At 58.6% G+C, this 109,474-nt stretch overlaps 6 protein-coding genes across 8 annotated transcripts; 3 read left to right on the top strand and 3 right to left on the bottom strand.

The window, feature by feature from the left end:
• The first annotated feature begins 3,514 nt into the window (after positions 1 to 3,514).
• On the top strand, positions 3,515 to 10,235 carry LOC104054504 (collagen alpha-1(XVIII) chain-like). The gene is made up of 23 exons (XM_054088086.1): positions 3,515 to 3,683; positions 3,888 to 4,030; positions 4,315 to 4,383; positions 4,535 to 4,597; positions 4,687 to 4,743; positions 4,921 to 5,136; positions 5,362 to 5,715; positions 5,941 to 6,060; positions 6,143 to 6,196; positions 6,424 to 6,450; positions 6,824 to 6,925; positions 7,131 to 7,175; positions 7,316 to 7,396; positions 7,500 to 7,541; positions 7,652 to 7,679; positions 7,872 to 7,921; positions 8,017 to 8,151; positions 8,309 to 8,371; positions 8,483 to 8,551; positions 8,806 to 8,874; positions 9,042 to 9,236; positions 9,329 to 9,441; positions 9,741 to 10,235. Exons 1-23 carry the CDS (start codon positions 3,515 to 3,517, stop codon positions 9,949 to 9,951), a joined length of 2,475 nt encoding a protein of 824 aa, XP_053944061.1. The 3' UTR covers positions 9,952 to 10,235.
• An 889-nt stretch (positions 10,236 to 11,124) lies between these two features.
• Positions 11,125 to 32,763, top strand: TOP2A (DNA topoisomerase II alpha). Its single transcript, XM_054088085.1, has 35 exons — positions 11,125 to 11,200; positions 11,936 to 12,082; positions 12,236 to 12,326; positions 13,174 to 13,237; positions 13,731 to 13,876; positions 14,248 to 14,345; positions 14,664 to 14,876; positions 15,074 to 15,247; positions 15,450 to 15,551; positions 15,894 to 16,031; positions 16,204 to 16,342; positions 16,597 to 16,754; positions 17,159 to 17,284; positions 17,744 to 17,854; positions 17,948 to 18,053; positions 18,717 to 18,826; positions 19,546 to 19,638; positions 20,119 to 20,233; positions 20,530 to 20,651; positions 21,225 to 21,373; positions 22,071 to 22,302; positions 22,417 to 22,551; positions 22,677 to 22,877; positions 23,423 to 23,618; positions 24,927 to 25,018; positions 25,597 to 25,746; positions 25,852 to 25,935; positions 26,526 to 26,723; positions 27,629 to 27,734; positions 28,038 to 28,178; positions 28,601 to 28,754; positions 29,292 to 29,353; positions 29,672 to 29,797; positions 30,830 to 31,050; positions 31,332 to 32,763. The coding sequence occupies exons 1-35, from the start codon at positions 11,168 to 11,170 to the stop codon at positions 31,479 to 31,481; spliced, it is 4,683 nt and encodes a 1,560-aa protein (XP_053944060.1). The 5' UTR covers positions 11,125 to 11,167; the 3' UTR covers positions 31,482 to 32,763.
• Positions 32,764 to 32,800: 37 nt separating this feature from the next.
• GJD3 (gap junction protein delta 3) lies at positions 32,801 to 36,830 on the top strand. The gene is made up of 3 exons (XM_054088017.1): positions 32,801 to 32,830; positions 35,292 to 35,446; positions 36,095 to 36,830. The coding sequence occupies exons 1-3, from the start codon at positions 32,828 to 32,830 to the stop codon at positions 36,828 to 36,830; spliced, it is 894 nt and encodes a 297-aa protein (XP_053943992.1). The 5' UTR covers positions 32,801 to 32,827.
• Positions 36,831 to 38,104: 1,274 nt separating this feature from the next.
• On the bottom strand, positions 38,105 to 77,619 carry RARA (retinoic acid receptor alpha). 2 transcript variants are annotated; one of them, XM_054088095.1, is made up of 9 exons: positions 77,387 to 77,619; positions 62,234 to 62,534; positions 44,210 to 44,358; positions 43,948 to 44,089; positions 40,915 to 41,075; positions 40,655 to 40,831; positions 40,360 to 40,564; positions 39,980 to 40,138; positions 38,105 to 38,391 (listed from the first exon to the last, which is right to left on the bottom strand). In XM_054088095.1, exons 2-9 carry the CDS (start codon positions 62,409 to 62,411, stop codon positions 38,201 to 38,203), a joined length of 1,362 nt encoding a protein of 453 aa, XP_053944070.1. In that variant the 5' UTR covers positions 62,412 to 62,534; positions 77,387 to 77,619; the 3' UTR covers positions 38,105 to 38,200. The 2 variants fall into 2 exon arrangements, with proteins under 2 accessions (XP_053944070.1, XP_053944071.1); XM_054088096.1 differs by lacking the exons at positions 62,234 to 62,534; positions 77,387 to 77,619 and adding an exon at positions 53,068 to 53,320.
• A 5,991-nt stretch (positions 77,620 to 83,610) lies between these two features.
• Positions 83,611 to 88,602, bottom strand: CDC6 (cell division cycle 6). The gene is made up of 11 exons (XM_054088094.1): positions 88,380 to 88,602; positions 87,881 to 88,093; positions 87,602 to 87,801; positions 86,893 to 87,056; positions 86,642 to 86,748; positions 86,386 to 86,525; positions 86,204 to 86,304; positions 85,616 to 85,680; positions 85,295 to 85,488; positions 85,041 to 85,181; positions 83,611 to 83,746 (listed from the first exon to the last, which is right to left on the bottom strand). The coding sequence occupies exons 1-11, from the start codon at positions 88,600 to 88,602 to the stop codon at positions 83,657 to 83,659; spliced, it is 1,638 nt and encodes a 545-aa protein (XP_053944069.1). The 3' UTR covers positions 83,611 to 83,656.
• Positions 88,603 to 90,330: 1,728 nt separating this feature from the next.
• On the bottom strand, positions 90,331 to 108,944 carry WIPF2 (WAS/WASL interacting protein family member 2). 2 transcript variants are annotated; one of them, XM_054088097.1, is made up of 8 exons: positions 108,853 to 108,944; positions 95,997 to 96,118; positions 95,386 to 95,518; positions 95,112 to 95,231; positions 93,962 to 94,621; positions 92,442 to 92,651; positions 92,226 to 92,327; positions 90,331 to 91,467 (listed from the first exon to the last, which is right to left on the bottom strand). In XM_054088097.1, the coding sequence occupies exons 2-8, from the start codon at positions 96,054 to 96,056 to the stop codon at positions 91,427 to 91,429; spliced, it is 1,326 nt and encodes a 441-aa protein (XP_053944072.1). In that variant the 5' UTR covers positions 96,057 to 96,118; positions 108,853 to 108,944; the 3' UTR covers positions 90,331 to 91,426. The 2 variants fall into 2 exon arrangements, with proteins under 2 accessions (XP_053944072.1, XP_053944073.1); XM_054088098.1 differs by lacking the exon at positions 108,853 to 108,944 and adding an exon at positions 96,885 to 98,646.
• Positions 108,945 to 109,474: the final 530 nt, after the last annotated feature.

Here is a 109,474-nt window from a genome sequence, read left to right as displayed (position 1 = left end):
CTGGGACACACGCTCCGCGCCGGTGGGGGCGGCAAAGGAGACGGTGGCGACAACTTCAGCCCCGGGGCCACCTGGGCAGCCCGAAGACCCCCGGCACTGCACACCCTGAGCCCTCACCCCGAAGCCACCCCCGCCCGCCACCTCCTGCCCGGTCTCTGGGAGCAACTGGGATGAACTGGGGACACACACACCATTCGGGGCTGCTCCGTGGGTGCTGTGGTCAAGACCCCCAATGTGGGGTTCCCGACGGGAGCAAAACCGCTGCTGGCACAAAGCAGCACTGGCAGCTCAGTCCCCCCGCATCCCTCTCCCCGCATCCCCGCACCCGTCAGCTCCCCGCATCCCCATCAGGCCCCGCACCGCCGACCCCGCACCACATCAATCCTGCACTCGCCGGCTCTCCGAGCCCCTCAATCCCGCACCCACCGGTTCCCCGCACCCCCAATCCCGCACCTACCTGCTACCTGAGCCCCCCAATTCCACACCCCCAATCCCGCACCTACCTGCTACCTGAGCCCCGCAATTCCACACCCCCAATCCCGCACCTACCTGCTACCTGAGCCCCGCAATCCCGCACCCCCCAGCTCCCTGCACCCCTAATCCCGCACCTACCGGCTGAGTCCCCCAATCCCGCATCCCTCGGCTCCCCGCACCCCCAATCCCGCACCTACCACCTACCTGAGCCCCGCAATCCTGCACCCCCAGCTCTCCACACCCTCAATCCCGCACCCCCCAGCTCCCTGCACCCCTAATCCAGCACCTACCGGCTACCTGAGCCCCCCAATCCCGCATCCCCCAGCTCCCCGCACCCCCCAACCCCGCACAGCCCCGGGATAAGTTGAAAGGTGCCGGCACCTAGTGGCTATTTGGGAAAAGCGGGAGGCAGCGGGCAGGGAGCCCGAGCATCCCTCCCTCCCCGCGGCTGCAGCCCCGCAAAAACCGGGCAGCACCGAGGGAGAGGAGCCAGCAGGGAGCAGCCTCTATCCCCGGCGAACAGGTCCCCGAGCATCACCCTGGTGACCCACGAGCTGCGCCCGGGGGGCATCTCGGGGATGGGGGGACCCTCCTGATGTGGTGCGGGGGCTTGTACGCACCCTGGGATGGCACGAGCTCTGGCACAAGCACTGCCTCGCTGCAACCTCTCGGCATGGGCTGTCCCCTACGCGTCTGGGGGCAGCGATGGGGCAGAGAGCCCCTCTCCCTATCCTGGATAAGGATCTGCTGCAGCAGAGACCGGTTGAACTCATGCCATGGGACAAGAGCTGCCGCGCATGGCAAGGAGCTTTGTCCTGCATGCGCGGGGACACACGGCACGGTGGCATCTGGGTGTTGGCCATTGTCACCACGTTGGCCGTGGTCAACACCAGCAAAACCACCACTGCGTGCTAACACAAAGACTGGCAAGATGACCACAACCATCCAGCACCAACGTCGAGACAACGCAGCCCACCGGGATGGTAACCTTCACCCTGTAGGACACATGGAGCCAGTCCAGCCTTCTGCAGGGAGCAACCACATCCCACAGGCTCTGCATTGCCTCCACCAAGAGAGAATTGGGGTTTGTGACCACTTGCAAGGCAATTAATGACCTGTAAACACTTAGACATCGGGTTCAGCTGTGGGGGCCCCCCCGGGGGTGGGGTTCGGTGCAGCAGGTGGGACACGGGGCAGGCTCCCCCAGGTGGGCAAAGCTTCAAAAGGCCCCTGGGAGAGTGGGGTTGCCCTGCAGTGATGTACAAGGAGGTGCACCTGGGATGCTCCAGAGGGGTTCTGCCCCAGCTCCTCTGGCTGTGGGGCAGACCAGTCCCCAGGAAGGGCTCAGCAGGTTGGTCCGTGACAGAGGTGTGAGGGGGGACCCAGCCCTGGTTGTGCCCAGGAATTTAATGCAGCACAGAGGGCCGGGAGCAGGCAGAGAATCCTGTGCGGGTGCAATGTTAGATATCATTTCTTTCGCTTGCCCTGATTAAACAGACAAGAGGGAAGAAGATGAGAAGCAGCGAGTAGACAGAAAGCCGTGGAAAAGGCTCAAAGCATCGCAGACCTCTCGAGAGGAGCAAAGCCAGCCTCTAACGCAGGGCCTCAGATGAGAATCCTAAACTCATCTCATGGGTGAGAACATCTAGTGCTCAAACTGGCGTTTTGAGGCTGGAGTGCAAACCCTGGTGGCTCCCAGGAACATCTCTCTCCTGTGGGTGAGCTGGGCAGCACTCAGCGTGCAGGCAGGGCACGGGCAGATGGGTAGGATGGTGGAGAGGTAGGGTCTGTGTCTCCCACCCTCCCCAGGCCCCTTCTCCCCTCCCAGCTGGCTCTGTAAGACGACAGTCCCTGGTGCTTCCCCAGAGCCCCTGCCCTGCCTGGCACAGCCTTGCGGTGGCCGTGACTCGTGGCAGAGGCACCAGCCTTGACACGGTGCCCAAGCTGGGGCCAAACCCAAACAGGTGCCCAGCCCCGCTCAGGCTGCGGCACCTTATCAGACCTTGGCAGCTCTGTTGTGTCTGCGGGCAGAAGCAGCGCGGTAGAGCTGGCGGCCGACAGGGCACGCAGGGGATGGAGACGTGCTCCCTCCCCCTGCCCATCCACAGCTCCTCTGGGTCCTGTCCCAGCACCATCCTGCAAGATAGAGAGGGGGGTAGGGCTGGTGCACCCCCCAGCCACGCTGCCTCCCAACCCTGAGATCAAAGCTCTGCAGCCAAGGAGGATGCTCTGTGCTTGGTGCAGGACAGGTCTCCTGCCTGAGATGAGGCAGCCTCATGGAACCAGCACCCGGGGCTCTGTGGGCTCCCAGCACATCTTTCCCAACCTCAGGGGCTCTTTGGGGGTCCCAAGGCTGGAGGGGGAGCTCAGGCTGCTTCCCTGCAACTCCCCCAGGCAGGGTCTAGAGTGATTCCAGCCCCAGGGAGAGGCGGCAGGGCAGGGGGAGAAGGGGGGCTGGGGGTCACAGAGGGCTGGATAGCCCAGCCAAGGGGGGAGACAGGGAGATGCAGGTTGGTTGCTCTGTGAGATGCAGTGACTGCACGCACTGCAGGACCTTTATGCCTCCTGGGCTCTTGCAGCCCCATCCCCAGCGCTCAGCCCGGCTGGCCGATGAGCCCATCTTCTCCCAGCACCAGTAGCCAGGCAGACCCTGTGGCCAATGTCCCTTGCTCTCATCCAGCCCCTTCCACTCCCCTCCTTGCTGGTGTTACTCCCCATTTCCAAGCAGCATCTCCTCTCTGGTTCTCCCTGGACTCAGTTCCAGCAGCTCCTCCTGGCCTTGGCTTCCTTCCCCGCAGTTCCCGGCTGCCCTCCTTGCCCCCAGCCAGCGGGGCAGAGGGCGATGTGGCTGCGTGGGTGCTCAGCCCCCTGCTGGATGTGATCCATGGGATGTGGGTGCCGGGGCGGGCAAGGAGGCGTGTCGGGCAGTGTGGGGGCCGTGGTGATAACAGTAGGAGCTGGGCTGGGGCAGCAGGAGCAGACAGCGCAGGCAAGTGGGATGAGCCATACCCCACGGTCCTGGGCAGCCCGGTCCCAAGGCATGGGGTGCAGCAGCTCCCAGCGCCTCTTCCACGTGCTCTGCATCCTCTCCGTGCTGGCCGGACACCTGCCCTTTGCTACAGCCCAGTGGTTTTACCCTCTGGGCTTGGAGGACACCACCCCAGATCCGAGCACCAGCCCCACAGCACCCACCCTGGATGGCGAAGAAGGTAGGCTTGGTGGGATGGGGTCACAGCTTCCCCGGCAGCCCCTATTCCTGCACCCTAGCAAAGAGAGGACACCTCCGGTGTCAGGCTGGAGGGTAATGTGGGGTTCCAGCGCTGCTGATGGCATTGCAGTGGCCAGGAATGGGAGTGCAGTGCCACCCTGGTCCCCCTCCAGCCCTGCCACCTCTTGCCCCATTGCTCCTGCAGACAGAGATGCTGACAGAGCGGAGCCCACGCAGAAGGTGCTGCTGAACAAACCGCCGCTGGCAACAGCCCCCAGACGCCGGGAACCCCTCGCCAGGGGGGCAGCGAAGGACCCAGGCCATGCTCGGCTGCGCATGCGAGGCCAGGTGCTTTTCCTCATGCAGCATCCCATCCCTCCTAGAACTCTGCTGGGATCCCTTCCCTTTATCTGTGCCCTGGAGCACAGCTGCTCCAGCCTGGCCAGGGCAGAATGCCACCCTCCAGCCCCAAAACCATGGCTCAGCTACCTTTTACCCCTCGAAAAGGAGCCACGGCAGCTCCTGGTGTCCCCCTGCAGCTCACACACGGGGCTGTGGGCAACAATATCTGTGGGACTGTCCCCTAGGACCCCCCCAGCCCCACACTGAGCTCTCCCTGTCTGTCCTTGCAGCACCGACCCACAGCTGCCCCGAAGATCTTTGAGGGGAGCGCAGAGGAAGAGGAGTTCCTGCAGATCAAGGTGGTAGAGGAGTCCTGGTTCCTGAGGGGGCTTCAAGGGGCAGCCTGGGATGGGCACCCAGACGAGGGGCTCAGGGGGGAGCAGGCTGGCAGGGCAGGATGGGGATGGTGCTCAGGGATCTCACACTCAGCCCATCTTCTCCTCGGCACAGACGACGGCGATGGTGCTGCCCCAGCGGGTACCACTGACCCCAGAGACAGACCCTGTTCTCCAGGTGAGAGGTGGGCACAGAGCACCTTTGTGCTGGGGTGTGCCAATCCCTGGCAGCTGGAGCTCCCATCTCACTGCTCTTTCCCTCTCCAGATCCGCAACGGCTCCGGCTGTGTGTGCCCCGCGCGCCCTGGCCCCCCTGGTCCAAAGGTGCTTTTTTTTTTATTTGACTGTGCAAAACCTTTTTTTCTGTTAGGGATTTGGCTTCTCACTTTGGGATCTGGGTTGGGGGCGCAATTCATGCCAGCGGAAAGCGTGTGCCCATGGTGGGTGTCAGCTGAGAAGAGTGCAAGGAGTTGGGATCCAGGCTCTGTCTTCCCCTGGCAGGGAGAGAAAGGTGACCGAGGGTACCCAGGAGAGAGAGGCCAGCCTGGACTTTCTGGGGAGAAAGGGAAGACTGGCAGCCCAGGACAGCCAGGTCACCAGGGTCCTCGGGGACCCCCAGGTCCTCCAGGACCACCAGGGCCCCCGGGACCACCAGGCACTGGTGGAGCCAGGAGCCCCCCTGTGCCTGCCGCCCTCCCCAGGGGATCAGAGAATGAGGTAAGTGATGGCATGGGGGGTGTAGGTGAGCAATTTTGGGGCTGGTGGTTGATGCTGGCAGTGGCTGTGGTGTCCATCCCTGGCTGGACCAGCAGGGACTGGGAAAACTGGGATGGGGGGGTGGGGGGCTGTGAGAGTGGGTAGCCCAGGGGAGGGTGACACAGGGATGGATGCAACCATTCACCAACTCTGCTCTCTTTTTTCCTCTCCAACCTGAACATGCAGCTGGGAGCATCCAGCCCTGCAGGGAACCCAGGACCCCCAGGTCCCCCCGGGCTGCCCGGACCCCCTGGCTACCCAGGCCATGAAGGTCCCCAGGGCCCACCCGGGCGGGAGGGGCAGCCGGGACCCCCTGGCCCACCGGGGGCTGTGGGACCACCTGGTTTCCCTGGGCCTGAAGGACTTCCAGGGTCTCCAGGCTCTGCTGGACCAGATGGACCCCCAGGGGCACCAGGGCTCCCAGGGTCACAAGGTCCCCCCGGAGCACCTGGGCACAAAGGACCCCCAGGTCCTGCAGGACCTGCATCACTCCCTGGCAAACCAGGACTCCGAGGGGAGCCAGGATTCCCTGGACCAAAGGTAAGGGGAACCAACCAACCCATCCATGGCACTGGGACCAGAGCACAGCCAACAGAGTGGGGACAGAGCAGCTGGGGGTGCACCAGTCCATTGTTTTGCTCCAAGCATCCAACACTGAGCCTCTCGGAGCACTCTGGGGCTGCCCCATCCCTGTCACTGTGGGGCCCAGGGGATGTGGGGTGCTGAGCCCCCACAATCCCCACCCCATGCACCATGTGCTGGCAGGGTGAGAAGGGCGAACATGGACTGCCGGGCGTGCCGGGGAGCCCTGGACGGACTGGAGAGACGGGTGCTCCAGGTATGCCTGGTCCCATGGGGCCACCAGGACCACCAGGGGACTACAGGGTGAGTAAGGGGTCCTGGGGCTGCAGGTGCTCAGAGGATGGGGGCAGCCCTGCGCTCATCCCAGCACATCCGCTGCTTCCAGTGTGACTCACGCCATGCAGGACACCAGGGATCAGCTGGGCCACCAGGACCCAAGGTGAGCTGCGAGGGGGGACACTGCGGGTGGTAGGTGGGGGCACTTGGACCATGTTGGCTGGGGCAGCACCCCAACAGCAGCATAAAACCAAACAGCCCCATGGTGGGTATCACCCCATGGTGGGTATCACCCTATGGAGCAAGGCGCAGTGCCGTGCCGGGGGGCTGCGAGCTCCTGGGGGAACCCACAGAGCTGAGGCAACAACAGCACCTTTGCTTTCCTTCTAGGGAGAAAAGGGTGACCCCGGAGAGCCGGTTTGTAGCTGCGGGCACTGGTGCATGGGGAGAAGTTTGGGGGGGTCCTGTCCCCACACCCTGAATGTGAATCCCTGAGCCCCATGTGCTGCCTCGACTCCCCCTCAGCCCTCTGTGCCAGGGCAGCGCCAGCCTTCGCCTTGCCCAGCGGCACCACCAGAGTCCCCAGATAGGCTGGGGCAAGAGAGGGGGCAGCAAGTCCTGCCATCCTCTGGGATGCATGCAAATGCACGCATCCAAGCATGCGTGGAATGTGCAAACTTGTGCATACCCATGCAAGCTTGCACTGCAGCCACGCACACCCACATGCATGGCACACCCGTGCCCACTACCCAGCACAGGGTCTAATCGTGCCTCTCTGCGGCTCACCCAGGGGTGCTGCTACGGGGAACACGGATGCAAACCAGGCCACCACCCCTTCCCCAGCACTGGCAGCCAGTCTGGCTCCTGGGTGCCCATGAGCGGGTACCGAACGGTGAGTCTTCAAGGGAGCCAGGGACCCCAAACGGGCTGGGGGGACCCTGCTACCAGAGCCCAGGCAGCTCCGTGCGGTCCGTGCCATGGCTCACCCCACCAGGAGCACCACAGGGCTCGCAGCCCTGGCTGGGATGTGGATGGAGGGATGAAGGATGGATAGGTGGGGATGAAGATCATCCTTAATCTTCCATCTTTCTGTGCAGGGTAGCAAAGAAGAACCGGAGATTTACGGAGCGATAATCCCCCATGTGAGAGACTCTGCCCGCGTGCCTGGGGAGGGCAACAGAGTGGGAGGGGTGGGAGACAGCAGTGGGGTGTCCTATAGCTGCCCCTACAGCAAGGCAGCACCAAAATAGCCCAATCCAATCTCTGCACTGCTCTACCATAGGGTCTTCGAGGTCCCCCCGGGAACCCTGGACCCCCCGGACCTCCCGGCCCCCCAGGAGCACCAGGTCTCCTCTACCTCAATGTAAGGTCCAGCACGTGCTGTGCACACGCTTGTGCTGGTGCACACACGCGTGAGCGTGCACGGCACAAGGGGCTCCCCACAAACAGCCTGTCTTTGCTTCCAGAGGGTTTACCCCATCCGTCCCCAGACACCCTGCAAGCAGCCGGTAAGCCGTGGCCTCAATGTCCCCAAGAGGGACCCTGTCCCCTCCCTGCGTGCCAGGAGAAGGGTGTTCCTGTGCCCAGCGGCAGTAATGGGCACTGTTTGCCTTCACAGGGAGCTGCCAATGCAGCCTGGACAGCAGGTAAGGGAATTTCTCAGGTGTTTTCGGGGCTCCAACCTCCTCATAAATACCTTTTGCAAGGTCTTCAATCCATTTGTAGGTGCTGCCGCTGTGCCATCTTGCACAGCTCCCTGGCACCACAACCTGGCTCCCACCACTGTGTCCCTGTGGTACTGGAGCACCTCGTGACACCCCTCTCTCTGGTGTCCCCAGATGCTGACATCCCTCAGATGGAGCTGCCGGACTCCCATGCTGATCTCCAGGTGCGTCCTTGGCTGCGACTACGGGCAAGCGTTCCAAGCTGTCCGGCTGCCTCGTACACCACACCTGGGCCCTGAACACCTCCATTCCCCCCCAGCGCCAGACGTGGGTCTTCAGGTCCAAGGAGGTGATGCTGAAGTCGGGCAGAGCCATTCCCGAGGGGACCTTGGTCTACGTGCGGGAAGGAAGCAGTGCCTTCCTCCGGACCCCCACCGGCTGGAGCCGCATTCTGGTACCATGCTCAAAGGATGTCCCGTGGGGTCCCTACAGGGAGGGGTCAGGCTGCAGCCCTGGTGCTGGCACCAGGCTGGATTTGTCCCTGGAGCAGCAGGATTTGTCCCTGACCCAGCTCCCCCTTAACCCATCCCTTTGCTCGTTGCATTGAGCAGCTGGAGGATTCAGAGTCCTTCCTCGCTGGTGATGATCCCTCTGCTTCCACCCCACAGTACCAGGTGAGGGGTATGGGCAGTCACTGGGTCCACTCGCGTCCCAGCAAGGGGACAGAGCCCCCCTTTGTCTTCTGGGGGTGAACAGGCCCCCACAGGACTGTTCTCTTCATCCAGGAGGCAAAGCGGGTGCAGACGAGAGGTCCCAACACGAGGGCGACCACGCTGGCCCCAGTGGACTCGTTGGTGAGCACTGATGTTGGTCCAGCTATGCCGGGAGGGCTAATGCCGTGGAGGAGATGGGCTAATGCAGTGGAGGAGATGGGCTAATGCCGTGGAGATGATGATGGGCTAATGCCATGGAGATGATGATGGGCTGTCAGCAGGGCAGCACCAGCCCCGCGCACACAGAGCCTGGAGTCGTGTTGGGATGGGGAGGGTACAGCAGCCATGGCACTGGGATAGATGCCCCTGTGCTGACCTGAGCCACGTTATTCCAGGTCCAGAAGGATGAGAGGCAAGGGCTGCCCCAGATCCTGCCAACCGCTGTCGCCCCACGGATCCCATCAGTAAGCAACGGGTGGGGAATGGGTGGCCTAGACATGGGAGAGAGATCTGGGGGACACCTCCGTGCCTGGGCAGCACTGCTGGAGGCTCACACCCTCTGAGAAATGGGGAGTAGAGATGATGCCTGGCCATGCCGGAGCCTCTCTCCTGCCCTGTCTCCCCCCACCAGCTCCGTCTGGCCGCCCTGAACGTGCCCCTTGCCGGTGACATGAGTGGAATCCGCGGCGCCGACCTGCAGTGCTACCGCCAGTCCCAAGAGGCTCGGCTCTACGGCACCTTCCGGGCATTCCTGTCAGCCCCAACCCAGGACCTGGTCTCCATCGTCAAGAGGACAGACAGGACTCTCCCCATCGTCAACCTGAAGGCAGGTGTCCCCCGTTTGTGTTTTGGGGAGCTGGGAGGAACCGGAGGCATCACCGCAGCCCCTCGGCTCAGCACTGCCGCTTGTGCCCACAGGGCCAACTGTTGGCGAAGTCCTGGAGCTCCCTTTTTGAGGGCCAGGCTGGTGCCACCCCACGGAGCCCCATCTACTCCTTCAACGGGCACAACGTCCTGACGGATCCTCTCTGGTGAGTCTGGCTGTGAGAGAGGTGGCAGCAGGTGTCACCAACAAAAGCATCCAAGGCCAGGTGGGATGGGGACTCCAGCTTGGTCTGGTGGGAGGCGTCCCTGCCCGCAGCGCACAGGGTTGGAACTGATCTTTAAGGTCCCTTTCACCCCAAACTATTCCATAAAGCACCCAGGCTGGGGCTGGGGGGTCTGCAGCGCGTTCCCCCAAGCTCCTGGCACCTGCACCGAGGCAAGAGCTGGTGGAAAGAGCCAGAGTGGGGGTGCCTTCGATTTCTTCTCACCCCATCCCTATCTCCAGGCCTCGCCGGCTGGCCTGGCACGGATCCACACTGCGCGGCGGCCAAGCTCGCCGGAGAGATTGCCAGGGCTGGCGCAGCTCCGGCCCCGGCGAGGGTCTGGCCACGCGGCTGGGTGAAGGCCGGCTGCTGGCCGGGCAGCGGCACAACTGCTCCGAGGCGCTGGTGGTGCTCTGTGTGGAGGTTGCCTTTCCGTATCGGCACATGTGGTGATCCCGGCACCAGTGAATCCCAGCCCTGTGCCATCCTGTGAGGCCAAGGAAAACAGCGCTGGGAGTCCCAGGGGCAGCGCAGAAGGGAGAAATACATCCTTGGAGCTATGCAGGAGCACCGAGGGGATGCTGACCCCATGGCCGGACTGGGCCGCACTCATTCCCGGCTGTGCCATCGCCACCGATCCCTGTGCTGCCGGGTGACAGGGCCATGCCAGGTTCTGCCCAGCCGCATTCCTGCACCTCCAGCAAAACCAACACTCTCCCTGCTTCAGAAATAAAGACGTAACACTCTTGGTGGTTTGGATAACGTGGTTTTGGGGGGTTCCTACCCAGGATATCGCCTCCCCCAGTGAGGCACAGGGATGGGGAGAGGGGCTGGAGCTGGGCCTGGGCTTCAGGTTTGTTTGGATCTGGGCAAAGGAGAGGAGGGAGGACCATGGTGGATGGCATTACTCTCTCTGTGGAGGAGCGGGCAGCAGCAGTGAGGTTTGGGGCTTCTCTCCCCAGAAGCTTCCCAGTGTGGCCCTGGGGCTTGCCTGTTCTGTTCCAGTATGTCCCACTATGGCCCTAGGAGTTCCCCATTGTGTCCCAGTATATCCCACTACGTCCTAGTGTGCCTCTGGGGCCTGTCCACTATGTCCCAATATATCCTACTGTATTCCCAGTGTGTCCCAGTATATCCCACTAGGTCCTAGCGTGCCCTTGGGGGTTGTCTACTCTGTCCCAGTATATCCCACTATGTCCTAGTGTGTCCCTGGGGGTTGCCCACTGTGTCCCAGTATATCCCAGTGTGTCCCTGGGGCTCGGTCACTGTATCCCATGCGGCCCAGGACCTTCCCCAGCGTGTCCCTGGGGCTTGGCCACTGTGTCGCTGTGTGCCCCAGGACCCGCCCGGTTTATCCCAGTGCGGCTCTGCTGTTTCCCGTGTGTCCCAGTGCATCCCAGCTCATCCAGACCCAGGCAGAACCGGTCCGCACAGCGCCCTCCCATTGGTCGATATCGCAAGTTCCCCATTTCTATTGGCTAATTTGAATGCGCGGGCGCGCTCTTATTGGATCATAGGGGTTGGTCCCGCCCCCGCGTGCCCGCCCTGCCGCTGCGATTGGCTGCTCAGGTGCCCGGCGCGGGCGCTGATTGGCTGGCGGTTCGGGCGGGCCGAGCGGGTGTTCGAAGCGCGCGGAGCCGCCATTGCCGCCGTGTCCGCTGCTGCCGCGATGATGCTCCACGAGTCCCCGCCGGCCCTGCGGGTGCGTGAGGCGCCCCGACACCCCCTCCTTGTCCCCGTGGGGTCCCCCGTCACCTCCTTCTTGCGGCGGCCCAGGATTTCTCAGCTCATGCCCCTCCCCCCCTCCTTACGGCCTCTGTTCTCCCTCTTCCCCTCACGGCCTCTCCCCTTGCCCACCCCCCTCACCATCCTCCTTCTCACGGCCTCCCTCCTTGTGCCCTCCCCCGCTTCTCCCCCATGTCCCCCTCCTCACAGCCCCCGCCAGCCTCTCCTGTACCCCATTCCGCCTTTCCCTGTGTTCCCCCCTTATCCCGTGCCCCACCACTTCACGGTCTCTCCCTTTCTTGCTTCTTCCCCCCTGGCTTCTCCCCCTGTTCTCCCCTCTTCATAGCCTCCACCCATCACAGCCCCCTCTCTGGCCTCTCCCCTAGAGCCCCCCTCCATCTCTCCCTGTGTTCCCCCTCCTCACAGCCCCTCATCACGACCTTCCCCCAAGTCTCCTCCATGTCATCCCCTCCCTCCTTGCTCCCCCTCGCAGCCGCTCCCCACTTGACCTCTCAGATCCTGCATTTCTCTGAGATCTTCCCCCATCCACCTTCTCCTCGGATTCCCTCCCAGATCCTCTCCCCAGTACCATGTCAGGGTCCCCCACCGCCCAAGCCCACTCCACCCCCTTTGATCCCCTTTTCCATCCCCCAAACTCTCCTCCCGACTCCCTGCCCCTCACTGCCACTGTTTCTCCCCCAACCCTGAGCAGGCCGTGGATGAGAACCAGCGTGCACCTAAGGGAGATGGCATCAGGAAGCAACTCTCGGTGGAGCATATCTACCAGAAAAAGACACAGCTAGAGCACATCCTGCTCCGGCCCGACACCTATATTGGCTCCGTGGAGCTGGTCACCCAGGTACAGGGGCTGGAGGCAAGGGAGGGCCAGGGCTGAAATGCCTCGGTGCAGGCAGAAGCCTGTTCATAAAGCACAAAAACTCTGCCTTACAAATTGCTGGCACCAAAGGGGAGCTGGGCCTGGGGTCTTACATTTTTCTTCCATTCTTTTCAGCAAATGTGGGTTTTTGATGAGGACGTGGGCCTTAACTGTAGAGATGTGACCTTTGTGCCTGGCTTATACAAAATCTTTGATGAGATCCTAGGTAAGACCTGTCTGTTGAGTAAATTACAGGTTAGTGATCATAAAATCATGGAATGGGTTGGGTTGGAAGGGACCTTTAGAGGCCATCCAGTTCCACCCCTCTCCCATGGGCAGGGACACCTCCAGGGATGGGGCAGCCACCACTGCTCTGGGCAACCTGGGCCAGGGCCTCCCCACTCTCACAGGGAAACATTTCTCCGTAAAATCTCGTCTCAGTCTCCCCTCTTTCAGCTGAAAACAGTTCCCCCTCATCCTGTCCCTGCACTCCTCTATCAAGAGCTCCTCTCCAACTTTCCTGGAGCCTCTTTCAGTGCTGGAAGTAGCTCTAAGGTCTCCCTGGAGGTTTTTCTTCTCCAGGCTGGACAACTCCAACTCTCAGCCTGTCCTCATATGGGAGGTGCTCTAGTCCCTCGCTAATTAATTAACTAATAGGTGCTGAATGTCTAGAAAAGTGGAACTTACTGTGAGAACTTACCAAGAGCACTTCCATCTGGTTGCATTGTTGGCCAAGTGATGTCTGTTGCATAATTTGATGGAGGGTATTCACAGACTACATTATTTGTTGATTGTGCTCGGAAATATTGGGTGTTAATGTCCTTCCATTAGTGCTGCTTAGTAGTACGTGGGATGATAGTGCACTATTGCAAAACCAGTTTTACCCCTAAATTCTCCCTTTTATAGTAACTTGTAGTAGTCCTCTTTGTAACTTGCAAAATATTTGCATACCAAGATGATTGATAGTAATAATGTACTGATTTTTTGCATTAATTCCACTGAAGATACTTTATAGTTAATTGTTTTGTTTTGATTGAGAGTGTAACTTAACAATAATAATCTTTCTGTTCTAGTCAATGCTGCAGACAACAAGCAGAGGGATAAAAGCATGTCGTGCATTAAAGTTACAATTGATGTGTAAGTTTGATTTCACTCTTATCCCTTGCCTTCCCAACTCAAGTGCATTGGATTTTCTCACTCAGATGCTATTCTGCAAAGCTGGTGTGGTATTGGAAGGCTCTGTGATGAGGCTGATCCAAGTTAGACCAAATGCAATTCACCAGTTGTGAAAGCCTTATTCTTTATTCCATCTCATAGAGAGTGCTGACTGATGAAATGGCTGCTTCTTTGTCATTGTTTTCCATTGTGGCCATTTTCTTCCTCTCACCCTTTTTGTTCTGTCACTAAGCACAGATAAAGGATTTTTCCCTGTGGTGGTTCTTTTCATAGGATCTGCAGATCCAAGAGGGTTTTTTGTTGACTTGTTCTCCCTCTGCTGGCTGTTTCTGCAGTTGCTGAGCAGGGATTTGCTCGTGATGAAATGGTGGCCTTTCCCTAGAGCTTTTCTATAATACATGTTTCATAACTCAGTCGTTTGCAGCCTTAAAATCGGACATTTTTTTTCCCCTAGAGAGAATAACACAATCAGTGTGTGGAACAACGGGAAAGGTATTCCAGTAGTTGAACACAAAGTGGAGAAGGTCTACGTGCCTGCTCTTATCTTTGGACAGCTGCTAACATCCAGCAACTACGATGACAATGAAAAGAAAGTCACAGGTAAGGAAGGCTCTCAATATGTGCTGGTATTTTTGAGCAGCCTGATCGATTTAAATGTGTGAACTGAAGTGAGAGGAAGGAGGTACTTGGTGCAGTGTGAAAACAGCATTCCAAGTCCATCAGATAGAAGCCTTCAAGCTCTATTTTATTGCGGTAATAGTACAAGCATGGATAACAGGAAAAATTCTCTTTGAACACCAATACCAATTAGATATGGGTTTATAGTCACAGACTGAGTTTTTTGCATTTTGTTGCTATTAACAGTTGTACTTTGATTGTGCTGAAGTGGCTGAACTCCTGATAGTCTGGAGTTCTTTTAGATGGTTTTGAACAAACGTAATAACACACATCTGCTTTCCTTCTTATTCCAGGTGGGCGAAATGGTTATGGAGCCAAACTGTGCAACATATTTAGCAAAAAATTTACTGTGGAAACTGCATGTCGTGAATACAAAAAGTTGTTCAAGCAGGTACGAGCACTTCTCATGTCACTAAGGTTATATCTGAGATTTTCAAATAAGACCCTAAGTTTTTGTCCTAAAAATCTAGATTCAACTTGTACTTAGTGCACTGTGCTTAAAATAAATTTGCCCCATAGTTACTGTATGACCAAATATAACTCAAATGAGTAACAAACTGAGCACACACAATTAGAATCTAGTTTTCAACCAGCGGGGTTTTTTAAATTTTGAAGTATTTGAACCTCAGAAATCAACTTACTGCTTTTAAAAACTAAGCTAGATGCTGTGTGTGTTAGACTTGCAACTCACAAAACCTCCGTTTCTCAGACCTGGACAGACAACATGGGAAAGGCTGGTGAAATGATACTGAAACAATTTGATGGAGAAGATTACACGTGCGTTACTTTCCAACCTGATCTGTCAAAATTCAAAATGAAAACTCTTGATAAAGACATTGTAGCACTGATGTCTCGAAGAGCGTATGATATTGCTGGATCCACAAAGGATGTCAAAGTTTTCCTAAATGGACAGAGGCTGCCTGTAAGTAAGCATTTAAAAGAAACTGTACTGTATTTCTTGTGCTATTTAAACAATGACATTTTGTTGAAGCAATTTTCATCGTTACACATAGCAAAGGGAAAATTTGTCTGTTTTCTTCACCTGCTTTTCAGGAGGATGTGAATTAGGTATTTACAGGAGCTGTTATAAATTAGTTGTCTGTTTTCATCTATATGCAGGTAAAAGGATTCCGTAGTTACGTGGACCTCTATGTCAAGGACAAAGTAGATGAAACTGGTAATGCACTTAAGGTTATCCACGAGGAAGTAAATTCTCGGTGGGAAGTGTGTTTGACTTTAAGTGAAAGAGGCTTCCAGCAAGTTAGCTTTGTCAACAGCATTGCCACTACAAAGGTAACTCTTCTTTGGTTTATTTAGTCAAGTTAATGCCATAGTCTTCATCATTAACATTACCTGTTTTCAAATGTATGCGTATTAGTAAAAAAGACTTAATTGCTTAATGTTGCAAAGACTATGCTTAAAGTTTTAAATAGCTACGCGTACTCTTTTTTTCAAATGGAATCACCACTTGGTCTTTGATTCCGTTTTCCTTTAGGGTGGCAGGCACGTTGATTACGTAGCTGACCAGCTTGTGACTAAAATCATTGATGTTGTGAAAAAGAAGAACAAAAATGGAGTTGGAGTGAAGCCTTTTCAGGTACAACATCAGAATTTTCCCTGTAGGAAACACAACTCTCACATTATCAGTTTCCCTGTAAGAAACACAACTCTTGACTCATGTTTTGTAATCAGAATGTTATAAGTCAGTGTAAATGCATTAAAACTGGGTATCTGTTAGATAACACCTATTTAGCTTGAGAGCTGCTATTTCCTTGGCCTCCCAAACCATATAACATTGTTCATGAGGGTCCTGGATTCAAGACATCTAAGAAAATTCAAATCCAGACAGTGATAGATGGGTTTTTTCCTCACTGTCAGAATGCGCTGCTGTTAGAGATGTGCCTGCAAGACGTGTGATACTTGTTGTGTTTAACTGCAGGTGAAGAACCATATGTGGATTTTTGTCAATGCCCTGATTGAAAATCCAACCTTTGATTCTCAGACTAAGGAGAACATGACTCTGCAGGCAAAGAACTTTGGCTCAACCTGTAAACTGAGTGAAAAATTTATTAAGGGTGTAAGTATTGATATACAAGGTTAATTAAGTTGTCTGCCTTTGATGTTTAACGTGGCAAATATTAATATGTACTTGTGAAGTATCGTGAGCTAAAGAAAAATTATATAACTTAGAATTCTGTCATTGTTGAGGCTTTTCCTACAACTGTTTGGGGTTATTTCTTATCTTGCAGGCAGTTGGCTGTGGCATTGTTGAAAGTATCCTAAACTGGGTAAAATTTAAAGCTCAGAGCCAGCTGAATAAGAAATGTTCGGCCGTGAAACACACTAAGATTAAGGGTGTTCCTAAGCTGGACGATGCCAATGATGCTGGTAAGGTTTTACATCCTTTGTAACCGATTCATTCAAAAATAGTCAAAGCTTTTTTGTTAGACAAATGAAAGAATTCTCTCCTGAAGATCATGAGAAAAAACTGCAATTATAGTTTATCCCTGTTTACTATGTGCCGTGCAACAAAACCTGTATGTGTTAGAAGATCTTTATTCTCACTCAGTTTGTGAGTATGCTGGCTTTGATTTCACTTCTTAATTAGAAAATTGACTCGATTTTTTTTTTTTCCTTTTTAGGCAGCAAGAATTCTTTAGATTGTACACTTATCCTGACTGAGGGAGACTCAGCCAAAACACTGGCTGTTTCTGGTCTGGGAGTAGTTGGTAGAGACAAGTATGGAGTATTTCCCCTTCGTGGGAAAATGCTCAACGTCAGAGAAGCTTCTCACAAGCAGGTGTGTTGGAAAATCTTTCTAGTCTGCATGCTAGAAGGCAGCAGTGTTGCGCGGTGTAATGCAGGTGTTTGTTAACTGAATGCAGCTGAACATCTGGAGCACTGTGACTCCCAGGAGCAGTGTCTCAAACACCTGGGTCTCGTTTCACCTTCAGCCTCCTTGCTGGCTGAACGGGAATATTGATTAAGTCCTGTTTGGTGTTTTGCTTGAAGGGATAGAGTGTGTGTCATGGACCGGAAAATGTTTGGAATTATTAGAATAATTTAAGCATTAGAATTCAGTTTAGAAATTATAAGTCAAGGCAAAGCTCAGTCACTGGTGTACTTGTGGGTGATTTTGGACTTTTTTTGAGCTACGTTTTAAATCTGAAAGATAAGTTTTTTATTCCATGTGATCTTCTCTAGATTATGGAAAACGCTGAAATCAACAACATCATCAAGATTGTGGGTTTACAATATAAAAAGAACTATGAAGATCAAGAATCTTTAAAGACTCTTCGCTATGGAAAGATTATGATCATGACAGATCAGGTTAGGCTCACTAAAATTGAAACCTGGGAGAGGACAAAATCCAACACTTGAACCCAGAGGAAAGAAGAAAATACCGCCTTTCCCCCACTGTCGCTGTTGTACCTAATTCTCTGTATCCGTTTCATTTTATCATTCTATATTTTAGTGGGGCATAGTGTTTTCTCAGCCACAGAACAAAATGGGTGAAGTAGAGGAGGGAGCAGCAGCACTAAATATTGGCTTTCCAGTCTGCTGATTCAAGGTCCTTGACCAGTCCTTGATACCTTTTTTCCACCAAGAACATGGCTTTTCTGCTTCTCTTAATTTTCAGTAGTTAAACAACGCATGGTCACCTTTTTAGAAGTGAAAGTTAATAGGGTCAGTTACCTGGAATTATAGAATCATTTGCTATTAAGCTAACAATCATCAATTCCATCACATCCCTGATTAAATATGACTTTTTTTTCCTTTTTACTTCAGGATCAAGATGGATCACATATCAAAGGTTTGCTAATTAACTTCATCCATCACAACTGGCCTTCTCTTCTAAGACATAACTTTTTGGAGGAATTTATCACTCCTATCATAAAGGTGAGGGCCGGGTAGATGGTGAGGTGAATGAGTAAGGATCTGTTAGTCCAAATCTGCCTCTCGATTCTTAATTAAAATATTTGTTCTTTGTAGGTCTCTAAAAACAAAGAAGAAATCGCATTCTACAGCATTCCTGAATTTGAGGAATGGAAAAGCAGTACGCAGAACTACAATTCGTGGAAAATAAAGTATTATAAAGGTTTGTAGAAAACTTAATAGGGTGAAATTAAACGATCCAAGTAAAAGCATTCATGATTCCATTCAGAGTTAGCCCTGCCTTTACAGAAAGGGCTGCACAGGGTGACCTCCAAGTCTCTTCCCTCGTAAGATATTCTGATTACAAATACCTCTGACATAAAACAGAACATAAAAGCAAAGAAACGATAACCTCTAACCGGATAAAATGTCAATGAAATCGCTCAAAACAGAGCTACAATATTGTAGGTAACCATTCTTTGAGCCAATTATGCTTGGGTTTATGTGTCATTTTCCACAGTACGGTCTTTGTGTACTGTTAGCACTGCAAGCTAAGTGCTTATTCCAGAATTGCTTAATACCAATAAGGAAGTTGCCAACTGCAGAACAATAGCTGGATGATGAGGAATCACTTCCAATTGGCAGTTAATCACTTCAGATGTCTACAAGAGTTGCAGTCGAAATCCAAAAGCACAGCACACAACTGCCCACTTCTCTGTAATTCTTGTGGGTTTTATGATACCTCATTTTAAAGTTTTCATAAGTCACCTTCTTGCTGAACATTTATATGATGCATCACAGAAACCAGGCATGGCAAAGTATTTCTTTAAACTGCAACTTGATTGAAGCATTCAGTTATTAGGATTCACTAGTACTGTCTCTGCAGGTCTGGGTACCAGCACATCAAAAGAGGCTAAAGAGTACTTTGCAGATATGGCTAAACATCGTATTGGCTTCAAATATTCTGGTCCTGAAGATGATGCTGCGATCACCCTGGTAACTAACACTTGAATTAATTGCTGACTTACTACTTTTGGTATTCTGCTGCATAGATAGCGATATATTTTCTCTTAAAATGCTCTTAGAGCCCTTTGGGCTTAAGACAATCTCTTCGTTTCCAAGGCTACGGCTTTAGACTAACCAGTAGAAGCAAGTCTGCCCACGGACCTCAGGCCAAGAGTACCCTTTTAATGATGGTTTTTAAATACAGCTCATTACTACAAACCAGCTGACATTTCCAGACACAATAGTAAATATTCCTTTAACATTTTTCTGCATCTTTTGGAGTTTTCTCTAAGGCAGACCTCTCATTTCTGCCTCAGGTTTTCTTCTTGTCAAATGGTTCACCAGTGGATTAAAACAGTCCTCACTTCTGCGAACTTCTCCACCTTCAGTAGACATTGACTCTTAAGTGTTCTGGCAACACCAAAAAAACACACTTTTTTCCCTGCAAATACGAATTAATAGGGAAATCTACTTTAGTTTTATGTTTCTATATTAACAATTACATACATTTAAGCCTAAATACCACATCTCCTAAAGACTAGTGGAAATTACACTCCTAATATATTTAGCTACAAGACCCTTTTATTGCACTTAAGCTGTTAAGTCCACCTGTTTAGCATGTTATTCTCCAGGATAAACTTTTCTTGTATGCTTTCTTTGCTCCAGTGAATGTCCTAAAATTGAGTTACTTTTCATTTTGTAATGTACAGGCCTTTAGCAAGAAGAAGGTAGAAGAGCGAAAGGAGTGGCTGACTAATTTCATGGAGGATAGAAGACAACGGAAGCTGCATGGTCTGCCAGAGGTAAAAGGTTTACGGATATGAAGGAAACTGGTTTCCTGTCTCTCCCTGGGGCTGTTCTCGGCTTCATTCTGGCATGTGAGAGCTGCACGCAGCTCAGAGGCAGTGAGTCAGTTGCTGGATTACAGGACAGTTAAAATGTTTCAGCATTTTGCGGAGCAGCTTCTTCTCTTGTCTTATCGGTGCAGCCTCACGGTCAATTGTCCAGTAGTTAATTTCATTTTTAACTCTTATCTTTCCAATTGCTTTACTGATTGGGAAGTGATAACTTGAGCGAGACTGTATGAAGACTTCATTTCTCAAAAACAGGTCTGCATCGCAGGAAGCGGTGTTTGACCTTGCAACGCTAACGATGTCAGCGCTTGAGCTGTGTTTAGCTGGTCTTACAAGGACCTTCCATTTTAGTGGAACTAACCAGCTATGAGCTAAGAAACAGATTAGGTCTTGTTAAAATTACAGCAATCTTGCACTTGTTTTTCTTAGGAATACCTATATGGGAAAAATACTAATTATCTGACGTACAACGACTTCATCAACAAGGAGTTAGTCCTGTTCTCAAACTCGGATAATGAAAGATCAATTCCGTCACTGGTTGATGGTAAGTTATTTCAAGATAGTGATTCTGCATAGCGCATTCCTCAGAACTTAATAAACAAGTGTTTGTGCATCTTATCATCAGAATCGGGGTAACCTGCTGCGTTTTCAGGGTCGGTGCTCCGAAGTCTGTTTTCTCCTGTCCGAGTTTTTGATCTGTGGATTACATATCCATTTTGTAGTATATTATTGCACCATACTCCTGTTGTAGAATCTTCAGAGATATAAGTCTCTAGAGAGCAGAAGCTAAGTGAAACACATTGTCAGTTCTAATCACAAGGTCTTTTTCTATATATACAGGTTTGAAGCCAGGTCAAAGAAAAGTTCTTTTCACGTGTTTCAAACGAAATGATAAGCGGGAGGTGAAGGTTGCGCAGCTGGCTGGTTCTGTAGCTGAGATGTCCTCATACCATCATGGTGAAGTAAGAACCTGACCTGGTTGTGCAAAATGCTTTTTACATGGAAGGCAAAAATAGCCTTTCTGTTGACTTGACAGTTAAGATGCCTCTAAAGCAGGATTAGATGTTTCGGTATAAAAGCCAAAGTAAAGTGGTTGTATGTCCATTGTAACACTTCAATATTAATTAAATCTGAGATGGGTCAGTCTGCCTGTCCTACCTGGGCTTTATGTTGGAGTGTTTCATTCAAAAAGTAGAACAAGAAAAATACACTTTATTTGCGATAGAAAGGCTACTAATGTCTGCCTAAATCTACCTTGGTAAGTAGAGGTTAAGCACTAAAACAAGCTTCCCTCGGGAGACTGATAGAATCTTTCACTGGAGGTTTTAAGAACATGTGTTAGGCCACTGGAATATATTCAGTCATCCAGTCTAGAGGGTCTTGGGATGCACTTGCTGTGAGAGTTTCCTCCAGTATTTTATTAATCGAGTTTATCATCTATATCAGTTCTCTTCTTGGTGTGAATTTTGCCTTTAATTTTGTCCGTTCAGTGAAGAATTCTGCATTTTTTAGCTTTGAACCTTCCTTTGTTGCAGGCATCGCTGATGATGACCATTATTAACTTAGCTCAGAACTTCGTGGGCAGTAACAACCTCAACTTGCTGCAGCCTATTGGTCAGTTTGGCACAAGGCTGCATGGTGGGAAAGACTCTGCCAGCCCTCGATACATCTTTACAATGCTCAGGTCAGCATTAAAGATTTTTTTTTCTATCTTAAATACTCTCAATATGTTACAGAGCTCAAATTGACAGCATTTAAAATGAGAAAGGAATTTATTTTTTCCCCTTTAAAACTTTGGACTACTTGCATACTCAGAGTAGCAATAATTGAAGAGAGATTTGGATCCTAGATTCAGATATGTAAACTTGGTTATCATCCAAGAGAACAGAAAGGCGGCAGAGAATAAGGAAAAGGGAGCAAAAACAAAGGGAGAAATTTGGGTAGGATAAAAGATGAACCTGAGTTGGGAGAGTGAAGTTCTAGTATCTGAAAGACAGAGACTACACTGCTGTAGACCCAAAGGTCGCTAAGGTTGAACTTGATCAAATCTGCTACTTGAGCACGTGTGGTTGTACTAAAGCAAGGTAATACAGAGTTATTACTTTCTCAGAGTTTAAATGTATGATTTACATATGTAAGTACGAGGCTAGGGTGCCATTTAGTCAGTAGAACGCGTAGAGACTGATCAAATCACTGAAGGTGCGTCTCCTTCTTCCTGTTACTCTATAAGCCTACGTAGACACCCAGGCTGCACGGCTAAGGCTGGCCGATAATAATAAACCTGACTTTTGCATTTTGTTTGTTTTCTGGGGGGTTCTTTTTATGTGATGGTCGCTGTTCTGTAACAAGAATTCAGGCTTAAATTCTCTTTTCCATTCCAGCCCACTGGCGCGGTTGGTGTTCCCACCAATGGATGACAACATCCTGAGGTTCCTTTATGACGACAATCAGCGTGTGGAGCCGGAATGGTATATGCCTATCATTCCGATGGTGCTGATAAACGGGGCAGAAGGGATTGGTACTGGCTGGTCCTGTAAGATCCCCAACTTTGATATCAGGGAAGTTGTGAATAATATCCGTCGTCTGATGGATGGAGAAGAGCCACTGCCAATGGTAAATAATGTGTTGAAAAGCAACGTCTCGCTCATTAGCGAGGAGGATTTCATGCAAGTGCTTAGAACCCGAAGCATCCACACAAAGCTGAATCCAGTGTTCTTCTCTGCTTAGCTTCCTAGCTACAAGAATTTCAAAGGCACAATAGATGAGCTGGGACCTAATCAGTACGTGATAAGTGGTGAAGTGTCTATCCTCAATTCTACAACCATAGAGATCACTGAGCTGCCTGTCAGAACATGGACCCAGGTAATAAACAGTAATTTTGCCCTAGGAATGTGTAGCTTGCCTTGTAAACCAAAATGGGTTTAATGTGTTTTGGAGCTTTTAATCTCCACGGAAAATATAGGTCTGACTTTGATTCTTTTTTTCAGACTTACAAAGAACAAGTTCTAGAACCCATGTTAAATGGGACTGAGAAGACACCCCCACTAATCGTAGACTATAAAGAATATCACACAGACACGACAGTGAAGTTTATAGTGAAGATGACTGAGGAAAAACTAGCTGAAGCAGAAGCAGTGGGGCTACACAAGGTCTTCAAACTCCAAACAAATCTAACATGCAACTCCATGGTATGTAATAGATTTGGCCAAAGAGTTCTTGCTTTAGCTCAAAGACTGTGGGCAGCTGTAGTTGCTGGCTGTAACGAATACTCTTTTGCAGTAACCTATTCACTTTGATTTCTCTGCTGTTACTGTTTTTAAATCAGTTTTCTAAATATACCTTCAAAAGGTCAAGAGAGTGGCTTGGGAATAGACTCAGGGTGGTTTGGTTTTGCCTGAAGGAGTCAGTGATCCGAAATCACAGTTCACGGAGACCTTTGTGACAACAGCGCTGCTATTGAGTGTCTGGGTTCTGACAATGTGTGAAGCTTGATGCAAGATGTTTATCCTACATTTATCTCTAAGATTCAAGTAACCTTAATCCCACTATGTGTTTGCAACTTTCAAATTCTAAAATTCTCTCTGCTGCCGTGCTTGCAAACTAATTTCTCAATACTAACGTTTTATACATTGTTATAATAATTCAATTGTGCTATCACACCTGTGTTATAGCTGAATTTCATTGTTTTTAGAAATCACTTTGACTATCGTAATGCCTGTGTTCTTTCATCTAGGTTCTTTTCGACCACGTCGGCTTTCTCAAGAAGTACGACTCTCCCCAGGATATTCTTAAAGAGTTCTTTGAACTCAGGCTCCGATATTACAATTTGAGAAAAGAATGGCTGATTGGAATGCTAGGTGCCGAGTCTGCAAAACTGAGCAACCAGGCTCGTTTCATCCTGGAGAAAATAGATGGCAAAATTGTGATCGGTATGTGTTGTTCTTGGCTACATGGTTTATGAAACTGGGAGAAGAACCAGGTGCTCCCTTGAGTTCTGTCAGCACCTCCTCAGCCCCAGACTGGCTCTTAACAAACTACACCGGAGCTTATCTTTCCATTCCATTAGCATACAAGAGGAAAATGCTTCAGAGTATTCTTGGTCTGTAGAGCATTATGCACATGTTAACTGGAACAGGATGCTCATACAGCTTTCCTACTGTGCTTGATGCTATTTTGAGAGTAGAAATATTCTTTAATAGTTTAGCAATAATTCCTATCTATTTCTGACTCGTTCAGAATAAGAGTTAAGTACTGGTGGGGTTAGAAAGGGGTGGTGTTTTCTGTTCAAATGCATACTTCAACCGTATCTCTTCCCTGTTATCTCTGTGAGCCTCTGCAAGAATATTCCAAATCATGTTCTCAGTGGCTTGGGGTTTCAGACTTAGATATTCAACTTAGCAGCATCTGAGAATCATGAGCTGGAAAAAAGAAACAGATCTTTGTTCCCGGTATTCCAGTTTTTCAATCAACTTTTCCACCTCGGTCTAAAAGACGGTCTGTGTTTCACTTGCGTTCAGGGAGGATGCAGCTAGACGAAGTGTCATAAGATGCTTTGTGGTTTGTGTCTGAAGGCAACCCAGTAATCCTGACAGCCTGTGTCTGTTTGGCTTGACTCAGGAAGAGAAATAATTCCCTTGAAATGCATTTTCTTGGAGTTTTGTAATACGCAGTTCCAGGGCTGGCAGGATTGGTTTCGTTTATATTTGTGTCTCATAGTTGATTGCTTCTGATATCTTAAAAAGGAACAAATTCCAGCTGAAGCGTTTCCGTTGGGGCATTTAGAGCATAAATTTCCCAGGTGAAGTCTAATGAGGTGAAAGCTACACCACAGCCTTCGAGTGCTATTGAGGCGGGTTTCTTCTACCTGCCTGCTTGTTACTGTGAAACCTTTTGGATACCATCACAACTTTTTTTTTCCAAGTTCAAAAGCTACTTAGAGCAGGGGAAATGCAGTATGGAAATGAAGAAGAAAAGTATTTACCGCGCTGGCAGGTGTTCCCGACAGGTTGAAGGAGTGATGCTGACCTGACAAATCACTTGCTAAGTTGGAACTTTTTAGGTGTTCTTTCAGGCTCTTCCATAAGTCCCGCCTCTGATGAGGAAAAGGCTAGTTTAGAGCCTGAGAGGATACCGAGCTGCTATGGAACCATGGGATCCAAGATTTAAAGCTTGTCTGTCTTTCCTAGCAGTGATTGGTAGTAGTCACTAACTGACAATCCTGAAATGCCTGTTTGCAGAAAACAAACCCAAGAAGGAGCTGATTAAAGTTCTTATCCAGAGAGGCTACGAATCCGATCCAGTGAAGGCTTGGAAGGAATCGCAAAACAAGGTAATGTTTCGGTCGTCCTCTCTAAACAGGTCCAAACTGGCCGCTGTCTCTACAGCTCCATAGTTCATAGGAAGAAGAAGCCCAAGGTGCTTTTCAGTTTGTAGGATTCAAGAGCTTGCACGTCTGCTATGTCTGTGGTAGGAAACATAAGACAACTGAAAATTCCGTCTCTCATTCAGAAGGCACTGAGACCCAGTCATCTGGGTTCAAGTCAAGTCCTCCTGCCACAGCAATTCCTGCTGTTCCTTAAGGATTTCCTGCCTGTAGGACTCAATTGTGGAAGGGCTGAGAGGGAGATGGCAGTTTTAAGTAGCCTGAGGAGAGAACCTGGATTATGAAGGCAGAGAAGCCAAACAGAGTAGATCAAGAGAGATTCAGAGAATTGTTTTTGCAGATGAATTCCTCTGCAATAGCAGCTGAGACTTTAAACAGCCTTTATCCATTTCCAAATTATTCCAGAGGAGTCTGGACACCATAAGTCCATGGAGTATCTGTGCAGCAGTCTAAATTTGATCAGTAGCCCTACCCTTGTGTATTAATGTATTTGTTGGCAATGTTTGTTTTAAATCCACATTCAGGAAGAAGAAGAAGAGGAGGAGGAGGGAGAGGACAGTGAGAAAGAATCAGCTGCAGCTACTGGACCAGACTTCAACTACCTGCTGAACATGCCCCTTTGGTATCTGACTAAGGAGAAGAAAGATGAGCTCTGCAAGCAGAGGGATAACAAAGTATGTTCTTTCTTTTTCTTACAGAGGCAGTATTATATGATATATTTTTTTAATGGTGGCTTAAAATATATCACTAATACGATTATCAACTGTGATTCCCTTTAGGAAAAGGAGCTGGAAAACCTTAAGCGCAAGAGTCCCTCCGATCTGTGGAAGGAAGACCTTGCTGCCTTTGTTGAGGAACTCGATGTAAGTCAGCGTTCAGTGTAGATGACTGACTCCCTTGCAGTCTTGTTCACCAGCTGTTTATTGACTTTTTTTTGTCATAACAAGGAAACTAAAAATGATAACTCCTATGTCTTGCACGTGTTGAGGAGGAGGAAAGCTTTCTTCACCTTCCTAGCTTGGTTGGGTGGGAGTAGCGGCTGCCCTGTGTCAGGGAGTCAAAACACCAAGGTCGATTGCCAGTCTGAAGAGTGGAGAGGTTTTGGGAGTGGTTGAGAGAAAACTAGTACTAGGATGTAGTATGAGGAGATGTAGATCAGAGGGTTTTCTGGACACTGGAAAAGTGATGGAGGAGCTGGACTTTACTGAACAGAGCCCAAACTGTGGGCAGGTTTCTGTGACTTGATTTCAGGCAACCAAACTATAGCTCAGGCTTAAATCGCTGCTTGAAAACGTGCCGATCTGGAGCAGAGCAAGAAGCTTCGTTTAAACTGATAGGAGGAAAACTGTCCTTCAGAGTGCTTTATTGCAGGGCTGTGATGGTGGGGTTTTCAGTATCGCATTGTTTCTTTTGTATTCTCATGGTGGTTTGATTTTTGTGCTCACCTCTGCAGGCAGTGGAAGCCAAGCAAGCTCAGGATGAGATGGCAGGGGTTGTTGGTAAACCTTTAAAGATGAAAGGAGGGAAAATGAAGGTGAAGAAGGCGCAACTGCCAGAAGTAATGCCATCACCTCATGGCATAAGGGTTGTTCCTCGGATAACTGCAGAGATGAAGGCAGAGGCAGAGAAGAGAACTAAAAAGAAGATAAAGGTAAAAAGGAACATTTCCAAACGCTTACTCTTTCATTACATCCTCTTCAGTGCAGTCCTAAAAAAAAGTAAGGTTTTGTTAGCTGAACTTGTCCTGATAAAGCAGCTATTCGTGGAGAGGGACAGACTCTTAGGATGTGGGGAACACCGGAAGTGGATGTTTCTCAATCTCACTAACATATCCGGACATGGCTTAGAGGAAAATCTTTTGGCAAGAGCACATATCTCAATATCAGAGATGGGTCAGTAGCTTAGAAATGAAAAGACAGATGCAAGTAAGGTTGTTCTAGGTGTCTTGGGGATTTACACAGGAAGAACAGCTCGTAAAATCACTTCTCTAGAACAGCCTTTGCATTTCCAGTAACACTTTCTGCCATTTGATGCCATTATTGTTCTCAATATCAAGGGGATAAAGAAGTTTTAACTACTTTTATAGGCCTGGTTGAAATTATGCCATTCAGCCATTTGCAACACAGAAAATTAGAATATTCCCTCCCCCATTTTGACCTGTAAGCCAGACATGGCTCCTTTCCTACAGATGGTTCCATCTAACAGTTTTTCCAAATAGCTTGCACTGTTGTTTTTAACCCACCCTGCTCGGTTCTGCATCCTCAACGCTCCCTAGAGCCGTGCCATCCTCACACAAAGGCGGTACCAAAGCACGCTCAGGAGTGCAGACAAAGTTCCTGGTTTTGTTAATGTTGGATTTTGCGGTTTCAATCACCTGATCTGGGGACAGATCATCTCTGAGTTACTCGGCTGCATTCAAGTTATAAACAGGTTGTTTCATAAACTCAGATTTCTGATGTACATCTAGAATAAGCAGCTCGTCTCTACGTTACTGTGTACCTCTTCTAACTGTGTGAGCTGACTCGTTATCTGTTTGATATCTGCTTCTATCTTCAGACTGAAAGAAATGAATTTGATGAGAATCAAGAAGAAAACACACCAGGAGACAAAGAGCCTTCAGGCCTTAAGCAGAGATTAGTGCAGAAGCTTAATACTGAGCGAGGTAAATGCTCTTACGTGTTATTCCATCAATGGAAAGAGAGGGGAAGGGTTGTAAATTTGGTTATCTGACCTCTTCCTGAAGGTGATGAGTGACATTTAGGATCAGTATTTTTGGAAAGACTAAGCAAGAGAGAAAGTAATCCTGGGTAACAGTCAAACGGGATGAGTTACTCTTTCTCTTCAACATTTAAACCAGAATCCACTGAATTTAGTGTTGTATTTCTAAGTTGAGCCTGAACTGCTGAGCCTGAGGAAAGGACACATGGAATTCTTCTGGTTCATCCTGCCTCCTAATATTTTTCAGGTGCAAAGAGACAGGCCACTCTACCATTTAAGCCACTAAAGAAAATGAAGAAGCGAAACCCTTGGTCTGACTCAGGATCTGATTCCGAGTCTGATTTTGAAGCACCACCTCAAAGAGAGAGACTGGTTCGCCAAGCAGCAGGTGAGAGACGACACAAATGCAGACAAGGGGCGGTCTGTGGAGGTGAAAGTTTAAGAGACTGTTTAGAGAGCTCCCAGAAATCATTTTCAAAAGGCTTATTTATTTTACTGTATATAACAACTAAATATTTCTATCATTTGAGGAGATTTTTACAAGGCTTTTCAAGGAAAAGCAGAAATGAGCAACTAAAGAAATAAGGTTATTGGTTTTAATTACACAACTGTCTTGGCAAATCCAACATGTTGTTGGTAAGCGAGCACAGAATACACTTGTGATTTGGAGTCTTCTCGCTGGCAGTCTCAGTATCTGCTTGTTTTTGTTCAGATCTTTATTTTTTAATAACTGCTGCTAAAAATATTGAGAGAGAAACTGAGCAGCATATTGCCAAAAGTGTAATTAATGCATCTGTGTCGTTTCATCAGCCAAAGTCAAGACCATAATCAGTTCGGACTCAGAAGAAGCATATCTCTCCGGTTCAGATGAGGGGTCTGAATTTCTGGGTGACAGTGAAGGCAACAATGAATCGGATACAAGCACAAAACAGAAACCTGCTCCCAAACCCAAAGCTGCTCCAAAGTGAGTGTTTCTCCAGACAGAATCATGGAACAGTTTGGGTTGGAAAGGACCTCAAAGCCCATCCAGTTCCAATCCCTGACAATGGGCAGGGACACCTCCCACTGGATCTGGTCGCTCCAATCCCCATCCAACCTGGCCTTGAACCCCTCCAGGGATGGGGCAGCCACCCCTGCTCTGGGCAACCTGGGCCAGGGCCCCCCTGCCCTCATTGTGAAGAATTTCTTCCTAATATCTAATCTCAATCTTCCCCCTTCCAATTAAAAGCCATTCCCCATCCTCCTCTCCCTGCACTCCCCAGTCAAAAGCCCTTCCCTCCCCAGCTTTCCTGTAGCCCCGTTCAGTAAAGGAAGGTCTCCCCAGAGCCTTGTCTTCTCCAAGCTGAACAAGCCCATCTCTCTCAGCCTGTCAGGCACTGGACAGTCAGTTATGCTTCTATTGTTAATGCTATCTGGAAATTAATAACTCTTAAACACATCTATTTAGTATAACATAAGTTCTAAAATAAAATATCAAAATATTTGGGGTTCTGTATTCTAGGGAAACCACTGAGAAAGCAGCTAAAGCTTCCAAGCAAAAGCCAGCACAAAGCGCTATCCCTGGTGAGTATGAAACTTCCTAAGCCTTGTTGATTTTCCTAAAACCCCATGAGAGTGCACTGGGCATTCTGATCGGTGCTTAGCGCTGCCAGAGGCAGCCGTTAGTCACAAGATCTCGCAAGAAACTGTGACGCTAGGGTACAAGCTGGTTTCAGTGCATTAGGCTTTTTGTCCATTTCTAACTTGAATTTGTGATGAATCGGGTTTTAACAGTTGTTCTTTTTATAAAATAGGTCAAAACAATTTCTTTCTGCTCTAATGCTTACAGGCAGAGTAGAAAATTTGACCATTTCAGACTTACTTTCTGCTTTCTTTATTCAGTTCAAGTCCACGATGTTACTGATGAAGACGTGAATCAAGCTCCTGCAGCTCCTTCTGTCCCTGTGCCTCGCAGTAATACTGTGGCTAAAAAACCCGCTGCAGCTAAGAAGACCAGTGCCACAAAGGGTAAGGCGAAGATCAGCAAGATCATTTTTAGATAACGATTATTATTCCTGCGGGAAACAAGTCTGAGTGATCCTTTTTTTTTTTGCCAGGCATTTAGAGGCCTGGATAACTTGAGTTCTCATTTCAGACAAGATCTGAACTTTGTGGCAAAGGTTGCCTGATTGTTGTCATTTTTAAAGGAGTTTGTTTCCAAGCATATTGTGTTCTAGTTCATCTCAGACATCCTTGAAGGGAGTGGATTTTAGTTTGGGAACAGGAAAAGTGAATGCTTCCTACAGTGCTATGTAATACTTGGCAGAAATAATCCGAGTGGAATTCATGTCTTGCAGTCAATGTTCTACTTCATGTCCTTTTGGGAAGAAAGCTACTTGGGAGCTTGGCTTCCCAGGAAGAAGAAAAGCTTCTTTGGGATAGTTTGATCTATTTCGTGCTAGCTCGACCTCATAAACCTACAGCGTTTGACTCGGGGTTTTTTAGGGTTCACTGCCCACAGTCTTTGTCAGACTCTGAAAGCTGTTTTGCATATTCCATCACGAGCTGGTTTTGATCCCAGCGGTACAGTTGTGTGTTACTTCACAGCAAAATAGCTGTTTCTTCCACTTCAAAATTGAGAAACCCTATTATAATTCAGAAATGGCTGCTCATTTCAGCTTAAGTAAGAGATGTACTTCAAAATGCTGTTAAAAACAGCAAAATATAGGTAAGAAAGAGCTGTGGAAAAGTTTTGAAGGTCTAAGATTGGTTATGAGGCCTTGAGAGTTCGGGACTTTTCAAGCTGAAATAGTCTGTAAATTGCTTTGGGTACGTTTTAATTTGATCCTCTAAATGTAGTGCAACTAAGCAGATAAACAACCTCATTTCTCGTCATCTCTGTAAAAGAGCAATCTTTCTAGAAAAACCTTGTTTCCAAGCAAGGTGACCTGCGCACTGACCTCGCGGTGTAGTGCAGAGCCCTATTTGTGTTGGAAGTAATTCATAAACTGCAAATGAGAGGCAGCAAAACAGGGGTTTAAAGGCAGAGTTCTGTTTCAGATAACCAGCCGTCCATCATGGATATTCTAGCCAAGAAAAAGGCTCCACCCAAAGCCAGCAAGACAGCGACGAAGGAGGCATCCCTGGATCCGGAGGCTGGAGCAGCCGGTAGCAAGAAGCCAGCCCAGACCAAGGGGCGCAAAGTTACCAAAAGGCAGCCCAGCTCTTTGGATTCAGATTCGGATTTTGGCTCAAAGCCTTCCAAATCCGTTGCGGCAAAGGTTTGTACTCCACCACCCATTGGAGTTGAGGGGGGTACCAGAGAGCGGGGTGTGGTTATTCCGGCAGAACCAGCAAGGCAGAGGTACAACCTCCCCTGCAACACCCATCTTTGTGGCGGAAGGAGGGGGGTTGGGCACATGTACTCCTCCCAGGTGGTTGGTTTGGTCTCGTCCATCCGAACAACCACTTTCCCTTGCCACAATGGTGCGTTTCTTGCTAATTGTGCTCCTTGTTTATGCTCAGATTCATGAGTCACTTCTTGACTATGCTTTCCCTCCAGAAATCCAAGCCATTAGACGACGACAGCTTCACTGTTGATTCAACCGCTCGTGCAGACAGCCCCGTAGCAGCTGAGCCCCGTGCTAGGCCTGGACGTACCAAAAAGCCCGTCCAGTACTTGGAGTCGTCTGATGAGGATGACATGTTTTGAATCCATATGAAGGTGTTAAGCTGCGGATCCAAACCAATCTACAAAGCAGCCTTCAGCAGAGCTCCTGACAGCTCTCACCAAAAGAACATCTCAGGCTAGGAAATCGTCACTGAGTTTAAGCTAGCCCAGAACTGTTTGTTAGATGTGAATACAGCTCTATTTTTCTTGGTTTTAAATCACTTAGGTTTGTTTAAACAGGACCACGCTCCCCTTTTTCACGAACACTGGAGCTGCATGCTCAGCTGGTGCTAAAGCACTTCCCTCTTTTTGATACTTAGTGGTTGTTTTAATGCTAAAGTAGACTTGAGAACATACCAAATCCTTTAAAGTATCCTCTCATGTGGATACCTTCTTCTTTAGATATCTTTAATTCTACTGTTGTACAGACATAACATGTGAGGGGCCGGCGTCTGGACCTCCGTGCTGGTGTTTCCCTTTCTCTTTTGCAGTCCTTTATGTCTGTGCAAGCCTCTGTTGCTCAGATTCTGCAATGCTGATTTTTAGCCCTTGGTGTTTTAACTTCAGATTTAGCAATAGAGCTTTGTGCAGACTTGTCTTCGCGCTGTACTCCGTGTTGGCAGTTTTATCTTCTGTCCAGCTGCCAAGGAACCCTGTGCTCGGCTCGTTCAGCCCAGAGGTCATCTTCAGGTAAGCGATGCTTGTGGCTGCCAGCACTTGGTGCTGTAAGGAGCCAAACGGGCGTCTCTGCTGAGCAAGATGGGCTCAGGGAGAGGACAGAACCAGGACAGACATAGACCATCCAAAGATCTTTGGTCTGTGGGAACCTGCAGGAAAAGCCGGTTGGTTATTCCAATGCGCATGTTGGAACACAGCAGGTTCCCCTGTGCCGCGCTTCTCTGCTGCCATACTTGGCACCGGCAAAGGCTTTTGTGCCGAGCAGCAACTCGGCAGCGTGAAGCTTCTACCTGTTTGTTCCTGGGGACAAAGAACTTCCCCAGAGCTTCTGCACGAAGGGTGCAGTCCTCTGCAGGGTGAGGCCTGTTTGTCACCTCCATGCCGCTGGCTGGTGGGACCTTCCAGCACGCAGGTTCCTCAGCAGAAGCAGGGAAGCATCATCTCCCACTTCCCCTTAGAGGTATTTCACCAGAGTCTTTACCTACTCCAGTTTTACTCTGCGTAGAGCTGTTCTGAAAGCACAGAGTGATGTTTCTTGTCTTTCTGCAAATATTTCTGTGTTTTTCTTGTCCCGAGTCTGTCCTTTCTAATATTTATATAATAAAAGTTTTTTAATCCAGCTTTCATCAATAAACAGGAGTTGTCCTCATCTGCCTCTTCCCTTGGTTTTCCCTCGTGTGGCTCTCCAAGGCTGTGGGCTGTCTTTGTTCATGGTGAGTACTTGAAGCTCTGATGTTCACAAGAGCAAGAGGCCATCGGTTCCCGCCCTCTGCTGCCAAGACTGGTCTAAATGGGTCATCTCTATTGTCTAACCGTGCTCGTTATTTCGGAGCTTAGTTGCAGTGCTGATTTAGTCAATTCTGACATTCTTATGGAAATGGCCCTTCCAGAGCTTGTGCTATAATGGAGTAGAGGATTTGGCACGAGCTCAGCTCTGTGTGTAGGGTTTGGGTTGGAAGGGACCTCAAAGCCCATCCAGTCCCACCCCTTGCCATGGGCAGGGACACCTCCCACTGGATCCTGTTGCTCCAAGCCCCATCCAACCTGGCCTTGAACCCCTCCAGGGATGGGGCAGCCACCACTGCTCCGGGCAACCTGGGCCAAGGCCTCCCCACCCTCACAGGAAAACATTTCTCCCTGAGATCTCATTTCAGTCTCCCCTCTTTCAGCTCAAGACCGTTTCCCCCGTTGTTCTACCCCTGCACTCCCTGATCCAGAGCCCCTCCCCAGCTTTCCCGGAGCCCTCAGTGCTGGAAGCTGCTCTAAGGTCTCCCTGCAACCTTCTCTTCTCCAGGCTGAACAACCCCAACTCTCAGCCTGTCCTCGGATGGGAGGTGCTCCAGCCCTTGGGTTATCGTGGCCTCCTCTGGCCTCGCTCCAACAGCTCCGTGTCTCTCAGGCCGAGCGCTGTGACAACCCCTGCCCAAGGCGCAGCTCCTGCCTGGGAGCGACTCAGCGCTGGACGCCGCTTGTGGCAATGCCTGCAGCCAGTTGCTCACCCCCTGCGCCGTGGCTTTGCCAAAACTCTGCCTGGAGCCGCTCCAGGTTAAGTGGAGGTTTCCAAATTCCTGTGAAGGGCTGTGTGGCAGTGGGGATCTGCCTGCGGAGCCCCGTCTGCCGCAGGTTCTGCTTCCGCAGCGCGCAGGGATGGCTGCAGGCAAGCGGTGGCTGAAGCTTCCCCTTGTCTCGAGAGTTTTGCTCTCGAGTGCATGGTTTGCCCATGGGGCAGCTGCTGTTCCTGGCAGAGGTGGAGGCTTAGCGGATAGGGTCACTAATGACACCCTAGGGATGAGCTGTGCTGTCCCACGTCCCCACACCTGGGTGTTCAGCACCCAAGAGCATCGCACACGTGGCTGAAGCACAGGGTTGGTGTGGGGCCATCATTGTGCCAGCAGGCACGGGGAGTTGATGGTGCCTCTCCTGTGGTGTTTAAGGAACGGGTGGATGAAGTGCTGAGGGACACGGTTTAGGGAGTGTTAGGAATGGTTGGACTCGATGATCCAATGGGTCCTTTCCAACCTGGTGATTCTGTGATTCTGTGATGGTGATGTTTGCTGGCCTCGCATCCCAGGCTGGTGCTCCAGTGCATGCGAGGAGCTGCACGGCTGCAGGACTGAGCGGTAAACCCTAACCCCGCATCCCTCGCTGCCCGTGGGGTGCAGGCACTATCGGTGCCACCGAGGTGCTTTGCTGGAACCCAGTCAAGTGTGGAGAGAGCGCTGTCAGATTTTCCACTGCCGGGCTCTGGAGAGCGTCTCCAGCGCGTCCCCACCGCGGGGCCGTGCTATTTACAGCTCTCCTCGCTGCAAGCGCGCCCGGAGAATCGCTTGTCACCACTTGCAAGGGCAAGGCCATGGCTGTGCCACACGGGCTGCTCCGGGCTGGAATCGTAGCTGCTTCCATAACCCCAGCGTCACCTTAGATGTATGTACAGAACCGTGTGTGGATGAGCACAGACACACAGTGCTCCACAGGCTCTGTAGCAGGATTTTCTCTCTCATTGAATGTCCCTGACCAGGGGATGCTGAGCTGGGGGTGCAGTGGGCACCAACCCACCAGCATCTCTCGGTCCCTGAGGGGTGAGGAGGGCTCAAGGATGACCCACACGGGCCAGAGCTCTGCTCCTCTTAACCAGAAAGAGGATCAGGTGCAGGCAAAGGCCCTCGGCGCTCGCCCTGGCCGCACAGCGGCTGGTGGGAGTTCTGACGGTGCCACGGGACATTTCTTGTAGAGCATCACAGCTCTGAAAAGCAGCTGCCCAGCACCCACCAGTCCCACGATGGTCCATGAGACCCTTCATGGCCCAGACAGAGCATCGCAGAGCTGATGCCGGTCCTGAGCATCCCCCAGGCACAGCATCCCAGCCCCCACAGGGCAGAGTTTGGCCCCAGGAGGGACAGAGGGCAGGAGACGTCGTGGCACAGTCGAACGCATCCGATGTCTCTGGGCTCTGCCAGGGCGGTGATGCCAACACTGGGGGAGTTTTTTTTCTGGGCTGAATGCTGTGGTTTAATTCCACCAGGCTGCGGAGGGTTGGGGTGGAATTTCTGCATGGGGGACATTTCTGCGTGGGGGCACCAACCTGCACCCCGGGCGGCTGTTGGCCCCGGGCAGGGGCAGTGTTTGCCCTTTAGGCCCCCCCTGGGCAGAGCTGAGCCCATCCCTCCCCTCCAGGCGCCCCTGGGGCTGCTCTGTCTCTTTAAAAGGACTCCAGGCGTGGCTGTGGGACCGTCATCCCATCCCAGCCGGACAAGGGACTGGACAGTCCCGGACAGCCCCGGACAGCCGGCACGAGCCGCGCTGGCACGCGTGGACCACAGCCTCCACAGGTACGGGGGCGACGAGGCTGGGTCGGGGCTGAGTGGGTTTAAGCGGGGAACAAGGAATGGGGAACCTCCTAATCCTACCCCAACCGCTGTCCTTGGACCCATCTCTGGGGGAACAAATCTTGGGGACACCCGTGACGGGGGTGAGCCGGGCTGGCACTGCCTGAGCATCCCTGGGAGCAGGGATGGGATGGGATGGGATGGGATGGGATGGGATGGGATGGGATGGGATGGGAGTGATGCTTTTGGGATTGGCATGGATGAGGGGTGAGCTGGAGGGCTGCACCACCTTCTGGGATCCATCCTTTGGGCTCAGGATGGATGTGGGGTGAGCTGAGGGGCTGCACTCCCTGCTGGGATCCATCCTTTGGGCTCAATGTGGATGTGGGGTGAGCTGAAGGGCTGCACCACCTTCTGGGATCCATCCTTTGGGTTCAGTATGGATGAGGGGTGAGCTGAGGGGCTGCACCTCCTGCTGGGATCCATCCTTTGGGCTCAATGTGGATGAGGGGTGAGCTGAGGGGCTGCACCTCCTGCTGGGATCCATCCTTTGGGTTCAGTATGGATGTGGAGCGAGCTGAGGGGCTGCACTCCCTGCTGGGATCCATCCTTTGGGCTCAGCACCCCCAGCGCTCGCTCCCGCTCCCGCAGCACGGCCATGGGCGAGTGGGGCTTCCTGAGTTCGCTGCTGGACGCTGTGCAGGAGCACTCGCCCATGGTGGGGCGGTTCTGGCTGGTGGTGATGCTCCTTTTCCGCATCCTGGTCCTGGCCACGGTGGGCAGCGACGTCTTCGAAGACGAGCAAGAAGAATTCGTCTGCAACACGCAGCAGCCGGGCTGCAAACCCGTGTGCTACGACGCTGCTTTCCCCATCTCCCACTACCGTTTCCTCGTCTTCCACGTCGTCATCCTCTCAGCCCCGGCCGCGCTCTTCGTCATCTTCGCCGTGCACCAAGCGGCCAAGCCGGGGCGTGGAGCGGCCGCCGGCCAACGCGCTCGCCGCCTCCAACCCTTCTACGTGGGCAGCGTGGTGGCGCGCATCGTGGCCGAGTTGGGTTTCTTGTTGGGGCAAGCGCTGCTCTACGGTTTCAGGGTACAGCCGCTCTTCGTGTGCCGCCGGCGGCCGTGCCCGCACCGCGTCGACTGCTTCGTCTCCCGCCCTACGGAGAAAACCGTCTTCATCCATTTCTACTTTGTGGTGGGGTTGGTGTCGGCGCTGCTCAGCCTGGCCGAGCTCGCCCATCTCCTGCGCAAAGGTCCTCCGCCGCGGGGCGGCTGTTGCCGTCGGCCGCAGGAGCGGGCACCGGCGCCCGGGCAGCCGGCGGGCACTGCGGAGGAGCCGTGCCACCCCGGGGCCTCCCTAAGCCGGGGAGACCTGACGGTGTAACCATCGCTGTAACGAGCTGTGGTCGTTCTCAGCCCTCTGGGCGGCTGCGGCTCTCCGTCCCCGGGGCTGTGCCGCGTCCCGGTGCTCGCGGTTCCTGTTGTGGGCGGCGGATGGGCCTCACCCCGCAGCTGCTGGAAAATAATACGGAGAAAAGGAAACCAAATAAGTCCCATCCCTGACCCCCCCCCCCGGGGGGTGTCACGAATGCATCGGGGCTCTGCAGGGCAGGGCTGGTCCCTGGCGGAAGCGGCCACAGAGGCCACCATGGGGTGACCAAAGCTTTGGGGGTGCTGGGAGACCCCCAAAGGGCTCAGCTCCATCCCAGACTTGGCCACCAGGGAGGGCAGATTGGGGGGTGCCCCCTGCATTCAGGCTGCAACAGCCCCTATCGTGTGTCATGTTCCCTCCCGACACCCCCAAAGCGAAAGGAACCGGGGGGGTAGAGGGGGGACTTGGGGTGTCCCCCCCACTTTCAGGGTGCAGAGCCTGCGTGTCATATCGTCCCCCCCCAACAAGAACGAGCCAGGCACTAGAATAAATAAACTTTATTCTGGAGCCAGCCCCCCCCTTCCCCCCCAAATCTCCCCGTATCCCCCCCCAAAATCCTCCCCATGCGCCGGCAGAGCCGCACCCCGCGACTGCCATCGCCGCGTACCCCCCCACCCCATGGCCGGGGGGGGTTGGGGCAGGGCCCGCCTGGCGCCCCCCCCCTGCTTCTAAAACCCACTAAAATCTCAACAACAACAACAAAAAAAAAGAATTTAATAATAATAAATCGTGGGTCCCTTCCCCTCCATCCCCCCCCCCACCCACCCCCCAATGTCCCCCCCATTATTTTCCCCCCCCCCCGGCAGCGCCCGCCGCGCCCCCCCCTCCACCTGCACAGGCCTAAAAACCCCTCCAAACTTTTACAAAGGTTTTAAAACGTATTTATAGATATTTATAGATATTTATATATATATACTTTGCTTTCTTTCTCTTTAAATGACTCTGCTTCCTCGGCGGGTGGGGTCTGGCCGTGTGTCCCCCCCTTTTGCCGGCGGCATTTCTTTTTGGGGGGGTGGCTCGGTGGTCACGATCCCATTTGTGCTGGTGCTGATGGGGTCAGGATTGGGGGGGTCCCCCCTCTCTGAAACCCTGAAATGTGACTCAACCTCCACCCTGCGCCGGGGGTCCGATCCGGTGGGTTGGAAGGAAGGGGGTCCCGGGAGGGAGGGGGGCGATGCTGAGGAGTCCACCCCAATGGGGGAGAGGAGGAGGTTTGGGGGGGTGGAAGGGGGGGGGGGCTGCAGCTGGGATGTGGGGAGCCCCCCCCCCGCCATGGCGTGCCGGCGTGCCGGGGTTGTGTCCTGGTGCGCGCCGGGCGCGGGTCACGGGGAATGCGTGGCTGGACTGCTGCGGTTGGAGCTGGGAGAAAGGCTGGGGCTGCAGCTGCCCGGGGGGGGCCCCACCGGCTGCCCCCCAAGAGTGTCCATCCCCTCTGAGTTCTCCAACATCTCCTGGATGAGCGGCGGCATCGAGCCCGGGATCTCCATCTTCAGAGTGATCACCCGCTCGGCGCCTGCCGGAAGGGTCAGGGTTAGTGGGGCACTGGCAGCAACCCCAAAGCGGCACCCTCAAAGCGGCACCCCTAAACTGGGACCCCTAAACTAGCACCTCTAAACTGGCACCCCTAAACTGGTATCCGCAAACCAGCATCCCCAAACTGGCACCCCTAAACTGGTACCCCTAAACTAGTATCCCCAAACCGGCACCCCTAAACTGGTACCTCCAAACTGGCACCCTTAAACTGGTACCCGCAAACCAGCACCCCTAAACTGGTATCCCCAAACTGGCACCCCTAAACTGGCACCTCTAAACTGGTATCCCCAAACCGGCACCCCCAAACTGGCACCCCTAAACCAGGACCCCCAAACCAGTATCCTCAAGCCAGCAGCCCTAAACTGGTACCCTCAGACCAGCACCACTAAACCAGTATCCCCAAACGGGCACCCCCAAACCAGTATCCCCAAACCAGCAGCCCCTGAACTAGTGTCCCCACACTAGCATCCTCTAATCAGCAGCCCTAAACTGGTACCCCCAAACTGGCACCCCTAAACTGGTACCTGCAAACTGGCACCCCTAATCTGGTACCCCTAAACTAGTATCCCCAAACCAGCACCCCCAAACTGGCACCCCTAAACTGGCACCTCTAAACTGGTATCCCCAAACTGGCACCCCTAAACTGGTACCCCTAAACTGGTTCCCCCAAACTGGCACCCCTAAACCAGCACTCCCAAACCAGTATCCTCAAGCCAGCAGCCCTAAACCGGTACCCTCAAACCAGCACCCCTAAACTGGTACCCTCAAACCGGCACCACTAAACCAGTATCCCCAAACGGGCACCCCCAAACCAGTATCCCCAAACCAGCAGCCCCTGAACTGGTACCCCCAAAACAGCATCTCCAAACTGGTACCCCCCAACCAGCACTCCCAAACTGGCACCCCGAAACTAGTATCCTCAAACCAGCAGCCCTAAATTGGTACCCGCAAACCAGCACCCCCAAACTGGTACCCCTAAACTGGCACCCCTAAACTGGTACCCCCAAACGGGCACTCCCAAACCAGTACCCCCAAACCAGCACCCCCAAACGAGTATCCTCAAACCAGTAGCCCCTAAACTGGTACCCCCAAACCAGTAGCCCCAAACCAGCACCCCTAGATCTGCTCCTCCCAGGGTGCCGAGGACAGAGGACACGGCTCCGTCCCTGCCCCACCATCCCTGGAGGATGCGGTGCTGTGGGCAGAAAGACAACTCTCCATGGCCAACTCTTGGTGGTGGCCAACTCTCCATGGCCAACTCTCCATGGCCAACTCTTGGTGGTGGCCAACTGTTGGTGGTGGCCAACTCTCCACAGACTCCACGAGGAGGATAGCTCTCCAACGGGAGCGTTAGGATGTGGTACTCCCCATGGAGAGTTGTCCCAGTGGACAATTGGCCAGGCAGAGTTGTCCTAGACCCAACTGTGGGTGTCTCCTCCCTCATCCCTTCCAGAGGTGGCTCTGTCCCGGAGAAGGACGAGCAATCTAGGCCGAACCGCTAACGTCAGGTCAAAGGGACGCTCCCCTAGACGCTCCCCAAGGACATCCGCCTCCATCCCACCGCTCACCCTTAGCGCTGATGCTGCGGAGATCTGTGATCTTCATGAGCATCTTGGGGAACATGTGGGGCCTGTTGGGCCTCCTCTTCCTCACGTAGATCTTCAGCGCCTCCAGCAGTGGCTCCTGCAGCTTGTCCACTTTGTCCGGCTGCTCCAGGTCCTGGCGGTCTGGAGAGGGGCAGACAGTGGTTACAGGAGGGGCAACACACGTCCCGTTGTCCTCCTCGTCCCACCACGGACATGGATACAGCACCACATCCCAAGAGGGGACACCAGGATGGTTGTGCAGCAGCGAACGGCACCATCTGGGGCTTTCTTGGTTGGCTGTTTGGGAAGGGGACAAGACACAAAGTTGGGGCTGTGGCCAAGGTGTCCCCCTTGTCCCTCACCTCCGCAGATGAGGCAGATGGCGCTGAGCAGCCCCGTCTCGGCGTCGTCCATCTCCAGCGGCAGCAGCTGGTTGGCGAAGGCGAAGACCAGGTCGGTGAGGGGTCCAAAGCCGGCGTTGTGCATCTGCGTGCGGTTCAGCGTCAACCCATCTGAGAAGGTCATGGTGTCCTGCTCCGGCGTGTAGCGCGTGCAGATCCGCAGGATCTTGATGGGGACGACAAGAGATGGAGGCCATCAGCGCTTGGTGTCCCCTCCTAATTGCCAGCCCTGTCCCCAGCCCGTCCCTGCTCTCACCAGGATGTCGAGGCAGGCGGCTTTGAGGAGGGTGATCTGGTCTGCGATGGTGAGCGTGGTGAAGCCGGGGAGCTGCTTGGCAAACTCCACCGTCTTGATGATGCATTTGGTGGACAACTCACTGAACTTGTCCCACAGGTCGATGTCCAGCGAGACCCGCTGCTCCGAGCTGTTGTTCTGCAGTGCGACGTGTGGGGTTGAGGGCACACCTTGGGGGGCTTCCACCCTCCCCAGCCCCACCGGGACCCCCCGGCACTCACCGTAGTGTATTTGCCAAGCTGGCAGAGGGCAGGGAAGGTCTCCTGGTGGGCTTTGCGCACCTTCTCGATGAGCTCCTCCACCTCGGGGGTGATGATGTAGCTCTCCGAGCATTCCGGCTTCGGCACATCCTTCTTCTTCTTGTTCCGGTCATTGCGGACGGCTGTGGGGACAGCAGGGTCAGCGTCACCCAACCCCACTGCCACCCTGCCGGGGGGAGGTGGCCCCACCACGCTCTGTCCTGCTGGGGTGGGATGGAGAACCCACTGCCCCGGGATCAGCCACAGCGACAAATGGGCAGATGAGATGGGGAGGGGATGGAGATGGGATGGGATGGGATGGGATGGGATGGAGAAGAGGATGGGATGGGAGGAGATTGGATGGGATGGAGACGGGAATGGAGATGGGAATGGGATGGAGATGGTATGGGGAAGGAGAAGAGGATGGGATGGGATGGGATGGGATGGGATGGGATGGGATGGGATGGGGAAAAGGATGGGATGGGATGGGATGGGATGGGATGGGATGGGATGGGATGGGGTGGGGTGGGATGGAGAAGAGGATGGGATGGGAGGAGATGGGATGGGATGGAGACAGGAATGGAGCTCGGAATGGAGATGGGAATGGGATGGAGATGGTATGGGGATGGAGAAAAGGATGGGATGGGATGGGATGGGATGGGATGGGATGGGATGGGATGGGATGGGATGGGATGGGATGGAGAAGAGGATGGAGATGGGATGGGGATGGAGAAGAGGATGTGATGAGATGGGATGGGGATGGAGAAGAGGATGGAAAAGAGAATGGAGAAGAGAATGGAGAAAAGAATGGGATGGGATTGGAGAAGAGGATGAGATGAGATGGGATGGAGATGGGGAAGAGGATGGAATGGAGATGGAGAAGAGGATGGAGATGGAGAAGAGGATGGGATGGGATGAAGAAGAAGATGGAGAAGAGGATGGGACTGGGATGGAGAAGAGGATAGAGAAGAGGATGGAATTGGGATGAGATGGGATGGAGATGGGATGGGAATGGAGATGAATGGGAATGGGACGGGATGGAGAAGAGGATGGAATGGGGATGCCCTGCCTGGGTGCAACCGGGGGGTCTGGGCGCAGTGGGCCATCCCAGCAGCCCATTAGGAGGTAATTAGGGGGTGACACAACACCTGCAGAGGGTCCCACCCCCCCCGGCCATGGGGACAGTGCTCAGCTCTGCTCTGCAAAGCCGACACAGCGGAGAAAACACCCCGGGAGAGAAAATGGCAGCTGAGCCACCGCGCTCATGGCGGGAGCGGCAGCAGGAGGGGAGCAGCACTTATGCGGATCAGACTCCGCGGGCTGAGGGTGTCGGGGGACCCCCCCCTCCGGGTGCAGGGGGAGCTGCAGCCCCCGGGATGCTGAGCCCCAGTCCTGGCGCTGCTCAGCCCCCCTCGGCATCCGTCAGCCCCCCCCGGGGGGTTCGGGGGCCCCCGAGAGGTGGGCAGATGGGGCAGGATGCAGGGAGGCAGCTGCGCCCCAGCAGCCGTCGCCCGCGGTCAGCGCGCGGGGGGTACGGCCGGGCACCATGACAACTGGCATGCAGACGCCAGGAGGCCCCGTCAGCGTCATTTATCTCTGACATCATCAATCACGCGTTGCCTGGGCAACGGCTGGGCCGTGACACAAATCCAGGGGGGCCCCCGGCACCCCCCAGGGCCTCGCCGGGTTGGAGAGGGGGGAGCTGTTGGGATGGTCCACTGCGCCCAGGACCCCCCGGCTGCACACAGGCTGGGCATCCTCATCCCATCTCTATCTCCATCACCATCCCAGCCTCATCTCCATCCCATCCCCATTCATATCCCATCCCCATTCCAATCCCCACCCCCATCTCATCCTCATCCCTAGTCCCATGCCCATTCCCATCCCCATCCCCACCCCCATCTCATCCTCATCCTTTCCTCATCCCTATTCTCACGCCCATCCCCATTCTCATCCTCATCCCTATTCCCATGCCCATCCCCATTCCCGTTCCCATCCCCATTCCCGTTCCCATCCCCATTCTCATCCCATCCCCATCTCACCCTCATCCCTATTCCCATGCCCATGCCCATTCCCATCCTCATCCCTGTCCCCATTCCCATTCCTATCCTCATCCCCATTCCCATCCCCATTCCCATTCCTATCCTCATTCCCATTCTCATCCCCATTCCCATTCCTATTCCTATCCTCATCCCCATTCCCATTCTCATCCCCATTCCCATTCCCATCCCCATTCCTATCCTCATCCCCATTCCCATTCCCATCCTCATCCCCATCCCTATCCCCATTCCCATCCCTATCCTCATCCCCATTCCCATTCCTATCCTCATCCCCATCCCTATCCCCATTCCCATTCCCATCTCTATCCTCATCCCCATTCCCATTCCTATCCCCATCCTCATCCCCATCCCCATCCCTACTCCCATCCCCATCCCCATCCCCATTCCCATTCCCATTCCCATTCCCATCCCCATCTCCATTCCCATCCTCATCCCCATTCCCATCCTCATCCCAATTCCCATCCTCATCCCCATCCCTATCCCCATTCCCATTCCCATCCCTATCCTCATCCCCATTCCCATTCCAATTCCCATCCTCATTCCCATTCCCATTCCCATTTCCATTCCCATCCCCACCCCATTCCCATCCTCATCCCCATTCCCATTCCCATTCCCATCTCAATTCCTATGCCCTTCCCCATTCCTATTCCCATTCCCATCCCCATTCCCATTCCCATTCCCATTCCCATCCCCATTCCCATTCCCACTCCCATCCTCATCCCCATCCTCATTCCCATTCCCATTCCCATTCCCATCCCCATCCCCATTCCTACTCCCATCCCCATCCTCATTCCCATTCCCATTCCCATCCCCATCCCCATTCCCATCCCCATCCCCATCCCCTTTCCCACCCCCCTCCGCCCCCATCCCATCCCATCCCATCCCATCCCACCCTCTTCCCCATCCCCGCTTCATTCCCACCCCATCCTCCTCTCCCGTTTCCGGCCACACTCACACTCTTTGGACATTCCGACTTCGAAGCACTTCTGGAGGCGGCAGTACTGGCACCGGTTACGCGTCACCTTATTGATGATGCAGTTCTTGTCCCGGTGGCACGTGTACACCATGTTCTTCTGGATGCTGCGGCGGAAAAACCCCTACGGACCCCGCGTGTCCGGCTCAGTGCCCAGCTTGGGGGGACCCCCAGGGGGACAGTATCCATGTGTCATCGTCCCCCCACCCCATCTCCGCGGGGATGGGACCCCCTCAGCTCTCACCTTGCATCCCTCGCAGGCGCTCACCCCGTAGTGGTACCCCGAGGATTTATCCTGGCAGACGAAACAGGGTTTGTAGATGCGGGGCAGGGGCGGTGGCGAGGGTGGGCTGGGCACGATCTCCTCCGAGCTGGTGCTCTGCGTCTCCACGGCTGCAGGGAAAGCAGAAGGTTCTCAGAAATAACCCCCCAAAAGTCCCATGGGGGATCCCCTGCCCTGCACTTCTCCATAGGGATGCGCTCGCCGGACAGTGGTCCACCCCCCCCAGAGCATCCCCATCCCCATCCCCACAGGACTGGGTCGTACGAGGCTGACGGGGAGAAAACACGAGTTGGGAAGATGCAACTTGACATTTCCAGGCCACGGAGACGATGTGGAATTCAAGCAGACAAAAAAAAATGTTAAAAAAAAAGAACAGGATAAAAAAAAAGATGGGATCCCCAAAGCCCCCCCCCACTCTGCACCGACGGCGTCTGCGGGGCCAGCGCGGCACAGTCGTGGCACAAGGGATGGGGGGACGATGCAGCACGCTGTGGGGGTGCACGCAGCACCCCAGAGTTAAAGGCGCAGCCCCGCTGGGGGCGGGGGTACAGGTGCTGCAGCACCCCCCCTGCACCCCACATCGCTGCCCATCCTTCCCACAAGCATCACCAGCGTTAGGGACACAGCCAGCGCCCCTCACACCCCAAAAACACATGAGGCATCCCTCCCCGTCTGTCCTCTAGGAGCACACCCTGCACCCCCAATGCCACCCCTCCCCTCCCCCGGACCTTTGGGTGCTGCCTGAGCCACCCAAGATGAGCGTGGCCCCCCCCCATCCCCGGCGCAGCGTGGGGTGCAGGCAGGAAGGGGTTAAGCGCTCCCCATCTCCTCCGGGATGTTTGCGAATGTTTTTCTGCAGCGGAGCCAAGCGAACCAGTCAAACAGGATATTAAAAGCCCAGCCCGGCCCCCCCCCCCTACTCCCTGCACCCCAAAAAGGGCCTCTCCAAAGGGTTTCCCCCCACAAAATCTGGGGGAGCTGGATAAAGGGTGGGGGTCCCCAACTCAGCTGTGCCCCCCATCCACTCACTAAAGCCATGGGGAGAGGGATTGGGGACAACAGGGACAAAGTCACACACAATGCTTGTGTCCCAGCAGGCGTGCAAAGCACAGAGGGGAGAGTGCAGGGCAGAATGTGAGCGTGCAAAGCACAGAGGGGAGGGTGCACAGCAGAATGCAAACATGCAAGGCAGAGGCAAGCGTGCAGGGCAGAACGCGAGTGTGCAAGGCACAGTGGTGAGTGTAGGGCAGAATGAGAGCACACAGGGTAGAATGTGAGCGTGCAAGGCGCAGAAGCAAAAAGGCCAAGCGTGGAGGCAAGCACGCAGGGCAGAATGTGTGTGCAAGCGCAGAGGAGTGTGTGCAAGTCAGAATGAGAGCGTGCAGGGCAGAATGTGAGTGTGCAAGCGCAGAGGCCAGCATGCAGTGCAGGGTGAGAAACGAGTGTGCAGGACATGAGTGTGCAGGGCAGGAGGCAAGTGTTTGGGGTGCAAAGGCAAGCGTGCAGGGTGGGATTTGGGCACGTGGGGTGCAGAGGTGAGCATGTGGGGTGCAAAAGGGAGCGTGTGGGGTAGGAGGTGAGTGTGCAAGGTGGGATTTGGGCATGTGGGGTGCAGAGGTGAGCATGTGGGGTGCAAAAGGCAGTGTGTGGGGCAGGAGGTGAGCGTGCAAGGTGGGATTTGGGCAGGTGGGGTGCGGAGGTGAGCATGTGGGGTGCAAAAGGCAGTGTGTGGGGCAGGAGGTGAGTGTACAAGGTGGGATTTGAGCATGTGGGGTGCAGAGGTGAGCGTGTGGGGTGCAAAAGGGAACGTGTGGGGCAGGAGGTGAGAGTGCAAGGTGGGATTTGGGCACGTGGGGTGCGGAGGTGAGCGTGCAAGGTGGGATTTGAGCATGTGGGGAGCAGAGGTGAGCATGTGGGGTGCAAAAGGCAGCGTGTGGGGTGCAAAAGGCAGCGTTTGGGCCAGGAGGCGAGCGTGCAAGGTGGGATTTGGGCAGGTGGGGTGCGGAGGTGAGCGTGCGGGGCGGGAGGCGAGCCAGGCGGGCAGCGCTTTCCCGAGCGGCACTGAATAAATCACAGCCGCCACTCGAGGGAGCGGAGCCATTAAAGTGACGGAGCGAACGTCGTCTATAATTTATCGCCTCTTTTATATAATTTAAGAACTTCCTCGTGGAGAGCCGCACTCCCCAAATGCCGCTTTGACAAGAGTTTGATGTGTTGGGTGCAGGGGAGGTGGGAGGGGGGGGGAGGAAGGGGATTTGGGTCCCCCCCTCCCCGCGCCGGCGCACACCGGCATCCCCGACTGCGCCAACACCGCGGGAATCCCCTACCACCGCAAAGGGATTCACGGTGCCACCGGGATGAGACGGAGCTGTTGGCGCAACCGCTGGTCTGGGTGCCCCTCATGGTGGTGTCAGGCCTGGGTGCCCCTCACCCCTCCTTTACGGCACAAAGGAGCACCCATAGGTGCTGAGCGAACAGGATGGGTGCAAATCTGTCGCGTCGGGCGAACGAGGGGCCAAGTGGGGACATTGAGGACACAGATTCCAGGGGGGGGTTCCTTCCTTCCTTCCCCCCCAACTCCATCTCTCCTCCTGGAAGAGGAGGGATCCGCGCATCGTCCCCCCCTGTTCGGAGGAAGCGAAGCCCAGCTGCAAACCAGATGCTCCACCAGCATCCCCGGGCGAACCCAACGCGCCGCCGCCCCCGCCCGCGCCAGCCGCTTCCTGCCCGCGCCGAGGGACCCCGCGGCACCCCGACACCCGCCCCGGCGTGGGAAACAGCTCGCGGCATCACATCGTGTGCCAACATCCCTGAGGGGGACCCCGGAGTCGTCCCCCCCCCCCCACCAAAGCTGCCACCCCCGCCAACAACCGGCCATGGCGTAAGGGCCAAAGCCGGGGTGCTCGTATCCGGAACGGGAGCTGCGGTGGTGCCAAGCGGCACAGGGGGAGCGACCGTCAGATGCCATGCGCCTCGAATTCCTGCGCCTCTGGGGGAGCAAAGGAAGGGGGCAAGGATGCAAATCGTGGGGTGCCCACGGAGCACCCGGGACGGTTGGGGTCTGGGGTCCCCAACTCACCCATGTGCCGCGGCACCGGGTGACGGAGCACGGCCAACACGAGGCGATGGCACGGCCACCCTGTGCCCGGTGTCTCAACGCCATGGACCCCCCCCCAGAACCCCTCAGCACCCCACAAGGCCATCGAGACCCATTCAGCACCCCACAAAGCCCCCAGGAACCCCTCAGCACCCCACAAAGCTCCCAGTAGGACATGGACCCTCATCCATAGATGGAGCATTGGGCCATCCTGTGCCTGGGGTTGATGCACAACCCAACCCCACAGACACCCCGCTCGAGACTCCATCAGCACCCCACAAAGCCCTCGAGAACCCCTCAGCACCCCACAAAGTCCCCGGGAACCTCTCAGCACCCCACAAACCCCGCAGCAGAACACGGACCCACACCCATGGACGGAGCACGGCCAACATGAGCCAATGGTGGGGCCACCCTGTGCCTGGTGTTGACGCACAACCCAACCCCACGGACCCCCTGAGACCCCCACAGCACCCCACAAAGTCCCCAAGAACCCCACAAAGTCCCTGAGAACCCCACAAATTCTCCAGCAGCTCACGGACCCACACCCACGGACGGAGCACAGCTAACGCGCACCGATGGCAGAGCCATTGTCCACTCACAACCCAACCGCACGGACCTCTCGAGACCCCCACAGCACCCCACAAAGTCCTCAAGACCCCCTCAGCACCCCACAAATCCCCTGAGAACCTCTCAGCACCCCACAAACCCCGCAGCAGCACACGGACCCACATCCACGGACGGAGCACGGCCAACACGAGCCAATGGTGGGACCACCCTGTGCCTGGTGTTGACGCACAACCCAGCTCCACGGACCCCTCTCTGAGACGCCCACAGCACCCCACAAAGTCCCCAAGAACCCCACAAAGTCTCCAAGAACCCCACAGCACCCCACAAAGTCCCTGAGAACCCCACAAATTCTCCAGCAGCTCACGGACCCACACCCATGGACAGAGCACAGCTAACGCGCACCGATGCAGAGCCATTGTCCACTCACAACCCAACCCCATGGACCCCCCGAGAACCCCGCAGCACCCCACAAAGTCCTCAAGACCCCATCAGCACCCCACAAATCCCCTGAGAACCCCTCAGCACCCCACAAATTCCCCAGCAGCACACGGACCCACATCCACGGACGAAGCACGGCCAACACGAGCCAATGGTGGGACCACCCTGTGTTGACACACAACGCAACTCCACGGACCTCTCAAGACCCCCTCAGCACCCTACAAAGTCTCCAAGAATCCCACAGCACCCCACAAAGTCTCCAAGAACTCCTCAGCACCCCACAAGTCTTCAAGACCCCCTCAGCACCCCACAAACCCCCCAGCAGCACACAGACCCACATCCACGGACGGAGCACGGCCAACACGAGCCAATGGTGAGGCCACCCTGTGCCTGGTGTTGATGCACAACCCAAGTCCACGGACCCCCCCATCAAGACCCCTCAGCACCCCGCAAGACCCCCATAGCACCCCACAAAGCCCTCAGTAGCACAGGGATGCACATGGGGCGCCTACATCACCGGTGGGTCCTGCAAGCCCCTCCACCACCCTTGGGAACGGCTTTGTGCCTCAGTTTCCCCAGCCGGTGGGTTCTGCAAGCCCCTCCATCACCCTTGGGAACAGCTTTGTGCCTCAGTTTCCCCAGCCGGTGGGTCCTGCAAGCCCCTCCACCACCCTTGGGAACTGCTTTGTGCCTCAGTTTCCCCAGCTGCGACAGCGGGCAGGCTCCCCGCGCCCCAAAAAGGGCAGCTCTTTACCCCGTGCCAGCGAGACGGCATCCCGCCGGCTACGGCAGTGCCAGCCGGTGCTGGGCCAGCAGCCAGCGTCTCCGAGCCAGCCCTGCCAGGCACAGCCCAAACTGCAGCCAGAGCCGTCTCAGGGGGAAACTGAGGCACGGCACCTCCGACGCCAGTAGCGCGAAGTCGTGCCACGGGTTGACCACGCGGGTTGGGGAAGACACGGCACCAAAGCGTGACGTAGGGAGCGCGGCACCGTGCCAGGGATCGCCGCCAGCACCCGCTGGGTCACGGTCACCGTGACCAGAGCCTCCGATCACCCTGCGCTGGGCCCCACGCGTCCACCCGGAGCTGCCCACCGGGAAGGGGCCCCGGCCAGGCTGCTGCTCCCCATGGAATTGGGGTGCGGGGGGGGGGGACAACAGCCCCCAGTGACCCATAAAGAAGGGGTTCCAGCCAGGCTGCTGCACCCCCATGGAATTGGGGTGCAGAGGGGGGACAATGGCCCCCAGTGACCCATAAAGAAGGGGTTCCAGCCAGGCTGCTGCTCCCCCATGGAATTGGGGTGCAGAGGGGGGACAATGGCCCCCAGTGACCCATAAAGAAGGGGTTCCAGCCAGGCTGCTGCTCCCCATGGAATTGGGGTGCAGAGGGGGGACAACAGCCCCCAGTGACCCATAAAGAAGGGGTTCCAGCCAGGCTGCTGCTCCCCATGGAATTGGGGTGCGGGGGAGGGGGGGGGCAATGGCCCCCAGTGACCCATAAAGAAGAGGGGGGGGGCTGTCCAGGCACCTCCTCCCCCTTGGAATTGGGGTGCAGGGGGATATAATGCCCCCCCCCAAGACCTGGGGGGACTTGGGGTGCCCTGAGCTAAAAGAAGAGCACTGGAGATGCGGTCCCTGCCTGCCGAGGGGGTGCAAAGGTAGCGCCCCCCAACCAAGGGTCGGGAGCCCCACGGCTGCCCCACGGCGTCCCCCAATGCGGACAAAGGCCCCTCAATGAGGACAGCAAGAGCTGGGGGGGCTGCAGCCACGGGCACCCCAAAAAACCACAGGGAGAGAAGGGTCTCCCTGACCCCCCCCAGGGACGAGGCAGCCGCCCTGTGCTCTACAAGGATGCCCCGCAGCAATTTTTGGGGTGAAAGTCCTACAAAGCCTGATTCCGGGAGGGCACCCCGATTCCTGGGGGGGAACCCCGATTCCTAGGGGGGGCACCCCAATTCCTGGGGAGTGGCACTCTGATTCCTGTGGGAGGCACCCTGATTCCTGGGGGGGCACCCTGATGCCCAGGGGCAGCACCCTGATTCCTAGGGAGGGCACCCCAATTCCTAGGGGGGCACCCTGATTCCTGGGGGGGATACCCTGATTCCTGAGGGGGCACCTTGATTCCTAGGGGGGCACCCTGATTCCCAGGGGCAGCACCCTGATTCCTGGGGGGGATACCCTGATTCCTGGGGGGGCACCCTGATTCCTGAGGGGGGCACCCCAACTCCTAGAGGGGGCACCCTGATTCCTGGGGGGGGCACCCTGATTCCTAGAGGGGGCACCCCAACTCCTAGAGAGGGCACTTTGATTCCTAGGGGGGGGCACCATGATTCCTGGGGGGGGGTACCCTGATTCCTAGGGGCACCCCGATTCCTAGGGGCAGCACCCTGATTCCTAGGGGCACCCCGATTCCTAGGGGCAGCACCCTGATTCCTAGGGGGTCACCCTGATTCCTGAGGGGGGCACCCCAACTCCTAGAGGGGGCACCCTGATTCCTGGGGGGGATACCCTGATTCCTAGGGGCACCCCGATTCCTGGGGGGAGGGGGGGCAGCACCCTGATTCCTGGAGGGGCACCCCGATTCCTCGGGGTGGGGGGGCACCCTGATTCCTGGGGGGGGTGGGCAGCAGCGCAGAGTGAAAGGGGGTGCAGGGGTGCGCGGGGCCCCCACCCCGCCCGGCTCAGCCCCATCCCGGCCCCATTCCGGCTCGCTCCGAAATAGGACAAGGGTTGTTTATGGCCGAGGCGGCGGCAGCTGCGCAGAGAGGGGTGCTGGAGCCGCAGGATGGTGCTGAGCAGGGGGCTGAGCCTGGGAAAACCCCCCCCGAACAGCCCCCCAGCACCCTGCTCAGCACCCCCCCCAAGGGGAAGCCCCCCCACCAATCGCTCTGCACCCATTCCTGTGCGAATCCCTGCGCTCAGCACCCTGGGATCAGCGCTCAGCACCCTGGGATCAGCCCCCAGCACCCTGCTCAGCACCCCCCCAAGGGGAAGCCCCCATCGCTCTGCACCTCAGCACCTTGGGATCAGCGCTCAGCACCCACCCAAATACACAACACCCCATCCCTACACCCAGCACCCCATCCTGCTCCTATTCCTGCACCCATCCTGCACCCATCCCTGCAGCACCCATCCATCCCTGTGCACATCACCGCGCCCAGCGCGCACCCTGCTCAGCACCCACTCGTGTCCCAATACACAACACCCCATCCCTGCACCCAGCACCCCATCCTGCTCTTATTCCTGCACCCATCCTGCACCCCGCACCCATCCCTGTGCACAGCACCGCGCCCAGCGCGCATCCTGCTCAGCACCCACTCGTGACCAAGCCCCCGGCACTGCTCGCTCTGCACCCATCCTGCACCCAGCATCGCACTCAGCACCCCAGGATCAGCCGCCAGCACCGCACCCACCCGTGTCCAAGCCCAACGCACCCAGCACCGCACTCAGCACCCCGCACTCAGCACCTCACACCCTATCCCTGCACTCCACAGACATTCCCTGCGCCCAGCACCGCACCCAGGATCAACCCCCAGCATCCTGCTCTGCAGTCATTCCATGCGCCCAGCACCGCACCCAGCACCCTGCTCAGCACCCATCCCTGCACTCAGCACCCCGCATCCTGCTCGTCACCATCTCAGCACCCTGCACTCAGCACCCCACGAGCAGCACCCATCCCTGCACTCAGCACCCCCCACTTAGCACCCATCCTTGCACCTATCCCCGCACTCAGCACCCATCTTTGAGCCTATCCCCGCACCCAGCACCCCGCATCCTGCTCCTCACCATCTCAGCACCCCACACTCAGCACCCCACGAGCAGCACCCATCCTTGCGCCTATCCCCACACTCAGCCCCCCACATCCCGCTCCGCACCCCGCACCCAGCACCCCCCGCTCAGCACCCATCCTTACACCTACCTCTGCACTCAGCACCCATCCTGTGCCCGTCCCTGCACTCAGCACCCATCTTTGAGCCTATCCCCGCACTCAGCACCCTGCATCCTGCTCCTCACCATCTCAGCACCCCACGAGCAGCACCCATCTTTGAGCCTATCCCCATGCTCAGCACCCATCCTTGTGCCTATCCCTGCACTCAGCCCCCCGTATCGTGCTCCGCACCCCGCGCTCAGCACCCCACGAGCAGCACCCATCCCCGCACTCAGCACCCATCTTTGAGCCTATCCCCACGCTCAGCACCCATCCTGTGCCCATCCCCGCACTGAGCCCCCCGCATCCCGCTCCGCACCCCATGCTCAGCACCCCACGAGCAGCACCCATCCCCGCACTCAGCACCCATCCTGTACCCATCCCCGCACTCAGCCCCCCGCATCCCGCTCTGCACCCCGCACTCAGCACCCTACAAGCAGCACCCATCCCCGCACTCAGCACCCATCCTGTGCCCGTCCCCGCACTCAGCACCCCGCACTCAGCACCCATCTTTGAGCCTATCCCCACGCTCAGCACCCATCCTGTGCCCATTCCTGCACTCAGCCCCCCGCATCCCGCTCCGCACTCCATGCTCAGCACCCTACAAGCAGCACCCATCCCCGCACTCAGCACCCATCCTTGCACCTATCCCCGCACTCAGCACCCCACATCCTGCTCCGCACCCCACGCTCAGCACCCCACGAGCTGCACCCATCCCCGCGCTCCGCACCCATCCTGCGCCCATCCCCGCACCCCGCTCCCCCCCCCGCCGTTCCCCCCCCCGGTACGTACAGTGCGCGGAGCCCCACGGGGGCGGTCGGGGGGCGCGGGGGGGCGCCGGGGGGCCCCTCTCCGGGAGCAGCCCCCCCCGGCCCGGCCCGTACAGCTCCATGCGGAGGAACGGCCCGGGGGGCAGCCCCGCCACCGCCGCCCCCTCGAACATGGCCCGGGCCGGGGGCGGCCCCGCGGCGCTCAGCGCTCTCCCCCGGCCGAACAGAGCCCCCCGGGCCGGCCGAGAGCCGCCATGGCCCGGGCACGGCCCCAGGAGGAGGAGGAGGAGGAGGGAGGAAGGCGGGGAGGAAGGCGGGGAGGGGCAGGGAGGAGGGCGAGGGGGAGGAGGAGAGGAGGAGGAGGAAGGCGAGAGAGAGCGGGGAGGAAGAGAGAGGAGGAGAGAGGAGAGGAGGAAGGAGAGGAGGAGGAAGGAGAATAGGAGGAAGGAGAGGAGGAGGAAGGAGAGGAGGAGGAAGGAGAGGAGGAGGAGGAAGGAGAAGAGGAGGAAGGAGAGGAGGAGGAGGAGGAGGAAGGAGAGGAGGAGGAGGAAGGATAAGAGGAGGAGGAGGAGAGGAGAGAGGAAGGAGAGGAGGAGGAGAAAGGAGAGGAGGAGGAAGGCGGCGAGAGAGCAGGGAGGAAGGAGAGGAGGAGGAGGAAAAAGAGATGGAGGAAGGCAAGGGGGAGGGGAGGAGGAGGGGAGGAAGGAGAGGAGGAGAAAGAGGAGGAAAGCGAGGAGGAGGAAGAAGGTGAGAGAGCAGGGATGAAGGAGAGGAGGAGGAAGGCAAGGGGGAAGGGAGGAGGAGGGGAGGAAGGCAGGAAGGCGAAGGGGAGGAGGAAGGAGAGGAGGAGGAAGAGGAGGAAGGCAAAGAGGAGAGGAGGAAGGGAGGAAGGCAAGGAGGAAGGCGAAGGGGAGGAGAGGAAGGCGAGAAGGAAGGGAGGAAGGCGAAGAGAAGGAGAAAGGAGAAGATGAGGAAGGGGAGAAAGACGGGAGAAAGGCGCGGAGGAAGGAAGGGAGGAAGACGAGGAGGAGGAAGGCGAAGGGGAGGAGAGGAAGGAGACGAGGAGGAAGGTGAGAGGGAGTGGAGGAAGGAGGGAGAGAGGAGGAAGGCTCTGCCCTCCCCTCCCCTCCCCCCCCCGGGGCCCCTCCCACCGCATTAACCCTCTCGGCGCCGGGCGGGGAGGGGGCCCGGGGGGCTCATTTGCTTAATGATGCGGGTGACCCGCGGGTGACCCCGGCGGGGAGCTGACCCCGCGCTGACCCCGGGGCCCCCCCCTACCCCCCCCTCGGCTGCAGGGGGGGGCTCAGTGTGTGTGTGAGATCACACGTGTGTGTACATGCATGTTCACACGTGCTCATGCGTGTTCCTGCCTGCATCCCGTGCAGGTGGTTTCATGTATGTGCTATGCGTGTGCAAGCTGACACGTGTGTGTGCCCTGGGAGAGTCCCGGCGTGCACACGGGGAGCACACGCGTGTGCACAGCCGGACACGGATGGGAGGATGTCACACCCGCACACGCAACAAGCGTGGAATGTTCATGTGGGTGCACACGCGTGTCAGGATGTGCTCACAGAGCTCTGGATGCACACGCGTGTGTCAGTGCATACGCACAGGGCATCGTGCACACACGTAAGGGCACACACACGCATCAGTGTTTGCACACAAAGCAGTGCGCACGCACATCCGTGTATGCACACACACGTGTCAGTGTGTGCACATGGCAATATGTACACACATAGAGTTGTGTGCACACACCCTCACAACTGCAGTACACAGCCAGGGCAGTACGTGCACACACACAGTGTGCACACTCAGACTGTGCACGAACACACCCATCACTGCACACACAGGGCGCACACACAGTGCACACACACGCTCTGCACACACCCATCACTGTACACACACCCATCGCTGCACACACACACTGTGCACACACCCATCGCTGCACACACCCACTCTCAACACACACACATCACTGTACACACCCCCATCACTGCACAGACACACAGTGCACACATCCGCCACCGCGCACACACCCCGCTGTGCACACACACACTGCACACACACAGTGCACACCCTGCACGGCCTATGCACACACACTGTGCACACACACACTTTGCACAGTACACACAGTGCACACACACATATACAGTGCACACACTGTGCACACACAGTGCACACACAGTGCATACACACATATACAGTGCACACACAGTGCGCACACACAGATATACAGTGCACACACAGTGCATACACACATATACAGTGCACACAGTGCACACACACAGTGCACACACACAGATATACAGTGCACACAGTGCATACACACTGCACACACAGATATACAGTGCACACACACAGTGCACACACACAGTGCATACACACAGATATACAGTGCACACACACACACAGTGCACACACACAGATATACAGTGCACACACAGTGCATACACACTGCACACACACACAGTGCACACACACAGAGTGCATACACAGATATACAGTGCACACACACAGTGCACACACACACAGTGCACACACACAGTGCATACACACATATACAGTGCACACAGTGCACACACACAGATATACAGTGCACACACAGTGCATACACACATATACAGTGCACACAGTGCACACACACAGTGCACACACACAGATATACAGTGCACACACACACAGTGCACACACACAGATATACAGTGCACACACAGTGCCTACACACTGCACACACAGATATACAGTGCACACACACACAGTGCACACACACAGTGCACACACACAATGCATACACACATATACAGTGCACACAGTGCACACACACACAGTGCACACACACAGTGCATACACACAGAGTGCACACACACACACACACACTTTGCACAATACACCCCATGCACTCCCCCGCAGTGCACCCGCCACGAGAAACGGGGAGGAAAAAAGGGGCAGAAAACACCAAACACCACAGACTCTACAAAAGGCCGGGAGGCGTGTGCGTGCGTGTGCACACGCGTGTGCGCGTGTGTGTGCGCGCAGCGCGGCTCAGCAGCGCCCGGTTCCCCACTAATAGAGGGTGGAAGGCTTTGCTTAGCCAGCAGGATTGGAACAAAAGCTCAGCGCTCCTCCAACTTCCTGCAGCGAACATGACAAATGTCTGCTGGCACTCGGTCCCCCGCGCTGGGAAGAATGCGGCTGCGGCGGAGAGGACGCGCGCTGGTGGCACCGCGGGGCTCGGCCGTGGCACGGCTGTGCCAGGGAGGGGGAGAGAGAGAGAGTGGGAAACCCAAAGGTCCAACGTGGAAGGCAAGAGGAACGCGGCGAGGGAGAGCCCCGCACGCATGGGGATGTCCCACCGGGTGTCTTGTCTCATCGCCATGTGTCACCAGCCTACTGCCATGTCTTACTGCCATGTCCCAGCGCTCCAGCAGCACGTGCAACCAAGACCCATCGTCCCATCACCACGTCCAATCACAACTCATCATCCCATCACCATGTCCAACCACCAAAACCCATCATCCTATCACCATGTCCAACCACAACCCATCATCCTATCACCATGTCCAACCACCAAAACCCATCGTCCTATCACCATGTCCAACCACCAAGACCCATCATCCCATCACCATGTTCAACCACCAAGACTCATCATCCTATCACCATGTCCAACCACCAAGACCCATCATCCCATCACCATGTTCAACCACCAAGACTCATCGTCCCATCACCATGTCCAATCACAACTCATCGTCCCATCACCACGTCCAATCACAACTCATCATCCCATCACCATGTCCAACCACCAAGACACATCGTCCCATCACCATGTCCAACCACTAAGACCCATCCTCCCATCACCATGTCCAACCACAACCCATCGTCCCATCACCATGTCCAACCACAACTCATCGTCCCATCACCATGTCCAACCACCAAGACCCATCATCCCATCACTATGCCCAACCACCAAGACCCATCGTCCCATCACCACGTCCAACCACAACCCATCATCCCATCACCATGTTCAACCACAACCCATCATCCTATCACCATGTCCAACCACAACTCATCGTCCTATCACCACGTCCAACCACCAAGACCCATCATCCCATCACCATGTCCAACCACTACGTCCCACCAACAATTCCCATTGTCTCACCACCATGTCCCACCACCTTGTCCCACTATCCCACCGCAATGACCCAACAAGTGCCATCATTCCATCACCACATCCCACTGTCCCATTGTCCCACCACCACGTCCCATCATCCCACCACCATGTCCCATTGTCCCATCGCCATGTCCCACTGCTCCACCACCCTGTCCCACCATCCTGTCCCATAATCATCTCCCACTGTCCCACCACTATGTCCCACCATCAGTCTGGAGACACCTCCAGAGTGGGGGGACCCCACCACCTCCACTCTCATCCAACCACACTCCTCAGGGTGGTGGATGCTCCAAGAAGCACAAGATGCTGCCAAGAACATGGAGACACAGCCCCAAAGCCCATGGGGACACCAGGGGGGACACTGGGGACACCGGGGGGACATTGGGGACATCAGGGGGGGTATGGGGACACCGGGGGGGACAGTGGGGGGAGCATTGGGGACACCAGGGGGTGTATAGGGATAGTGGGGGGTATTGGGGACACCGGGGGGACATTGGGGGGGACATTGGGGACACTGGGAACATCAGGGGGGCACTGGGGACACCAGGGGGTGTATGGGGGACAGCAGGGGGGGTATTGGGGACACCGGTGGGGCATTGGGGACACTGGGGGGGGACACTGGGGTCACCAGGGGTGGTATGGGGACACTGGTGGGGCACTGGGACACCGGGGGGGGCATTGGGGACACTGGGGGGGGTATGGGGGACACCGGGGGGACATTGGGGACACCGGTGGGGCATTGGGGACACCAGTGGGGGGCATAGGGATACTGGGGGGTTATTGGGGACACCGGGGGGGGGGTATTGGGGACACCAGGGGGGTATTGGGGACACTGGGGGGGGGGCATTGGGGACACCAGTGGGGGGCATAGGAATACTGAGGGGTTACTGGGGACACCAGGGGGGACATGGGGGACACCAGGGGGGTATTGGGGACACTGGGGGGGACCCCGCAGCGCCGGAGCAGGCGGCTTTTGGGGGTGTCCAGGATGGCTTCGACGCTGCTTCCCAGCTCCGGCTGCTCCAGGGTTCATTAAGGGTTGGGGGGCGCTGAGCTCCGGCCCCTTCACCCCCCCTTTCCCCCCCTCCCCAGGGTCCCCCCCTCCCCCCCGCCCACATCAAAAGACCCCATTTATCCCCTTCAGCCGCTTTTGAACTCCAAGAATTCCCGTTTTTTTCCCCCCGTGACAGTGATAAAAACCCCGGGTCGCGCTGGGTTTTCACAGGGGGCCCCCCTGGATCCATCCATCCATCTTCTCCAGGCTGGAATTGAGGGGGGGGGGGTCCCCCCCCATCACCCCCTCCCCCCTCCCTGCCCGGGAGCACGTTTTGCTCATTAATGTTTTAAAAAAATTAATTCATTAATGATGAGGCGCTGCTGGGGAGCGTCGGAAACCGGAGCCAACGGGTAGGGTGACAGCAGGACCCCCCCCTGGGCTACCGAAACACCCCCATGGGCCACCAAAACCCCCCATGGGCCACCAAACACCCCCCATGGGCCACCAAAAACCCTCCCGCGGCAATAAACTCCCTCATGGACCACCAAAACCCCCCCATGGGCCACCAAAAACCCTCCCGCGGCAATAAACTCCCTCATGGACCACCAAAACCCCCCCATGGGCCACCAAAACCCCCCCCCGGGGCAACAAACTCCCTCATGGGCCACCAAACCCCCCCATGGGCCACCAAACCCCCATAGGGATAGGGAGGGGGCACAGAGCACACGCGTGTGAGCAGAGGAGGAGGGGCTGAGCACAGAGCAGTGTGCGCACACACACACACTCAGAACCTCAGCAGTCGCACACACTCACAGCCCCAGTGGTTGCACACAGGCGTGCACACCCCCACTCACACTCACAGCCTCATGCGTTGCACACACACACACTCACAGCCCCAGCGGTTACACACACACTCACATTCATAGCCTCAGCAGCTGCAGACACACACTCACACCCCTGGCAGTTGCACACACACTCACAGCCTCAGCAGTTGCACACAGGCGTGCACACAAACACACACTCAGAGCCCCAGTGGTTGCACACAGGCATGCACACACACACACACTCAGAGCCCCAGCAGTTGCACACAGGTGTGTGCACACACACACAGCGCCAGCATTGCACACACACACTCACAGCCTCAGCAGTTGCACACAGACATGTGCACACACACACAGCCCCAGCAGTTGCACACAGGCGTGCGCACCCCCCCCCCCTCACAGTCACAGCCCCAGCGTTGCACACACACACACTCACACCCCCAGCGGCTGCACAGACACTCACAGCCCCAACAGCTGGACACACACACACACACACACTCACAGCCCCAACGGTTGACACACACACACACAGAGTCACAGCCTCAGCAGTTGCACACAGACGTACACACACACTCACACTCACAGCCCCGGCGGCTGCACACAGGAGTGCACACACACTCACAGCCCCAGCAGTTGCACACAGGCGTGCACACACACACACTCACAGCCCCGGTGGTTGCACACACACACACTCACATTCACAGCCCCAGCAGTTGCACACGGGAGTGCACACACACACTCACTCCCAGCCCCAGTGTTTGCACCCCCACTCCCACTCCCAGCCCCCACCCCGGGTGCCGTGCAGCCCCCCCCCGCACCCCCCGGCCACGGGGGCTCAGCACCCCCAGGAGGAGCCGCATCAGCCGCGGGGCTGCACAGCTGCAGCACATCTGGCGCGAGCGGGCTGACGGCGCAGCCGGACACGTGTTTGGGGGGGGGGCTCTGCACCAGGGGCCCCCCGAATCCCCCCCCCAGCTCCAGCCACCCCCCAACTGCTACGCAGAGCTTGGTGTTTCCCAGCCAGCCCCACTGCTGGGGGGGGGGCAGAGGAATGGGGGCACCCCCCAAATAGTGTAGGACCTACACAAACACAGCACTCAGAGGGCTGTATGGGGGCGCAGGCGTGGTGCCCCCATCCCCTGCGGCCATGGATAGCCCAGGGAGGCAGCCAAGGGGAAACTGAGGCAGCCAAAGGGAAACTGAGGCAGCCAAAGGGAAACTGAGGCACGGCTCACATGGCCGCCATCACCCCAGGGACCCTCCAGCCTGCTCCGTCCCATGTATGAGGGAAAGCGGGGGGACAATAGGCGTGTGTTCGCGCCCCCCCGCCACAGTCACCCCATTCCCAGAACGCCGCGCACTGGGAATGGCCCCAAAGCCAGCGCGGAGGAGGCGCCCCACCCGCCACCACCACCACCACCACCACCCAGTCGCTCAACTGGTCCCACTGGGTCCCACCGCCGCCGCCGGGGCGGTTCCGGCAGGGGACAGCGCCCCAGGGGTGGCCCTGCCCGGGCCTGCACTGGTCCCCGGGGGCCAGGGATGGGTTTGGGGGGTGCCCACCACACCCCGACTCCCGGGCGCTGCAGGGCACCCATGCCAGCGCGGCGCAGGAACGGGTATGGGCACCCATGTGCCGCGGTGCCGGCGACGCCAAGAGGTCTGGCAACTGCGCCATGGCACCCAGCGAGGCTTTAGGGGGGAAACTGAGGCACGCCATGAAGGGAGAACCTCGAGCGGGGTGCCAGCTCCCAGCTGCCGGCGCGGTGTTGGCGGTGATTACCGGGGGCCGTGATGGACGATGCTGTCAGGGATAAATTGAATCAGGAGCAGACGCGATGATTGCCTTCATCGCTTCCCCCCCCACGGGCGGCCCCCGCGCCGCTGGCGAACAAAGAGCCGCCGCGGGCACCCAGCGCAGCCCCCACCCCACCGCCGAGCCCCCCAGCACCAACCAGGGCCAAGTGGCCACCAACCAGGGCCAAGTGGCCACTAACCAGAGCCAGCTGGGCTGTTAATAGCCGAGGTATAAACACGCCGTTAACGAAGGCGGCCACCCAGCAGCAATTAATTCACACACACCGCACCGCTCGCTTCGTGCCTCAGTTTCCCCAACGGCAGCACAAGGTGGGACACGCGGAGGGGAGCAGCCGGCACCCGCATCCCACCGGGCACAGAGCTGGTGCCCCCCCGAAGGGCACCCCAGGGTGGGTGATGGGGTGGCTGGGAGACCCCCCCCCACATCACTGGGGTGGGTTAGGGGAGCAGGGGGACCCCCCCGACATCACTGGGGTGGGTTAGGGGAGCAGGGGGGTCCCATCCTGCCCCCCTCACATGCTCTCCAGGCACTGGGGGTCCCAGCACCCCCCTTGCACACTCCCTTGGCATTATGGGTCCCAGCACCCCTCTTGCACACTCCCTTGGCATTATGGGTCGCAGCACCCCCCTTGCACGCTCCCCTGGCACTGGGGGTCCCAGCATTCCCCTTTGCACACTCCCATGGCACTGGGGGATCCAGCACCCCGCTTTGCACACTCCCTTGACACTGGGGGTCCTAGCACCCCCCTCGCATGCTCCCTTGGCATTAGGGGTCCCAGCAGCCCCTCGCACACTCTCCTTGCACACTCCTTTGGCACTGGGGATCCCAGCACCCCCCTTTGCACACTCCCATGGCACTGGGGGTCCCAGCATTCCCCTTTGCACACTCCCATGGCACTGGGGGATCCAGCACCCCGCTTTGCACACTCCTTTGACACTGGGGGTCCTAGCACCCCCCTTGCATGCTCCCATGGCATTAGGGGTCCCAGCACCCCCTCGCACACTCTCCTTGCACACTCCATTGGCACTGGGGATCCCAGCACACCCCCTTGCAAGCTCCCTTTGCACTGGGAGCCCCAGCACCCCCCTTTGCACACTCCCTTGGCACTGGGGGTCCCAGCACCCCTCTTTGCACACTCCATTGGCACTGGGGATCCCAGCACCCCCAATGCACACTCCCTTGGCACTGGGAGCCCCAGCACCCCTCTTTGCACACTCCCTTGGCACTGGGGGTCCCAGCACCCCCCTTTGCACGCTCCCTTGGCACTGGGGATCCCAGCACCCCCCTTTGCACACTCCCTTGGCACTGGGGATCCCAGCACCCCCCTTTGCACACTCCCCCCTCCCCGGGGGTCCCAGCACCCCTGGCCGCGGCGGTACTCACTGGCGGGCGAGGGGGTGCTGTAGCCGCTGACGGGCAGCTGGTGCTGGATGCCAGCCAGGGTGCTGGGCGGCGAGAGCCCCCCCAGCATGTGGGGGAAGAAGAAGGCGTAGGGGGGCACGGGGTAACCGTTCAGGTGCCCCCCTGCGGGCGTGGGGCAGGAGCTGCTGTTGCTGGCCATGGCGGGGGGGTCTCCGGTGCTTGGGGAGGGGGATTCAGGAACGGGGCGCCGAGCAGAGCATGGAGCCCACGGGCGACCCGCAGCCCGGCGGCTGTCCTCGCTGGCGCGATGGCTCCTGCGACGCTGCGGGGAGAGCAGAGAGAAAATGGGGGTTAACGGAGTGCTCGGTATGATCAGTGCCCACCAGTCATGCCTCAGTTTCCCCAACCCCCCAGGCTCGGGGTGCTCGGTGCCCACCAGTCGTGCCTCAGTTTCCCCAACCCCCCAGGCTCGGGGTGCTCAGTGCCCACCAATTGTGCCTCAGTTTCCCTAACCTCCCAGGCTTGGGGTGCTCAGAGCCCACCAGTTGTGCCTCAGTTTCCCCAACCCCCCATGCTCAGTATGCTCGGTGCCCACCAGTCGTGTCTCAGTTTCCCCAACCCCCCAGGCTCGGGGTGCTCAGTGCCCACCAGTCGTGCCTCAGTTTCCCCACCCCAAAAGAGTCTGCATCCCCCCCCCGAGCCCCAGGAGGGCGCAGCCGGCCGTGCACCCCTCGAGATTAACGCCAATCCCCCAGATTAACGACACCGCCACCGGCGCAGCCGGCAGGCACGGCTCACTAATCCCGGCTTAGCGGGCGAGGGGGACGGTGTGGGGACACTGCGGCCCCACATGGCACCCCCTAAAGTCAGGGAACACGCGATGGCCCCAATGCTGCCCCCCCCAGCCTGGAATGGGAAATGGGGGGCATGGAAAGAGGGGGTGTCAGGGGGGTGGCACCCCCCGGTCCAGCACAGGGGTGAGCGAGGCAGCTGGAGGGGGGGGACACGGCCATGGTGGGGTCCCCTGAGGACAGTGGCACCGCTCCAGGCTGTCCCTGCTGTCCCAGCCGCGCGTCACCAGCAGCTCTGCTCGAGCCACACGTGCACCGAGCGTGAGGGGGCTCAGCACCCCCCCAGCACCAGGGATTGGGGGGGTCAGAGCACTGGGAAAGTGGGTACAGTAATGGGATGGGGGGGCAGAGCACTGGGAAAGTGGGTACAGCAGTGGGATGGGGGGGTCAGAGCACTGGGAATGGGGTACAGCAGTGGGATGGGGGGGTCAGAGCACTGGGAATGGGGGTACAGCAGAGGGATGGGGGGGCAGAGCACTGGGAAAGTGGGTACAGTAATGGGATGGGGGGGGCAGAGCACTGGGAATGGGGTACAGCAGTGGGATGGGGGGTTTCCCACCGGGAAAGTGGGTACAGCAGTGGGATGGGGGGGCAGAGCACTGGGAAAGTGGGTACAGCAATGGGATGGGGGGTCAGAGCACTGGGAATGGGGGTACAGTAATGGGATGGGGGGGTCAGAGCACTGGGAATGTGGGTACAGTAATGGGATGGGGGGGCAGAGCACTGGGAATGGGGGTACAGCAATGGGATGGGGGGGTCAGCAGTGGAGAAGGGGCTGCATAGTGGTGGGATGGGGGCACAGTGATGGGAAAGGTGGTACGGTGCTGGGATGGGGGGTACAGTGGTGGGAAAGGGGGGGTATGGTAGTGGGATGGAGGGGGGGTACGGTGGTGGGAAAGGGGGCACAGCCGTGGGAAAGGCGACAAGGCATCGGGATGAGGGCACAGTGGTAGGATGGGGGCACAGTGATGGAAAAGAGGGCGCAGTGGTGGGATGGGGGGTACAGTGGTGGGAAAGGGGGGGTACGGTGGTGGGAAAGGGGGGGCACAGGGCTTTCACAATCCCGGGCTGGCTGTTTATTTAAGCTCTGGCTCCGAGCCCGGCGGGGGCTGTTTATTTGCCGAGAGTGTTGGCTCTTGGCCCCGCGGAGGCGGAAAAGGATCCAGAGGAACAAGGCTGGGCTGCCCGGCGAGGCGCTGGGGAGGGGTTGGGATGGGCACAGCCCTGTGTGCCCCCCCCAGCACCCAACTGGGTGCACCCACTTTAGACAGGACACCCCCCCACACACACTTTCCCATGAACACCCCCAGCCCCATTGCTGCCCCCCACCTATTAGCACCCACTGCAGCACCCATGGGGGAGGGGACACCCCTGCTCCAGGTGGGCACCCAGGGGTGGGGTCACATCCCCCCCCCCCCAAACACAAGGTGCCCCATTGGGTGCCACAGCATGTGCCGGATTCCCACGAGCATCACCAGGATACAGTGCTGGATCAGCATCCGGCTCTGGGTCCGCAGGGAGGGGACATTTGGGGTCCATGGGTGGCACTGCAGGGACCCCAACACTTGGGGAAGGGGGTGCTTGTGTCCCCCACCCAATCCAGGCTACGGCCCCCGAGCTGTGCCGGTTGGGAGGAATTAGGGGGGAGAGAGGCGCGGGAAGAACTGTTTATGTTTGCCGGTGCCAAGTGCTCGCCGGGCATCGCGCCAGCGGCGCTGGGGCCCAATTACTCAACCTGCCCCCACCCCAAGCCACCAGCCTGGGACCGAGCGAGGCCACCACCGCTGGCCACTGTGCGCCCCAAAACCAGCTGCCGGCGCCACAGCTGCTTCCCAACGCCCCAGGGACCTGCAGCGTCCTTCCCGACGTTCCATGGATCAACACTGGCCAGTAAGGTCCTTCCCAATGCCCCACGGACCAGCAAGGTCCTTCTCAACGCCCCATGGACCACCAGAGACCTGCAAAGTCCTTCCCAACGCTCCATGGATCAATACTGACCAGCAAAGTCCTTCCCAACGCTCCATGGATCAATACTGACCAGCAAAGTCCTTCCCAACACTCCATGGATCAATACTGACCAGCAAAGTCCTTCCCAACGCTTCATGGATCAATACTGACCAGCAAGGTCCTTCCCAACGCTCCATGGATCAATACTGACCAGCAAGGTCCTTCCCAACGCTCCATGGATCAATACTGACCAGCAAAGTCCTTCCCAACGCCCCATGGATCAATACTGACCAGCAAAGTCCTTCCCAACGCCCCATGCATCAATACTGACCAGCAAAGTCCTTCCCAACGCTCCATGGATCAATACTGACCAGCAAAGTCCTTCCCAACGCCCCATGCATCAATACTGACCAGCAAAGTCCTTCCCAACACTCCATGGATCAATACTGACCAGCAAAGTCCTTCCCAACGCTCCATGGATCAATACTGACCAGCAAAGTCCTTCCCAATGCTCCATGGATCAATACTGACCAGCAAAGTCCTTCCCAACACTCCATGGATCAATACTGACCAGCAAAGTCCTTCCCGACGTTCCATGGATCAACACTGGCCAGTAAGGTCCTTCCCAATGCCTCACGGACCAACAAGGTTCTTCTCAATGCCCCATGGATCACCAGAGACCAGCAAAGTCCTTCCCAACGCTCCATGGACCTGCAGTGGCCAGTGAGGTCCTTCCCAATGCCCCATGGGACCTGCAGTGGCCAGCAAGGTCCTTCCCAACGCCCCATGGACCACCAAGGTCCTTCCCAACACCCCAGGGACCAACAGTGGCCAGCATGGTCCTTCCCAATGCTCCATGGAGCTGCTGTGACCACCAAGGTCCTTCTCAACGCCCCATGGGACCTGCAGTGGCCAGCGAGGTCCTTCCCAACACTCCATGAACGAGCAAGGTCCTTCCTAATGACCCATGGACCAGCAAGGTCGTTCCCAACGCTCCATGGATCAACATCCCAAACTGGGGAGGGGGGCTCAGCATCCCAAACTTGGGGGAGCTCAGCATCTCAAACTGGGGGGGGGGGAATCAGCATCCCAAACTGGGAGGGGGTGCTCAGCATCCCAAACTGGGGGGGAGCTCAACATCCTAAACTGGGGGGGAGCTCAGAATCCCACACTGGGGGAGCTCAGCATCCCAAACTGGGGGGGTGCTCAGCATCCCACACTGGGAGGGGGTGCTCAGCATCCTAAACTGGGGGGGAGCTCAGAATCCCACACTGGGGGAGCTCAGCATCCCAAACTGGGGGGGGAGGGGGGGGGGCTCAGCATCTCAAACTGGGGGCGCTCAGAATCCCACACTGGTGGAGCTCAGCATCCCAAACTGAGGGTTCCTTGGTGTCCCAAATGCAGGCTCTGGGTGCCCCAAAGAGGGGGTTCAGGCACCCCCAAATGGGGGATGCTCAGCATCCTGGCCAGGTCCTGCTCCGGAGTGCCCCGTACCAGCAGAGCGGAGCCGGGGGCCCCCACTCGCCCTCCCCAGCGCCTTTTCCTCCAGTCCCGGGCAGGAGCTGGATGGGGCCTGGAGCTTCCTGGAATCCAGTGTCTCGTTCCAGCCCCGCGGAAAACACAGCCGTGGGGTCTGGGCCAAATCCCAGCCACGAGGAACCTCCCGCCCAGGCTCAGGGTGGCCCCTGGGAGCGGACGGACACACGGACGCACGGACCAGAGCCATTCCTGGGGGCAGCGCGGATGGAGAGACCCCCCTCCCCAAACTGGGGCACAAAACCCACCCCACGCAGCCAGATCGAACACAACCCCCCCAAAAAAATGTCACCCCTCAAGGGTGACCCCAGGCTGGATTCACTGCTCACATCCCGGATAGGGTCGCATCCTGCTCCCCTGCAGCCGGCACGGAGAACCATGGAGCATCACGGATTGCACCGTGATGGCAGCACCGCAACAACCACCCCCCCAGCACCCCCTGTTCTGCACACAGGACCCCCCCAGTGCAGACAGCACCCCCTGTTCTGCACACGGGACACCCCCAGTGTAGGCAGCACCCCCTGTTCTGCACACAGGACCCCCCCCAGTACAGACAGCACCCCCTGTTCTGCACACAGGACCCCCCCAGTACAGACAGCACCCCCTGTTCTGCACACAGGACCCCCCCAGTGTAGGCAGCACCCCCTGTTCTGCACACAGGACACCCCCAGTGTAGGCAGCACCCCCTGTTCTGCACACAGGACACCCCAAGTGTAGGCAGCACCCCCTGTTCTGCACACAGGACACCCCAAGTGTAGGCAGCACCCCCTGTTCTGCACACAGGACACCCCCCAGTTCAGGCAGCACCCCCTGTTCTGCACACAGGACACCCCCAGTGTAGGCAGCACCCCCTGTTCTGCACACAGGACCCCGCCAGTACAGGCAGCACCCCCTGTTCTGCACACAGGACCCCCTCAGTACAGACAGCACCCCCTGTTCTGCACACAGGACACCCCCCAGTGTAGGCAGCACCCCCTGTTCTGCACACAGGACACCCCCAGTGTAGGCAGCACCCCCTGTTTTGCACACAGGACACCCCCAGTGTAGGCAGCACCCCCTCAGTAGAGACAACACCCCCTGTTCTGCACACAGGACACCCCCAGTGTAGGCAGCACCCCCTGTTCTACACACAGGACCCCCCCAGTGTAGGCAGCACCCCCTGTTTTGCACACAGGGCCCCTCCAGTGCAGACAGCACCCCCTGTTCTGCACACAGGACACCCCCAGTGCAGACAGCACCCCCTCAGTGCAGACAGCACCCCCTGTTCTGCACACAGGACACCCCCAGTGTAGGCAGCACCCCCTGTTCTACACACAGGACCCCCCCAGTGTAGGCAGCACCCCCTGTTTTGCACACAGGGCCCCTCCAGTGCAGACAGCACCCCCTGTTCTGCACACAGGACACCCCCAGTGCAGACAGCACCCCCTCAGTGCAGACAGCACCCCCTGTTCTGCACACAGGACACCCCCAGTGCAGGCAGCACCCCCTGTTCTGCACACAGGACACCCCCCAGTACAGACAGCACCCCCTGTTCTGCACACAGGACACCCCCAGTGTAGGCAGCACCCAATGTTCTGCACACAGGACCCCCCCAGTGCAGACAGCACCCCCTGTTCTGCACACAGGACTCCCCCAGTGCAGACAGCACCCCCTGTTCTGCACACAGGACACCCCTCAATGTAGGCAGCACCCCCTGTTCTGCACATGGGACCCCCCCAGTGTAGGCAGCACCCCTTGTTCTGCACATGGGACACCCCCAGTGCAGACAGCACCCCCTGTTCTGCACACAGTAACCCCTGTTCTGCACACAGGACACCCCCAGTACAGACAGCACCCCCTGTTCTGCACACAGGACACCCCCAGTGTAGGCAGCACCCCCTGTTCTACACACAGGACCCCCCCAGTGCAGGCAGCAACCCCTGTTCTGCACACAGCACCCCCTGTTCTGCACACAGGACACACCCCCAGTGTAGGCAGCACCCCCTGTTCTGCACACAGGACCCCCCCAGTACAGACAGCACCCCCTGTTCTGCACACAGCACCCCCTGTTCTGCACATAGGACACACCCCAGTGTAGGCAGCACCCCCTGTTCTGCACACGGGACCCCCCCAGTACAGACAGCACCCCCTGTTGTGCACACAGGACCCCCCTCAATGTAGGCAGCACCCCCTGTTCTGCACACGGGACCCCCCAGTTCTGCCCCCCCAGCCCCGGTGCCCACAGCACCCCACCAAACTCAGCCGCGCTTCCTGCCAGGGCGCAGCGCGATGGCAGCGCCAGCGCCCGGATGTGACACGACATCGAGTGGGGGCACCGCCCTGTGTCCCCCCCTCCGGCACGGTTTGTCCCCACGGTGCCAGGGCTGCTCTGGGGTGCCTGGCAGTGACCGAGCCCTTCCTGTCATGCCTGCGGGCACCGCGCTCCCGGCCGCAGCTTCCCCTTGCCACTCTCGATTCCCACACGGCCAGGTTTCGGTTCAGTCATGGCACCGCTGTCACAGACCCCTGTCACCCCAGACCCCGTCACCCAGCTCCCGTGTCACCCCAAACCCCGTCACTGTGCCCCTGTGCCACCCTAGACCTCGTCACCCAGCTCCCGTGTCACCCCAGACCCTGTCACCCAGCTGCCATGTCAACCCAAACCTCACCCCAAACACTGTCACTGTGCCCCCTTGCCACCCTAGACCCTGTCACCCAGCTCCCGTGTCACCCCAAATCCCGTCACCGTGCCCCCATGCCACCCCAAACCCTGTCACCCAGCTCCAGTGTCACCCCCAACACTGTCACTGTGCCCCCTTGCCACCCCAGTCCCTGTCACCCAGCTCCTGTGTCACCCCAAATCTCATCACTGTGCCCCCTTGCCACCCCAAACCTCATCACCCACCTCCCGTGCCGCCCCAAACCCCGTCACCCAGCTCCTGTGTCACCCCAAATCCCGTCACCATGACCCCATGCCACCCCAGACCCTGTCACCCATCTCCAGTGTCACCCCAAACCCCATCACCATGCCCCCGTGCCACCCCAAACCTTGTCACCCCCCTCCCATGTCACCCCAACACTGTCACTGTGCCCCCGTGCCACCCCAAACCTCGTCACCCACCTCCCGTGCCACCCCAAACAATGTCATCCAGCTCCCGTGTCACCCCAAATCTGGTCACCGTGCCCCCTTGCCACCCCAAACCTTGTCACCCACCTCCCGTGCCACCCCAAATCCTGCCACCTTGTTCCCTTGGCACCCCAAACCCCACCACCCGGCTCCCGTGTCACCCCAAATCCCATCACTGTGCCCCTGTGCCACCCCAAACCCCACCACCCAGCTCCAGTGTCACCCCAAATCCCATCACTGTGCCCCTGTGCCACCCCAAACACTGTCACCCAGCTCCAGTGTCACCCCAAATCCCATCACTGTGCCCCTGTGCCACCCCAAACACTGTCACCCAGCTCCCGTGTCACCCCAAATCGTGCCACCTTGCCCCCTTGGCACCGCAAACCCCACCACCCAGCCCCCACATCACCCCAAATCCCATCACTGTGCCCCTGTGCCACCCCAAACCCCACCACCCAGCTCCAGTGTCACCCCAAATCCTGTCACCGTGCTCCCATGCCACCCCAGACCCTGTCACCCAGCTCCCGTGTCACCCCAAACCCTGTCACCATGCCCCTGTGCCCCCCCAGACCCCGTCACCCCAGTCCCCCGCCCTGGTGCCACTGCTCCCCACACATCTGGCAGCGGCGGCTGCTGCCCGCGTCCCCCATCCTCACCGGTACGGGTCACGGGGCCACACCGGTGCCAGGCCACGCCGTGGCACGCGTGCGGAGGGAGGGGGTGCCGTGCCCCGCTGGCAGGGGGGGAGCAGGGTGGCCCCGCTCCCCTGGCAGCCCCGCGGGCAGGGCAGGAAGCGCCCGCCGAGGTGCTGTGCGGTCACAGCCTGCGGTTTCCTCGCTGCTGCCGGCACGCAGCCCGGGGAAGCCTCACACGCGATGCCAAGAGCCCTGGCACCCCTGGCACCCCTGGCACCCCCGGATTGGCCAACGTCATGGATGATGGGGTTGAGGTGCCCCCCTCCGGGAGGGCCACCGAGAGAGACCCTCTCCCCGTACCCCCTAAAGCGTGTCGGCCGTGAGTCACCGTCACGTTTCTCACGTCCCCGGGCAGGCGTGAATCATGCCCCAACCCGAGTGCGCGGCACACGCTCGGCACAGGCGGCAGGAGCCGGAGTTGGGGATGGCAAAGCCCCCCAACAAGGGGATCTGTGGGGCTCAGGGCTGGTGTGGCCACCGGGACCCCCATGGCGAGGGCTGGGGGTGCACTCAGGTCAGCCCCACCCAGGGGGCTCTGGTGCCACCGTGCGCTGGCACCGCCTGGGCCACCACCAATGCATCCCTGGCGTGCTGTGGCCACCAAAAACCTGTGCCCTGGCACCCCCTGGGCCACCAGCAACACATGCCCTGGCATCCTTTGGGCCACCAGCAACCCACCCTGGGCTACCAGCAACTCACACCCTGGCATCCTTTGGGCCACCAGCAACCCACCCTGGGCTACCAGCAACTCACACCCTGGCATCCTTTGGGCCACCAGCAACACACCCTGGGCTACCAGTAACCCATGCCCTGGCATCCTTTGGGCCACCAGCAACTCATGCCCTGGCACGCTTTGGGCCACCAGCAACCCACCCTGGGCTACCAGCAACTCACACTCTGGCATCCTTTGGGCCACCAGAACCCACCCTGGGCTACCAGAAACTCACACTCTGGCATCCTTTGGGCCACCAGCAATCCACTCTGGGCTACCAGCAACTCACACCCTTGGCATCCTTTGGGCCACCAGCAACTCACGCCCTGGCATCCTTTGGGCCACCAGAACCCACCCTGGGCTACCAACAACCCATTCCCTGGCATCCTTTGGGCCACCAGCAATCCACTCTGGGCCACCAGCAACCCATGCCCTGGCACGCTTTGGGCCACCAGCACGGCCACGGTGGCACCACGCAGGCCGGTGGGGACGGTGGCCATGGTGGCCACCCCACTCCATGGGGACACAGAGCAGCCCGCGGAGCCGCCAGCACGGATCCTCCCCGCGACACCCCCACATCCCGCTGCCGGGTGGGAGCCCCATATTGAAATTCCACCTGTCCCGGCTGCACCGGGTCCGGTTACGCCAGGAACGTGCCCGCTCCGGTTACAGCTCCCGCAGCCGCCACCAGACGCCCCATTCTTCTGCGGGAACAGCTGCCCCCCGCCACGGTTGTGCCACGGTTGTGCCAGCGGCACCGCTCCGGTCCAGCCATGCGATGGGTGCCGGCTTACCAGGGACCCCGCGGTGCCCCCTGGGGACCCACGCCCTGGCATTGCCTTCCCACAGAGGGGGCACCCCCATACCCACACAGCCCCCACCCTTCGGGGCAGCCCTGACCTTTGGGATGAGCCATGGGAATCACAGCCCTGCCCGCTGCCGGGGGTGGGGGGGGGCATAGTGCCCCCCATCCCAGTTCCCCACAGGCTGCTGGGAAGCAGTGGGATCACAGCACGGCACCCCGGGACCCCCACCCATATCCTGGGACCCCCACCCTGGGACCCCCATGGACCCCAAACCACATTGCAGCTCTAATCCTTGGGATGAGCCATGGGAATCACAGCCCTGCCCAATGCCGGGGGGGGGGTCACGGTGACCCCATCCCAGTTCTCCTCTGGGACCCCCACCCACACCCTGAGACCCCCAACCACACACTGGGACCGCCCCCCCGGGACCCCCATGGACCCCAAACCACGGTGCAGCCCTAATCCTTGGGATGAGCCATGGGAATCACAGCCCTGACTGCTGCCAGAGTGTGTGTGGGGGGTGTCACTGTGCCCCCATCCCAGTTCTCCTCTGGGACCCCCACCCCCACCCTGGGACCCCCACGCATGCCCTGGGACCCCCATAGCCTCCAAACCATGGTGCAGCTGTAATCCTTGGGATGAACCATGGGAATCACAATCCTGCCTGCTGCCGGGGGGGGGGGGGGGGTCACGGTGCCCCCATCCCAGTTCTCCTCTGAGACCCCCAACCACACACTGAGACCCACACCCTGGGACCCCCAAACCACACACTGGGACCCACACCCTGGGACCCCCATGGCACCCAAACCACAGTGCAGCCCTAATCCTTGGAATAAGCCATGGGAATCACAATCCTGCCTGCTGCCAAAGGGGGGGGGGGTGTCACTGTGCCCCCATCCTAGTTCTCCTCTGGGACCCCCACCCACACACTGGGACCCCCCCCCAGGGACCCCCATGGCCCCCAAACCACGGTGCAGCCCTAATCCTTGGGATGAGCCATGGGAATCACAGCCCTGCCCGCTGCCAAAGGGGGGTGGGCACGGTGCCCCCATCCCACTTCTCCTCTGGGACCCCCACCCACACACTGAGACCCACACCATAGGACCCCCACCCATGCCCTGAGACCCCCACAGCCCCCAAACCCCAGTGCACCCCTAATCCTTAGGATGAGCCATGGGGATCACCGCCCTACCCGCTGCCAAAGGGGGTGTCACGGTACCCCCATCCCTCCCCTCCTGGCCCTCAGCAGCAGGATGGCACCCCGGCAGCCAACCCGCAGGAGCCCCTTTGGTTGTTTTTAGCCCTGGATGCGGCGCGCAGCCGGCGCCCTGGGAATGGCGTGCCGGGAAGAGCGAGGCCCAGACAGCTCTTTCTGGCACGGCAACAGCCGGCAGACAAGTGCAGTTGGCTGTGCCCTCTCGGGTGGGTGGGTGGGCACCCCCAGACCCCGGCCTTCGGTGGCACCAGGCCTCACGGAGCCTCTTGGCACAGTGGGCCTCCAGGAGCGAGATTTGGCATACCTGGATTTGGGGGGGGGGGGGGGGGGTTGCAAAGCACGCCAGGCTGACGGGCACCGCCACGCACCGTGCCAGCGGGCACGCAGCCGTGTGGCACTGCCATGTCTCCTGGCAGCCGGGACGGGCGCACGCGGCCCCTCGTTGGGCCCTGCCACGAGCCATCCCCCCCCCCTCCCCTTCCCCAACACCCCCCCCCCGGCACCCCGTTAAGCCGCCTCCAGCCGCAGGGAGATTAACCCATTTTCCGTAATCAGCACATGTGTCACCGCAGATATGATCGCAGCCCCCCCCCCCCCGCCACACGCCTGCCGGCACCGCAGCCCCGCAGCTGGCACTGCCATGGCACACCCTGCGGCACAGGGGTCCCTTGGGTATGCCATGCCAGGAACCCCCCCAAAACACACACCAAAACCAGCCAGAGGACCCCCCAAAGAAAAAAAGCCATGCAGGTTGGCATCGGCGCTGGCATCGCCGGTGTGGGTGGCTCAGGGCACACACTCTGCCGGCACCGTGGCACGGTGACACGCCAGAGCCTCCTGGTTATAAATAGAGCCCGATTTGAGGTGCTGGTGAATCCCAGCGCCGCGGGGCAGGCGGCAGCGTGGGCCCTCTGCCGCTCCTGGCACAGCCACCGGCGGCACAGCGGGCACACAAGGACAACCGGGAAAAGGCACTCGTTTAGGATGTGGCACCAGCGGGCACCGCAGGATGGCGTCCATCCTCTCTGCCACGCCGGTGGCATCATCCGTGTCACCTCGCGAGCGGAGCGGGCAGCCCTGGCATCGCGGCGAGCCCTGGCACAAGCGCCGAGAGGGCCATTGGTGTCGCCGCGCCGCGGCAAGGTCACCCCCAAGGGCAGGGCGCGGGGCCCACGGGTGACATATGGCCCGGGAGCGGTGGCCGTGGGGCCGCTAAGCCACCCTGCCGTCACCCGCTAATCCCGGCACGAAGCCGACAGGCGGAGATGCCGGTGGGTGCAGCCTGGCACCTTGGGATGGGATGGTGGCAAGGATGGGCGCGGGTATCGCAGCGCTCGGAGCTACCAGCGGGTGCCAGCTTGGCATCCCGGGATGAGGCGGTGATGGGGATCGGGTGGGGGTATCAGGAAGCACCCAGGGGGTCCCCCAGTCCTGGAGCCGCCGGTGGGTGCCAGCCGGGCACCCTGGAATGGGATGGTGGCGGGGAACGGTGTGGGCACCGCAGCAGCCGGAGCTACCGGCCGGTGCCAGCTTGGCACCCTGGAACGGGACGGTGCTGGGGAGCGGTGTGGGCACGGAAAAGCATCCATGTGCCCCCCCAGTCCCGGTGCCAGTGGCAGGAACCGGTGGGGGCATCAGGAAGCACCCCTTTGCCCCCCCCCCAGCACCCCCAGCTGGTGCCAGCCCAGCACCCCAGAGGAGGATGGTGGTGGGGAGCAGTGAGGGGACCCCCCCATGTGCCCCCCCTTCAACAACCACCGAGCTGCCCTAGGGGGTCAAAAGCCAGAGGCACAGATTTTGGGGACACCCCACTGCGGGAGGGGGGGTGTCCTACCCTGCCATCCTCCCCTTCCTGGGGTGCTGCTGCCTGTTCAGGGGGGGTCCCCACGCCCCTGGTACAGCAGACGGAGTGGGGCAGGACACCCCCCCTCAATTACCAGGGACCTCTGCAGGGTTGGGGGGGGGAGGGGGGCTCTGCCTTCCACCCCCCCATTCCCCACGGGGACTCTCCCGGCCTCAGTGGGGGGCACAGACACCCCCCCCAGTTACCAGGGACCTCTGCAAGGTTGGGGCGGGGGGCTCTGCCTTAAGATCCCCCCCCATCCTGCAGGGAGCTGCTGTTTGTGCCGGGGGGGGGGGCTCCCCCCACCCTCAGTGCCCCCAGTGGGGCAGACACCCCCTCAGCTACTGGGGTTCACTGAAGGGTTGGGGGAGCTCTGATTGCACCCCCCAAACTACCCAGGAGGGTTCCCCCCATCCTCAGTGGGGCAGACACCCCCTTTCCTGCTCCTGGGGATCTCTGCAGGGTTGGGGGGGGCTCTGCCTTGCACCCCCTGTCCCCTGGGGGGGCTTCCCCTATTCTCAGTGGGGCAGACACCCCCTTTCCTACTCCTGGGGATCTCTGCAGGGTTGGGGGGGCTCCCCCTATTCTCAGTGGGGCAGACACTCCCTCTCCCTGGGGCGGGGGGGGGTCCCCCTATCCCCAATGGGGCAGACACACCTCCCCCCCCCCCAGCTACCAGCCTTCACTGAAGAGTTGGGGGGGGGCTCTAATTGCACCCCTCCTTCTCGGGGGGAGGGGGGGCTCCCCTTTTCCTCAATGGGGCACCCAGAAAAGCCTCCGGGGGGGGGGCTTTTGCCGGTCCCAGGGACCCCGCTGGTTCCATAGTCGCTGTTTGGGGGGGGGGGGATTAGGGGGGGTGCAGGCAGCAGCAGTCACCGCCCCCCCCAAACCCCCCCCTTTCCCCCCCCCTCGAGCCCTGTCAGCCGGGAGAGCGATGGCTTCCTCCGCCCCAAGCCAGGAAACGGCGCAGACGCCGCTCCCGCCCCCCCCCCCCCCGGGACCCCGGCGACCCCCTTGCCCCCCCCTTTCCACCACCCCCCCCTTTCCACCCCCCCCCGCACCCCACAATGGGGAAGCGGCACCGCCCCCCCCCCCATCATCATTCATGGAGGAGGGGGACACACACACACACGGGGTCACCCCCGGGGGGGGGGGGTCCCCAACACCCTTATTGGATCCCAGACACCCCCAATTGGGGGGGGGGGGGGGGTTCGTGGTTGAAACCCTGCGGGAGGACACACACACATTGAGGGGTTCACCCCGGGGTGGGGGTTTATTTGATCCCCCCCCCTTTATCCGGGGATCGGTTCATGGGGGGGGGGGGGGGGGGGGGCGACGCACACATATGATACCGGGGGGTGGGGGTCACCCCAACATCACTCTCTGTTACCGCACCCCACTGGGACGATGTAAAAGGGGGGGGACAAGGGGGGGGGGTGCAGCTAACCCGAAGGGGGGAGGTCAGTCGGTTTAGCGGAAGAAAGGACCGGGTTACCCAATTTGGGGGGGGCACCCCAATATTGTTGCTGTACCCCAAATCCTCCCGGGACGAAGGGGGGGGGGAAGAAAAGAGACCGTCGCTGCTTGCACCTGGGGGGGGCACTGGTTTACCGGAGAGGGGGGAGAACCGATCGAGTCGGGGAAAGAAACGACCGGGAGGAGGAAACGGGGGACGGGGGGGGTCCCCCCAACATCGGTCTCCGTTACCGCACTCCAACCCCCTCCCCCCGCCCCAATCCCGGGGCGGTGTTGGGGGGGGGGAAACGGGACCGTGGGGAGGGACACCGAGAGGGGACACGCCGTCTCCCCCTGGGGGGGGGACACCCCCAAAACACCGCACTCCGTTACCGAGCACCGCACTCCGCTACCGTGCCCCCCCCCCGCCGGGATGGGACGGGGACCCCCCCCCCCGCAGCCCCCCTCGAAGCTGGGGGCACCCCAAGACGTCAGTGGGGTGCGGGGGGGGGGCGTGGGGGAGCGGAGCCGGGATGGGGGGGGTCTCCAGCCCCGGTAACGGCGGAGGCTCAGCACCACCGAACCCGGGGAGGGGGCGCAAAGCCCCAATCTGGAAGTGGAGCCCCCCCTCTCCCCCCCCCGCGGGGCTCCAGCAGCTTCAACCAGGCTCCCTCAGGACCCCCCCACCACCGAACCTCACCGAGACAGACCGAGGGGGATCCCCAGGATTCCCCCGGTACCGGCGGGGGATCCCCAGCGCCGCCTTCCGGGGGGGGCCCCCCCACCCCCGGGGGACCCCCGAGACGCCGGTTCCAGCACAAGAACCCAACAACACGGACCCTCTCGGGATGGGGGGGGGGGGAACACTCCATCCCCTCAAGCCACCGGGAACCGGGGGGAGGGGTGTCCGGTGCGGTGGGACTCGGTAACGGGGGGGGGGGGGGGGAGGTGCCCCCGGCTTCCCCAAACCGTGTGAGCTCGCTAAGAACCCGTTCCCCGATCCTTACCTGAATCACGGAGACTTCTCAGTGAGCTCCTTAAAACCGGAAAGCTCCCGGTGGCGGCTGCATGGCGGGAGGCACGGGGAAACCCGGCCTAACGGGGAAAGGGAGAATGAACCGGGAAGCTGCGGCTGACGGAGGAGGAAGGGTGGGGGGAAGGTTGTCGAGGCTTAACGAGCGGCGGCCGCGGCCATTGCGAGTCATGTGCTCGCGGGGAAACTTTACCCGGGGCTGGGCCGGGCGGGGCGGCGGCGGCGGCGGCGGCGGCGGAGGGCGGGGGCGGCGGGAAGGAGGCCACGCCCTCTCGTACAGGCCACGCCCCTTCCCACAAGCCACGCCCGGTCATTTGGTTCACGCCCCATCCTCCGGCCACGCCCCTTGCACATACCACGCCCCTCCTCTGAGCACGCCCTTCATTGGCCACTCCCCTCTGCACAGACCACGCCCCTTTACCAGGGCACGTCTCTCATTGGCTACGTCTCACCTCTGACCACGCCCACTCCGCGTCCCGCCAACCAATGGGAAGTGATGTAGGCGTGGCCAGCGCAGTAGAAGGCGGAAGGGGAGACAGGGGGTGCGCGCGCTGCGCTATGGGGGGGGGCGCTCTTAAAGGGGCCGCGCAGCGCTTAAAGGGGGCGGCAGAGACCCCACCGCCTCGGTTCAAGCAGTGCGGGGGAAAGCGGGGTCAGAGAGGGAAGGGGAGTATGGGGGGGTTGGAATTGGGATGGGGACAGCAGGGTAACGGGGGGGGGGAGTGTCTGTGAGCATCCCCTGGGGGGGGAGGGGATTAGGGTCAGAGGGAAGAGGTGGGACCACCCGGGGGGGGAGGGGTCAAGAGGGGAGGCACAAGTGCCCCCCCGGGAGCCCCCCAGGATGGGTCACACGTGAGATGAGTCTGAGCAGCCTCAGCGCATGCCCTTGGTGTGTGTGGGGGGTGTCTCACTGTGCAACACCCCCTCGGAGCCCCTGCGTACCCACCGTGCCTCAGTTTCCCTTGTGTGCTCTCCAGAGCGAGGCAAGACACCCCGGGGGAGGTGTGGGGCGGCGATGCCTGGGCACGCACGGCCCCCCCCCAGCCCCCTCCCCAGCGTGGCTGCGCCGCCGGCATGTGCTCAGCCCAGAGGAATGCGCCAAATCACTCCCAGATGTGCGCACCGTCCAACCCCAACACCCCTCTGTGGCCCACCGGGGCGGCGCATGGGCACCGCAGTCACCGACGGGCACCAGGGCGGCACATGGGCACCGCAGTCACCAACGGGCACCGAGGCGGCACATGGGCACCGCAGTCACCAACGGGCACCAGTGTGGCCAATAGACACCGTGGCGGCCAATGGGCACCGGGGTGGCAAATGGGCATCAGCATCACCAATGGGTACCGGGATGGCAAATGGGTACTGGGATAGCAAATGGGCATCAGGGTGGCTGATAGACACCATGGTGGCCAACGGGCACCGGGATGGCAAATGGGCACCGGAGTCACCAATGGGCACCGGGATGGCCAATAGACACTGCGGTGGCCAACAGGCACCAGGATGGCAAATGGGCACTGGAGTCACCAGTGGGCACCGGGGCGGCAGATGGGCACCAGAGTCACCAATAGGCACTGGGATAGCTGATGGGCACTGGGGTGGCTGATAGACACTATGGCAGCCAATAGGCACTGGGATGGCAAATGGGCACTGGAATCACCAATGGCCAACGAGGACGCCAATGGGCACCAGGGAGGCTGATAAACACCGCGGTGGCCAATGGGCATCGGGATGGCAAATGGGCACTGGAGCAACATATGGGCACTGGAGTCACCAGTGGGTACTGGGATGGCAAATGGGCACTGGAGTCACTGATGGGTACCAGGATGGCAAATGGGCACTGGAGCAATATATGGGCACTGGAGTCACCAACTGGGATGACAAATGGGCACTGGGTCACCAATGGGCACTGGAGTCACAGATGGGTACTGGGATGGCAAAGGGGCACTGGGGGCACCAATGGGCACTGGGGTCACCAACTGGGATGACAAATGGGCACTGGGTCACCAATGGGCACTGGAATCACCGATGGGTATTGGGATGACAAATGGGCACTGGGGTCACCAATGGGCACCGGGATGGCAAATGGGCACTGGGGTCACCAATGGGCACCGGAATCACCGATGGGTACTGGGATGGCAAATGGGCACTGGAGTCACCAATGGGCACCAGGATGGCAAATGGGCACTGGAGTCACCAATGGGCACTGGGATGGCAAATGGGCACTGGAGCAACATATGGGCACCGGAGTCACCAACTGGGATGACAAATGGGCACCGGGGTCACCAATGGGCACTGGAGTCACTGATGAGTACTGGGATGGCAAAGGGGCACTGGAGTCACCAATGGGCACTGGAATCACTGATGGGTATTGGGATGGCAAATGGGCAGCGGGGTCACCGATGGGCACCGTGGCGGCAAATGTGCCCCGCGGTCCCCTCCTCTGTGGGGCTGAACCCATGGACTCCTCCGCAGGCGCTGGTGGCCGCATCCTGCCCCGCTGGGGTGCCCCGCCGCAGTGGGCAAGGGTGTCGGGGCGCGGCTGGGACGGCTGTGCCCTCACTGTCCCCCATCCCACCGAGGTCCCCCCCCGGGTCTGGGGTCGCGCGGGGTCCTGCCCATGGCCCCCCAGCCCGGTGCCCGGCAGGAGCGCAGCCGAGCGGAACGGGGCTGTCAGATGGAATCTGGGTGCTGGCGGTGACGGAGGGGGCCGTGCCCGCCACGTGGCCGCTTATGTAAGGAGAGGGCAAGGGAGGACACAGGGAGACAGCCGGGGCGCTGGGGACATCGCCCGGGGGACACCGGGCCCCCGCCACGCACGCGGGTGCGCGGCCGGACACGCATGCCGGGGGATGCCTACGGCACGGCCGCGGGCACGGCACACGTGTGCCAGGGCACGGGGGGACAGCGCTGCCAGCCCCTCGGTCTGGGTGTCCTGGGGTGCCTTCGGGTGTCCCCGAGCCACCAGAGGTGTCCCCAAGGCAGCAGAGGTGTCCCCAAGGCAGCAGAGGTGTCCCCGAGCTGCGGTGCTCCCAGCGTGGCACTGCCAGTCCTTCGTGTATGCCGGAGCGAGGAGCACACGTGTGCCAGGGCATGGGGACATCTCAGGTCGGGGTGTCCTGGGGTGTCCCCAAGGCAGCAGAGATGTCCCCAAGCTGCAATGCTCCCAGCGTGGCACTGCCAACCCCATGGGCACAGCACATGTGTGCCAGAGTGAGGGGTTATGGGCACACGTGTGCCAGGGTTTGGGTGTCCTGGGGTGTCCCCAAAGCAGCAGAGATGTCCCCAAGGCAGCAGAGGTGTCCCCAAGGCAGCAGAGGTGTCCCCGAGCCACGGTGCTCCCAGCATGGCACTGCCAGTCCTTCGTGTGTGCCGGAGCGAGGGGCACATGAGTGCCAGGGCATGGGGACATCTCAGGTCTGGGTGTCCTGGGGTGTCCCCAAGCCACCAGAGGTGTCCTCAAGCCTGCAGAGGTGTCTGCAAGGCAGCAGAGGTGTCCCCAAGCTGCGATGCTCCCAGTGTGGCACTGCCAACCCCATAGGCACAGCCCGTGTGTGCCAGAGTGAGGGGTTATGGGCACACGTGTGCCAGGGTTTGGGTGTCCTGGGGTGTCCCCAAAGCAGCAGAGATGTCCTCGAGCCACCAGAGATGTCCCCAAGGCAGCAGAGATGTCCCCAAGCCGCGATGCTCCCAGCGTGGCACTGCCAACCCCATGGGCACTGCCCGTGTGTGCCGGAGCGAGGGGTGATGGGCACACGTGTGCCAGGGTTTGGGTGTCCTGGGGTGTCCCCAAAGCAGCCGAGATGTCCCCAAGGCGCGGTGTTCCGGCCGTGGCGCTGCCCGATGATTAACGGCTCCGGCGGGAGCGCCGCGGAATCCGTCTGCGCTATCGATTTTTCATCCACTGCGGCAGAGCGGAGGCGGCACGGGCACCCCGGCACGATGGCACAGCGCCGCGGGGCCACATCCTGGGGCGAAGAGTGAGATGATGGCACCTTGGGAAGAAATTCTTCCCGATGAGAGTGGGGAGGCCCCGGAGCAGAGTGCCCCGAGCAGTGGTGGTGCCCCATCCCTGGAGGGGTTCAAGGCCAGGTTGGATGGGGCTTGGAGCAACCGGATCCAGTGGGAGGTGTCCCTGGCAGGGGTGGAACTGGATGGGCTTTAAGGTCCCTTCCAATCCAACCCATCCCATGGAGATGAGCTTTAAGGTCCCTTCCAACCTAACCCAACCCAACCCATCCCATGGAGATGAGTTTTAAGGTCCCTTCCAACCCAACCCATCCCATGGAGATGAGATTTAAAGTCCCTTCCAACCCAACCCATCCCATGGAGATGAGATTTAAGGTCCCTTCCAACCCAACCCATCCCATGGAGATGAGCTTTAAGGTCCCTTCCAACCCAACCCAACCCATCCCATGGAGATGAGCTTTAAGGTCCCTTCCAACCTAATCCAACCCAACCCATTTCATGGAGATGAGCTTTAAGGTCGCTTCCAACCCAACCCAATCCAACCCATGGAGATGAGCTTTAAGGTCCCTTCCAACCCAATCCATCCCATGTGGATGACCTTTAAGGTCCCTTCCAACCCAACCAATCCGATGATTCCATGGTTCTAGGATCCCATTCCCACCCTGGGACAACCCCAGGACTGGGGACCCTCCAACCATGCCATGGGGTGCCCAGCCCAGCCCAGGCTGCCCCCACACAGCCGCCGCCGCGCTCAGCACCACGATGGGCACCGGCGTCGGAGCAGCTGAGGGCAACGTTGGGAGCTCAGCGATGCCCACCCGCGTCACCGCCACGTCACCGCGGTCACCCGCTTCCTTCCAGACACGGTCACCGTGTGCCTGCGTCACCGCCACGGCGCTGGCGGAGGGCAGGATACGACCATCCCCCATGGAGAACTCGGGGACCCCGTGCCCGGCTCGGCTGTGGCCGCGGCGATGCCGGGTGACGGGTGGCGGGGCTGCAGCGGCGGCTCAGTGGGGTGAGGGGACAGGGATGGGGTCCCCGGAGCCCCTCGGCATAGCGAGGGCGTTGGGGCGCTGAGCAGAGCGGGCACAGCCTGGTCTGAACCCGCCGCCCCCCCTCTCGTGCCGTCGCACACGTCCGACACATGGCAGCTCCGGCTATAAATAACCCCGCAGCCGGCGTCGGCTGAGCCGCGCTCGGGGCCCAGCTGGGGCTGCCGGCTGCCCCCAGCCCTGCTGGCCCTGCCTCAGTTTCCCCATGGAGCAGAAGGGGCTACAATGTCCCCAAAGTGCCCCCCCCCTTGGTGAGGGGCGTGGGGGCAGCACCAGCATTCCCCATTCAAAACCAGTATCCCCAGTTCAAAACCAGTACCCGGCGGCTTTGCCGAGGCTCTACTCTGGCACTGGGTGCTCAGGGCAAAGCCACAGCCGTGTCCCTACACCCCACAGGCCACAGGAGGGGGGGGCACAGTGGCCACCCCGCGCGGCAAAGGGAAACTGAGGCACAGCCAGGATGTGGGCACCTTCCTCTGCCCCACACGGAGCATCCCATCCCTGGTTAGGGGGTGCCGCTGAGGGGCCTGGGGGCTGAGTTGGGGGGCAGGGGAGTGGATGAGGGGGTGGATGGAGACTCAGCCCCTCCCTGTCCCCCCCCCCCCTCACTCCCCCCTGCCCGGGGAAGCGGCAAAATTAGGTCAAAGCGTCTATTATTTAACACAAGCGGAGGCGCTGGGGCCAGGAGATGGGGATGGGGTGGGGGGGAAAGCAGGGAGGAGAGGGGTTTGGGGGGGACACTGGACCCCCCCAGCCCTGGGGGAGGGAGGGAATGGGGGGGGGGGGGGAAGCAGGAGGCAGCGCAGGAGCAGAAGCGCTTTATTAATGCCAGAAGAGGGGTTCCCGTTGGCCCCAACCCCGGCAAAGCCCGGAGCTGAGCCCCCCCAGAGCCCCCCCCATGGCACGCAGACCCCCCCATTCCTGCATCCAGAGGTTTAGGGGGGGTCCTGGGAGGCTCCGAAGAAGCACCACCAGGTTCTGGGGTGACACAGACCGGGGTGGGAGCCCCGCGCTGCAAAGGTGTCAACCAACCCCCCCAACCCCCCCCAGGATTGGCTCCAACCCCACAATAAGAATCAAAAAAAATAGGAATATTAATTAATAATATTAATAAAATTAATCAAGCGGCCCCATCTGCAGGGGAGGACTGAACAGCAGCCAAAGCCCAGCACCGAAATCCCACCCGAGGGGCTGCGGGGAGGGGGTGCTGGGGGGGGGGGGGGTTACCCCAGTCCCTGGGTCAGGATGTTGCCCACCAGCGCCGCGTCCTGCAGCGCGTGCTGCACTGCCGCCGCCTCCAGCCTCAGCGAGACCTGCGGGAGAGGAGGGAGGCTCAGCACCGCAGCGCCAGAGCTCTGCCCCACTGCTGGATTGATCCCTGCCCCACTGCTGGATCCCTGCCCCACTGCCGGATCCCTGCCCCACTGCTGGATCCCTGCCCCACTGCTGGATCAGCTCTGCCTCACTGCAGGATCCCTGCCCCACTGCTGGATCCCATCCTGCTGCCAGAGCTCTGCCCCACTGCCGGATCCCTGCCCCACTGCTGGATCAGCTCTGCCCCACTGCTGGATTGATCCCTGCCCCACTGCTGCATCCCTGCACCACTGCAGGATCAGCTCTGCCCCACTGCTGGATCAGCTCTGCCTCACTGCTGGATCCCTGCCCCACTGCTGGATCAGCTCTGCCCCACTGCTGGATCCCTGCCCCACTGCTGGATCAGCTCTGCCCCACTGCAGGATCCCTGCCCCACTGCTGGATCAGCTCTGCCCCACTGCTGGATCCCATCCTGCTGCCAGAGCTCTGCCCCACTGCTCGATACCATCCTGCTACCAGATCCTTGCCCTGCCCCGCTGCAGGATCCCTGCCCCACTGCCAGAGCCAAACCCCTTCCCCATTGCTGAATCCCCATCCCACTGCTGGATCCAGACCCCTTCCCCGCTGCCAGATCCTGCCCCACTGCTGGATCCCTGTCCCACTACTGGATTTCCGCCCCACTGCTGGATCCAGACCCCTTCCCCCCTACCAGATCCTGCCCCACTGCTGGATCCATATCCCTTCCCCACTGCCAGATCCTGCCCCATTGCTGGAGCTCTGCCCCATTGCCATACCCAGACTCCTTCCCCACTGCCAGATCCCTGCCCCATTGCTGAATCCCTGCCCCACTGCTGGATCCAGACCCCTTCCCCCCTAGCCGATCCTGCCCCACTGCCAGACCCAAATCCCTTCCCCATTGCTGAATCCCTGCCCCACTGCTGGATCCGTATCCCTTCCCCACTGCCAGATCCTGCCCCACTGCTCTATCCCTGCCCCACTGCCAGACCCAGACACCTTTGCCGCTGCCAGATCCTGCCCCACTGCTGGATCCCTGCCCCACTGATGGACCCCTGTCCCACTGATGGACCCCTGCCCCACAGATGGATCCCTGCCCCACAGATGGACCCCTGTCCCACCGCTGGATCCCTGTCCCACCGCTGGATCCCTGCCCCACTGATGGACCCCTGCCCCACTGATGGACCCCTGTCCCACCGCTGGATCCCTGTCCCACTGCTGGATCCCTGCCCCACCGATGGACCCCTGCCCCACCGCTGGACCCCTGCCCCACTGCACCTTGGCCAGCCGGGTCTCTTTGCCCTTCCTCATCCTGAGGATGCCGCGGGCCTCGAGGAGGGTGACGAGGGACAGGCACTCTGCCTGCTGGACGGCGGGGAGCTGCTGCCGCCGGCACACTTGGCTGTAGGCGTCGTGGAGCTGCGGAAAGCAGACGAGGAGGTGCAAAATTACACCACAGCGCCAGGAGACCTCAGGGCCACCTGCGTGACCCCCAAAAATCCAGCACCAGGGGGGTCCCCCCGGACACTCACCTGCCCCAGCGTCACCTCCTGGGCGCGCAGGCGGCGGCTGAGCAGCAGCAGCGAGCAGAGCAGCACCTTCTGCTGCAGCGGGAAGGCGTCGCGGGTGGCCACCGCCGCCGCCCGGTCCCCAAACACCTCTGAGATGACGCGGGAGATGTGGGGCAGCCCCACACGCTTGGGGACGGGAGATGCCGGGGAGTCACCTGCGGGACAGACAGGGCTGGGAGGGGGCTCGAGAAAAAGGAGGAGGTGGGGACCCCAAGAAGGGGAGCCCGGACCCCCCAAGAGATGCCTCCTGGCAGGGTTTTGGCTCCGGCAAGCACAACTCACCTCCAGGCAGTGGCTTGAGCAGGGTTTGGCTCCGCACTTCCAGCTCCACCACCTCCACGGCTCGTCTGGAGAGACACAGAATCGTAGAACCACCAGGTTGGAAAAGACCTCCATGGTCAGAATCCAACCATTCCTATCAACCACTAAACCATGGCCCCGAGCATCTCATCCACTCGTCTTTTCAACCCCTCCAGGGATGGGGATTCCACCACCTCTCCCCTGGGCAGCCTCTGCCAGAGCCGGAGAACTTTTCCATGAAATATTTTTTCCTGATATCCAGCCTGACCCTCCCCTGGTGCAGCTTGAGGCCATTCCCCTTTGTCCTGACGCTGCGGAAGAGCCCAGCATCATCCTCTCTACAACTTCAGGTTGTAGATAAGATAAGATCTCCTCTCATCCTCCTCTTCTCCAGTCTAAACACCTCCGGGTCCCTCAGCCGCTCCTCGCAATCCTTATTCTCTATCCCCTTCATTGCTCTTCTTCCAGAGCCTCCACATCCTTCTGGGATTGAGGGGCCAGAATTGCACCCAGGATTTGATCAGCCCAGGAGCGATGTTTTTTTTTGGGGGGGAAAAAAACCCCACCAACCTGCAGACATCCAGAGCCTTACGAGCATCACCGGAGAGCGCGGAGACCTTGCGAGCGCAGAACTGGAGCGCGGCGGCATCCAGGATGGGGTCACCATCCACCTGCCGAGGCACGGCGTGGTCAATGCTGGTCTAGGCAAAGAGCCCCCCAAATTTTTTATGCACCCCCCTTAGCATCGCTACCTGCCCCAAGCGCTCCTGCAGGATGGCGGCGAGCTCTTCCCGCGTGTACGGCGCGAAGCGGAGCAGCTGCGGAGCACCGCGCGGGCAGGATCGGAGCCTGGCCAGGCTGCGGTCGGTCAGGTCCAGCGCGTTGGCCAAACCTGCGGGGATGGAGGCGGTGAGGGAGGGCTCCATCGGAGGAAAAACTGGGGGTGCAAAGATGAACCTCCATCAGAGCCCCCCGAGATGGGTTGGGGGGACGATGCCACGCGCTCACCTACAAGGACGAGCCTGGAGCCGGGAAGACGCGTCCACTCGAAGAGGGTGTAGAGCACATCCTGCCCTTTGCTCTCCAGCTGGTCCAGCTCGTCCAGCACCAGGAGGCTGTGGGAATCCGGATCAATCCCAGCTCTGCCCAATCCATTCCGAGAGCCCCCAAGGAAGGAAAGGCGCTGCCTCTCCCGGTTGCCCACTTTTGGGGTGTCGAGGGAGGTCCCCGCGCTGCCTTCCCAGGGGCGAGGAACTCACACCATGGGTCCACGCGCCGTCAGCTCCTTCTCCAGCCTCCGCGGGCCCTCGCGGCCGCCGGCCACGGGCAACTCCAGCTGCTGCGCCACGGCGGGGAAGACACCCTGCGGGCTGCTCAGCGCCATGCAGTTCAGGACGATGGTTTTGCTCTTGGCGAGCTCATCCTGGGGAGGATACGGGAGCGTTACGCCGGTTGCATGCTGCTGCCCCCACATCCTGAGCACGAAGGGTTGGGGCTGCCTCTCTCATTTCCCTCTCAATCTGCTCCACCAGCACCCCGAAACGCGCACCTCCACCCCCAGAGGATCGTTAAGGTTGGAAAAGATCTCTCAGCTCATCCAGTCCAACCATCAGCTCAACGCCGTGGGTTGAAGCATCACCTGAACGTGCGTTGTGGACCTTTTGAGGGATGGTGACTCCACCACCTCCCTGGGCAGCCTCTGCCGGGGCTTCACCACTCTGCCAGCATGGAAATTCCTCCTGATATCCAACCTAAACCTCTCCCGACGCAACTGGAATCCATTCCCCCTCAGCCCTGGTTACTTGCGAGCAGAGCCCAGCACCCAACAAACTCCTTTCCGAGAGCGATGAGGTCTCCCTTCATCCTCCTCTTCTCCAGGCTAAACCCCTCCAGCTCCCTCAGCTGCTCCCAGAACCTCTGTACCCCTAAAAATCCCCCTCCTCGGCTGCTCCCGGACGCTCAGCTCACCTTGCAGTCGAGCAGGATGTGGCTCACACACGCTGTTTTCCCCGTTCCAGGAGCTCCGGAGATATAAAGGCTACCGGAACGATGCCCACAAACGTGTTCCTTCAAGAACTGCCGGATGATGCCCATCTCCTTCTCCCGGCCGTGGAGGCGATCGGGCACGGCCGCGTGCAGCACCCGCTTCGCCCGTTGGTACCGAGAACCTACGCCGAGAGCAGAGAGAGCTCAAGGGGGGCTGCGGTGACACCGGGACCCCGTCCCCCCCTTTTCATCCACGCTCACCTTCCTGCCGGAAAAGCCGCGTGCCGGCAGGCTGCAACCCTGAGCTCCGAGGGGTCTCCTGCGCCCTATGCCGTGGGGACGCTCCTGGGGTGCTGAGCTTCTCCGGGGAGACGGGGGGGTCCCCAAAAAGCAAGCGGCGCCCCTGGTTCTCCTTGCTGCGCTTGGCCGGGGAGCACGGCAGGGTGTGAGGGATGTTGCAGAGGTTGTCGTCACCTGCGGGGGACAAAGATTAGAGGCTCGAGGGTTTGTTTGCAATCCAAAACCCCCTCTCTTTTGGGGGGGGCTTTGTGTTTCTGCACCCCCCCACCACCCCACAAGGCACCTCTGGGCCCCCCCAGGAGCACCTTTGCCTCCTGAATCCAGAAGGAAGCTGCAAACGCAGCTGCACAAAGGCAAAAAGACGGAGATCGCAGCCCCACAATGGCTTTAGGGAAAGGGGTGACCCCCCCATACCCCCCCAAAGCTTTCCCAGGGGAGGGGGCGGCGGGGGGGGGCTCACCCAGGCGCTTGCAGGGGCTCAAGGGTTGGGGTTTGGTGGCGGTGGAGCGCGGGGTTGGGGTCACCCGGTTGGGTTCAGCGGGGACTGAGGCGTTGGGGTGAGGCGAGAGCGATGGCGTGGGGGGGTCGGGGTCCCTCTTGGCCGGGGGGGCGGCGAGGCGGCGGGCGCTGCGGCGGCGCGGGAAGGCGATGGGGGGCTGGCGCTGCGGGCTGGTGCTGGCCATGGCGGGGACGGGGGGGCTGCGGATCCAGAGCGACAGCGGTCAGGTTTGGGGGGTCAGGAAAACTCAGCCCTATGGCTTTCGTATACCCCTTGTCCCCTTCTCCCCCCAATAGTACCCTGTTCTGCCCCCCCCAGCCCCATCCCACCCCATATCTCTGCCCACCATGAGGTCCCCACCCTCTATATCGCCCCGTTCTGCCCCCCCCCCGCCCCCCATCCTGTCTCTCTGCCCCCCATGTGTCCCCTCCCCACCCAATATTGCCCCGTTCTGCCCCCCCCCAGCCCCGGCGCACCCCATCTCTCTGCCCTCTGACCCCTATGTGCCCCCCCCCCCATCGCCATTTTCTGCCCCCGCAGTGGTTCCATCCCATCTGTCTACCCCCCTGTGCCCCCCCAATATCACCCTGTTCTTCCCCCTCTGCCCCCATCCTGTCTCTCTGCCCCCCATTTGCCCCCCATGTACCCCCCATCCCGTCTCTCTGCCCCCCATCTCCCCCCACCCCGTCTCTCTGCCCCCCATCCCGTCTCTCTGCCCCCCATCTCCCCCCATCCCGTCTCTCTGCCCCCCATCTGCCCCCACGCACCTTCTCGCGCCAACTCAGCCCCTGCCCCGCATTTCCCGCCACGGCCCCGCGTTGGCCCCGCCCCGTGCATTCCCATTGGCTGCTGCTCCGCCGCCACCGCCCAATCGCAGGGTCTCGCGCCAAGCGGGGCGCGCGCGGGGGTGCTGGGAGTTGTAGTTCCAGGGGAGCGCGGGGCACAATGGGAGTTGTAGTCTGGGGCCTCGCTGAAAATGTCTGGAGTGCTCTCCCCGCCTCGTCCCTAACCGTGCCCAGCACTCAGTGCTCCCCATCCCACCTCCCACCGCAGTGCCCTCCTGCTCCCCACGACCCCGCATCCTGCCTCCCCATCCCTCCCTGTGCTCCTCTGATCCCGCTTCCCCCCACTCTCCATGCCCCAAATCCCACCTCCCCGCTGCTCCCAACATCCCACACCATCCCAGTGCCCCCCAAAACCCTCCATCTCCCCTGCTACGCTCATCCCCCACCCCACCTCTCGCTCTGCTTCCCTTAACCCCCATTTCCACTGCCCCCCCGACTCCCAGCACCCCCCAATCCCACCTCTCCCTCCATCCCAGTGCCCCCCAATCCCATCTCCTCCGCGGCTGCACTTATCCCCGATCCCACCTCTCCCCCTGCTTCCCTTATCCCCTAACTCCACCTCCCCCCACTCCCAACACGCTCAATCCCACCTCCCCTTCGCTCCCAGCACCCCCATCCCATTCCTCCTCTTATCACCACTCCTCACTGTCCCTCTGCCCCCCTTATCCCCCCACTCCACTGCCCCCTTAATCTCAGCATCCCCCAATCCCACCTCTCCCTCCCTTCATCCCCCACCATTCCACTGCCCTCCCACTCCGAGCACCTCCAAATCCTCTTAATCTCCCCAAAATCAGGGAAGGGGTCCCTGGAGACATACAGAGCCCCCCCTACAGCCCCACGCTGCCCTCAAAGAGTAGTGTATCTTTATTCCTTTTATTTAAATGCAATTCCAAGCTCCTCCAGTGTTACTCCTTTCTGGAGGAGCCCCAGGGAGGAGCAGCCAGAGCGCAGGGGAGAACCTTTTTAACCTTTATTTAACCCAAACAGCAGCTCTGGGGAGGGCTCTGCCTTCCAGAGAAACCCCCCTAAGCGCCCCTCATGCTCCGGCCCAGAGAGAGAAAACTCCCATCTTCATAGAAAATAAACAAAAAAAAAAAACAACCCCAACAAACCCCAAATGAACCCCAAAACCGTTAAGAGGGGAGAGGGTTCAGAGCCCACCCTCCTCCTGTCGTACAAGCGTTTTAGAACGTACACACGGATCGGTGACTACAGTTAATGCCAGCGCCCCTCAGACTGTGTGGGAAGAGGGAATCCCGCCCGGTGCCAGCGTGGGACAGGGCGGTGTGTAAGGCAAAACGTCCGCCGGAGCCCCCCCCGGCGTGGGGGCCGTGGCCCCAAGTCCCTCCCCACGCTCCCCCGGCCACATAAGAGACAGAAACTCCCCCCGCACCCCAGTTTCCTCCATGGATAATTAGTGTCTTCCCGTTAAAATGCTCTAGTTTGGTAATTTAGCCTTAAAAGCCGGGCTGCTGCTGCTGGGTGCTTCCTCGCCCCATGGGAGCCCAGCAGCTGCGAGTTTTAGCGTGCAGCGCTGGCGGGTGGCACTGGGAATGTCCCCTGCTGCGGGAGCAGATCCCCTCCAGCTCCTGCCCAGCACTCTCGGGCTCTCCCCAAAGGGTCCCGCTCACCCCTAGCTCCTCCGCTGGCTCCTGTGCAAAAAAAGCAATCGGCTGCGCTGGGCTAACAAGGCTCTGCCGGCCTCTCCCGGCTCCCTTTTGCTCTGCCGGCAATCACGCAGCGCGTCCGGCTCCTGCGCTACCCCAGCCCTGAGGAATCAGGCACTGGGCCACCTCCAGTCCCAACAGCCGGCCACACACGGCTCGGTGTCTGCCCCAAGTCCTCGTGCCTGGCTCCCAGGCTGTGGCTGAATGCGGCATTCCCGGCCCGATCCGGGCTCTGCGATGAGCAAGGAGGAAAGGACGCGTGCGGGTTTGCCATCACGGTCAGCGAATCCCAGGGGAGATGCATAGATGAGGGTGGGCTGGCGGAGAGCGCTGGGCTGGGGGCATCGGCTTGTCCTGGCGTAGCTGGGAAAACCAAGGACGCTGGGAATTTCTCATGCAGGATCCTGGGGGGCAGGGAGGTGGGGAGGGTCCATCGGAGGAAGGGGAAGGAGGTCCGTGTCTCTGCTCAGGAACAATCCGCCTGGGCAGCCCGTTTTCACCTGGGGATGGGGGGCAGAGGTGGGGCCCCACGCATCGCTGAAAGACAAGAAAGCTTCTTGAAACCAGAACCCGCACGGAGACTGCCGGCATGTTGTGCTCCGTGCAGGTTCGGCTGCTTCCCAGCCACACCAGCACCGGTTCAGAGCATTGCCGCCTCGGTGCTCTGCAGAGCAGGATCCGGCACATCTGCTTTCCCTCCTCCACTCCCTCCGTGTACTCCCCGCAGAGATGGGGAGCCTGGGATTTGCGACTCGAAGCAGCCGCTGCAGCACGCATGGAAAGCTCAGGGCTTTTCAAATCCACATTAAACATTCATAGTTCTAAAAATAAACGAGCATCCCATTCTCCCCGGAGTCTCCTCCTGGTATCCGCAGGGCTGACGCGTGGCAGCAGCGCAGCAAGGGCACTTTGCGCTGTGCTGGCAGCGTCACCGCTCAGGGCCCCGCAGCCGGGCTCATCCCGGGATATGCAGAGGGTCTTCACACCCCTCAGCCCCTCTGGACACCGGGTTCAGACGCGTGGCTGGCTGCTGGGGTCCTTTTGTAGCCGCTCCAGAGCCAAAGCCAGGCGGCAACAAGCCCTGCGGCGTTTTTCTGTGCAGGCTCAGCCAGCAAAAGAGGAGGCAGGACGGGACACTGGCACAGCCCAAATCTCTGGGGTCCTGCGGAGCGCCGCAGGCTGCCTTCGGGGCTCAGCACCCCAGGGAGCGTGCGCAGGCCCTGCACAGCGCACAACGTGCATCGGGAGCCTTTGCACGCTGCAGCCGGAGCATAGCGGGAAGCCTCTGCCCTTACCTCTGTTTGTTTTGCTGGGGTAGATTCTCTGGAAGTATTTATATTCTTCTGGGGCTGGGAAGTCTTCGACGGGATGAAAGGAGTATTTGGATTCAAAGTCATCTGCAAAGAGGGAAAATAGGCAGATCAGGGAGGAGCACGGCTAAAGCCAAAGGACTCAGCTCTGCACTGGGGCTCCCCTGCGGGCACGGATCCATACCCAGGACCCCCACTCACCCAGGAATGCTCTGACGGTGGAGATGGCGTCCCGGTGCCCATTCCGCACCGGCGGAGGTGGCGGTGGTGGCCCGGCCGGTGTCCTGGTTGGCGGTGGTGGTGGTTTCCCTCTGCTCGGGGGCTCGGTGGAGCCGTGCAGTCTGTAGGGTGGAGGGGGTGGAGGGGCATCGCGCCCCCCATTTCGCAGCATTGGTGGAGGGGGTGGTGGGGCTGCAAAGAGAGTGGGGTCAGCACCGGCGCGGCCCGCGGCAGCCTGCCAAGGAGCGGCATCCCCAGGGCAAACCCTCCCTCTGGCAACAAGGCCAAGAACATCCTCTGAGGTAGTGTTCCAGGCCAGCTGCAGAGCCAGACCACGCCAGCAGCCAGCCTGGGGATGCTCCTACACACACCCTGAGATTTCCTGCTCGCTCCTGACATCTGCATTCCTTCTCGTCAGCTGTGGCAAAAGGGATGCTCACCCCTAGCGGGGCTGCTACAGCCCCCCCACACTCCCACGTCATCCTCTATGGAAAAGGGGATCCGAGGGGCAGCCACGAGCCTGCACACAGGAGGGTTTGAGGGCAGCGGCTCCACATGGAGGTGAAATCCCGACTGCTGGGGCCAGGAAGCCGGGTCCACGTTGCTACTGAGATGGCAACAGGACCCACAGCCCCTGACCCACCTCTCGCTCCTGCCCAGCCTCCCACAGATGCACAGTGGCAGTTCATGCTCCTCATTAAGCTAATTACACACAGACTAACAGAGCAGATCCCCAGCCGTAGCTCAAAGGAGAGATTCTGGCACAGCCGGAAGGACAGAGCGGCTTGGCAGCAGACCAGGCGGGAGCTGCGGTCTGGACGCGGAGCCCAGGAGCGCACGGGGGGGCACCGGGGCGAAGCCATCGCTGCTCCTGGCAGCAGGGACACACAGGGACACACTGGCACCCGGCTCCGTATGCACGGGGGAAACAGTGAGAGGTTTTCACCCTTCAAAGGGTGCTCGACACCAAAAGCCCTGCGCCAGCACCCACAGAACCTTCAACACCAGCCATGTTCTGAACCACACAGCACCAAAACCAAATCAGAGGATGGTTCCCGAGGGCCGGGCATGCACGTCTGGCTGCACTGCTGAGGAAAAAGCTTCTCTCTGCTCTGCCACAGCTTTCAGTCGTCACGTCGGTGACGTTTGGGAAGCTCACCAGACCAGCTGCAGCTCTGGTTCCACCATGTTCTCACCTCCCACCCCAAGAGGAAACACAAACCTCATGGGTGGGAGCTGCCCAGCCACAACCCAGCGCCAATATCAGGTGTGGAAGGAGCTGGATGAACAGCAGACAGGACCAGGAATGTGTATTGAAGGTGACAGCCCAGCCACTACCCCAGCTCCATGTGCAGAAACCTCGCTGTGACCCAGTTCTGACTCTTCCCCCAGCATCTACCACCCGCCCCCAAACACCCCATGGGCCGGTGGCCGCATCCTGACCCACCGCAGCTACACTTGGGCATGAAGGAGCTGGGATCAACAGCGCGAACAGTTCCTACCTGCTCCGCGGCTGGGAGGGTCTCGTGCCGGCGGAGGGGGGCGACTGCTCTGGAGAGACGGGGAGGCTGAAGCAGGCGGCGGCGGTGCCAGACCCCGCAAAGGGCCTGGCGTCTTCCTGTGCAGGGAGTTGTGTCTCTGCGGCAGCTCCGGGGCGGACTCGTTGACGGGGCTGGAAGGGCCGTTGGGGACGCCGGGGGGCTGCCGATAAGGGGGTGGTGGTGGGGCAAGAGACTGGCCCTGCGCCCCTGATCCCGTTCGGATACTGACTGGGGAAGGAGGGGGCTTGATGGGTGGCGGGGCTGGGGGTCCGTCCCGGCTCACGGGCAGTCGCTGTCCCGGGGTGGGCGGCAGGGGCTTCTCCCGGTTGTAGGAAGCCACTTTGGCGCCGTGCGCTGGAGGAGGAGCAGGAGGGGCGGCAGCACGGCGTCCTGGTGGCGGGGGTGGCGGGGCAGACGAGCTGTGCTTCATGCCGGTGCCACCGGCGGTGCTGGGCCGGGAAAGGTCCGGCAGGGAGGGTCTCTGCGCGCGCGGCAGCTCTGGTGGAGAGGCCCGGCTATTGTCGACATCATCTTGAGGTCGGGTGTTGCTGGGCGGCACCGGGGGCCTGGGAGCAGCAGCTCTGGAGCCGGGGACTTGCAGGTTTTGCTTACTGGAGCTGTCTGCGGAGAAGGAAAGCAGAGTGAGTGGCCAGGCACGGGCTGGAAAGCCAGCAGGAGCGAGCGACGTGTGGTGCTTCGTCCCTGAGCCTGCGCAGGGCAGGCTGCCCGCTCGGCCGAGGAGGGCCAGACCACGGGGAACGCTGTCTGGCACAGGCGGGGAGCTGGCACTGCTCTCAGCCGCACACGGCTCCTCTCTCACCACTGCTATTCGCTCTCCAGCTTACTGGAAGGCAGGCTGCCACAGAAAACAGCAAAGAGAAACGTTCAGCAACACACACGACTGCTGGGCTCTCCGAGGAGGTTTGTGTCCTGGGACACTGTGGCAGGGAGGGAGTGCAGCTTGCCTGTGGCCACACGTGGGTAGTGATTTGGGGTCCCCGCCCTCCATCCAGCTGAAATTCCAAGGGAAACACGGCACAATCCTCATCCCCTTCCTGAGTGGGACCTCCCTGGAGAACCCCCACGCAAACCGCAGTCAGAGGGCCATTACCTGAGCTCTCCTTCGCTCCCACGGGTCTGAGCTTGGGCACACCGCCTTGGAAGAGGCCGCCCTTTGGCTGGATCGCAGCCGAGCCAGAGCCGTAGCTTCCACCACCACTGCCCTTGGGCTCTGAAAGGAGAGAGGCAAAGAGGTTAAGCCTGGTATTATCAGCTCCTCCAACTGGAAACCAGATGGGCGAGAGCCCAGAAGCGACGCTGAAGGGCACAGCAGCGCCCAGGGTGGGGCTGAACGCCTCACGAGGACAGTGCAGGAGGGTACTCACTCTCTAGGATCGGTGCGCTTCGGTCATTGATTTGTGTCACTTTCTTTAGCTTGGTCCCTTTACAGATGTCCTGCAGGAGGGCCCCACGGCCCCGCTGCTCCTCTCGGCTCAGTTTCGGCAGCTCTGTGTTTGCCTGGAGACAAGGAGCAGCTCAGTGGGAGTTTGCCTGTGCGTATGGACACCCCGATCCACAGAGCAGGCACAGCTCGACTCCTCCACCTTCCCGCTTCTCCTGTCCAGGGGTTCTCCCACCCTCTGCCAGCAAACAGCCTTCTCCAGCGGCTCCTTTCCAGAGGGAGCAACAGGGCAGCCTTGGGAGGCTACACTGTCATTCTGCAGGGCGAGGTTGAGACTCCGTCCTACCTAGACCCGAGGCGCAGCTCAGTTATAGCCGCATGCAAGATCCCCTGCTCATCCCCGTGAGCAGAGGACATGAACGCAAAGAAAAGCCACATGCAGCCTCTTCCCCTGCTGCAGGGGAAACTGAGGCACAGCCCGTGGGCCACCCGGAGCTCTCACAGCCCAGACTCAAGGAGATCCAGAGAGAACACAGCAGCCCTGGCAAGTAGCAAAGTGTGTGGCCAGGGTGGTGGACAGCAAGAAGCCCCTACCTGGCTGAAGGTGGGAGGTGGCGGGGGGCCCAGCGGTGGCGGGGGAGGAGGGATCGGCATCCTGGCCTGGCTCCTGATGGCTCCAGCTGCTCAGTGCTGGGAGTAAACTTGGTCACTCATGCCTGCGGGAAGGGAGGAAGCGGTCAGGGACTGAAGGGGAAAGCTAGTGAGCCGACCAGGTAGAAACAGTGCCCAGAGCTCCCCACACCAGGCAGAGGCTGGGGCTGCCCTCTCTCAGCAGTCTGGCTGTCCCAACAACCCGGAGCAGCAGATCCCAGAGCTGGGAGCCAGCACGACCCACACCCCAAATCACCAGGACCCTCACCCCAGTACAGAGCCTGTCATTGAAACCCAGGATATATTCACACGACTGCCTTACTCAGCAGAGAAAACCCAGCCAAGCTCATCCTGCGCCATCAATCCAGCTCCTTTATCTGCAGCCGGAGCCTGCTCACGTGGAGGTGCGACAAGAGCCCAGAGCCTCCAGCCCGTCAGCAGGCACCGCGGCTGGCCCTGGCACGCGGCCCCAGCGGCCCCTCCAGCCACCAACGCTGTTAGACCTGCCGGACGGATCACTGAGCAGCAGGCAGACGAGGCGGCGCAGTGCTGTCCTCTCGTGTGAGGAGAGATGCTCCCATCCCCAACAGGTCAGGCTGATTTTCCAAACTGCTCAGATCCTATGTCGATAACTCCCAGTGGTGTAAGGGCTGTCTGCACCCTGGCTCTGCTTCCCCAAATCCGAAGGCCCCCAACTCCACTTCCACAACTCCAAAGGCCCCTTGAAGCTGTCCAAGCAGGCAGCAAAATGCTTTCTCAACATCAATCCAGTTACATTTCAATCCATCTCATCACAAGCCCCAAATAAATCTCTCCCACATGACGGCTTACCCGGAACGGCTCTCAGCGCTTCACCACCGCAGCTCTGTAGAGTCTGGCCACTCTGGTCGGTATCGCAGACTGAGCACGGAGGAAGCGCGGACAAGAAAGAGAACCTGAATCACCTGGTGATCACAGGACGGGCCCCTGGCAAGCTCGTGCCTCTGACAGCAGCACAGGTAGGGTCATCCCGGCAGCACCGGCTCAGGGAATAGGAATGTGATGACTGGAGGCCTCGCTCACCACTCCAGGAGTTTCGGGTGCTTAAGGCAGCCGGAGAGGCAGGGGATAAAGGCCCCTCTGCGAGCTGCAGATGTCCTTCCACCAGGAAAACCTGTTCCTTAACCACCAAAGGTGACCTCAGTACCAACACCAGGCAAGAATAGTACAGTTTCACACCTGAAGCTTTCAACTTCTGGTCCCTGACCTCCAGGGGATGTGACCAGAGAGGTCACGGACACATTCACCACGACAGTGAAAGTTTCCTTCTTTACAACCCAGGTGCCCACAGCCTCTGGAGTGGTTTACATCAGGAATTAAAATCCAGATCCCTCCTGAGACTCACTCGCCACCAGATAAACTATGATTCACTTTACACGGAGGACGGAGTAAGGCCAGGTCTATCCTCACGTGAGGGACATTCCCACTCCCTGTCACAGCAGAGGACGGAGAGCAGGGAAATCAGACCAGCAGCACTGCTCCCCTGCCCTCGAGCAAACCACCAGCCTCTCTGCGGTTCAGGAAAATAAATAAATGAAACGCCTTTTCATTAAAAGGAGCTCTTCTACCAAGTGAGAAGCTCCTCAACTATAGACACACTCCCTGGGAAGATGTTCCTCTGACTTCTGGTGTTTTCTAGGCCACTCGAGATTTCAGGTTCTCAGGTGGCATCTGCCAAAGCTCCATGGAGCCAAGGAACGGCACGAACTTGAACCCGCCCTGACTCAACACATCCTTGTCCACCTCACGGGGAAGCCACCTTGCTCCTGCCTCCTGGAAAAGCACTATCCTGGTGTTATTCTGCTCCAGACCGAGCCTGAGGCCTCACAAAGGTGAGCCAACATCCAGCAATTCCTCTTTCAGTCCCACCAAGCCGGGACGCCCCGCAGACTGGAATGAATCCCAGCAAACCCATTTGGCCTGTACCTTTCCCATCGAAACAAGATCAGAGACGGCTCATAATGTGCTCGTCTGGGACCTGTCGGCGCTGCCAGGACGTGTTGCAACAGGAGTGCTTTTCCCCAGTGCTCCTTCCCACCCTGCAGCAGCAGCACAGGGCTGGGATGGCGCTGCTGCCAGAGCAGAACATGACATCAGGGGGACACTGGGACAGCATCGCGGCACGACTGGCAAGAGGGGATGGGCAGAAGAGCCCCAGTCTTGTTTGAACACTGGCAGCTGGAGGTAATTAGCAGAGATACAGCAGAGAAACGTGCCAGGTAATGAGACTCCTGACTCGCTCTCATGTGTCACAGGCCTGAGCCAGCATGGGAGAGGTGCCAGCGCTGCAGGCCGTCACCTCCGCTCCGAACCTGTGGGAACAGAAGCACCCACATTACCTCCCCGTTACACTCCGGTTCCAGCTGGGTACTCACAGGGAGACGCCTCCCAGCTCCACACCAGGGGTCACAGGATCCCCTTCCGATGCTCCGGTGCCAGGGACACACCACTTTGCTGTATGCAGATCATAGAATGGTTTGGGTTGGAAGAAACCTTAAAGCCTGTCCAGTTCCAACCCCTGCCACGGGCAGGAACACCTCCCACTGGATCCGGTTGCTCCAAGCTCCATCCAGCCTGGCCTGGAACCCCTCCAGGGATGGGGCAGCCACCACTGCTCTGGGCAACCTGGGCCAGGGCCTCCCCACCCTCACAGGAAAACACTTCTTCCTATTATCTCATTTCAATCTCCCCTCTTTAAGCTTAGACAGACGGACAGGGTTTTGTCGGCTGTCAGAAAACAAGTCAGTGTCACGTCTGCAAGGGCAGCCACACCGCTCAGGTCCCTCCTTTTGCCCTGCTACCCCTCACGTAAGCTCTGTGGCAGGCGGAGCAGGCAGGGACAATCCCACAGCGATGTTTCCTCCTGTAGGCACAGCCCATGAGGAGAGGGTTATTTCTACAAAGAAAACCCTGAGTCATTATCTCCCCTTATCTCAGATGCCCTTAAAACAAGTGCTGCATCGAAACCCGCATTCCGATAAAGGCTCTGACCTAGAAGAGTGAGAGGAGGAGAGAGAAGAGTTTAAGCTAAAGCAGCTTGAGGATAAACTGGAGCTGAATTCCTGAGAAACAGGTCATTTTGTTTCAGCACGCGGCCCCGTTCAGGTTGTGGATTAACGGCAAAGGTCACATTGAAATACCAAAATCAAGAGGCACCGAACTCGGCGCATGGCAGCCCTTGGGTATTTCATACCACGAGAAACAACGAGATCTCTGGGTGGGAACACTGGAGCGATCCGTGTCTGTCGTTAAAAGAAAGCCTCAAACTGTAATGCTCATGAAGACAAACACAGCTGATAAGGATTAGGGAGAGGGAAGCTAAATCCTCCAGAGGAAAAAGAAATTGGGTTCTCCCAGCATTGCTTTCAACCCCTTAATGTCTGGCGTTTGCCTTATGGAAACCGTGCCCTTTGAAACAACGCTGCTCCAGCAGCCAACTTCTCTGCATTTCTTCTCCTTTGTTCTTCGTTACCAGGGCTCCTTTCACCAAGTCAGACCTGAGCATTTGAGAGCTCCATATGCTGCGGCGGCTGCTCACCCCGCTCGCAGGGAAAGTGGTTTGCAAGCCCTGAATAGGGGCAGCGAGAGAGACAGCCGCCAGATCAAAGCGCAGAGAAGAACTCGTCTTCAGTTAAGCCAGGAGGGGCAGGTTTGAGCAGCAGCTTTCCTTTTAAGATAAAAACCAAAGCCCAGGAAAGCTGTGAGAAAATAGGGAGGGAGGCAAGGTGTGAGAAGCAATCGCTTTGGAGGGCAGAATGCACTGAAATCAAGGTGACCCTGTGGAAAATTGATTCCAGAGGTGACCCCACCATTGAACACCACAGTGCTCCATGGTAGCACCGACTTCGGGACAGTCCTACAGCATTCCGAAACCTTATAGTAACCTTCCAGTACCGTTAGAGCAGGTTCCAGTGCTGAAAGGGGCTCTCGAACAGGGAGTGCCCGGATAGGACAAGGAGGAATGGTTTTCAGCTGAAAGTGGAGAGATTGAGATGAGATCTGAGGGAGAAATGGTTTCCTGTGAGGGTGGGGAGGCCCTGGCCCAGGTTGCCCAGAGCAGTGGTGGCTGCCCCATCCCTGGAGGGGTTCCAGGCCAGGTTGGATGGGGTTTGGAGCAACTGTATCCAGCGGGAGGTGTCCCTGCCCATGGCAGGGGGTTGGAACTGGAGGGGTTTTAAGGACCCTTCCAACATAAACCATTCTATGATTCTATGAATCACCCTCTATGCCAACCCCAGGTTAAAAGCAATATTAGAAACCCAGGAACGTTACACTCCGCAGTCCTTCTTTCATCTAAAACAAACGAATCAGCCAGATCTGCCCTGGACAGGACTACACGCCACGTTTTTCAAGTTCCCATTTGCCGTGAAGGGAAATGAAATGCTTTCTCCAGCCAGCAGCCCTGGATTCTGCTCATCCCCGAGGGGGGGGTTGCTTTTTTAGCAGGCCGAGCAGCAGTGACCTTCAGACGCGTTTCCTCCCTTTGCAGGGGGATTTGGGCACCGTGGCAGATTTGTATTTCACAGCTACGCTAGCGAGCCTGCATTTGCAAACCCGAGATGAAGCGCTTCATCCTCAGGGAGGCAGCGGCTTTGAACTGCAGATCAAGAGGAATTTCCAACCCTCTGATGTCGGCTGCAGAATGCGGCTGCACCGGTTTGGGGACGACTTCCAAGGCTGGACCTCTCAAACACCCTCCCCTCCCGCCCCCGCCTTCACAGTGCGCCTTCATCTTCCACCTCTTCCCATCCAAACCCCTGGTTCCTCGTTACCCTGAGCGCAGCCCTTCCCAATTCAGAGCCTGTCCTCCAAAGCCTGACATTTCTGCCTGTTCCCGAGGAGCGAGGGCTTGTGTGGCACTGAAGATGCGACATAAATAATTTATCCTAAAAGACAGCCATCGCAGGATTTAAGGTCACTCAGGCTTTTAAAATCGTATCAGCATGCTTTAAGAGAGTGAGCTGCCATCTCGATTTGGAGCGTCTCAAAGAGCCGGTGCATCTCTGCGTGCAGACAGACAGACACACTCCAGCCCCGCGGGACTCAGACGCTCACAGTGAATTATTAACAACCCACGGTCACTGACAATGCATTTTTAACAAAACCCTGAACACAAAAATTTCTAACGCCTCGGGGCCAAATTCCACAGCCAAGACATCCCCAGCACCCCCATCCCCAAATTCCACAGCCCCAGCAGCCTCATCCCTGAAACCCTCATCCCCAACATCCCCAACTCTGAATTCTACAGCCTCGACATCCCTGTCCCAAACATCCCTATCCCTGAATTCCACAGCCCCGAGATCCCCATCCCTGAATTTCACATCCCCACCCCAGAATCTCCACCCCTGAATTCCACAGCCCCAAAATCCCAGTCCCTGGCATCTCCATCCCTGAATTCCACAGCCCCGACATCCCAGTCCCCAAATTCCAAAGCCCCAACATCCCTGACCACGGGACCCCAGCGCCAGGCCATCCGTTAGCAGCTTTCCACCGAGCTCAGCTCAGTTCCCTTGGCAGAGGAAACCTTTAATTAGCAGTGAGGAATTGTGTCGTGCCATTAAGCAGCAGCAAAGGGAAGAGCAGGAAAAGCCCATCCCAGGAGAGCCCGCAGACTTCCCTGCCTCTCCCTGTCCCGTGTGCCAGGCGAGAAGGGAAAGGAAGCCAGGGAGGGAGAGGTGGCACACGAAGGGAGCGGGCAGGAACCGCTCTGAAGTGCCGCTCTCCCCAGCGGACATCTCCGATTGTTCCAGCGGGAGGAAGCGCTACGAGAGGCAGGGACTTCCCGGCTGCTTCGATGGTGACTCGCGGGCTGGGAATAACGTGCTGCACGGCCCACATCTCACGGAGAACAATATGTATCCACGGAATGGAAAGCGGCTCCTGAGACTGGGGGTGCTGGCATTCAGCTACAAACACCTTTTTATCGCCCGCCAGCGATGGCCAGCCCCTCACCATGGACTCCAACCCCCCTGCACATTTAGAGCGAACAAAGCCTGCATGGAGCCAGGAGCTCCTTAAGGAAAACACTGCTGGCCTCAGGCTGCTCCAAGCAGTACCGGGAGCAGAGAGGGCTAAAGCCACCTCTAAGAGCCTTTTAGAGACCCCAAGGCCACTCACACCAGGCTTGTTTAGAGGCAGGCACTAACGTGTCTAAGGCTCGTGGCACAGCAGCCCCAGCGCCAGTCTTTGCTCCCTGTCAGGCTACCAGCGAAGAGCAAGGAACACCGCAGGAACCCGCGGCTCTTCCCACCGTCACGCTAAAGCAACAGTGTAAAACAGCACCAGGCGCTCATCAGCGCAGAGCTTACGGCACTGGCGGCTTTCCAGGGGAGCTGCATCCCATCTCCAGCTCCAGCCTGCCACCCTGAGTTAACGCCGTCGGCTGCCACGGCGTCTGCCGACGCAGGGCTGAATCACCAAGCAGGGACAGCAAAATGCCCAGGTGGGAATGCTCTGCCAAGAAAAGCACATTAATTGTACCAACTGACGGCCACGCTTCCAAACCAACCCCCTGCGCCAGGCTTTTCTCCCAGACTCACCCCAACATCTCAGCAATTGGCACCAAGCCGACCCGTGCAAAGCGATGCCAGGCCAAGCGCTGAAGGTTGGACATTCCTGGGTCTTCCCTGTCTTCCTTTTGGGAGCAGCAGCTCTGCCCTGGAGCAGGGGCCCATCAGGCCACTGTGTCGGGAAGGCAAGCGGGCTGTGCCGGCGCTTTGGGAGAAGAGCCAGTGGTCTCCCTAGTCCCAACAGAGAGAAACTGTGCCTTAAAATGCCTGCACCACTCTCCACCTGCGGTTAGACACTTGGCTTAAACACCCAAATTTGGCCATGGACCCCAAATACTCAGCTTAAACTCACCAGACACCCCAAATGCTTGGCTTCAACACGCCAGAGAGCCCAACCGCTCGGCTCAAACATGGAGCAGAGCCCAAATGCTGCGTTCAAACACACCACAGAGCCCCAAACGCGTCAGTGAGCCCATTGTGCCCACCCTCCTTTGCTCACCCAGGCTGGCTTGGCCTCCCCTACCCGGCCAGGAATCTCTGGGTGAGCCAACCCTCTCCATGCTCCACACCTGGATCTTGTCCGCCTCTTGCCAGGCATCTGTGATGCTCCTTCCCTCTTCCTCTGCTGGTGCTTTCAGGGAGGCTCTTTTCAAGGTCCCTTTAGCCATCCCTGTCCTGCAAACCAGGGGCACTGGGACTCTTGTCTGCTCACTAGCCTCCCATGCCAACTCTTTCCCAAGAGCTGCTCCGAGTCTGGCTGCGGGAAGCAGTCCTGAAGACAACAAGCCAGAGCCAGGCTGGAGCACGAGGCCTCCTGCTGTTCTGCAAACCCCAGCCAAGTCCTCTCAGGGTTTTCCTAGGCAAAGGCCAAGCAGCGATGCACTGGTTTGCAGGGCAAGGGAATGAGGCCGGGCACCGTCAAGAGGTGTTGCTGGAATCGTGCAGTCCCTGCTGTGGAATAAAGTCACCCCAAACCACCCCAAAGCCTGTCGTAGAAAGGAAGCAGCCACTCGGGAAACCATCACTGACTGCCACCAGAAAATGTAACTGGCTGCAGAAAGGCGTCTTCCCTCTAACGAGGTTCGGAGTCATTAGGATAAAATGTACAAGCTGCCATGGAACATCCAGCGCTGGAGTGGTGTTTTGGGATTCCTGTATTCCCTTGGTATTTGTGCAAGACCCTAAAGCTACACAAACCCGGCTGATCCATGCAACAGGATTGAATGGATGGCTTGCGGCGAACCAAGCCCTTGCTGGGGCACGAGGGCAAAGGTGGCGAGAGCCCAGCGACAGCCACAGAGGTGTGAGAGTGCAAAGGAAGCACCTGTGTTGATGCCAAGGGGGAACAGAGCCAAGGCCCATCAGAGTGAGTCCTCCGCACAGTCAGATCCACGCTTGTCTGCTTTTCAGGTTGGAAGATGCCAAGAACAGCCTGCAAATTTACTGCTGGCACAGAGAGAGAGGAGGGCTTGATCTGGTAACTGAGTGTGACAGACACAGAGACTCAGCCACGGGGCCGGACAGTCCCAGTGGATGTAATCATAGAATCACGGAATGGTTTGGGTTGGAAAGGACCTCAAAGCCCATCCAGTCCCACCTCCTGCCATGGGCACAGACACCTCCCACTGGATCTGGTTGCTCCAAGCCCCATCCAACCTGGCCTTGAACACATCCAGGGATGGGGCAGCTGCAGCTTCTCTGGGCAACCTGGGCCAGAGCCTCCCCGCTCTCACAGGGAAACATTTCTTCCTAAGATCTCATCTCAATCTCGCCTCTTCAAGCTTCAAACCATTCCCTCTCATTCTTTCCCTGCACGTCCTGATCAGGGGCCCCTCCTCAGCTTTCCTGGAGCCCCTTTCATCGACCTCAACTCTCTCAGCCTGTCCTCATACAGGACGTGCTCCAGCCCTTGGATAATCTCCATGGTCTCTCTGGACTCACTCCAACAGCTCCATGTCCTTCCTGTGCTAAAGACTCCAGAACTGAACGCAGGGTTCCAGGTGGGGTCTCACGAGAGTGAAGAAGAGGAGCAGAATCCCCTCCCTTACCCTGCTGGTCACAATCCTATCACTGGCAAAGCCACCAGCACTCCAGGCCACCACCTCAGCCTCCAATCCAGGCAAGGAATGATTTAATACCCCTGATGGCGGAAGGGAACACCACTGCCCCACATGGAAGGTGCCCGTCTGCTTTGGCACTGGAGTGCCATGGCAGCAGGTCGGACCCAACAAGGACACTGGAGCACAGCAGCCCTGCATCCCAGCACGATACCCACATCTCTGCTGGGCCCAGACTAGCTGGGGGCCACACTGCTAGCCAGCCCTGCTGAGCAGCATTTGCAACTCGCCTCACCTGCTCCTGACAGAAAGGAGAAAGGAGAGCAATCTGCAAACCTCTCCACCCACCCAGCAGCTTCTCCCCTTTCCCTGGGAGCATCCCTCTGCCCCGGGGCTGCCACAGCTCCGGTTGGTGCAGCCGGTCCTGCTGAGCAGCAGAAATTTCTATGGTTCTGCTCTGGGATGTGGGTGACAACGGAGGAAGGAAGGGGAAAGGACACGGAGAGGCCCCCAAGGCCCAGCATCATGACAGGGCACTGCACTCCATACTGCAAAAGACCCCGCAGCACGTTCCAGCTCCCACTACCGCAGCCCCCACGCCAGGGCTGGGGATGGAGAAGCTGGCTCCGCTCTGGAAAAGGCCGTTTAATTTTCGAACCGTATCATCAGAGCAAGAAGCAAGCCCTGGGAGCTGCATCAGTGCCAAAGTTGCCCTGGCAAAGCCAGTGGGAGAAACCCAAAGTGCTCAGCCCCTTGTTTCGAGGGCACCTTCCCCCCCTGCTCCCTCCTCCCACCTTCGCTTCCCAGCAGGAAAGCTACTTCTTTGGCAGAGCAAATTTGCCTTCCTTCCAAGCAGCCAGATGTAAGTAAGTAGGTCAGACAAGGACCAGAGCGCCTCGACAAGAGCACTTTGAAGTAAAGCAAAGTGAGAAGCCAGCCCTGACACGGAACGTGCCCCGTCACCTTGGTGCTGGCAGAGATGGGGGCCGGAATGCTTCACCTCGGAGGCAGAGCAGAAAATCCGACAGCAGTGGAGCTGCACTCTGCGTGATGACTTTTGGATCTGAAAGCTTTGCAGCCTCTCATGCCCGTGGCGCCAGCAGAGAAATTTTTAGTAGCCAAAACCACCTCAAACAAACCCAATCTACTAGGAAAGGAGGCAACGGTGGTGAGGGTGGCACCGCTCAGCCGTGCTCCACTCCATCCCATGCTCACGTCCCTGTGCCGGGCACGACATGCGCTCCAGATGGCACCAACTTGGCATGGCGGGGCCAGCAGTTCTCATTTGTTGGCAGTGGGATGAAGCCAAGCCCTCCCTCACCCCTCACGGCACAAAGAGGGGTCTGTGCTCCTGGCCCGGCCATGGGAAAACAGGCTCTGTCTTTGCATTCCATCAATAATGCGGGGCTGCGAGCGGGAGAGCCACCGTGCTGTCGCCTGGCAGCTCCACATGAGGTGCAGAGAGGGGACGTCACCCTGGGGAGCTCGGCTGAAACACTTCGGAGACACGACACACCGGCTAAGCCGAGACAGGCAAGAACGAAGGCAGGCAGTGAGCCCTGAAAAGCAGAGGGCACGCTCGCCAGGTAGCTCTGCCCCAGAGAGCACAGTCCGAGCCGGAGCCGGGTGGATTCACACCTCATCTACACACCGAGACGGCTCCTTCCACAGAGGAGAGGGGAGTCAGGTCATTAGATCCTCTCTGGGCACCGTCAGTGAGGCAGCAACACTCCACACCGGAGATCTGGCCAGGCCAGAGCAGCCTGAGTGGACACTCATGCTCAGCCAAGTGTGCCAAAGGTAAAACGAGGCGGATTTGGGATGGTGGCGCCTTTCCAAGGGCTCCTGCTTGGCCCAGCGCTCACGCTGCTCAGTGCACTGAGACGACTTTCATGCAAAACCTCTGCCTCCGCCTGGCGCAAGGACGCTGCCGCACCGGCTCCTCGCTGCTGCTTTCCCACCGGCTCGGCGTTTCACAGCCTCCAGCCCGTGATCCGCCAGGCTGCTGGGATGGGGAAACCTGGAGCAGGGCAGTCACGAGGCGCTCAGCGCCCCACGTCTGCCCATCAGCTGAGGGTCAGGAGGCAGCCGGCATCTCCTCCCTCTGCACCTAGTCTGGAAACGTTGCCCAAGTCCAAGCAGGGGTGGGGGGAGATAGAGCTGTGGTCACCCAGCATTGGGGTCTGGAGGTGAACCCCCAAAATACCCATCTCCAAGCCGTGCTAGGAGAATGAGCTGTTTTGGAGCATGCCGTGCAGCACTGGGCTCGCTGGGGCTCTAGCCCTGAATCCACACTGGCCGCTGCCTCCCCAGCTCTGGTTTCTCCGTGACACGGAAACATGGAAACCAGCACCACTCTGACAGGAATAAAGCCCTGAGGAGGAACTGCTCGGTGTCCCGGCACACAGGCTGCTGGGATGAGCCCTGTGTGGCATACGGACCACAGCCTGAACCCTCCCGTGTCGCAGCCGAGGATATCAAGGCACACGGAGAATCTTGCAACCAGAGCCGCGATGGGCGAGAGCCGCTTGGCAGAGCCAGTGCCAACCACAGCGATTCCGCTAAGTCCTCACTGTGGGAAAGACTGTGTCTGCTCGCCCTCCTCCATCCCAAAGGACACACAGAAAACAATCAGCTACTCATTTCGTTTGCTTACAGCCCTGGAAGGATCCGGAGCATAAACCCACAGCAGGAATTCGGTCCTGGATAGGGAAAGGCACTGCCGCACGGTTACGTGGGTGGGCAGGGCTGGCAGGTCGGGAGCACGCAGCCGCAGCCGTGTTTACCCAGAGCAGCTCAGCCTCCGCCGTGGCACTCGCAGCAGCCGTAACGCTTGGCTCTTCGTTAGGCAGAGGCTGTGAGACTTTGCCAGCGCTGGGCCTAGAGGAGCCACCAGGCCACAATGCTGCGTGAGGCCTGGGAGCATCGTGTGTCCCCACCAAGACGTCACCCAACACGCCCAGCACAGCACACGAACACAGAGCGGGAGCAGGGCAGGAGAGGGGCACAACGGGCATCCTCCTGTGATAGGGGGAGCAGCAGATTGGGGGCGGGGGGAAACAGCACATTTTGGGGGGATGACACCAACAGATTTAGGGGCAGATTTTGGAGAAGAAGCAGCAGATTTAAGCGGGGAAAGTAATTCTACCCAGGACCCCTGTGGAACCCCCCCCCACACACACATCCCTCCACTCTCCCAGAGCCTCCCTGAATCCTGGCACAGTCCGTCCTGCACCCCAAAACAGTTCAGATACCCCCTCCTCCCACACACTCAGCCCCCCTCCCGCACCTCAAACCAGGCCATACGCCCTGTCCTTCCCCAAAGAGGCCCCTCACAGGTCCCACCGCACCCCCAGCTCCTCTTCTGCACCCCAAACCAGCCCAGAAGGCCTCTCCTGCCCCACACAGGCCCCAGCCCCTCTCCTGCACCCTAAAACAGCCTAGACACCCTCTTTAACCCTCAAAGAGACCCCACACAGGTCTCATTGAACGCCGAGACGCCTTCCTGCACCCCAAAACATCCCAAAGCAGTCCCTCCTGACCCACACAAGCACCACCAGTTCCCCTCCTGCCCCCCTAAACAGGTAAAACACCCCCTCTTGCCCCAAAGAGACACCATACAGGCCCCAGCGAACCCCGAGACACCTCCCTGCACCCCAAAACATTCCACAGATCCCATCCAGCCCCACACAAGCCTTAACGAACCCCCAATCCCCCTCCTGCCCCACAAATCGGCCCATTGCCCCAAAGAGACCCCACGTAGGCTCCAGCGAACCCCCAGACACGCCAATACAGCTCCAAACACCCCAAAACAGTCCCTCCTGCCCCAAAGAGACCCCACACAGGCCCCAGAGAACCCCCATACCCACTCCTGCATCCTAAAACGTTCCAGAGACCTCCTCCTGCCCCACATAAGCCTTAACACATCCCCAGTACCCCTCCTGCTCCAGAGCCACCCCACAAAGACCCCAGCGAACCCCCAGACACCCCAAAACAGCCTGAAGATCCCCTCCTGCCCCACAAAGGCCTCAAGGCACCCTAATCCACCTCCTGCCCTCGCAAACAGCCCTTCTGGCCCCTCTAGCCTCACACAGGCCCTACCGCCCCCTGGCCCCGGGCTCCTCGCAGGCCCCGCCGCCCCCCTATGCCCCACACGGCCCCTACTGCCCCGTGACCCCCTCGCCCCGTGCTCACCCGCCGCCCGGGCCTCCTCCTCCTCCTCCTCCGCCGCCGCCTCACCCGGAACCGCGGCCCCTCGGCGCCGCCAAACAAAATGGCGTCGTGCGCCCTTCCTGCGCAAGCGCCGCCCGGACCGGATGTAGGCGATGGGGTGACGGCAGGGCCGAGGCGCCATCTTGGGGAGGTCGGGGCGGCCATAGTGGGAAGGGCGCCGCATTCACGGAGCTGTCGTCGCCATCTTGGGAAGGTCAAACTAAATATTGGTTCTGCGAACGCCCAGCGGAGAGAGAAGGGCGCGGCGCCTCCGGGAAACGATTCTCTGCTCCAATCCGAGCCGTGGCTGCAGGCCAGAGGAGCCTCAGCCGAATCCGTTCCACTCCACCAGCTCCGCGCTCCCCCGCCACTTTGGAAAGGTAGGGCGGAACTCTGTTTACCGCCATGTTGAGAAGGTCATCCGCGGATACTCCCCGCTCCACCATCTTGAGAAGGTCGACGGTCCTATTACCGCCCCCCCTCCAGCCGGTTACGGGATTGGGTCCCTCCGCGTGACGTCACGGCTGTGACGTCACTCCCCAGCATGACATCACGACACGGGTGCCAGGACAGCGTTTTATTGGTGCTCCCTTTTATCAGAGCT

Source organism: Cuculus canorus, chromosome 25 (assembly GCF_017976375.1).
Source record: "Cuculus canorus isolate bCucCan1 chromosome 25, bCucCan1.pri, whole genome shotgun sequence".
NCBI classification, from domain to species: Eukaryota; Metazoa; Chordata; class Aves; order Cuculiformes; family Cuculidae; genus Cuculus; species Cuculus canorus.
This window is presented reverse-complemented; position numbering and strand designations above follow the sequence as displayed.

Bases quoted from the DNA above. Each gene is read 5' to 3' on its own strand.
- GJD3 (XM_054088017.1), top strand. The intron at 35,447-36,094 runs GTACGGGGGCGA...CCGCTCCCGCAG, and splicing joins GTGGACCACAGCCTCCACAG to CACGGCCATGGGCGAGTGGG.
- RARA (XM_054088095.1), bottom strand. From the start codon at position 62,411: ATGGCCAGCAACAGCAGCTCCTGCCCCACGCCCGCAGGGGGGCACCTG. The intron at 44,359-62,233 runs GTGAGTACCGCC...CTTTCCCTGCAG, and splicing joins CAGCACCCCCTCGCCCGCCA to CCGTGGAGACGCAGAGCACC. The intron at 40,565-40,654 runs GTGAGAGCAGGG...GTCCCCATCAAG, and splicing joins CCGCCTGCCTCGACATCCTG to ATCCTGCGGATCTGCACGCG.
- LOC104054504 (XM_054088086.1), top strand. From the start codon at position 3,515: ATGGGGTGCAGCAGCTCCCAGCGCCTCTTCCACGTGCTCTGCATCCTC. The intron at 4,744-4,920 runs GTGCTTTTTTTT...TTCCCCTGGCAG, and splicing joins CTGGCCCCCCTGGTCCAAAG to GGAGAGAAAGGTGACCGAGG. The intron at 7,680-7,871 runs GTAAGGGAATTT...TGGTGTCCCCAG, and splicing joins CAATGCAGCCTGGACAGCAG to ATGCTGACATCCCTCAGATG.
- TOP2A (XM_054088085.1), top strand. From the start codon at position 11,168: ATGATGCTCCACGAGTCCCCGCCGGCCCTGCGG. The intron at 15,552-15,893 runs GTACAACATCAG...GTTTAACTGCAG, and splicing joins TTGGAGTGAAGCCTTTTCAG to GTGAAGAACCATATGTGGAT. The intron at 28,755-29,291 runs GTGAGTGTTTCT...TCTGTATTCTAG, and splicing joins AAACCCAAAGCTGCTCCAAA to GGAAACCACTGAGAAAGCAG.
- CDC6 (XM_054088094.1), bottom strand. From the start codon at position 88,602: ATGGCCAGCACCAGCCCGCAGCGCCAGCCCCCCATCGCCTTCCCGCGC. The intron at 87,057-87,601 runs GTGAGCTGAGCG...TATCCTCCCCAG, and splicing joins ACATCCTGCTCGACTGCAAG to GATGAGCTCGCCAAGAGCAA. The intron at 85,681-86,203 runs GTTGGTGGGGTT...GTGTCTCTCCAG, and splicing joins AAGGCTCTGGATGTCTGCAG to ACGAGCCGTGGAGGTGGTGG.
- WIPF2 (XM_054088097.1), bottom strand. From the start codon at position 96,056: ATGCCGATCCCTCCTCCCCCGCCACCGCTGGGCCCCCCGCCACCTCCC. The intron at 95,519-95,996 runs GTAGGGGCTTCT...CCTTGTCTCCAG, and splicing joins CACCTCCCACCTTCAGCCAG to GCAAACACAGAGCTGCCGAA. The intron at 92,652-93,961 runs GTAGGAACTGTT...CTCTCTTTGCAG, and splicing joins CCCTCCCAGCCGCGGAGCAG to CCCCACCACCCCCTCCACCA.